Below are 144179 nucleotides of genomic sequence, written 5' to 3'. Positions count from 1 at the left end.
GATGTCATCTTCAGGCATACCACCAAAAGCTTAACGTACTCTTTGAGGAGGGGAGGTAGGTAGTCGAGTGAGCTCATAAGCGTGTAAAGGTTAAGCACGAGATCCCCTCGACACTGTACTGTGTGCTTGTGCTTGTGTTTACCACTGATTAATGCAATACAAGTAGCCTTTTGCTAATTCGTGTGCCTTCTTGTTGCCTTTGTGTGTATGTTTGCTTTATTTCGTAGGCTTACTCGTCCATTTCGAATACCGCACGGGGCCCCAACATTTACACCGTGACACAGGGGCACAGGTATTCTCAAACTTATTTTTTACTTATAAATTTGGGTGCGTTTCTTTTCTTTGTCCGTAAAACATGGGGCATAGAGGTCCCTCGGAAAGGGCAGATACGGAGAAGGAATCTGTTTGGTATTATATTAATTAATGATCTGACCTTGGTTTGTTAGGGTTCCCATTTGTTTTTTTGCCCTAATCCCAATGGCCGCTTACCTAATATGTATTTTTCTAAAGTGAAGCATGTTTTGTTAATATGTGGCCATGGTTGTTTTCGGGTTGGAATTTTCTGAATCGGGCTCTCTTATCCGAATATATCTGCCACTATTGCAATGATCGGTTTCGGACCTAGGGTCGACCCAACCGGGACTGTACTCCGACTCATTAGTCATTAGTCGTTACTTCATTAGCAATATCCCTTTTGGAGGAGACCAAGGAGGGTGGGTTGGAGTTGGCCATCAATCAGTTTATACCGATTACGATAATGAAAATGAAAGCACAGACCAGACCAGATTAGATCCTTTTCCTATCTGGGTTAGGATCTTAGGGAGGAGCATCTGGGAAAATGATGGGAAGAAAGTTCAGGAGTTCGGAGGGTTAGTGGGTCAGATCAAGAAATATGACAATTATTTTGTGTTTGGTTTCATTGGACATGTGGAGACAAATGAGGTGTTTGTTCAGATTTAGAGAATCAAAATTAATTGGGAGGACTCAAAAAATATATATATATATATTAAACCGTTTTATTGATTTGATTCTATGTCACTTGTGGGGAATTCTCTTAGGCAATCAATAAAATAAATATATTTGAATTTTAAAACATTATTATAATTTATAAAATTATGGATAATTTTTAATTTTTTATTATTGTTCAAATTCGACAACAAGCAAATCTTAATCTACTCCTTACACACTAACATATAATATCTATCAACTGTACATCGGGTATATTACCTATATTGGTGTGTTTTATTCATTGAGAGAGATTTCTAATCCATGATAGGATGTGCTGTTAATTTTAAAATTGTATTCATTTGGACTCTCCACAAAGTGCACCTCACAATACATCCCCTCCGTGAATTAGGAACATTATGTTCCCCTCCATAATGCCTGTAGCTCGGTGCCATATGGCATCTTGTGACTGATGGCCAGAATTTGACGGTGTCACCTCTGTTTGGTTCTTTAATTTTTTGGCAGTTGGACACAATCCAAACAATTTAGGAAGAATGACTATTCAATTCATCTCAGAATTTTTAGTTCCATCATACAGGTAAGATGAACCTTGACCGTGGATCGATACCAAATCTACAGACAGAATACGGTTTATAGTGGGAGGATGGACATTTAATCTGCCAAATAAATCTCAATTACATATACATACAAGTAATTATCCCACAAAAAAGCCAAAGCAATAAAACAGGATGAATTCAACTAAGAGCCCCTGTCTTTGTCTCGCCATTATATCATATGTATTAAGGACTCATGGAGAAACAGCGAACTGAACCGACTGTGCCAAAGTTTTCAATCTTTAATACCGTGGGATCATGTGATAAGTCTTAAGTTGGACTTGTGGTCAATGGACGGCAAAAGAGACCGTGACGATGGTGTGAGGACAGATTTTGTGAGGATTAAATCCGAATTATTCAATTTATGTGGGCTGAGCTCCATTCCATTGATTGGTAATCAATTTGTGGGTTTTGACCGAATGTTTCAATTGACGACAATGGGCCGTGGGCCGACAATACATCGCACCTTTCAAATTTTAATTCTAATAACGAATCTGATTGCATTTTTTTTTTATATTTTCTTTTGATTCAAAGAGATGAGATTCATGAAAAAGAAAAAAAAAAAGAAAGAAAGGCCGTGGTTATGAAAAATAATGGCACTGATTTCACGCGCTAGAATTACGAATGGTACAAATTTGTAAGATTGCTTAATACCTCTGGCATGTATGAAGAGGCCCACATATCGCGTATTCCAAATTATATAATCTAATCAATAAAGGTGAGTCGTACTCATCATGATTTGATGCACAAGCAGAAGTATTCCATCTTATGGTCAATGGACGTATGGGACGTAGGAGTGAAGCTGCTTCTTTCTTTCATTAAAGAAACGAAGGGGGTACTCAGCTTTCTGGAAACTCTCCGGAAGGTCTCACCCAGTGATTTGGAGACAATTCCTGTTTCACCATTCCACTCCACCGACTAGCGTATGGTAGCATATAACGCCTTCCATTTCCATATGCTTAGAGTCAACCAAATGCTGATAGAGTTGGGGGCAACAGATGAGGGCCATATTTATTTGGCCATATTTTTATGGGAATCATTGACCGATTTTCTTATATTTATTGGAAAAAAAAACAAGGCATTAGAACTGTCAATTGATCAGGTTTTGTTCAGATCATGCTATAGGGTCAGTGATTGGGACTATTGGGTCTGACCTAATAAGATCCAATTATAATTAATAACAATAAATTTATTTATTTTTAATAAGGTTTTGTTTGATATCCTTGTTATTTCTATCTAAAATATAAAAACCTCCTTATAGTTTTGAAAAAATTTGCCCTAAACTCCCTTTCATCATTATCTCTGAACGATATCTTTGGTCTAATACATTAGTCTTTTGAAAATACCTATTTTAGCATATCAATTCATATGAAAATTTATGGAAGTACCCCGAAAAGAGATTTTAACTTTTAACTAAAAAGATTTTACTTTGTAAACTCATCAAGTAGAGTGAAGTTTGAAAGGGAAGATCTGATATTTTGAAATATGTATAAAGATTCCCCAATGAGTAGTAAGGGCAATTTCATAAATTCCTAATCTCCATTATTGAAAATCTAAAACAATGAGAAAATGGAGGTAACTGCAATTTCCTTTTTTTTTAAAACTACAATGGAGATTTTTTGTTATAATGAAACACTGGGAGAGTTACTTAAGCTAGATGGGAGGTAACCGCAGTTTTTTGTTATAATATGTATTGTCACATCACATGAGAGTTACTTAAGCTAGAATGATTAGACTTCACCCTACCATAAAGCAACAAACCGATTTGACGCATCTACAAACACCTTCTATATATGCATATTTTTTAAGGTACGCCTATTTCAACTATAAATAACCTCAAGTGTTTAATTAATTCAAAACATTTTAATACAAGTTAAATTAACACATTTGGACATGCCAGTGTATATATATATATATCTAGTTTGGTTCTTACTTGATTCAAGAACAACTAAAACCAATCTGAAGCTAATTATAGTTAGTACACATAATGCATACCCAAGCCCATATAGCTGTGCAGGGGTCACAGCTAAACCAATAGCCAAGCAAAAAAAAGAAAAGATTGGGGAAATTGGATCCTAGGTCTAAGTAACAATGCGACATTGGTTAGGTAGCCTATTGGACATGTCTTTATAAGCTGATTTGGAGTGAATTTAATAAATTTTTATCATATGATTTAAGATTTCATTTTGAATATTCATTATTTTATTTTATGTTTATATAAATGATAAAAAGTTAAATCCAAATATCATATATCATGATATATACCCATATGCATAATATACATTACATTAATTGACTTAAAATAAATACACCATTAACTGTTGAGCAACTAAAGTTTTTGGTAAGAGACAAGTGTGATGGTGGGTCCAGAATAAAACAATGGATAGGTGGAGCCCAAGACAAGTATTAAAAGTGGTCCTGTGTTCTTGGAGCCAAAAGAGATTTGCACAAACCTCATCACCTAGTTGAACTTGCATATCATGTGACCACAATCCCCGAGACCCCTCATCATTAAAATGCAAATATGTCAGCATTTGCAATAAATTCAAGGCATCACATCGAAACCCTAAACATGATCAGAGCTATTTTCTACAAAGTTGCGGTGAAAAGGTGGTTTTAAAATCTTGAGGCATGAAGCCTGATTTCCTTGAATGTAGCTTAATTTGTACTGGTAGTAAATTTTAGAATGCAAGTTTAAGTGTGAATTCAGATCTTCTCTTGTTTCAACGAGTTCATCTCCTACCCAGAGGACATTAAAATTGTATATTTGGAAACATCTTTCACATTTACATGTTATCGTATCGTTCATGGGGAAATGTTCTCAATTTACCGCTGTAATGTCCTGTGGATAGGAGATGTAGATTCGTTTCAACCTTTATCTTGTCTTATTTGAAGCAAAAGCACTTGTTGTGCAAATTGTTTGATGTTGTTTTATTTGTTCGTGAGGAGCAAAATAGGAAGTAAAACAACATGATCCCCACCTTACATGAAAGAAGATGGAGATATGAGGAAGGTTACTTGTTTGGAATGATGTAGGGAGAAAGATGATAAGCTTTCCGCTTTATATGAGAGAGAATTGAGGTAGGAGCAAGGGTGGTGCAAAATTTGCATTAGTTGTTGGGAAGCAACTTTTGCACTACTAATGAATACAAATGAGGAATAAAAGTACAAAATTTATATTGGGTAGGAGTAGGAGTGTAAACTATAGTTAGATTGTGTTTGGTAAGAGTACAAACACTCAACCAAAGCAAATGTGTTTTTGACTTTTTTTGTAATGAAAATAACAACAAATATGATTTTTTTTACATGTTTGTATTTTGTATACACCCTATTTTTGCGTTCTTTAGTCTTTCTGTAGCACTTTGAGCTTCAAGCATGCTTTATTTAATCTTGCAGTCGACCTGGGGGTATTTTTAGAATTTTATAAAAGTTGGGGCCTCGAGGATCCAAGACCATAGGTACATAGATCCTAGAAACCCAAACCCAAAGATGCCAAGATCACCCAAATCCAACACCGTTTACCCCTTCATCCTGATACCCAAAGCCGAAACCGATTCCGATCGGAGTCATTTTAATCCTAATCCTCATTTCACATCAAATCCAAAATACGAGACCATAGGTACATAGAGCCCAAAATCCGAATCCAACGACACCAAGATCACCCAAGTCCGACACCATTTACCCCTTCATCCTGAGACCCGAAGCTGAAACTGATTCCGATCGTTCAATCAGAGTCATTTTAATCATAGTCCCCATTTCACATCAAATCCAAAATCGAAGACTATAGGTACGTAGAGCCCAATAATCCGAATCCAACAACACCAAGATCACCCAAGTCCAATATCGTTTACCCCATCATCTTAAGACCCGAAGCCATAATCGATTATGATCGTCCGATCGGAGTCATTTTGATCCTAATCCTCATTTAATATCAAATCCAAAATTTGAGACCATAGGTACGTAGAACCCAAAAATTCAAATCCAGCAACACCAAGATCACCCGAATCCGACACCGCTTACCCCTTCATCTCAAGACCCGAAATCGGAACCGATTCCAATTGGGATCATCTTTGATCCTAAATCCTAACCCCCATAAAATCTGAAATACAACCTTATAGATGTATAGAGCTCGAAATTCCAAGTCCAACGGTATCAAGATCGTCCAATTCCGACACCGTTAGCCCCTCCATCTTGAGATCCGAAGCTAGACTCGATCCAGGCCCTCCGTTTAGAATCCTCTTCACAATAACTTCGAACCTAGGGCATTCCACGACCCAAACCTCCCCTCATCCTCTAAAAACATTTTAAAAATCTAAGATTTGACCAGATATAACCTCCAACCAATCAAGCCAATCACCTAAACTTGGAATGTCCAAGTTAGGTTAATTGGTGAAATCTTTTACTCTTTATCTTTGATTGATTGAGAGAATCTCTTACAAAAATGTCTTGACAGTCCATTCTCTCAATCAATCTCCCTCCAAAAACCATTTAAACATCAGCCATTGGTTTCCCTTATCACCCATCTCTGCCCTCCATTCCCCTCTCAAAAAATCTATAAATACAACCCATTTCTCACATCCTAGACACAATCTAACCCATACACAAAATAGCTTAGGGAAAGAGCTCAACTCCCACAGCCATTACCCACGTCCCAAAGCCTCCCCACTCACTCTCCAGCATCCCTAGAGTCCTTCTATATCAATTTGAAGCCAAAGAGCACTCTTGGGTCGTGACTCAATTCAAGAGAAGTATGAAGCCTTTTTGAAGCAATATCGATGTAACAGAAATTTACAAGCATTTAGCAGTCATTCCACACTATTTGGGCTACATGACCAACGTCTTTAATCCACCAAAATTCATTCTAAAGCTTAGGAATCACTCAAAGAAAATAAAACATCTTGAAAACTGTTGAATGTTACGTTCGGAATAACACTTCCAAGGGTGTATTTGCTTTTGGATACCTTTTGGAGATCTTTAGGACTATGTTGTTTTTTTCTTGACATTTCTGATTTATTTTTTTAACCGTAACATGGCTATTCTTCTCACTTTCTTGTAGAGTACCCTACTAGGTAGCTGAAGACGAATAGAGTTTTACTCCAATCTATTTTCTCGTTTTTTGTCTTTATTTTAATATCTTGTGGTTTTAGTTGATTACACTTAAGGTCACTCCATAACATGTCGTTTAGCCCCTTTTACTTATTACTTATGTTTGTGTATTTGTTTATCATAGTGAGATATTAGTTTTTTTTTTCGCCCTTTTAGCAATTGGTTCTATCATTGAAAGGTTGCATCAGAAGAATCATTTTACATCCTATGATAAGTTCTCTCATTCACATGCATCAAACATTCATGTCCTTCGTGAAAGTCCACCACATGGTAGATAAAGATCTATTAGATGCCCTCACCATTCATACTATGCATCAAACATTTAGTAATAGGACATGGAATCTCATAAGTCAGTGAATTCATTCCAAATCCCTCCATCCATGGTCACCATTCATACCATGCATCAAACATTTAGTAATAGGACAATCTTACAAGTCAGTGAGTTCATTCCAAAACCCTCCACCCATGGTCACTATTCACTTAGTCATTGCATACTTAGGCACACAATGTATATCTACTTTTTATTACTTCTCATAATTCCAACATATGTAGCTAGCTAGTTTCAATAGTTTTTAAATCTTTGTCTTAGTTTGTTAATTAATCTTTTATTGACTTAATCATTTTCATTGCAATTTGGTAATTGTTTGGATCGTTAGTTTAGTTAAATAATTTATTTTATTCAACATTTTTTTAATTGTTTTTCTCCTTTCTAACATTATCTTATAGTTTATGGATAAACCTTTTTTTCTACTTCTAGTTAGCTAATTTATCTTTTTAAGCCCAGATTTATTAAGTCTTCCTTGGAATATTAGTGAAGTAGAGGCCGGTTTAACCAGGCATGTGTGGGGTGCCTAACACCTTCCCGCACCGTACCTTAGTCACTAGACACTAAGATTCTCATCCCTATTGGGCAACAAGTAAAAAAAAATGTTTTTCTTGAAAAATACCAGGTTTTCTTAAATTCTCAATTCCAAAAATTTAGGTGGCGATTTCATCCCCAAATCTGTCCCCCCTTCCGAATCGGGAAGCCACACATTCAAAATGGGAGCAAAACTCAAAATTGGTCAATGTAATCCATTTAGCTTCTAAGTGCAATAGTGCAATTGTTGCTATCAGCCTTGTATAGAGAGTTTAAGTTATATTTTTGTCAATGGAGCTGTTGCTAACAAGATTTTGTCTCATTTCAGTAGTATTGTTGATATCCCCTCATTTTGGGGCAACATATGGTGAATAAAGGCAATCTTTATAAGAGTGCTAACGTTAGAGGGAAAGCACGTATCCTCTTCCATTCCTACAAATTGAATAGAAGGTGGTTGTTGGAAATTAATTTGGCTTATGGAAAGCTTTCCTATATAGCATATAGAGAGCAATCCTCCAATTTTACAAGTCTTAAATATTCCCATTTTACCAATTAAAAGAGAGAGAATTCGGTAGGATTGTTAGAGACTGCGGTGGTTTTTTTCTACTATATATGCTTTCTACAAATTTTATTGCCAGGGTCATGGTACCTCTTTTAGATCCAAATGCATGTCAATCAGTGAAGGGTTTAATCTTTGCTATATAAATGGTTTAAATGAAGTGGACTGTGATATCAAGGTTTGATAGATATCATTCATGGTAAATCTTTGGCGCCTTGGAGTATTTTAGAATATTGCATAGTTCTATGAGCATCAAATTTGCTCACATGCTTTAAGAAGGGAATAGATGCATAGATTATTTTAACGATGTTTCTAAGCCGTTGTTGACCTAGACAGTTGGACCATTCGGACTAGAAACTGTCCGGGCGACCGGTTCTATTTGACCCCAAACCCGATCATTGGTAAAAAATCATTGAATTAGTCAACAAACCATTGACCTAGACAGTTTGACTATTGAACTGTTCGACCCGGAGAACGGTTTGTTGTTTATTAATTTTGAGAACAAGAATGAAAAGAGAGGATCTCTCAGATCTAAGATATACTAGAGAGAGAGAGAGAGATCTGAGAGATCTCACATTTAGAGATCTGGGAGAGCAGTCTAGAGTCTAGACAACAAACAAATCTGCAAGAGAGAGTGAGATCTGAGACAGAGAAATCTCATATCTATTTTTATTGCCACTTCGCCACCATTGCCACCACTATTGCTGCTGTAGTTCGCCATTGCCACTACTGTTGCTGCTGTAAGTTGTCGGCATCGCCGCGGCAGCCTACAAGTGACCTCCTCCTCCTCCTCCTCCTCCTTCTTCTTCTTCTTCTTCTTCTTCTTCTTCTTCTTCTCTTCTAAATTCTCTTAGCAGTCGACAGCTTTTCAAATCTCTCATTTTCAAATAGCCAAACCTTATTTCTCTTATATTTATATGCATCTTATCTTAATATTCCAATCTAATTGGTAAGATGATATATCACCTCTCAACATATATAAACCTTCGAACTGTTTGACCTGAACGGTCGAACCATTGACCTAGAAATTGGTGATTAGAATAGTTCCGTTTTCGGCTTAGTTTTTAAAAACCTTGGATTTTAATTTCTTGCTAGTCTTGGAATTATGAAAAAGAAGTCAACATGTAGTTGACTCTCTTCAAGACGTTCCTCAGGATTGTCAAACTTCATGAGGAAAGATTATATGCGGCTTCCAATCCTTTTAGACTGATGCTTTCTTTGATTTGTGGTTTTGTTCTAGGTTCCGTTTCCTTGTGTTGTTAGGCAGGGTTAAGTGTGGAAAGAAATGCATTTCTTGTTTGAGCTCTAGGGCGAGGTGGGGCTTGTACTTTTTTTTTATAAAGGGTTAAATTAATAAAATTGTAAGGTGCTCCTCTTTCACTAGAGTAAAAACTTGGGGATAAAAGAATGTTTTTTTTAATAAGTTGGTCAATGTGAAAAAGACATATTCTAGCTTTGGATTGCATGTTTGTACCTATTGCAATTAAATATGTTTGGTAAATATGCAAAATTTGTGAACGCAAAACTAAACCAACTTTACATTTTCATGAATCATACACATTTGCATTTATATTCTTATTAAAAACTATCTTTACAAACAAACGGATGTGCAAAATTTGTATTTGATTTCAATTTGCACTGCAGAATAACAATGGAAGAAAATGTGGATTGGAACTTGAAATTCTCACACTACAACCTTTTTTGGAAGGCCTTCTCACATTACAACCTCATGCATTTGTACTAATGCAAATGAAATTACATGACAACAATACAGATGGACAGAAAGATGTCATTAACAATGTCATTTAATATTATGGCACGCACTTTGAGGGCAAAATTATAAAACAAATTTATTAAAAACAATTTCAATTTAGCAAGCGATTGCCTCTAGTTAGTCATTAGAAAAAAAAAAGCTATGGCCTCATTATTTTTATATAAGGTATATATAATTTTTTTCGGTGACTTAGGTTGTGTTTGGTATCATTGGCATTTCAGGCCGAAACATTTTGAGTAGTGTGGGTCAGTGGGTGGTGCAAGTTTCAACAGTTAGAGGAGAAACCTGTTTGGTTAGCATTTAATGTTTATAGTCTCAACAGCAAAGCTGACCAGGCGTTTATACTATGTGTTTGGTATTTCCTGTTTCACATTGAAGTGTTTAAAGTAAACTTTTTAATTTTACGTAATACCAATCACACTTCCAATTACTATTATGCCAATCTAATGGACAAGAATTTTCCAAATCTAGGATTTCATCAGATTTTATTTTTCTCCAATGTACATGGGTGTTATGCATGTAAATGTGTTATCAAGAGCATCAGTCTGCTTCAAGAAGAAGAAGACGATGGAGCTTATACAGTGAATAAGACTGAGGTTATATAGTTTTGCTCATGTGATACACCGGATCAATTCATCACCATGCCACATTGGATGACAGGTAAGTGCCATATCAGCTAAAACATTGTGAGATGCAATGGCTATTGGGGAAACCTCAAATTGACGTTTCCTCCAACGCCTGCTGCTATTTTCAACAACATTTTTTGAGTTAAAAGAATCTGAACTCTGAAGCAAATAAAAAATTCCCATTGCAATTCAAAATAACTAGGTGGTGCTGATGTGGTAGAGTTTTAGCTGGAAACGGCAAGGTATCAAATATACCCTTACTTTAACTTCGGAGGGTGATAGCTAAGTTGGTGAGTTCTAGGAGATCTTATAGCCTACTATTTAATCCTTCCTTCATCGTTTTATCTCCTGAAAAAAAGAGTAGGGGTGTGCAAGTCGGGTGGGTTGAGCCGGGTTTATGGTCAAATTGGACCCGACCCAAAAATTTGGGCTTAAGCCATTCGGGTTGGCCAATGAATCCACTCTAAAATTATATATAAATATGTATTTATGCAAATATGTATACATATGTGTGTATAGCTGAGCCGGGTTTGGGTTACCTAAGGGCTAGGCCTGAACCGGCCCTAAAAAATAAAAAAAAAGTCCAACTTCTTGAGCCCAAACCTAGCCCAAAATCCAAACTCATCCCGTGTAAAATTTCAGGCCAATTCAGGTTCGGGTTAGGCCCACCCAAATAGGACCCCTAAAAAAGAGACTTTGATTTTCTCGGAGATGCATTTGTTTTGTGGCTTTGGAGTGGAAGTTATATGAACAATTTTCTTTTTATCTTTTTTTTTTTTAAATCATATGAAAACGGACCTAAATGAAAATAGCAATCTCTATGATATTGGAAGAGTATTGATGTCGCACGATCCGGGCACTCCTAGCTGGCTGCTGACTGGCAACGGACGGCACCTGAGAAGAAGAAGGTGAAGGATTCCCGGGGGATTTGCCCTGTGGGAATACTCCGAAGCTTAAGTTAGAACGTTGGGGGAGAAAGTAAAGAGTGTAGGTCGCGCTAAATCACTGACTTCTTCCATATTAGCTCGAGAGCAAGTAAGGTGACTCAAAATCAGATTAGATCAGAGATCTCTCTCCCCTTCGACTAAGGGGCTTTTACAGGGGCATTCTTGTCAAATCGGGTGTAACCGCCACTAGGCTTATGTCGCAACCGTTACTTGCCAGGGCTGCGCAGGTGACCGTTGCAGGGTACTACCCAATTGGATGGGTGACACGTCCTGGGAGGATAGACACACCACCATCTGTCGAGAGACGCGGGTACAGTCTGTCGAATGGGCAGGGACTGCGCCGTCAATCAAGAGACGTGGCGTAGTCTGACGGGTACGGTCTTGTTAGATAGAAGCTTCATGAGAGCATCGCGTTGCTTAGTCGCGAGTTATCTTGTCGCGAGCTACTTTGTAACGAGCTCCCAGGGGTGTTTCGAGGTGACTCTCATCGATAGTCTTTGGGGCAGTTCTTCTGCCCAAGTGTCGGAACGAGCTGGTTACCCTAGCTCGCGAGTAGAGATAGTCTTGGAGTATTCCCTTTCAGTAGCTCGGGGGACCTCGAGCTCGCGTTGTAGCGAGCTCCCCCCATAGCAAACTATGACGTAGCGAGCTGTCCTGCGGGCTCGTTACTTAATCGCAGTCAGGTTGTGGTGCTCAGCTATTGCTTGTGTTGAATCAGGTCCATGTGTCATTGTCTCAAGGGGTTGGGTCAAATCAACCTCCATCAAGTATGATGCTTGAAAAACTTTAATCAATAAATGTTTATCATTTTCTGATTATGCTCGGACTCTTAGAATACATACAAGTATGTATGTATTTGAAAAATGATCTTATTTTGCCACAGCCACAACCACATGATATGAAGTTGACATAGGGTAAAGAGTTGATGTGGCTAAATAAGTGGGCCCATTTTTTTGTTGCTACATGACCCCACCCCAAAAAATTCTTCTGTATTGCAATAAAAGAATACTATTTTTCGTGCTTTCTTTTTAGCCCAACTAACAAACCACGAAATCTAGCAAAAGTAGAGGCACAAACAATGGGGGTGTAATCGAATTGATTCGAGCCAAATTTGGTCATGTGTTGGTTCGGTTCGATAAACTACTGTGTTCAAATTTTGGTGGAAACGTGTGATGTGAGTTGAGGTGTCGGAATCATGGAATTGGAAAAATCCGAGTCTGGGATCTCCTCCAAAAAAAAAAAACTGTTCCAACATATGTCCCCACATCTCAGTTATGGTGAGAGGTGTGGCATATATTGGTTTGGAAGCGTGTCCATTGATTCAGGATTTAATTTTCACAGAATACTCCTCATGAGTTCAGATATGTTTATTACATATGCTTCAAAAAACTGCCCCAACAAGTCATTACAGTGACATGTGGGGATCATCCCCCCCTATCAGTGGACGTAGAGCTTAACATGTCATTACAGTAGCCCATTGTGAATATCTCCCCTTATTTTGCCGTAGTGAAGGGCTTACAATGCAAAACTTTGGCAATATTTGAGTATAAATTTTAATTTTTTTTTTTGTTTTAAACTTTAGCTTACTTTGTTTGAATGCAGTGCAAATTAAGTAAATTAAAATGACATTAAATGAAAATTTATATTTTTTTTTTCATTTCCACTCCCATATGCATTTGTACAAGTACAAATAAATTTGTACTGCAACTAAACGCAGCATCCATTGTATTGATAGCAGATCTCTGCTTCTTCTTCACACCTCATAATAAATTGCAGCCGCACATCAGGAATAACTGCATATGTTTTCATTGGTGGAAGATTTTCTCGATGCATGCCTGCAATTACTTGGGAGGTGGGTGTGAGGAAGAAATCCGGGCTACAATCTATCAGAAACTAAAAAAGAAATTTCTGATATCCAGTCTGTTTCTTTGAATACCCGGCCCCGGCCCATTGCAATCAAATAGTTTTCACCGAACTCTAAAACAGGTCCTTGTTTTTTTTTTTATTTTTTTGCTTCATAAAAAAGGTCCATCATCCATGCTTGTAAAAATTTCAAATTATTAAGCAAAGTGGTACATTGGTAATTCAAACAGCTTCAGAGTAGTTTAAGGGCTTTGGTAATCCAATCCAATCTCTTTATCTTGATTCTCTCCAACCTAATCAAAGAGATTACTACTGTAATCATCACTACTTTTTTTTTTCTTTTCTATTGATGTTTGACCAACAAAAGCATCGAAAATCAAAGATATTTTTTTTTTGGGTTTTTAAAATCCAAGATAAAAAACCCACAAAAGTTCTCAGTTTTAAACGTTTTATTAGGTATCGCATTTTTTAAAATTAAGTTTCTGATAATCTGTCACCTTCAGAGCCATTTAAAGAAATCAAGAAAGACCCAAGAAACCTTCCACTTCCATGCTTCTCTTTTACTGTTTGAAAGGCATTCTCCTCATTACCTACCACTGATAACTCCACCCCTTCTTATTATTCCCCCAACCCTGAATTCCATGTCCCAGCACTTTCTGCACATTTCTTCAGCAAAGGGAGGGGATTATAGTTGTTGTTTTAGAGGGTTAGGGTTTTCAAAGAGGGGGAGGTGTGGTGCCAGAAAGGTCCATTTGAGCTTAGATTCAAGTTGCCATTTGCTTACCAGGGAAAACCCAGGAAGCAAATCCTGTCCAACTGGGCGTATATCTGGTGTTTGGACAATGGGGTTGATTTGGGTTTGTTGGATTCGGTTTATTTCAGCATGGGGTGTTCTTTGATTGGAGATCTAGGGTTAATCTTTGGTTCTTTGGCATCGGGGAAAGGTGTCGAGAAGGCGGTTCAGAGATCTGGGCTGTGAAATCTGCTTCGTGAATCTCTTCATAGGTACGAGAATGAGATTTCATTGAAAAGATGAAAATTTTGTTTTGTTCTGTTTTTGTTTTTTCTATTCGTTTTTCCCCTTTGTACTGCATTTTTTGGGCGAGGGAGTCTTTGTCACTAGAGATTAAAATGGGTTATGTTGAGTCTGTTATTAGTACGAGAATGAAGAAATAAATATATAATACTTATGAATTGGGTTGCTTACTGTGGTCATCTTGTTTATGCTGGTGAAAGGAGGGTTTTGAAAACTTGAAACTCTCTTGTTTTATGTTGTTTGTTTCCCCCCTTTTCTTGGTTGTGTTATTTGATCACATTTGTCTGTTGAAATGGGCCTGTTCGTGCTCTAGTTATATTCTCTCTCTCTCTCTCTCTCTCTCTCTCTATATATATATATATATATATATATAAATTTTCCTTTTTCCCTCTCTTCTCCCTCCTAGTTTGTAATATATTATGCATCATTGTTTTTCACTTTTTTTTATTGCTGGGTTTCTTGTTTTTCTGAGAAAACATTGAACCATTTTCTATTTTTCATCTATTTATATTCAACAATTTGGTTGGACTTCAGACTTGACAAAAAAATTTCAGTAATTCCATTAGTTTTATAATGTCCGAGAAATGCTAGTTTCAAAAAACAAAACAAAATGTATCTTAGTCTATTGAAGGTGTTTCAGAATTGAGCTTGAAATTGGAAAGATGCAGTAGTAACGTCTAGACAATGTTGTGTTTGTAGAAAAAAAAACTAAAAATATATGTCAAAGCTAAGGCTTCCACACTCGGACTGGAATGTGAATTATCTTGTCATGTTTTGCAGGCATCTTCATCTGAAAAAATGGCCACAGATCTCAACGCTGAGTTATCCAAGAAAACAGGTGTATTGGGCCTCAAGGTGTGGGTTTTGATTGGGATATGTGTCATGCTGTCTATTGTAATCATTCTCACTGTGATGGTCATATGTCTTTTTTCACGGAGGAGGTCAAGAAGGTCTAATGACAATCTTCCGCTTAGCCAAATCCCTGCAGTTTCTAAGGAAATCAAAGAAGTGAGGGTTGACCAAGTATCAACAAATGATTTCCGTCCTCGTGATGGGTTTCTTCTCACAATTCATGACAAGTCCAGTGACAAAGAGTCGGACAGGGTTATGGTTCATTTGGGTATGGGCAAAACAAGGAATGGGGATAATACCAGCCAATCAGGTTCATTTCATCATATGGACAAAGATGATGTTGGTTCTCAGTCTGGAGAAGAGGGGAGTTCTGGGACGGTTACTGTATACAGGTCATCTTCTTCACACCCTATCACTGCTCCATCACCTTTAGTTGGCCTGCCTGAATTTTCTCACCTTGGTTGGGGTCACTGGTTTACTTTGAGGGACCTGGAACTTGCTACAAACAGGTTTTCAAAAGAAAATGTCATTGGAGAGGGTGGGTATGGAGTTGTTTATCGTGGTCATCTGATCAATGGGACACCAGTGGCAGTTAAAAAGCTCCTCAACAATTTGTAAGTTCACAAAAATGATCTTTTACCCTAAGCAACTATGTTTGTTTATTCTTTCTTCTCTCAGTTTCTTGGTGCACCGCATATAACTGCTTGAATTCTTTTCTTATAGAGGCCAAGCAGAAAAAGAATTTAGTGTGGAAGTTGAGGCCATCGGTCATGTGCGCCACAAAAACTTAGTTCGACTGCTAGGGTACTGCATTGAAGGCACACACAGGTAGAAGATCCTTTATTTTTCCACCTTATACAATGTTTCTTGTGGGTCTTTGCTACTATCTTTTGTGCTCAAGTAGTTGACTGTTTGTATATTTATAGTTGTATATGTTTACTAATTACCATGCAGTATTTATAGTTAGGATAAGGCTTGGATGATAATGATAATGATAATGATAAAACGTTCACTCCTCAAATGCCTTCTTTTGGTTGTATATCAGAAGCCTTTCTACACCCTTTATAATTAATATTTTATAAGTAAGCGACTCTTATAATTTAACAAAAATTTAAGCAACCAACTTGATTCCATGATTCAAAACCAATATTCTCTGGTATCTACAAATCAAATAATGTTTTTAGGGAGGAATACTATGCACCTATCTGCTTGTCCATGCATCCATCTTTCTATGCACACACACATTGTCCTCAATACCAAAGCATAGGAAGAGAAGAAAGAAGTCTCCTGTTCTTCCATTACCCACAAATTCCTCCACCGTTTTCTCATGTCTCACTCAAGTTGGTTTGGGTTGCATGAACATAAACCGTTCTTTTTCCTTCATTATTGCAGTTTTCATTGCATTTGCCCAAGCCAAAACCCAAGTTCCTAAGTTTGCTTTCTTTCATTTTGAAAATGGGTTAAGTAGTTGGAGTGTTTAAAAAATAAAGAAGGGCCATTACCCAGTTTTGGTCCCTGCTATCTGGGGTCTTGGGGTGGGGGACAAGAAATGGAACTAACCTTTGGCATTTTTTTGCACAAAGTGGCCTTTGGAGAGTAAAAAATAAATTAGCTAATTAAATTCATCAAACACAAAAAAATAATTTAACTAATTAAAGAAAGATGTTTTTCTTTTAATTGTAAAGGGAGACTTGTTCCAGAGGAAAAACACTTCAAAATTTTCTTTTTCATGGTTGGCATGATGCACAGAGAAGATCTAATCCGCAACAAGAAAAAAAAAACATATATAAAATTATCTAAGAACTATTGGTAAAAATATTTTAAGAACTTATAGAATCTCTTTTCAACTTCGTATTAGGTTATTAGAGGGTTTACTTCTACTTGTATGATCCCTTGTTCACTCTGATTATTAATTAATGAAAAGGGTTCTAGTGGTTCAGATTTTAGGTTTTGCTTCACATATTTTTTCGATAGTTGGGGCTTTTCTTCACGTTTAGTATCAATGTTCAGGATGTTGGTCTACGAATATGTCAACAATGGGAATCTGGAGCAATGGCTTCATGGGGCTATGCGTCAGCATGGATATCTTACTTGGGAGGCCAGGATGAAGGTTCTTCTTGGCACTGCCAAGGCGTAAGTTGATTCAATAGTATCTGAAATTTTGAGTTTCCCTTTCTAGATTTCCCTTTTGTAAACATCCTATTTTTTGTTGCAGGCTTGCATACTTGCATGAAGCTATTGAGCCAAAAGTGGTGCACAGAGACATCAAATCTAGCAACATATTGATCGATGATGATTTCAATCCAAAGGTATCCGACTTTGGTCTAGCTAAGTTGCTGGGTGCAGGGAAAAGTCATATTACCACTCGAGTGATGGGAACTTTTGGGTAATTAAATTTCTATATACATCCAGTCCTCTCTCTCTCTCTCTGTTTGTGCATTCTTGTTTCTGATTTTTAATATTTTTGATCAGTTCCATTGAGTAAGGGCATGAGTTTTCCCTTTTATTTACTTCTGTTTGAACTTTGAATTATCAATGGGAAATTTTAAATGCTCTTGGTGGAGTAATAGTCATCCTTTGTTTTGTTTTTCAAAACTTTTAGGTATGTGGCTCCAGAATATGCAAATACTGGTCTTTTGAATGAAAAGAGTGATGTTTATAGCTTTGGAGTTGTCCTGTTGGAAGCAATTACCGGAAGAGATCCTGTGGACTATAGTCGGCCAGCCAATGAGGTCAGCAGAAGTTGCTCTTGAAACAATATACTTGGCAGTGCTGCAAAACAGCAAAAATAGTGCTACTGGATTTTATATTATAAAGTAATCATATATGGATATTTCTATCATGGAGGTCTACTGCTATATGATACGCATCAGTATTACCATCCGAAATTGTTGCATATTTCCTTTTTCCTCTGGAACCATGAAGAGTCTGATTTCTAGAATTTTCCTATGATTTCAATTATTTAACTAAGTCTACTGAATTCAACAACTTGTTGTTTTCCTATACAATGCCGTTCTGTATTCATTCTATTTCCTTATTAACTGATTTCAAGAATTTCTAGATGACTTAACTCTCAGATGCAAGAATATGTTATGTTGGCTTCCCTTGTTGCTCAAATTAGTTCCATTTACTACATTCATTTCTCATCTTTAACTATGTTGGCTTCCCTTGTTGCTGCTTTCTTGTGCTTAGCTGCATGTAGAATCATAGTTGTGAACTTAATAATGGCTTTGCTCTTTTTGACAAATAAGCTATGACAGCAAAGGAAGACAATGGATAAGATATAATAACATGAAATTGATGAGAACAGGTTAACCAAGTTGCTGTTTGAATCTCAGTTATTCATGAGACCAAGAGAACTTGAGTTATGAACTCCGAAATGGAGTTTGAATCTAATTGAGCACCTGGCTAATTGTGTAGAATACTTGGAAGCATATGCTTGACCAAGAGAATTTGAATTTAGTTATAAGCTCCAAAATGCCAGAGTATGAGTCTGATTGAGCACCTGACTAATTGATTCGAATATTCAAGTTTTGTAGAGGCTCGAGTTGTAAACATTCTATTTTTTCATCTCTCTATTTGTAGAAGCTTGAGTTTTACATAATCTTGCATGCTTTTTGTATGTCCTCTATTATCATACCCTTACCTACAGCCTTATTAATTACTCCTGATATATATCTGGTTCTAAACTCTCACAAGTATGGACATCTCATTATTAGAATTCTTTCAGTCATTAAACGTGTTATGGTTGTTCTTGCAGGTAAATATGGTTGACTGGCTCAAAATGATGGTTGGCAGCAGGCGTTCAGAAGAAGTGGTGGACCCAAACATTGAGACAAGGCCTTCGACAAGAGCCTTGAAAAGAGCTCTTCTGACTGCTTTGAGATGTGTTGACCCTGACTCAGACAAGAGACCAAAGATGGGCCAAGTTGCCCGCATGCTCGAGTCAGAGGAGTATCCCATACCCAGAGAGGTTTGATTCTGACATCATATCTCAAATGCCAACATGATTATGTTTCACAAAGCTTTTATAAAATGAATTTATTAGAAGTTATCTTTAGGCAGCTTTCATAGAATGAACCAAGTCTTTCACTCTTTATCAATGTTCCGAGAACTGGACCAGGCATAGGACCTGAAAAGGGAGAGGTTTACAGGTCAGAGGTTCAACTGGGGTAAAACCAGAGGTCGAGCCGTGATGACATGACATATATATACTTTTATCAAACTTAAATATGGTGGATGGATGGCAAGTTCTTTAATTTTTAAAGCAAATGACTAGGGTTCAAGTCTTAATTCACATTTTCTTTAAAATACGTTGCAATACAGTAATATATACAATCAAGTCATTAATTAACACGAATAAAGAAGTGGATTAATGGTAATTAAACAATACTTGAAAATAAGAAGTTATGGGTTCAAATGTTGTCATGCATGTTTTGAAATTTCAATTATTTAATGATCTGGGTGGTTACATGAAGCCGGGATTGGTTCACCGGTTTTCTAGTGGAACAGGCTGGTCAGCCAATTTTCACTGGATTTTTAAGAATTCCGATTCTTGGGGTGAGACCGAACTGGCCAAGGCCTGCTCGTGGTTCAACTGGTCTGATTGGATGGTTTGGTTTGGTTTCCTAAACACTGCTCTTTATAGTGAAATGTGCATTTATTTGATAAAAAAGATGAAACCCCAATAACATTGATTACTCCTAGTTAAAAGAAGACATGCAGCCTCTTGGGCTAAAATCAATTACGTTGGCTCATTGGAGGGTTAAAGGAAAAGGGGTCCACAAATAAAACGTTTCTTCTATTCCTTCTATAAGTCAATGTTAACCCTCTTCCCTATCCTTGTGCACGTAATGGTGATACCTAAAAATTAGTTTCCATCTGAAAATGTCTTTTAAATATTTCTTGCTTGTCATTTCCGAAATAATGAAATCTAATTTTACTAATCCTGCATATGAGGAAAGTTAAATAATAGTATTACGGATAGAGGTGAGGCTCATACAAAGGAGTGGGCTCTGTCATTTGTTTTATTGGCAAGAACATCCACGGTAAAAAAATAGAAGAAATCACATAGCACCAGGGATATCTTCCAACTTCCAAGAGACCCATCAAAATGATGGTTCTCACTCAAAATCTTCACTGCATTGGTTATGCTAGAATTGAAGTAGTCATTTCTGTGATATTTTAGCTGAGATTCTAATTGATAAGGAATTTGAAAAATTTCAGGATCGAAGGCACCGGAGGAGTCAAGCAGGGAGCATGGAGATTGAATGCCAGAGGGAGAACTCTGACACGGACAAGAGTGACAATCCTGATTTGAGAGTGGAAAGCAGAAGAAACCACAGGACTTAATTTAACATGAAGGCGATTTAGTCAATCCTAGAAATATAGAGTTATTCTTAAATTCTTTCAGCCAACTGCATTCTTGAGTCTGCCTACTTGACACCAGATCGAAGGGTGACAAGGCGCAGCTGTGCAGCCTTGCACCGGGTGGTGGGGAAGCAGGGTAGAGGCTCATTAGTGTCTTTTGGGTTTTTCTTGTTTCTTGTAGATGATGGTGAGGATTATTTTGTGTATGAAAATGTTATAATGGAGAACCCAAACCACTGGTGGTGTGTACAGTTTAGTTTATCTGTAATTCTCGTTTATTTTTCATGAAATGTTTTTCTTGCTGCAAAAATGGAATTTTTATTAATTGAGGGAAGCACATGGGAGTTGGGCACCTGAAACACTGTAACATTTAATATGCTTTTCACTTGGGACTGTCAATGTTTTAGGCTTTTGGGTCGAGACTCGAGAGTTTGGACTTTGGCCCCAAGTCCCCAACTTGCCTTCCCTGCTTTGATGACACGCTATGACGGTTGGCTTTGTGCTTATCAGCCTGTATTGGCCCATACATATTATTCTGGGAGTTCTCCCATATGCCTTTACAGACTGTATCAGGGTTCTGACTGGTTCAGGGGGTGAAGCAGTCTTAAATCGCCCTCCCTGAACTGGTTAAAAAAAAATAAAAAAAAAAAAGTATCAATATTGCTCGATATACACCTATCAGTGTATCAGATGTATCGATATTTTGAATCTTACACTCTACTACTATTTCCAATCAGTTTGAATTTCGATATAGAAAATCCCTTGGGCGGAACTCACTTCATTTGTGGATTTGTGGGTTCTCACCCTCACTGTTACATGTTGAATGGTTCTTTCTAAGGTTTGTCATCGAGCAAAAAATCTCCCCATTTTTACTTGAACCATATGCAATGGTATCTAATATCTACACGATTACCGGGTTACTTGTATCTATAGATGAACTTAGACATGATAGTTTCTAACTAGGAGTAAATCCAGAAGTTCACGCTTGAGATTTTTTCTAGAAACTCGAAGGAGAAAGAAGAAATGAATTTTGATTGAAAATGTCTGGTATGCAGATTTCACAGTATAACTACCCAACTTGTTTCTCTTCCAAATCCTCCTTTAAATGCGTCATTAACCTGACAAATTAAAGTGTCCTTTAGATACCAAGTGTTTGCATGAAAGGCTCTATGGGGAGGACAGGAAGTAAGTTGAGACCAGGGAATAGAAATGCAGAGATATCATGCATTTTATGCAATCATGAAGTGGAGGCCTTTTCGCATCTATTTTTCAAGTGTGACTTTGCAAGAGCTGTTTGGTGCAAGGTTCAGAAAATCGACACGTATTGGGAGCACCCCTATACGCTCCTATAGAGGGTGTATCGGGGTTTTGACCGGTTTAGGGGGTGGAGTAACCTTAAACCGATCCCCATGAACCGGATTTGAAAAAAAGTTAAAAAAATAAAAAAAAAACAGTACCGACACTGTTTGATATGCCCCTACCGACGTATCAGACGTATCGATATTTAGAACCTTGGTTTGGTGTCAAACCCAAGTTGGTATAAACCCTAGTACAGTGAATGATGAATATCTACAACAACTTATTTCGGATTGGCTTCAGTCACTTAGGTAATCTTTTAATGCATATATCATACTATGCTTTCAGTCCAAATTTTAGGTACTTCTATATATGATCCGGGAGGCACGCAACAAGAAGTTTCATTGAACAAGGATGTAAATCCTGTCTCTTTTGTGGACAAAACAAATAAAATAATTGTTGATTCATGTCTCACTCTTTGTCATGACAAATTAAATGCATTATCCCTAAGCCCAATAACTGAGAACTATTATCTAGTATTCACTGATGGATCGTATGATCAACACATAGACAATGCAGGCATTGGTTTTGTCATCAAGCAATCTAGTGATAGGCAGATCATTGCAGCCCAAGGGTCAACTTGCAAAGCTTTGTGCAGTCATCAAGGGCTATAGCATTGCAATGCCAAACAGTGTGAGTTTTCTTGGATATTGAAATAATAGTAAAGAAGTTAAACCTTCTAGTAATGGAACATATATGGATCGGTCAAATGCATTTTAGGTGAAACTCACATCTCCAAAGTCAGTTTAGGGACTTAAAATTCATTTACATATCTAGAACTAAGAACGCACTAGCTCATCTTTTAGCTTTATTATGCTTGTAAATATCAAAGGCACTCTACTATGAATATGCTACCTCGCACAATTTCATTTACAATATAAATAACCACTCTTTTGCCTAAAAAAACACCATCTTTCGAAGGATACTCTTGTAAGAACATTTTGTGGGTAGGAAATCCGGTGTGGTTAAAAAATTAATGCATCTCCTATGCTTGGCGAGCAGTATGATCCACAAAGCTTTTCATGTGGGCTCCATTTTTCTTTCGAGGGGATTCTTTGGCTCTGTTTTGCCCTTGAAACGGAGTGGATTTATTTTTATGCACTTGGATCTTCAATCCAAAGGAATTGGGGTCGCATATCGGGACATCTCTCATATTGTCATTTCTAGAGAAATGTTCCCAGTGTACGGTTATAGTGTTTGTAGGGGGTATGGGTAGCAAATATGGACTCTAGTTCACTCTAGTCACGCAAATTAAGGTTACATTTGATAATGCTAGACGTTTATTGCTTTGATGCTTTCAGTATGTACCATCTGTTTGTGTTTAGATTTGAATACAAACTCTGATAAGGTTATGTTTGAAATGGTAAGACATGGTTTAGTCGCTTAACGCAACCAGACCCATTTTGGCCAAAGCCTTAATGGCCCCAAAACTTTTTGAAATGGCTTGTGTTGCCCTTTCTTTTAAACCTAATTCAAGCCCTGATTTGAGTTTTTTCCTCTAGTACAATAGAAGGGAATGGTCTTCTACTATTGTCGTTTGCATTGCATCTTCAGCAATGAGCATTGTTTTGGTCTTGTTCACAGTAAGATATAGTGTTCTGTTATGTGTAGATGGTCCCCGTACATAAAATAGTGTGAATAGGGACAGACCACACCCCAATTTATCATCTATAGTATTTTCTCGTAGATGGTCCACACTATGGTGTGGACAGTTTGTGGGAAGGTTTCAGTGTAGTGCACATGCGTTATGTTGGTCTAATTACTCTCACTTTATTTAATTTTTTAATAATTTTTAATTTTTAATATTTTATCAATAAAATAATAATTTTTAAGGTTTATTCTAGCACAAGTCTAACGTTTCTCCTTCTCAACTCTTTGTTCATTATTTAAATATTAATGTTTAATATTTTTATCAATAAAATAATATTTAAAATAATAATTTTTTATTTTTTAATATTTAATTATTTTACAAAATGCAATTGTTGTCTACATATTGATGCCTTTTTTTCAATTTATTTACCATATAAAATGAAAAAAATTAGACATTTATGATAGACTAGTAGATCTCCCATAAAATGTATATGAGATGCATGGAATCAAAAAGTGTGGTATAGACTACACCAGTCCAGTCCACACAATCTATCCACAGTTCAGAACAGTTATGGACTGTGATGTAGTGTGGATTAATCTCTACCACAATGTGTGGTATAAACCAATCCACACCCATCAATTTATCATCCACACAAATAAAGGAAAGGGAGAGAGAGAGAGAGAGGCTGCTCGCAAGTTGGGGTTCTCCTTGATGATTCAAGTCTGGGTTCCAATGGAGGGCAAAATAGTGAAATAAACAGTTATTGTTGGCACAACGCCAACACAAATGCACTTATTTTCAGAGGCTCTGAAAAGCAAACATCAGACTTCAAAACCATCGAACGCCACTTAAAAAATTTCACATTTGTATTAGAGTCCGAACCTAATGCCCACAAAACAATACTATCTTACAAGCCCACACACAAGACACTACAACGAAACCTGCTCGTCACGCCCATGTGTCCATGACACTTGCATAGTTGCATATTCTCAATTGTAATTCATGAGGATATGTTCCCTATTCACGGCTTTGGTGTCTGGATTCGTGTGGGTAGACTGTAATGTATGATTTCACCTATAAAAGATATTTCCCCATAAAAAAGAAAGTTAAAATTTTCCCACACAAATATCTCGATTATTATTCCTACCTCTTTGTAGTGTAAAATTTGTTCTCCACCTGATTTTATATGAAGTTTAACACAAGTATAACTCAAGTAATTTAAGAGCCTTGAATATCATGCAGTTAAATTGGTCTTAGAGCCTCGTTCAAAAAAAAAACAACAACAACAACCAAACTTAAAAATAGGGTGATTTTACTTACAGGCGAATCCTGGCTGGCTAGCACCACGTGGCCAGTGCTCATGGAATCCATAAAGTACTAAAGGACAGGACGTGACCCCTGGTAATCCTCTGTGATTTCCTATGTTTTGTCCTCTTGTTGTGATTTCCTAATATTGCTATATTTGCTCGTCATGTGAAAAGGAGGTCATTTGGAAAGACATTTGCACCATTACTCAAAATAGAAAAAAAAAATGGAAATACATTTGCACCAAATTTTGTCACTACTTAAGTTGCCATTTCCATTAAAGGATCTACGAACAGATCCCACATGCCATGTAAATTTCAAACCCAACAAGCCTTTTTATCATTTATCGTTTAAATAATTACAGTGTATGGAATATTGGTAAAATCTACAACCACGCAGTTACAAAAACAATGAATGAAAGAGATTGAGAATTCACAAATTTGGGCTTTCACCGGGTGGTCCAGAACGAGCATTTAACAGAGGCTGGAGCGCTTTGACCACTATGCTCATGTTGGGTCTAAAATCAGCTTCATATTGCACGCATAAGGCTGCTACAGCGGCCATCTGTTTCCAATTTAAGATGGGATTACAAAATGCTAGATACATGTATAAACATAGATTATTGCATTTACCTATTTCTGGGTAATATAAAGTATAAACATATCATGAAATTGAAGCGATAGGGAAATGGAATACTGCCACTAATTTTTCAAGTTTTACTCTTCCTCAGTACTCAGTTTACTAAATTTGGGTAAAAACACATGTAAATGGATATGATAAAAGTCCCATTTAGTAATCCATTTACCATATTACGTTGTTTAATGTTATAAATACTAGTTAAAAGAAAAGGACGAAGAAGATTCTTACCTTAGCAACAGCCTTGGGAGGGTAGTCTCCTCCTAGCCTTGCATCAACGCATTGTTTCACCTTATCTTCACTAAGTCTTGGTGTGGCCTGATATATATTCAGGATTTCCAGGTATCAGCATAGTAACAGAGAGAAAAAAGACAACTTTTAATGCCAATGTCATGAAAAATCAATGCATGTCACAAGACTCCAAAGTTCATACCCATGTCACAAGACTCTGTTGTCCTCGTGGCAATGTATGATCAACAGGCTTACGCCCAGTCAAGAGCTCCAGCAGAACGACACCAAAGCTGTAAACATCACTCTTTGAACTGAGCTGTCCAGTCATTGCATATCTGTCATCCACAATGGAAGATTATAGGTAGCTGTAACAGTTTTTAGAGTACATTGTCTTGAACCATGTCTTTACTGAGAAGATAGTAGATAACTAAGCCATGTCCCAATCATTTAAGGTTTGTCCACATGATAGCAAATACGTAGTTGTAAGAGAACTCAGGTAACCAAGTTGTAAGGTGGTGGTTTATCTAATTCCTTTTTTTTTTAATCATTAACAAGACAATAAATTGTACTTATTTCCAGGAGAGAACCAAATACAACCTTTACCCCCCTTCCAATGACAATTGGGGGGGGGGGGGGGAGGGGGGGGGGGACCACAGTGTATAGACTTATACTGCTCACGTGCAGTGAATGGGACCTCCCATCCTTTTGGTAGGTAGAATTTTGAGCAGTTGACCAGGATCATGTAATAATTGGTCTTTGGTCTTTTCTTTCTGAGGTCCAAATCACCACAAAATGTTTTGTTTCAGTTGTAACACAACGGCATTGCATATTTAGATGGTTTGAACAATAGCAGTGAAGTTTTGGCATTTGATATCTCCTAGGTGAGTCCCCAGCCTGGCCATCATGCATGCCACTTTATTGCTGATAGGACATAATATGAGCCATACAACGAGCACCTTGTGCTTTCCAAATTTTCCATATAGAAATAAGCAGATGTGTATCTGTTTATAAGCCAGGAAGGATCTTACTCTGGAGCATGATAACCAAAAGTTCCAAGAACACGTGTGGAATGAAGACGTGCTGCCATGTCAGGGGCTTGGTTTGATAAATCAAAGTCGGCGATCTTAGCAACATCGTCATCAAAAAGTAAAACATTGCTGGACTTAATATCACGATGGATTATATGAGGCTGGGCTTTTTCATGCAAGTACTCAAGTCCTTTTGCAGCCCCTACAGCAATTTTTACTCGCTGTGCCCATGATAGAACTGGTCCTGGTTGTGCTCCCTTTACACCTTTTCGCCCTACATCAATAAATCACACATAGAATTGTTTGCATCACCAAGGAGATGAATTGAAAACAAGATTTACATATGACACAGAACCTTGGGGTAGTAATCCAAGGGCACTAACTGAAAAGTTATGTATCTGAAATAAATTTGATATTTTTAAAATCTATGTGAGATCCATGAATAATATTTGAACTAAACAGAAACAAATGATCATTGAATAACAAAATTCATCAAATCAAGAAGATGAAGCGATATTCTGTTGTTTTAGGAGTTTTTCTGAGTTTGAACACTGATTTTGTTTGACTATGCTTTTTGATGGATAGCATGGAACTTTTTAAGGAAAAAAATATTTCTGGTACTAAAACGTGAAAAAGGAAAGAAGCCTCCAACTGATCCTCCCTGATAATATGGGGCAATATCCAAGTAATGGTGGAACAGAGTGTTGGGCAGTTAAGAAACAGCACATTAAAAAAATGAGTGTCGCAGAATTGTGAATGCTTAGACGGATGAATAGACAAGTAGCAAAACTAGGAAGGATAGGGTTAGAAATGAAGTCATACAAAGTAACATAGGAATAGCTCCAATAGGTGATAAAATGAGAGAAAGTAGATTGAGATGGTGTAGGTCATGTGCATAGAAGACCATCTACAGGACCTGTTAGAAAAAGTGATTTGTTAAAGAAAGGGCTAGAAGAGATAGGGCCAGACCAAAAAGGACTTAGGTGGATGTCATAATAAATGATTTAAGTGCCCATAATTTAATAATGGATATGGCATTGAGTAGAAAGGGACAGAAAGCAAGATTCATGTAGCCGACCCCATATAGATAGGACAAGGCTTAGATGATGATAATGATCCAAGTAATCTTGTGTCTACTCCTCTTACATTTGCGTTGCTTGATGCAACAAAAACAAATAACAGGCAGAATGTATGATAAATGATAACCCGAGTGTCAACAAAATTTAATTACAACATTACTGAGAAACTTTCAAATTATAGCAATACCATGTATCTCTATGAGACTAAAAGCTCATAATTCATTCATGAATTGAAAATATGCCATTTATCATTGGTCTCACAGTATCAGGGTGCTAACAGAAAGTCACAAACTATATTTGGAATTCAGAATGAGAAACTCCATTGGGATGGTTTTGTGTAAGATTAAAGACTTGAGTTTTTGGACATTCATCCAATGTTTTCAAAACAAGCAATTTGTTGCACCAAAAAGGGGGTTCAGTCAAAGCCATGAATATCTGGATTGATTTATCTGACTTGTGGTATCAACATAACATCATAAATGTAAGTGATTAGAAAATAGATATCAACAGAATAAAGAAAACTCGTTTCCTTTATTTGTGAAGCCTGCTCTCGAAAATTGCTCCTTTGCATGCTCTATTTGTCCAAAATTCGGTCAGTTTGAGCTGAGAGTGAAAAATCTCTCATTCCTGGAAGGCTGGCTTTATGCCTCATGTTAAATAGTCTGGATGCTCTGCCTCACGCATTTGCACGTCAAAAAAGGATTTAGGCTTTTGGCTGAATATTATTAAAATGTAAGATTACATACCATGAAGAATATCATGAAGAGATCCCATGGTAGCAAATTCATATGAAAGGACACGGAGACTTCCATCAACACAATAACCAAGCAGCTCAACAACATTCTCATGCTTCAACCTTGATACCATGGAAACCTGTAAAGTCATATCAAAATGATGAACTATAAGTAAAAATATGCATATAACATGCCAACAATACTAATGTAGGCAAAGAAGCCCAACCTGCGCTAAAAATTCTTGATCTGGCTGCTTACTAGCATCTAACTTTTTGATGGCAGCAGCCCTTCCATCTTTCAAAAGGCCATAATATACTCTTCCATATGAGCCCTCTCCTATTAAAGATTTTGTCCCAAAGTTGTCGGTCACTTCCTTCAGTTCATCCACTGAAATGGCAGGAACTTCAATAGGCTGGACTTTTACAGGCTGAGTACCTTTGGGTGCTACTTCAGTGGCAGGATAACCTCCACCATTGCCTGCAATTTGTATGAACTTCTCCTCAATCTCATGTTGATGAAATATAAACATACAACCATAACTCTAGGATCTGTAATAACTATAACAAAGAATACTTTTATGCATTGGTTTCTAAGATATAAATAGATTTGAAGCATGAATCTAAGTATTCATTCAAGAAATTACTTAAACAAGCAACTATTATTACAAAATTATATATCAAATAAAGAGCCAAAATTTTTTGATATAGAACATGGAGCTTATATTTTCAGTTTCGTGATTAGCATCGGAAACAAATTTCCCCTTCCAGCATCTATCCAAAAGAAAAAAAAATGACATTTTAAGCTTAAATATCTGGAAATAAAAACTCTTTGCAAAATGAATCAAGGCAAAGAAACATAACTTACACAAAGTAGAATTGTTTGCCACAAATGAGCATCATAAACTACAGGTTAGGCATGGCGGATTACCTGCTGAATTGTTTGCCACAAATGGGGCTCCACTATCTGCAGTTTTGCGAACATCATCATCTTCACAACAGAAGAAGCAGCTCATGGTTCTTTCTCTTTAGTCAGACGCCCTTTCTAAGCTAACAAATTTTCAGTTTGGATTAGCAAGGGAAACATTCCAAAGAACAAAAACGAAGTCATAACTCATAAGACCAAGAAATATAGCAGGCCATTCATGGGGAAAAGGTAAACATTGTTGAGACTATTCAAGAATATATTGCCATGGATTAACTTAAAAGGTGAAGAGGCATTTAATTTAGCATTTTTTAAGAAAATGCTGCAAACTAATACGGCTTCCCTAGGAACAGATCGGTGCAAAGTTTGCAGGAAAGCTCACAGCTTATTTATGATTTTAATTTTTTTCCTTCCATGCCAAATAACCGATGCTGACATCCATATCAACGTGCAGGAAAAACATAACTAATAGTTCCAATAAAAAGGTCATACTTCACACTCGTGTTGCTTGGGCAATTAGTAATCTGAAATGTGGTATTGCGTAATACTCCAAATGAGGAAAGAGATAGTATAAAGCTTATATTGATTATTATAATTTTCATTCCTGTCCAAGAACCTAAATTATGTTCTTAAACCAAATTCAAACGATATATGATATTCTTTGTCGGAAATAACCAAAGATTATATACCAAAACATGGTAGACACAAAATTCTAATGGAGCAAAAATTAGATTTATGGAATGTTAACTCAAATAATATGATTATGATTCCACAATCGAATTGGATGGCTTAACTGACCACCAAACAGTTAGCATCTAACCAACCCGGTCCATCTATCCTATCCCATATCCAGATCAAAGCTATTCAACCAACAATAAGAATAGTCAAAATCAAAAAGAAAAACAGAAGCGGTAAAGATGGGGAAATAATAGACGGTTAATTAATCAACAAAACACAAGAAATAAAAAACAACAATATCTACTGCAGCAATACATGAAGAACCAGAAGAAGGGTTATCTTTGCACTAATTTCCGTAAACTGAAAGGGAAGCTTATTATGAATTTTAAGTCAATATACAGTTTTTTTTTCTTCTCAATGCAAGTCTAAGAGAATATTTGAAGAAACCTGATTGAATATATAATAACTAAAGAGTTCCTCGAGATCGATTATCGATCTGAACCTTAAACTTTAGGGCTTCCAAGAAACAAGTTCGAAATTGTAGGGGAAAAACGAAAAAAAAAAAAACACACCTTTTCTCGACAATTTTTATCTTTTACGCTCTAGATTTCAGCGTTTCAAAACCACTTTCCAATTCCCACAGAGAGAGTGATAGAGCTATAACTTTCGTGTTCTGGGAGCAGTTCAGTCTGAGCTCTGAGGATCCGGAGCCGGCCAGCAACTGCACAACTGCACAAGAGAGGCGAACAGGCGAAGGGAAGGGCGCGCAGGATAGCGCATGCTACAGAAGCGGTGGTGTGTCCGAGATTCCTTGATTTATGCCAGAAGAGACTGAATATTTTTATATTATTATTTCCTCCTTTTCGTTGCGTTTGAGTTCGCTGGACTTGACTGGACTATATAATTAAACCACGTGGCATTGCTGTCAGAGTAATTACTATGTCTTATTAACTTCCTCTCTTTACCGAGTAATGTTTTCGGTGAGGTAGAACTGTACAAGATGGATGCTTACGAGTTACGACTTACGAGGAGTAATGACCGCGACATTCGACGGTACTCACTAACCATTTGACCACCGGAATCTTTTTAACTGATGTCGGACTTTTGACTGCTTGCTAATGAAAAATTTGATTTAGAACGGGTTTTCGGATTCATAACTTATACGGATATGGATAGGGTGAGCATCGGTGGTTTGTTTTGATTGTAGGGGTTGTTTTCAGGTTTTTGGAATCGGAAACCTATACTATGAAGGTTGGTTATCCCGGTGTATTCATAAAACCAATTCTTCTCTTATTATCTCCTTTAAAGAATGAAATATATTCTTTAAAACATATTTTTAATAAATATAATATATAGTTGAAAACTTATATTATATTTATTGATAAAATTGGGTAATTTAATATATAAATTATTATGATATATTAATGTATGGTTCAAAACTTATCAAGTTTGTAAAAAAAACAACTTTTACATTACTTATTATAAATATTCAAATATTAAAATGAAAATAAATTATCAGATCAATTAAATAACTCCATAGTCAAGTGAGATCATGGCTTTTATAATAATGAGTGTTTGGGTTTAAATCTTTACATTCTCAAAAGCATTTTGGGGTTTATTTCAATGTAAGTTCAATTCCAAGGCCAATTCCACCTAGGCTAATTAAGGTCGACTCATCAAGTTGGTTCGAGTAGGATAAACCCTTAGACCCTAGAACCGGCTTGGGTGGGGATTGGTTCCAATAATTTGGAACCTCTTGAAACCAAACCCTACCTTATAACAAAATGGATATGATCAATTCAAGATTGGTCCGAGGTCGATTCCATTTGATTTCGGATATAATCTATCCATTTGCTCACCCCTAGATATGGATAGAGGCAAGACACAACATTATTTTTAAATTCAACCCTCCATGTGGCATGCTTTTGGAAGGCATATGAGTAAGTATTGAATTTAATAATATTTTAAATTGTATGTGAATAATATAATAAATAGCTTATGCATTTTTTATATGCTTTAATCAAATAATTAGAAAATTTAATATTTATTCATGTTATTATACTTGTTTTATATTTTAAATATTACATTAAATAATAGGAAATTAGATGCGAATTTCAAACTTAACCTACTAATCCAATCTATCCCACTTTAAATGCAAGAAAGGTAGGATTGAGAAGGGTTTGGGGTTTTGCATTTTTATGTATGAGAAATGTTTGGATTCTCAAAATGAGATCACATATGTGCCCCAGAGAAGGCGCTCCACAAACGCCCCACATGCACGTCTTAGTGTGCATTGGGAACATCTCTTGAAATTGTCAATGAGAGATATTCCCAATACATGGTTGGGATATGTTGTAGGGTGCATATGTGAATTCTCTCAAAATTCAAATAACTAAGGGAATACAGGTGATACGCTTAGAAAGATAAGTAGGATCTAGGACTTACTAAATCCTCCCTCACCGGGCTAGTAGTGATACTAGAGCCAAGTTTGGGAGTGCTTATTTTTAATCACTTATTTACTAATAAGTACTTATTTGGAAGGGTGCATTTCACAAGCGTTTCATTTTTGCTGATATTTTGTTTCTCCCAATAAAACACTTTTGCAATTATTAGCTTTAGGATTCAGGAAAGAAGGGGTTTCTTGAAACGTCAAATTTTTTTTTTCTTGATTCAAATTCCTGAATCACCCTTATGATCGGTAATAAGGAAAAAAAAAACTAACTACTTTTTGAGATATCGCCCAATCAACCTGCATCCCTACTTTTTGTATTTCTTAAAAAAAAACTGGTGAAACAATTACTTGTAAACCGGGTCCCGTGAAACGAACCAATGCCAAGCATCACCTTAGAATCCTCTTAGCGTACCAGAAGATAGGGGCCTATTCATGCCACGGGATGTCAGCTTTGGCATGTGGGATCTACATGTACGAAGAAGATGTGGTGCGCGTGATTTGCCATTTGCCAATGTTACGCGTAGAACTGTAGATGGTTTGAATCCATCACCTGTTCGCCAACTTTCCTCTGACAAACGGAATTTGTGTACTACCACCAAATGTACCATTTTGTGCCTATCAAAAATTAGGAACGGGAACTGCTCCTCACACTTGGGCGCGTGTGAGGCGCCCGAGTAGCAGATCCGGTCTCCAAAAATTATAGCATTTTCAAAATTCCACGAACGAGGTGAAACTAGGAAAGTGCAACATCAAGCGCATTGATATCGAAGGTTCTAGTAAATTAGCAGCGACTGTTATGCCAGGTGGCAAAATTTACCCAATCAAAAGAGGGTTAGTGCCGTGCGTCAAATTAGTTTGAAAGGTCGATTTGGTCAAAACAGGATCAGATCAGAGGAAGATTAGTCAAAGCTCTAATAAGTGGATTCACGCCGTCTGAATTGACCAACCTGTGGTTCTTCTTCTTGTCTCGTTGCAGTTAAAACTCAAAAATCAGTATCCGTCCAAATCAAAAGCGCGTTTTGATAATTAAAATCATAAGCAACGCTGATTTCTGGCTGGTCTGGTGGTCACCACGGCGTTGGTGTTGTGACCATTCTCATATGTAATGAGTAATGAATAATAGTAACGCCAACGTTAGGCTTGCAAGCATGTTCAACTTGTAGAGAAAATGAGAAGGCATCGCCATGTAATGCATTTAAGGGTCTATTTCCATTTCACTTGCTGTTTGGTTGGATAGATTTGGAATCCTATGGAATGGCCATTCCCTCTCTCCCCTGGGAATGAAAATCAAATGGGTCCTTGTTTTCTCATTTTGAGAGGTCTTATAGGAGTATTCAAGACCTGAAGGATAAGATAGGGGTTCTTGGCCTTTTGAAGTAAAACCATTTTTAAAAAGAGCAATGGACTCTGATTCAATGATTCACTAAATGAGAGCAAATGCAGAAGACCCCTTACCTTCTTTGAATCATTTTTAATGTCTATAGAAACAGCCTCTCGCACATGCATTCCTAAAGTATGCCTATTTCAACCATAAATACCTCAAATAATAATTGTATGCCAATTTATATTTGTCAACCAAAAATGTTTTAAGTAGAAACATCAATGGTACCAAACACAAACTAAGATAATTTAAAAGTTTTTCATTTTAGTAGATTCTTTGATTTTAATTTTTCACATGTGTGAAACACGAGAGATGGGGAGACTGCAAATGAGGCTTGTGGCACTATAGATAGATAGATAGATATAGATATAGATATAGATGTAGATAAGCTAAAGGAAAGTGGAAACCAAACTAATGAAATGAAGCAAAACAGAAAAAGAAATAAATTGGGGGAATGCAATTATCAATGAACCGTATGGCACCGAAGATTTAAACGTGCATTGAACAACAAAAGTCTTATTTTACTGACAAATTAAAGGGGTGTTTGACAAGGGTCCGGATGTAGTAGGCACATCAAGTAAGCATAATGAGTGAGCACCTAATAGTTGTGTGACACTTATCCTAGCTAATGTGCTTTTCATCTAAACGTTTTTGTTCCGTTAGAATTAATAAGTAAAAAACGAAAAAGGGGAAATCGTAGAGGAGAAGAGACGTACCTGAATCAAAATTTTGGCCTGAGCAACGATGCTGCAAGAGACTTTTAATCCGATCCAATCTGGGACTGTTAGCACTCGACTGGTGATGATTTTCTTGGATTTCGATCGGGATAACCACCAGTTCGAACAACAAAGTTCACAGAGCAGGAGCTCGATTGATGATTAGAATGACTGAGCAACAACAGTGGGGTGATAAGAAGGAAACATATGGAAGTAAACGGGGCTGGAGAAGGTTGGGTTTTTGTTAAAATCGAATGGGGAATCTGAGAAGGACTGCATCACCATAAGTCATCTGTTCTTGTCGATGGGGAATAGCGGACATGGAGAACTGTGACTGTGGCTCATGGGAGGAGGAGGAAAAGAAAAATAAAAATAGAGAAGATAAGGGAAGAAAAGAATGAGGGAAAGAGATGGAGAGGATGAGAGAAGAGGGATCACCGGGGAGAAGCTCAAGGCGGCAGCCGCTGGTTCGCCTTTGGCTTCGGAGGGAGAAGACAATGAACAATAGAAGAAAAATAATAAAATAATAGATAATTCCTGTCTAACGGAACAAAAACGTTTAGATGAAAAGCACATTAGCTGGGACAGGTGTCACACAGCTATTAGATGCTCACTCATTGTGTTTACCTAGCGTGCCTACTACATCCGAACCCGGACCCGTTTGACAACATGATTGGTTTTATTTTTTAAAACAAAAGCAACTGCCACATGAACAAAATTATATAGTCTTTGCTGATATGGCAATTGTTGTTATTAAAAAAAATACCCTCTAAACTTTCAAGTTAAGAAAAGGATAACGAATTAATCACATTTCAGGCCATCTGATCTGAAGTTTTAAACTTGTGATTGTTGTGCATATGGGTCTGCAATTAGCAAATGGTGCATGTATTTGAAGAGCATCATGCTGGGCATCGGGCTCATCTAAATTTAACAGGTAACCAGCGCAGGCCCGGCCCATTCTCACCATAGCTCTAAAGTTTAAAGCTCACGTACAGAAACTAGAAAGGATATGAAATTATGCAAATGAATTACGAAACTCGAGCTGGAGTCACAAGGGATATTTTGCTTAGTGTGTCTTGGAAATGAAACATATGCTATTTTGAGGAATGCTAATCACACTGCGTCGACCTGCCCAAGCGTGGCCCCAAAATTTATAGGCCTGATGTGGGCTTGGGCTGTTCTGGATTGAAATGATCACTTATAAGCAAATTGCTTTTGGTTTATTAGATTAATGAGAAGAGGAGAGAGAATAAAATAAAATATATATATAAATGATTCATGAAATTTTAAGAAATTTAATGGAGTAACTGAGAGAGGAGAGAATTAGTGAAGCGAGTGATTGGAGGAGGGAGAGTTAATGGGATGATTAAAGAGGAGAGATAATCAAAGAAGGCAATGAGAAAGAGAAGAGAGAGAGAGTTAATGGGGAGAATTGAAAGTCTTAAAGACTTGAAGTTGATTGGCTACTTTGAGTTATTTTGTTCAATTTTAAAAAACAAAAGAAAAATAGTAGGGAAGAAAAGAGAAGCCTATTGACATGGCAAGCCCAATTTTAATATATAGATATAGATATCTAATGGCGTATTGAGCTAGCCTATGGGCTACTTCATTTCAGCCTCAAGATGTGTTAAGAAACTCACAAGGAGAGAAATTGGATAAATAGCTTTTGTAGCGAAGAAACTTATAGATAGATCAAGGTCAACTGAGAGACTTGAGTAATTGGGCAAGAAGGCAAAATTGAATCCATATCAGCGAGTGTTGAGGTATATCGAGCACATTCAATCATTCATTAACTTTACTAGTTGAATCAATTCACACCATCTACATACCAGGTTTGGTTGTAGGTTTTAGGTTAGGGATACTCGACATACTTAGGTCTATTTAAAATGAAAATTACAATATTTTTAAATAAAATTTAAAAGGATTACATGGGTAGTGGGGACCCATGTGAAACATTGAATTTTTGGAGGAAAAGTGAAATAATAGAAACCAAAAACCAGAGGAAAGAATGCAATATTGTTTAAAATAGTTAATCTCTATTTTAATAATTGATTACAAAAATAATTTAGTAATTTAGTAAATTGTATTAATTATATTATTAATTTTTAACAAAAATAATAAGTCAGTGCTAGTTACTTAATAATCTCACTACTTGGATTAATCAGTAGAATCAAATTGAGTGCCTATGCATAAGAACACATCGCTCTATTTGATAATCTCACTACCTGTGTCCTGTGATATCCTATTCCCTATTAAATCGCATAGATGTTCTTTTATGTTCCTTTTTCTTCTTTTTACAATCTACATTAAACCTAAATTAAGGTGGCGTTATTTTGGGTTATATCAGATAATAGCAATTTTAGAGTCTTAATATCAATAAAAGTAATATTTAAAAAAAAAAATTACTTTTTCAAAAATAATAAAAAGTACTGTTCATCTCTCCCTCTTGCAATCTATTCTTCAGCTCCGCCGCCAGCCGCCGTCTTTGGCCTCGCCTCCGCTTATCTCCGCCCGTCTCTGCCTCCGCTTCTGGCAATATTACCGGAGGTGGGCGGAGGTAGAGGCAGCGGCGGTGTCGTTGGTGGTCATTCCTCTGCCGAACGCTGCCACCTCCGCTCACCACCAGCGCCGCCGCCTCTGCCTCCACCCACCTCCGCCAACGTTGCCGGAGGCGGCTAAATAATAAAAGAACTATTTGAGTTCTTTTGAATGGACACATGTCGAAGAAGATCTGGAGCCGAGAATCGAAGCTCTCGTTGGTAATTTGACACCAGAACTCGTGAAGTTCTATTCTGCTGATCTTATCCATCTTAATCCCGTCTCCTCCTATTAATGCATCGAACAGTTCCAATGCAAATTCCTTCGAGTCTCGCATTCCTTCAAAAAACACAGAAAGAGAAAACAATTTTTTTTTTCTGAATTTTAAAGAAGAAAACCTATGCATTGTGCAAAATGTGAACGGTGGAGAAGACCGTCCTGCGCAAGTTCATTGAAGTTGTTCTAGACTTCATTCCACTTGTCAACGCCTTGGTTACTTTTGTTGCTAATGAATCTCAGTCCTCGAAGAGCTCTTTCAGCACCGGGTTTAGATCGTTCGAGCTGCACTCGTTGCTCTTTCAGTCCTCGATGACGTTGGCGTTTCCGTCTCACTCCCGATGGAGAATTCCAAATCGATATCAATGACGGTAGCCAGTTCGACGCTTCGGAGAATGATGGTATCGTCATCTTGGAGATCAAGCATCACCTGGAGGAACTCCTCCGCTGAGTCATAATCCGTGCGGGGAGATGATCCTCCACTGGTTGTTTTCTCGGAAGTCGTATCTAACGCCCATGGGCGGTCACGGTGAGACAGACCCCTCATTGCAGGAAAACGAAAGCAGTCGGGCACAAGTGTAAGGCTTCACGAATATTTTAACGGGCGGAGATAGCCGAAGGCGTGGCCGGATACGGCGGCGGGCGGAGCGGGTGAATAGATTGCAAAAGGGAGAAGACGAAGAGTACTTTTATTCTTAATTGTTATTACATTAAATCCGAATAAAAGTTAAAAAGATATTAAAAATGTCTTAAATCTGAAAAGAGGTGATGAAGGGAAATTTGGCCTGACCTCGCAATCGCCCGACACGTGGCAAAAGCAAGCAGCTCGAGACAGAAGAGCACCCAAAGCGAACGTCGGAAGCAAGTCCAAGCTCACTACCGAGCCCGAACTCCAGACCGTTGTACTTAGTCCGAGCTCCTTGCTAAGAGCGAGCTCCCTGTCAAAGGTCTGAGCTCCCTAAAACCGGAGCTCCCTAAGTCCTAGCTCGGTAATAGGAGCCCGAGCTCCCTGATTAAGAGCGAGCTCCCTATCAAAGGTCCGAGCTCCCTAAATCCGAGCTCCCTACTAGGAGCTCGAGCTCCCTGACAAGAGCGAAGCTCCCTGTTAAAGGTCCAAGCTCCCCAAGTAAGAACCCAAGCTCCCTGTTAAGAACAAACTCCCTACTGGGAGTCCGAGCTCGCTGTTAAGAGCGAGCTCCCTACTGAGACCCCGAGCTCCCTGCAAGGAACACGAACTGAACTGGGCCCCAAGCCTCACAAAGCTGACCCGAGCTGACCCGTGGCAGCTCGGAACACTCCAAACCGAACTCAAGGCACCTCGCTCGCCACTCCAACACTTCACTTCCAAAGCACCAGGCCAGCCAAACGTACCCGATACTAAGGACGTCTTTATCCAAGGGCGACGTACCTAACTAATTTGGGATCTGACGCCTGATAAACGCATTTCAAACGGCTTCCTGCCACCGCCACCTGCAACTGTCGTCACTAGCCGCAGAGACGGCTCCGACAAAAGGAACAGTAGCGGTTTTGTCCGACCAGAGGAAATGACACCCGAACTGGCAGAAGTTCAGAAGTAATCATACCCGACCTGACGGAGGCCTGGAAGTGAGTGCGCGAGGTGATTATAAAAGGCTTCTACCCCCCCAGGGACGAGGTATGCTTACTTTCGCGCTATCTGGTTATACTTGCCTTTGAAGGATTCTAACTTGAGCTTCGGAGCCCTTACGCCGGGTTTTCCCCGGAGCATCTCGTCTCCTCCCGTTTCAGGTCCCGGTTACTCAGTTCAGAGGCAAGATCATCGACAGCTAAGACCGGCCAGATTGTGCATCATCAATTGGCGCCGTCTGTGAGAATACGCTTCAAAAAGCCTCCCTCCAAAACTTTCATACCCTTTCCTTCTTCTCTGAAAAACTCATTACATATGGCCTCATCCAGCAACGCCGGACGCGGCACAGAGACAAACACCACCGGAGAACAGCTCCAAGTTCCCGTGGTGTGTGTTGGGCAGTTCACCATCCCCCTCACGATGGACGGAATCCCCAACCTGACTACGCCACAAGCAGTGGCACCTGTAAGCCTGCCCTCCGCAAACATCCCCTTCCCTCTTCCCATCGAGACTACCTTCACTGAACCAACCGCCGTCCCCCTGGCAGCTAGCCAAAATCGGTTGGACGACTTAATGCAATGCATGCGGGCAATGCAAGCCCAGATGCAGCAGTTCCAGCAACACCAGCTTCATCAGCACCAAGTGTTGCACAACCTCTCCCAATACCACTATCAGCAGCAGTTTCCCCAACTGACACCGAACCAACCGCTACTCCCACCTCGCCACCCTGCCCCGAAGCCAGTAAAGGCCTCTCCGCAGGATGGGCGCCTCCACCAAGGAAAGGCCTCCAGGCCCCAGAATCCCCCAAACAGCCAGGCCTCGTCCCCAGGCCGGAGAGAAAGAAAAGTCGTCCCCGCCTCACGGCTCGCAGGCGGATCAGGAACCTCGCCCGCGAGGTCAGCACCTTGGGTCTCAAAACCGGAGTCCCCATTGGTGGGAAACCGATTCGGCGCACTGGCAGCAGCGGACTACCAGAACTCCGAGCCCATCGAGCTCGGCAACACGGAGGCCAGCAGCGCCAGCACAAGGCCCACTCAGCAGCGAAGACGCCGTCGAAGTTGACGAACCGCCACCCGCGTCTTACCCGAGCTCAGAGGCAAAGGCGAGACGAGCTCGGACGAGGTAGGAGTCGCCCCGATTCTCTCAGTTCCTTCCCCCCTCGCCTCAGAACTCCTGGCAGTCCCCTTGCCTAGAGATTTCAAGCTCCCGCCCCTAGACAAGTACGACGGATCCTTCGACCCCAACGATCACGTGGACGCTTTCCAGTCCCAAATGCACATCGCCAGGGCCAGCGAATCATGCATGTGCGTGGCCTTCACCACCACTCTCAAGGGGGTAGCCCGCACTTGGTACAGGAACCTGGCCCCCGGATCGATAAAGTGTTGGGCTCAGTTCGTGCAGGTCTTCACTGCACACTTTGTCACCAGCAAACAGTGCCCCAGAGCAGAGGAAAGCATCTTCGGAGTAGTCCAAAGGGAAGGAGAACCCATACGGGGCTACATCAAACGATTCAACGAGGCATGCATATAGATACATCGGTTAGACCCCGCGGTACAGCTCGCCGCAGCAAAAAGAGGGGTGACGCACAAGGAATTCAAGTGGCACATGGTAGCTAACCAGCCCGCGACCGTGGCCGAGTTCCTCAAGCTCGCGGACAAGTTCATGAGGACGGAGGAGGAAATCAACCAAAGAACCGAGGGCGGAAACGAGAAAAGAAAGAGGGACGGCGAGCCCTCTAGCTCGGCCGACCGAAAAAACCCAGCCCGGGACCCAAAACCGAACCAGTCATTCCGAACTCCCCTGCCAGCTCGAACGGATTACACGCCACTGAACACAAGGCGGACCGAGATCCTAATGACGATCAAGGACGCCCCCTTCGTGAAATGGCCACCTCGCCTAAAGGGAAATCCGAACGAAAGAAACAAGAATTTGTATTGTAGTTTCCATAGGGACCACGGTCACAGTACCGAGCAATGTAATAACCTCCGAGACGAGATAGAGGGGCTCATCCGTCGCGGATACTTTAGAAACTTTGTACAGCACTACAATAATAGCAATAAAGCGGATCAGCCAGGCGAACACTTAAAAGACGCCCCGGAGACTAGCAGCAAGCCTGCCGAACCGATGCAGCGACAGCCTCCGGCAGAAAGGCCAGTTCGGGGAACCATCCATGTAATTGTGGGAGGTTCAGTGGTGGCGGGGTGCACATCAGCGGCAGCTCGGACCTCAGTTCGCGAAGCGGTCCTCGAGGAGCGGAACCCCCCGAAGAGGCCGAAGACCGAGGAGCCGATCCTCTTCACAGAAGACGACGCGCGGGGAGTTCGCTACCCTCACGACGACGCACTTGTCATTAAACTCAGGATCAGCGACTTCGAAGTTAGGCGCGTGCTCGTAGATTCAGGCAGCTCGGCGGACATCCTATTCAAGTCGGCATTTGATCGGCTACAGCTGCCAAGGAGCGAACTAAAACCTGCAAGCACTCCCCTAGTGGGCTTCAGCGGGGAGGAAGTCAGGCCCCTTGGAAAGATAACGGTGCCCGTGGAAGTCGGCACGTGGCCTTGTGCGGTCAGACTCAACCACGATTTTTTGGTGGTCGCAACCCCCTCCCAATACAACGCCATAATAGGACGGCCAATCACGCATATCCTGCGGGCGGTGGTCTTTACCTATTATTTGGCAATGAAGTTCCCAACGGACTTCGGTGTGGGGGTAGTGCGGGGCGACCAGCTCGAGTCTCGCAAGTGCTACGTCGCCGCCCTAAAGGGCAAGTCCAAGCCGGCCAGCGACCTCGACCTGGAGCGGCCTATGGAGCAAGGCGAAGAACGAGCCTCGCCGACAGGAGAGACAGTCGCGATCCCGACCTCACCTACGGACCCAACTCGCGCACTCCAGATTGGTGCTTCTGTCGAGGAACCCCTACGGACCGAACTGGTAAGTTTTTTACTCCAAAATTTAGATATTTTTGCATGGTCCGCGGCCGATATGCCCTGTATTGACCCTAGTCTTATAACTCACAAACTTAACACTGACCCTTTAGTCAGACCCGTTAGGCAGAAAAAACGGAACTTAGCCCCGGAGCGCTGGAAAGCGGTCGACGAGGAAGTCGAAAAGCTCCTCGCGGCAGACTTCATAAGGGAAGTCCATTACCCGAGCTGGGTGGCCAACCCTATGCTGGTGAAAAAGGCGAACGGCAAGTGGCGCATGTGCGTCGACTACACCGACCTAAACCGAGCTTGCCCGAAAGACTGCTTCCCCCTTCCTAGGATCGACCGCCTAGTGGACGCGACCTCGGGACATGAATTGCTAAGCTTCCTGGATGCCTACTCAGGCTACAACCAAATCCGGATGGACCAGTCCGACGAGGAAAAAACCAGCTTCATAACCGAGTTCGGTATATACTGTTACAAGGTCATGCCCTTCGGGTTAAAAAACGCTGGGGCGACCTTCCAAAGACTTGTAAATAGGCTGTTTCGGCCCCTGATCGGCACAAAGATAGAGTGCTATGTAGACGACATGGTCGTCAAAACACAGTTTTCGCAAGAATTAATACAAGACTTAGATTCTGTCTTCCAAATCCTGCGTCAGTATAACATGAAATTAAACCCCAACAAATGTGTCTTTGGCGTCACCTCGGGCAAGTTCCTGGGCTACGTTGTCAATCGACGTGGCATCGAGGCCAACCCAGACAAAATACAAGCCATCCTAGATATGAGACCACCTCGGAAAATAAAAGAAGTCCAAAGGCTAAACGGCCGCATAGCCGCCCTAAGCCGCTTCATGTCCAAGTCGGCAGACCGCTGCCTACCCTTCTTCAAAGCAATCAAAGGCAAAGGGTTCGAATGGACCCAAGACTGTTAGCTCGCGTTTGACAAGCTAAAAGGCTACCTCGCCAATGTGCCAACCTTAGCTCGGCCCGAGGAAGGCGAAGTCTTAGAGCTATACCTCTCGGCTAGCGACGAGGTGGTCAGTTCGGTACTAGTAAAGGAGGCAGACCGGGTCCAACGACCCATATATTATGTTAGTAAAATCTTGCAGGGAGCAGAGACAAGGTACCCGCAGATAGAAAAGCTAGCGTATGCCCTGGTGGTAGCAGCACGGAAACTCCGCCCGTACTTCCAGGCCCACACCGTCATCGTCCTGACCGACAAATCTCTGAGACAAGTTTTACTCAAACCCGAGGTTTCCGGCCGACTGACGAAGTGGTCCATCGAGCTCAGTGAGTACGATCTCCAGTACAAGCCAAGAACTGCCATCAAGGCCCAAGCCTTGGCAGATTTTATCGCAGAGTGCACATTCAACCCCGAAGCCCCTGAGCTAGTCGAGCCCGAGGTCCCCAGTTCGGGGGAACTCGGAGCTCCCAAGCCAAACGAGTCCGAGTCCCGTGAAGTAGCAGCCAGCGTGGCTTCCCTCCTGGTTAGACCAAGCGCGAACTGGGATGAGGAGCCCTGGATCCTTCACGTAGATGGCTCCTCGAACCAACAAGGCAGTGGGGCTGGAATAGTGCTACGCGGCCCGGGCGGAACAAAACTGGAATACGCACTACGCCTTGAGTTCGCGGCATCCAACAACGAGGCGGAGTACGAGGCACTAATAGCTGGGCTAAACCTACCGCGCAAGGTCGGAGTAAAGCACATGGTTATCTGCAGTGATTCCCAGCTCGTGGTCAACCAAGTTACAGGCGAGTATGAAGCATGCGAACTCGGAGTCTGGTTCGGGGCTACTTCATCGTGGTCATTCCATTTCACAAGCCCGGGGCTACTTCATCGTTATCAGAAGCCTCTCTGACAACGCCCGAAGGACCTGCCTCCCCCTCGGAGTCTCGTTCGGCATCCGTAGCATTAGCCATCTCTGGAGTGATGCGCGAAGTGGATATGGCGCTGGTATCGAGGTCGGGGTACGTATTCCGGATCATCCACCGACTTAGCTTGAAACCCCTCCTGTAGGAGTCTACCATCAGGTCATCGAAATCCGGCGAAGCAATGTAATCGCTGACAGCCTTCTTCTTTGCGTCTTCGATGCCTTGAGAGAAGATCTGAGTCCTTTCCCTGATATCCTCCTGAAGATACTCGACCTGGTGCTCCAGGTCCAGCTTCATTTCCGCCATGCGCTACACCACCACCCCCATGGCCTCGGCATCCCTCTGAGATCTCGCCTGCCTAAACCGCGCACGGCGAGCAGCAGTATCAGCAACACGAGCATTCTCCTCGGCAGCTCGCGCCTACCGCGAGCATTTCTCCACCTGGTTCGCCAAGGCGTGAATGGAGGAGTTCACCTATCAAAGGAAAACGAGATCAGAGAAACAAATGGAAAAATAGAAGCCGAGCTCTAAAGAGGGATCACTTACCACCATGGCATGAGTAACGGCTCGGTAGGCCACTTGGTGCAGAGGGAGCTCGGTCCACGTCGCTACTTCCTCAGAAAACATCGCCTCCTTACTCCGTTGAAGAGCATGCACAGGCGACAGCACGCTCCTGAAGTCCCCCGGGGCCTCCGAGCCCGACGGCCCAGCTCGCATATGAGCGGACTCGGAATAGGCGGGAGCCCCCGTGTGTGTGGTTTCGGCATAAGGAGCCCCCACCGGCCCCTGCATAGGAGGAACCATCTCGGGCTCCTCTGCCGGATAATCCGGCACCTCGGGCTCCGCAGCTCGGGATGGCTCGGCGCGAGCTCGCTTGGCCACCCGCTTTCTCCTCTTCATCCCCTCGGGACCCTCGAGAATCCATTGTACCTGCGAAAAGGAGTTCGGCATCAGTAAGACGTAAGCGAAGAGCAAGACAAGATCACTAGGGAAAGAACCTACCCGAACTCAGGCCCGCAGCAATAAGCTTGGTCTCCGTCAGATACCATTGGCAATCCAGCCCAAGCCGCGCCCATTGCCGGAGGCCCTTCGCCGTCTCCTCATCAAGTGTGATGCCAGAATCAGGAGCGGCCACCCCCCAGCCGGTCTGAAACGGCCACCCCATCGCACTTCGCACCCCGAAATAGTCCCGCTTCCACGCCGGGACCTTATTGGGGAGTCCGTGTAAGAGCTTGAAGCCCGGGCGAGGGGACAGGTAGTATGCCCGCCTACGCCCAGGAAGGGGACCCACTTGCTTTTTCAACATTAAGATAGAAGAAAAAATCTCCAGATCCAGAGGGAAGTTCTCGTCGCAAAATAAAGAGATCGTTCCCACTAAGTTCCTAATAGAGTTCGGGTGAAGCTGACCAACCGTCACACCGAAGTGGTTTAGGACCTCGACAAGAAGAGGGTGGAAGGGCAGTCGCAGCCCCGCGGCGAGCTGTTCCCGGAAAATCACCATCTCATTAGGACCGTGTTCCCAAGGAAAGCTCCCCGTAGGGATAAAGTAACCGTACTCACTGGGCAAATTATAGTAGTCTACTAGGGTTTGAAGTTCCTCAAGCGTCATAGTCGAAGGGCCGAACTGATCTACAACCCGGCCACGGCGGGAGGTGGATGCCGACCTACCCGAAGCACCTCGGGTGGTAGGCCCGACCCCTTCCTCAGGACCTACATCGGGCTCACTTGAACTACCATGGGACGCAAACTGGTTCGTAGAACCCACATCAGACCCGCTTGAATAGTCTGAACCCTCCAAACCAGACATCGTGAAACGGAACGGGATTCCAAAAAACACTCACCCGGGAAGAAGACTGAAGCAGACCGCGAGAACTCGAACAAGCAAGAAAACCTGGGACGCGAGCTGAAACTTAAGGCGCGAGCTCAAGATGTACAACAATAGCAAGGACGGGTCCCCCCCCCGCGCACTATTTATATCCACAGCGTACGGAAAGTGACGGCCCGGATCGAAGCCGATCCAACGGCCCACATCCGCGCTAAGCCGCACGTCTTCCAAGACCAATCAGCGCACGTCTTTCCGAAACTGATGGAACGTCGCGCACGTCTTGTCAGAGGACAGGTGTCGGCACGCGTCTTCCCGAAACTGACGGGGTAACGGCGCATGTCCCTTCGCAATAAAAGCGTCTGCAGCGCAACTCCCGACTTCCAAACGCGCGCCCTTTTTTGAAAATCAAATTAGAGCAAACGCGCCCAGCACGGACCAAAACCCTCCTACTACCTTGCAAACTCCCCGCGCCAAGACGGAACCGTTGTCGCAGGGAGTGGGGGGCAATTGATGAAGGGAAATTTGGCCCGACCTCGCAATCGCTCGACACGTGGCAAAAGCAAGCAGCTCGGGACAGTAGAGCACCCAAAGCGAACGTCGGAAGCAAGTCCAAGCTCACTACCGAGCCCGAACTCCAGACCGTTGTACTTAGTCCGAGCTCCTTGCTAAGAGCGAGCTCCCTGTCAAAGGTCCGAGCTCCCTAAAACCCGAGCTCCCTAAGTCCTAGCTCGGTACTAGGAGCCCGAGCTCCCTGATTAAGAGCGAGCTCCCTATCAAAGGTCCGAGCTCCCTAAATCCGAGCTCCCTACTAGGAGCTCGAGCTCCCTACCCTGACAAGAGCGAAGCTCCCTATTAAAGGTCCAAGCTCCCCAAGTAAGAACCCGAGCTCCCTAAAAACCGAGCTCCCTGTTAAGAACAAACTCCCTACTAGGAGTCCGAGCTCGCTGTTAAGAGCGAGCTCCCTACTGAGACCCCGAGCTCCCTGCAAGGAACACGAACTGAACTGGGCCCCAAGCCTCACAAAGCTGACCCGAGCTGACCCGTGGCAGCTCGGAACACTCCAAACCGAACTCAAGGCACCTCGCTCGCCACTCCAACACTTCACTTCCAAAGCACCAGGCCAGCCAAACATACCCGATACTAAGGACGTCTTTATCCAAGGGCGACGTACCTAACTGATTTGGGATCTGACGCTTGACAGCCGCATTTCAAACGGCTTCCTGCCACCGCCACCTGCAACCGTCGTCACTAGCCGCAGAGACGGCTCCGACAAAAGGAACAGTAGCGGTTTTGTCCGACCAGAGGAAATGACACCCGAACTGACAGAAGTTCAGAAGTAATCATACCCGACCTGACGGAGGCCTGGAAGTGAGTGCGCGAGGTGATTATAAAAGGCTTCTACCCCCCCTAGGGACGAGGTATGCTAATTTTCGCGCTATCTGGTTATTCTTGCCTTTGAAGGATTCTAACTTGAGCTTCGGAGCCCTTACGCCGGGTTTTCCCCGGAGCATCTCGTCTCCTCCCGTTTCAGGTCCCGGTTACTCAGTTCAGAGGCAAGATCATCGACAGCTAAGACCGACCAGATTGTGCATCATCAAGAGGCATTGATGATTTTTGGTTTGTTTCTATTGGACCAGACTGTTAATGTCTGAAATGCTTTATTTTTACTATTTTATCCCTAAAATAGATTATTTGTTAAATTTGAGTTCTATTTGTACTATTTCATAAAAAATAATTTACCAAATTCAAAATAATATTAAAATCATATAAAATAAATAATAATTAATAAAAACATAATTAAATTAATAAAAATAATTAATCACTATAAAAAATAATAAAATTATTAAAATATAATAAAAATTGAAATAATTAATAAAAATTAGTGGTAACTAATTAATAATTAATAATATTGAACTAACACGAATAAAAAATAATTGAATACAGAATTACTAAAAATAATTAATAAATAATAAATAACATAATTAAATTAATAAAAATAATTAATAACTATTAAAAATAATAAAATGATTAAAATTTAATAAAAATTAATGGTTACTAATTAATAGTTAATAGTATCATGAATGAAACATAAGTAAGTACATAATAATTACTAAAAATAATTAATAAGTAATAAATAACATAATTAAATTAATAACTATTAAAAAATAATAAAATGATTAAAATTTAATGAAAATTAAAGTAATCAATACAAATTAATGGTTACTAACATAATTAATTAATAAAGAATAAGATATTTAATAATTAATTTAATTAAATAATATAAGAATTTAAAGAATTTAAAATAAATTATTAAAATATAAAATAATATAATTAATTAAAAAATCTTCAATGACAAATACAAACAAAAAATGATAAAAATTTTAAAATTTACCCAACATTTACTACAAAACATAAGTTTTCACATAATAAAGTGATGGTCATGATCTACATGCACGTATGTCATACATATAATTATCCCAATCATTGTCATTTGTTCATATGTCCCATCACCACCCTATGCAACTGCTACAACAATAATAAAAAAAAGTTTGTTCACCTACATAACTATAACAGTTCACTACAAAAGTAGTTATAGTAATAAAATAGTACACAACTATGCTTAAAATTAAACTTCAATGCATGTTCCTATTTACTAATTCTTGTGCAATTTCCTCACAATGAGGCTATAAACTGTGTATCAGCTTGCCCATGAAGTGTCTCTCCCTCGACATGCTCTTTTGTCTCTATTTCCTCTACATTTCCATTAGGCACTTGCACATCAGGTTCACCATAGTATTGATTCCCTTTTTAGATAATTGTGGATAGCGAACCATGCAATGACTATGTCTCATTGGACATGGAGATTAAAAGATGTTATCCGTTTAAGAATTGGAAATCGAGCTTTTAAGACACCAAACGATCTCTCAATTACATTTCTCAGCTTTGCATGTGTTTGGTTGAATCGTTCTTCTTTAGTCCTAGCACGCACACGTCAAAAGTTTGCTGCCCAATATTGTACATTTCGATAGGGTGCAGTGTTTTGTATTAGCATATACAGCATCACATAGGTAGTACTTGTCTGTCGTCAATCAAATGTATCTATCAAAAAATGAATTCACCAAAAAATAATGAACACCCCTAGAACATCATTCTTACCAACAGGTGGAAATGGAAGGTTGTTGGCAAGGTTGTATGCAACCTTGTGTAAAACCCTAGTGTCATGTGTTGTTTCTTCCCAACCGGCATAAACATATGTGAACACCATGTTAAAATCACAAACAGCTAGCACATTTTGGAAACATTATTTCCCTCATCTTCCTCGATATGCTAGTTGTTTCTCCAGTGGTACCACAACATGTACAAGTGTGCCATCTAAAGCACCAACAACACCCTTCAACAATAAATGAAAACAAACAAATAAAACTCGTTTTGAGATCAACCCCTATAAAAATATTATGAAATCTATGTGACATTTTCAATTAGTTACCTTGAATACTTGTTGAAGTCGTTTGTGGTGCCCTGGGTAGTTTGGGTTTCGGTCAAATGTAATTGGGAAGATCATCTCTTGTGCAAATTCCATCATAGCATCCAACACTTGATGGAAGTATCTATGCACTGTTTGAGTGGAGTGCTGGAACCATCTCTTCAAAATGGAGAACCTTTCATTATGACTCAAACACAAAAGAAACATAGCCATCTTCTCCTCCACTAATATGTATCGGCTATCATGTAACCATCCACGATTTCGAAAATGGCCACATATCCGTACATATGCTTCAACAGGCATCCTCATAACCTCAATGGTTTGGGTATCATTTCCATTTAATAGTTCTTGTGTATACATATAACCGGGTAGTGAAGATTCACAATCCGGCATCCTTGGAATACTCCTCCATCAAGTTTTTTTTATATACCAATATAGGAGGATAATTATACCCAACCTCTTCATCATAGGTGCCAACATATTTATTGGTTACCTGATAGACATCATTCTACATTGAGATTAATCTAAAAGCAAATATTCAAGCATGACAAAGAGAAATATGAAAATATCAACTATGCCAAGTCACCGAGTGTCATACAATAATATTATCTATACATTTCCAAAATATCCAAAAAAAAAAACATATTGCATATGTTCATCCACAAGTATCCATAAAAGTATCCAAAAATATATCCACCCATAACTATCCAAAAATATGTTCACCCATAAGTATCCATAAAAATCTCCAAAAACTATCCAAAAATATGTCCACCCATAACTATCCAAAAAATATCCAAAACTATCCAAATATCCAAAAATTATGTCGAGTCATCCTACGAGATGTTCATCCTCCTAGCCCACAATGCACCTTTTCACCTCCTCCTCGTTGGGTGTGTCACATGTTCCACACCAACGGATCCACTCCTTCCTAGCCTTCGAGTTTTCTGCAAAGACAATAGAAGCCTCAAAGTATAGAGGAGTTCTAGCTGTCCATCCAATTTCATGAAGTTTCTGCATGCAATCTTCTACAGTTGGGCCTCCATCCTCAGCAATCAGGATGTCAAGAAGCCTCTTCATCTTGTTATCAATATCACTAGTGCCCTTCCTGTAGACTCTTCAAATGTTTGTTGTGTTTGAGTCTGGGGCCTTGTGGGTGGTGTGATAGGCGTGTCGTCAAGCTCAATAGGACCACCCATTGGGGTCTCACCCTCTAATTCAGGTGGAGAAGCATCTGGCATACTGGTAGAGCCCAATGGTCTTGGCCTATTTGCCACTGGAGTCCAGCCAACTTCTCCAGTTGCACAAGCTTCATTGAACAACAATTTGCATTCATCAGCAAACTACAGCCCCGCATACCTTAATACTTTTGCATTTGGATATGCCTATTGCCATGTAAACAAACATTCCACTCTATTAGACCCTATACACAAAGATATACCCAACAACAAAATAGCAGACTAGTTATCTTTAGGAAATCTTCCCATTGCTCATCGGTCCAGTCCACTGTACCCGCAATTGGGTTGTATCCATTACCCGTCCTATTAATTAGTCTAACTCACAGTTGATATTTTCTCTTCAAGTAGTCAAACCCATTTTTAGTTGTTTCTGTGAAAAGTTCTTTTGAATCCCTTCATGTAATTTCGTTTGTATCCGTGTCCATGAATCCTTCCTTAATGAACCCCCTTGCCTTCCATAGGTAGTCACCTCGTCAATACAGAGGTCCAACAAGAGCTTTTATAAGGTTGGCTCCTTCCAATACGCCTTGTCGTAGTTATCCCCCAAAGCCATTCCTAAAGTCCCTATAAACATTATTGCACAAAGAAAAAAATATAAACATTCACAAGTAGAGTGATACACCTATAAACATTATTGCACAAACAACACTAAAATTTCTAATGATACACCTTCACAAAAATGTTTTCTATAGGAGTTTATTGGTTTCGGTCTTCCCTTCACAAAAATGTTTATCAAAATTCCTGTTGAAGAACAAACAACACTTTAACTAGGTCCTAGTCTTGATTTATTAGTAGGCTGTTCTTTCTCTTGGAAAATTTCCCACTCAGTGAGGTTGATTGCAGACTGTTTTTTTTTTTTCAGTAATTTGTCTTGATCCAATGGTCCTGTAATTTCTCCAGTTGCCAATTCAGGGGAGTTAAGATACCTTAGCTCCTCTTCTTTGTAAGTTTACTACTATTTAATGAAATATGTGGTTATTGATCAAAAAAAAATCTTGCTACAGTGATGGCTGTGGAGGATGCAAAATGTATCTGGACTTGAGCTTTTTTGGGAAAAGGTAACTACTGAGACCATTGTTGTTGGGGTTACACCTCAGAAAGAATACTTCAAAGGGTCTGAGATAAGCTTTGAACTGAGAACATAGGTTGCAAGTCTGGGAAGGCCTCTCTGTTCTGTTGTTTACTGGTTTTGACAGAAGCTGATATTTGATGTTAACCACTCATTTCCCAGTGCATAACTTATGAAAAAAAGATCAGAAATAACTATTTTCTGCATAATACATGGTGATTTCTGAATTATGAAAATCATTACAGCCTATTCCTTCTAGGTACCGAACTAAAACAGTAGATAAGAGAAAATACTCAATAAACATATCCAATAACCAAGGTTTGCCATATGAAGAACAGAAAAAAGAGCAAGAATAGTTGTCCAGGGAAAATAGGTAGCAACTAGCAACCTAAGCAATAAATCAACTGAAAAAAATGAATTATAACTGAAAAGAGCAAGAATAGTTGTCCACATATTTCAGTAATTTGTCTTGATCCAATGGTCCTGTAATTAAAGAAATGGCAATTGTACTAGCTGATGTTCATTGATATTTTGAAACTTGACTAAAAGTTTATGGAGGAAGGTCTTTCCTTTCTGTCTGTCCCAAAACTCCTCTCATGCCACCAAAACTACACTGTGAAGTGTGAAGTTTAAACCCCCCAACCCCCTTAAACAAATTCTGAAGAAGCTGCCAGAACTCAACAGAGGTTATGCTGATGATAAAGCTACTTGTTTGGCTTGTATTGGTTGGTCACCATGGAGGACTCCTGGTTTGTTTGTGTTTACTACTTTATGCTATCTAAAGTAACAAGGGAATAAACATTGGCTTTTGATGCCATTAGATAATTTACACCCTGCACAAGTTGGGGCCAAAGAGAGATAGACAGAAAGAGAGACCCACTCGCCCTCGAATTGGAAATATGGATTAATTCTATAATGTTAAAGCAAATTAATTAGCAGTTAATACTTCTTTTCCATGTCTTCCTTTATAAATAGCAACCACTGTGTCAATGGAGATTAATTTGAGATAGACGCAGTCAAGTCACACACACACGACAAAGAGAGAGAGACAGAGACAGAGATAGATGGGTGCTGGGTGTTCGAAGAAACATAGACGTGGTACTACTTGTCATCACCATTGCTTTTACTTCTATTCTCCACCATTAAACCTTTAAATTATTTGGGCAAACGTCCCTGCATCATAAACCTTGAAATTAAAGGGCAGGCGGACCAAGTCCAGAAAAATCATCACCACATGTAAAGGTGGAATTACTTCATTGGAAAATCTATTCACTAAAACATTCTACATTGCCCAAATGTCGAAAGAGAAACAAACTAAACGACTATTCCAAAAAATTGATAATCAAAACACGTAAACAAGGCTCTTTCAAGAAATTTAAAACCCTACAACAAAACCTCACCGAATTCATACTTCCCCAAGTATTCAGAATAAAAAAAAAAAAGGAAGAAAAGAAAACCAACTTCCTACATCAATTATCTTATAGCAAAACAAGAAGATTTGGCATTTAAGCAAATTTTGAAAAATAAATACCCACAGAAATAAACCCAACCTTGTTATCATCATCACTACACCCAATAACAACGAACCTAAATGAAACAAACCCTCATGAAAAGTAGTGCTAAAATTCCAAAAATCGAAATAAAGATACCTTCGATGAAGAAAGAAGGAACGAAATGGTAGGCACCTGTAACCCTGAAACAATAAAGGTTTTTAGTTAACAAAAAAGGTTTTTGCTTTCACAAGAGCAGAGAGTTTCATGGGTTTGGGGGGTTTTTGCGTCTGGTAGGGTTGTCTTGGGTTTGGGGGGCGCCAGGGGTAAGCGCGTCATTCTAAAAAAATATAGAGGATATTTTCGAAATTTTCATGGCTCTTAAACACGTCTGAGCGCGTTAAGAGCCTCCTATTCCGATTAAACTTTCAGGTCTGAAAAGAGGCATTCGAATCTAATTTCAAAGCTTGCACCAAACACGAGAGGTCTAGGATTTTATAGGGTTCACTACATGCCAACCTTTGATGGATTGACCTAAACTGACCCTATAATATTTTAATCTATAGAACTTTAACTCACACGTGTGACTGTAGCTATTATTTCTTTTACAATCCCAATCTAGGTATTTAAACAAAAAAAAAATCACAATAAGGTTTTGTTATATGTTCTAAGATTCAATTTATACCAAGATTTTTAAAACCGAATTGGACAACAAACCAGTTAGGGGTCCGGTTTCTAGGTCGAACGATCCGACCATTCGAACCGAACGGACAATCCGTTTTAATAAAAAAGGTAAAAAATATAAAAAATGTTCAAAATCGTTGAATGGTTCGAATGGTTCAATCAGTTGGGTCAGCGATTTATTGACCAAATCAATGTTTTTTGGCAAAATTCCAATTTTGAGGAAAAACAAAACCAATCATCTGACCAGTTCCTAGTTTTTCTGGTTCGACTGTCTGGTCCGATTTGGTTTTGAAAACCATGAATGGAAGAGAAGGTTGTGATATGAACCATAAAGCCTAGATGCCTTGATTCTTTGCAAAGAGGCAGGTTTTGAAAATCAATGTTTTCGAACCGTCGTTGACCCAGACGATCGGACCGTTCGGCCCGAAAACTATCCAAGCAATTGATTCTGTTTTACCTCTAACCCGCTCTTGGGTAAAAAACCGTTGACTCTGTCAGAAAACCGCTGACCCGAGCGGTCGAACCATTGACTTGTTTGACCCAGACATTGGTTCATAGTTTTAAAAGGTTGCAAAGAAGAAAAACAGAGGACCTCAGATCTGAGATCCAGGAGAGAAGAAGAAAAAGAATAAGAAGGAGGAGGAGGAGGAGAAGAAGAAGAAACTCGTCGTCGCCGTCGCCATTATCGTCGCTAGTGAGCATCAAACTATCCTCCTCCGATTCCTTCTTCTTCACTCCTCCCTCTTCTTCCCTCCTTCCTTCCTTCATTTCCTTTCTTTTCTTTTCTTTTTTTTTTCTTTCTCCTTATTTCTTTCTTTAAACGTTCTTTTTTTCTTTCTCAGCCGACATCAGTCTATCAATCTCTTCTCCATTCTCCTTTCTCATATCAACATAAATATGTATTGCCTTAAAACAAAGTTGCAAACGGTCTGAACTATTCGATCTGGACAGTCAAACTGCTGACCCGAAAACCGGTAACTAGAATGATTCTATTTTCGGATCAGTTTTTAAAACCTTGTTGAAAATATGAAGGTTGTTTATAGAACTTTAGTTTTTAGCACGTTTTGACAATATTGAAATGTAATGCATTAGGTGGCATAAGTTTGTGCATCAATATTATCTTGTAAATTGGAATCCCATGGTGCGTTAGCAATACTTAGTTAATGCATTAATGTTATTTTGTAAGTTGCAACTTGCTCACACATTTATTGCATGGTTATATAAAAGTGTTGAGTAATTAGACCCAGCCGCTAGCGTAGCTTATCCATTATATGCTTGGGGAAAACCAATCTTAGACACCACCACGGAGCTAAATGCGACGAACGTTTCACATAACACGAATTCCGCATGGGCCTTGGAGACACCATAAAGGCCATCTTTACTTTGCCCTATGCGACCATTGGTCCCATATAGTGCAGATTCCACAAGGGTCCTAGAGACATTATGGAGGCCATCTTTACTTCGTTTTATGTGATTAGAGGTTCCACATAGCGTAGATTCCACAAATGCCCCAAAGACACCATAGAAGCCATATTTACTTAGCCCTATGTGGTTGGAAGTCCTATATAGTGCAGAATTCCACAAGGGCCCTGGAGATACCACCATAGAGGCAAATCTCTACATGAGCCCTATACGGCCGGAGGTCCTACACAATGCAGAATTCCATAGGAACCCTAGAGACACCAGAAAAGCAAATCTCAACATGAGCCCTATATAGCCAGAGGTCCTATATAGTATAAAATTCTATAGGCCTTAGAGACACTACAAGAGCATACCCATTTCTTAATAGAATTATATGCAGCTACATACATTACTCCTGAGAAAGAATGCTTATTCCTCAGAAGGATATACATTATTCCTCAATTTATTGTGTAAAATGATTCAACATAACCTTGGTCTCACTCAAGTCTTAATCACAACAAACAAGCATCCTCACAATGAGACGTAATAAATCATAATCAGGCTTCAAACACTAGCATCCCACAATTTGGCCAGTCAGCGGAGTAACCCATGCTGCGATGACATGTCACTTAAGTACTAGAACGTAGAAAAACATAAGTCTACAATGCTTTATATAAGTGCCAAAGCGTTGTAACCATGATACACTACTAAGCTTGTGCTCACATGCAAACCCTGAGGAGAAGGGTGAGAACCCAAACCCTGTAACCTCCACAGTGGCACATGACAAAACCCTACTTATGACCTCTAATTTTTTAAGTTAGAATGGATCATCCATTCGAACCGAACGATCAAACAGCTGACCTAAAAACTAGTGGTCAAAACAATTTGGTTCCGAGTTGGTTTTTAACGCTTAGATAGGGTTAATTAACATCTGATCCGATTATTAATCAGATGCAATTTTTACCATTCAAATATCGGATTCGCAGTCAAATCGAATATCAGACTTTTGGAGTCGCTTGACATCCCTAATAACCAATGCCTTCACAAAAATGCAGCTCTCTCCCATATGAACTAGGATATAGGTTTTATTTAGTGCTAAAGCTGCCTTGACCCATCAGGGCTCGTGTTATCATGTTGGATTTGATATGCACCAAACTTCACCCATTTCCAGAGTGACATCGAACTTCAACCCATGGTTTTCAAAACCGGACCGGACTAGACTGGAAAAACTGAGAATTGGTCAGATGACCGATTTCAGTTTTCTCCAAAACCGAAAATTTGTCCAAAATCATTGATTTTGGTCAGCAAATCGCTAACTTGGGCGGTTAATTATACAAACTGTTTAAACGGTTTTGACCATTTTTTTATTTTTTGTTAGAACAGATTGATCATTCAGGTTGAATGATCGCCAAACCCCTGACTGGTTTGATCTCCAGGCCGTTTTTAAAAACCTTGCTTCAACCAATTGACGTTCTGCATTAAAATACGAATCTATGACATTCACGCATTATAATGTACATGAGTATAGGTAAAAAATATTATGCTTCCGTATTCGAGTTAGGCTGGATTTTCAGTTAATCTTTTTGCAAACACAAGGGATTAAGAGTTGTCATATCTAGGGATTTCAATGGATCGGATTAATTTGTAAATCATATTAATCCGGTCCTTTCAGGCTGAATTCGAATCAATTTTCATTCAGTTCCGGTCGATCCATTAGTGCCATGTCCGACTAGCGGGAATGGGTCAAAACAAGTAAATAAGTATCCTATCTACCTCACAACAACTTAAGTCGTTGTAGTATAGTGGTGAGTATTCCCGCCTGTCACGCGGGTGACCCGGGTTCGATCCCCGGCAACGGCGTATTTTAGCTTTTTTTTTTTTCAATAAAAAGAATCATCATATTATAGCTTTTACTATTTTTATTACATTTTATTAGTTTTGTTACTATTAAATGCAATGCACAAGCATTGTTAAGTGACATTTATACAAGAGTCTTAGAACATTTGTAATTGGGCAAAGTGAACCCTATCCATCTTAGCATTATTCTTGAGTCATGTATTGTCAATAAATAAAAAAAAACAAAACAAAACTCTAGAAGGGATTAGGGAGAGTTGTTACCATTTTCTATTAAGTTAAATTTCAAAATAATAAAATAATTTTTCCTAAGTCTAGTAAAATTTTTTTATTGTTTATTATTCTGTTAATTTTTTATTAGTAATTGAAATTTTAAATTTTTATAAATTTTGTAAAATCAATTTTACTATGGAGTAAGTTAATAAAGCTAAGTTTTTTAATATATTTTAATTATTAATTACTTAATAAGTTAATCATGTAAAGTAAGTTGTTGATTTTTAATTTTCCCTTATTTTTACTTTTCAATTACTTCCTCATTTTTAATATTTTATTGATAAATATTACTTTTAATATGTAAAAGATTTCCGTTATTTTTAGTGAAAAATTCTCTTATTTTATTAGTTCATTAAAAATTAAGTTTCTACTTTTGTTATTTTTTGATATTTTTTTAGAAAATTACCCTTATTTTATCATTTTTCTATCTATTAACAAAATTTTTAATAATTTTTCAGTTTATCTTCCCTTATTTTTTCTGAATTTTCTATTAGTTTATAATTAAAATTTTATTTTTTAGTAAAATATTCTCATATTTGATCTTTTTGTTTTCAATATTACATAATTGGGTCGAACCAATAAAACCAGATCCATGTATGAATTGGTAATTGAAGCTGGCTAGTGGAAAATTTTTGGGTATTCAAATTACCCGATCGTACTCCTTTTATTTTGAAATTGCATTACTAAGTCAAATTGATCAAACTTTATTGGCCCAGTTTGGTATGAATTGGTAATCGAAGCTAGCGGGTTGAATAGTTTTCAAGTATTCAAATAACCCAACATATGGACTTTATCTTTATATGCATAACAACTTTTAGGCTCCTGGTTCATTCTTATTATTCTGGAAAACTGACAAAATTAGGGAAACAACTTAGATCAAAGGGTGTTCACGGGTCTTTTTTTTGGATCGAACTGGTAGTATTGGTTTTTGGAAAATCGGTAACTGGTAATCGGAATCAAATCAAACCAATCGGTTTGATTAATTGATGGTTCGGTTCATCGGTTTTTTTACTTTATAATATTTATTATAAAAATATATATAATATTATAATTGTTTTTCTATTTTTAATTAATGTTTAATATTTTATTACTTTACTTTTATTATTTGTCTTATTGTCTTATTAATTTTTTTCTCTGATTTTAGATATCTTTACTCATATTATTTCAATATTTAAGTTTTGATTTAAACATTAATATTTTCATTTATTGATGAAAAATTAAATGTATATATATGGAAGGTGTAGAGATATGAAGATAGAAAATGATAGATGGGCAGAGCAGAGCAGGGAAAGAGATGTTTTATTGGATACGTGAAACAGATTAGGAGGTCTTTTAGGAGAAGTTTTTGGTGGAGAACATAATTTAGACTTAATTTGGAAGGAGTACAAATATAAATATGTACAATATAAATAGATAGGAAATAATACAAAATACAAAGTTTTGCACTGTACACATTTGAATTCACACAAGTTATACCCCTAAATCTTTTATCTCAAATCATTTTAACAAAGCCCATACATTGCACTAGTCCCTGTTAATATATTTCTATGGCTGAGCTTTCAATTAAGCCGAGGTTCTCGTTAGTACGAAGTATGACTTACACAATAGCAACTTTTGACAAGCTGCTCAAAGAAAGAAAGGAGCATCCTTTTTAACAAAGCCCGTACATTGCACTAGTCCCTGTTAATATATTTCTATGGCTGAGCTTTCAATTAAGCCGAGGTTCTCGTTAGTACGAAGTATGACTTACACAATAGCAACTTTTGACAAGCTGCTCAAAGAAAGGAGCATCCTTTGTAAGTAGCTCAACAAAACCTGAAGCTCCCAAACGGGCCTATATAGGCAATGTTTTCAACCCATCGTTTGAACCAGTCTGTCAAAAAGTACTCGACCAGGATTCTGGGTCCGGTTCAATCAAGACCCGTCAAATGGTAAAAATCATTGACTATGTCAAGAACCGTTTGACCTGTTCGATTTGACCATTGACCCGTTTGACTCGGTTATCAGATATCTCAATGTATGTAAACTTTTGGAGGCCATAACTTTGCACTTCGATATCTGAATGGAGTGATTTTTTTTTTTATTTTGGGTACCTTTTCAAGAGCTATGTGTTCCAAGGGGCCCTAGGTGCCTTGCTCCATTATTTTCGTAAAAAAAAAACCTTTTTAGCTTCAAATTGCAATTTGTAATGTTTTTATAAATAAAAAGAATTAGAAAACATAAATTAAATATAAAAATATATATAACATATCTAAACTGTTTGACTCGACCAGCTGAACTGGTGACCCACGACCTGGAGGCAAAAATGGTTCGGCCTTAGGTCTAAAAAACAACGACCCGGAAATAGAACCATTTTGGCCACTGGTTTCTAGGTCGATGGTTCGATTGTTTGGTTCAAATTGATGGCCCGTTCTGACAAAAAATAAAAAAAATAAAAAAATTACCAAAAACAATTGAATGGGTTGACGATTCGACCACCCGGATCAATGGATCGTTGACTGATTCAACGGTTTTTGCCAGGGATCGGATTTGGGGTAAAACGAACTGGTTGGCTAGACGGTTCCCGGACCGAACGGTCCGACCGTCCGGTCAACGGCGGTTCGAAAACCATGGTATATAAGCCTTGTGCGGGTGGCCAATCACCGGCGTTGGGACTCGGGACCTGAAGAAGTCGGTGCTCTTTCAGAGTGACGAACGTTGAGACTATCCTTCTGCAACGAACATTCCGGTTAGTTTTTGCTTGATTTCTCCGCTTTATTAATCTCTCTTGCTTTCGTTCTATTTCTCAAAACCTTGGAGGATTTAAGTGAGGTATTACCAGAAAATGGATGAGTACCAGCATATGGAGAGATTTGGAATGGAAAACGATTACGAAGACGGGCAGTGGATTGGTGGAGAATTCTATTACAGGAAGCGCAAGGAGAAGCGACGGCAGACGAATGAAGATGTACTGTACGGAGTTTTCGCGGACAGTGATTCGGATAATGATGATTCGTCCAGGAAGCGGAAGAAAGATTTTTTCTCAAAGTCGGATTTTACGAAGCCGGTGAATTTTGTATCGACTGGTACCGTGATGCCGAACCAGGAGATTGATAAGAACAGTAAAGAAGAGAGGAGCAGAGAAGAGGACGTGGGGGAGGAAGAGGAGGAAGGAAGTGCTGGGTTAGGGCTTAGTTCGAATGTGGGGTCAGGACTAGGTTTTAGGCAAAATTCGACGAAGAAAGATAGTGGTAATGAGAATGATGTGGACGATAATGATGATGATAATTTTCTTCCGACTGCGTTTGGTAGGATTATTAAGGAGGGTGTGCAGCGGCGGGAGAGAGAAAGAGAGAGGTTGAAGTTGGCTCAGAAACCTCAGGGAAGAAGAAGGGAATCAGAATTTGGTGATGTTGGGCAGTTTGAGAAGTATACGAAGGGGATAGGGATGAAATTGCTTGAGAAAATGGGGTACAAGGGAGGTGGATTGGGTAAGAATGAACAAGGTATTGTTACTCCGGTTGAAGCCAAGTTGCGGCCGAAGAACATGGGAATGGGTTTTAATGATTACAAGGAGGCAAGTTTACCTGTTGTAGAGGAAGTGGAAGAGAAAAAACCTTCATCTGGAATAACTCGGCCTACTGGACGGGCAAAAGAGAAACTTTGGTCAAGGCAAAGTCGGGGAAAGAAAAAGGATTATATCACAGCTGAGGAATTGCTTGCGAAGAAGCAGGAGCAGGGTCTGGAAGTTGTTCAGAAGGTTCTAGATATGAGGGGACCGCAGGTACGGGTTTTGACGAACTTGGAGAATTTGAATGCTGAAGAGAGGGCAAAGGAAGAGGACACACCAATGCCCGAGCTTCAACATAATATAAGACTGATAGTAGACTTGGCCGAGCTTGATATTCAGAAATTGGACAGGGATTTGAGGAATGAGAGGGAGACAGTGGCGACTTTGCAGAAAGAGAAAGAGAAGCTTCAAAAGGAGGCATCTCGGCAGAAGAAACAGCTGGATAGCATGGAAGACATAGTTGAGGTGCTGGAGCGAATAGGTGTGGAAAACTCGTCAGGGACATTGACACTGGATTCACTTGCAGAGGTCTTTTATGACTTACAGAAGAGATGTGCTGATGATTACAAGCTCTGCAACTTGTCTTGCATTGCATGCTCATTTGCGTTGCCTTTGCTGATTAGAGTGTTCCAAGGATGGGATCCGCTTCAGAGTCCATTGCATGGGTTGGAGGTGATGTCTTCATGGAAGAGTCTATTGCAAGGAAATGATTCTCTTGATTTCTCAGATCCAACATTACCCTATGTCCAGTTGGTCATGGAGGTTATTTTTCCTTCTGTGAGGATATCTGGGACTAATACCTGGAGAGCCAGAGATCCTGAACCAATGCTTCGATTTCTAGAATCATGGGAGAACCTATTGCCTCCCCTAGTTCTTCAGACCATTTTAGACACTGTGGTTATGCCAAAACTAACAGATGCTGTAGAGTCATGGGACCCTCGTCAGGAGACTGTCTCTATCCATGTATGGGTGCATCCATGGTTACCATTATTGGGACAGAAACTGGAGACTCTGCATCATACAATAAGATTCAAATTGGGAAGTGTTCTTCATGCTTGGCATCCAAGTGATGCATCTGCTCTCACAGTACTATCTCCTTGGAGGACCGTGTTTGATCCTGCCAGTTGGGAACAGCTTATTGTTCGATATATAGTTCCAAAACTGGTGAATGTACTGCAGGAATTTGAAGTAAACCCTGCAAATCAGAAACTCGAGCCATTCCATTGGGTCATTGCTTGGAGACATGCTATTCCAATTCATCATATGGTTACTATGTTGGAGGTGGGTTTCTTCACCAAGTGGCAGCAGGTTTTATACCACTGGTTATGTTCAAACCCAAGGTTCGATGAAATTGAGAAATGGTATTTAGGTTGGAAAGAACTTTTTCCAAAAGAGCTGTGGGAAAATGAGCGTATATGGTATCAGTTCAAGGTAGGGCTTGACATGGTTAACCAGGCTGTTGAAGGTATGGAGGTGGTGCAACCTGGGGTTAGGGAGAAAATGAGCTACCTTAGGGTGACAGAACAAAGGCAATTTGAGGCGCAACAGAAAGCAGCAGCCCATGCTCAGCAGCAAGGAATAAATGCTGTTCCTGAGTTGAGCTTAAAGGAAGTTATTGAAACTTATGCACAGCAACATGGATTACTGTTTAAACCTAAGCCTGGTAGACTATACAACGGTCTTCAAATTTATGGCTTTGGTAATGTGAGCATTTATATGGAATCCTTAAATCAAAAGATCTTTGCTCATACAGAAGAAGGATGGTCGTTGGTTACACTAGAGAAGTTGCTGGAGATGAATCTTAGTTCTGGCCAGAGACGACATTGAGTTTTGTAGTACATAGTTTGTTTTCAATGACTTGTAAAACTGCTAACTCAAGGTTTCTTTGTCCTTGAATTCAAATTTGGTGATACATTTAAGCATAGTTGTCAAGGCAATGCCTAGGCCGGCGCCTAGGCAACAAGGCGCCCTTGGAGTCTCGCCTCGCCTAATCGCCAAGCAGTTTTCTATAGTGTGTTATAACAGACTTTTATATTCTTAATTTTCGAGGTTATAATTATAAAAAAGACAATTTTAAACTAAAACATTCATTTTGCGTGTTTATGTACTAATTTCTTTTTGTTATTTTCTTATTTGTTAGGGTTTAATCAACACAAACATTGCTAAATGCTGTATTGAACCCTCAAAGACTTCAAAACCTGAACCAATAAGTAAGAAAGAACATAAAATGTTGTCCAATCAACACATTTTCTTCTTTTTCTTTACTAATTATGTGTTTTTATATACTAATTTCTTCTTCTTCTTCTTCCACCTTTTCTTTTCTTCTTTTTCTATAACAGAAATAGGTTTATGGAAGTGAAGCAAAGACAGGGATTGGGTTTGTGAGGGTGTTTGAGAAGGTTTGGCACAAACCACTTGGACATCTCATGGTATATACAAGTTACTAGAAGTGACCCATGTGATGCACAGCCTAGTGCAATGTAACTTGTAGAAAATCACTGAAATATCTTGAGGGTCCCTTGCTAGAAAAGGAATAAACCTTTAAGTCATACTTGTACCAGAGGTCTACAAAATGAAAATAAAAATATTATACCAGTTATACTTGTACCACTATCAAATCACCTAAAATTGCATTGAAGGAGAGCAAAGCTGCATTTGGCATTCATTATTTTAAGGACTTATCTCCTTTTTTCTGTTAAAAACTCGGTGTTCATGGGGGCATTTTAACTGCAAAAAGGAGATAAGTACTTAAAATAACGAATGCCAAATGCAGCCCAAGTGTCCAGAGCAATGAAGAGGCAGTTAACCTGAGTCTCCTTAGTCAAATTTCTCAGCTCAATACTTGGTGATCTTTTGCTTCAGCATGCAATTTACATCATTGATTCCGGCACACTACCATACAAATCAGGCATAACAGAATTTTATCACACAAGAATAACACCTGATAAAGACTTTCTCCTCTTATCCAATAGCATTGTTTTTTTTATCACTTTTTTAATACTGTTTCTTAACCTATAGAACTATTACCTTTTAATATAAACACATCCATATTTGAATGGGGGAGGGCTCCATTGAAAGAATAAATGATACGGTAATACTGTTTTTGTACAGCTTTGAGGGTTCTCACCCTCCATGGTAATACAATTAAATTTCCACTTATCAAAAAGGGAAAAAAAAGAAGAATGTGATGTAGGGCAATGAGAGGTCGGCTTCTGTTCTCACAGACCTCTAAAATCTGTATTATGGAGAACGTTTAACATTCTATAGCATAGAAATGACATTATTTGAATATTCAGTGAACTTCAAGGGTTGTTATACTGCTGGTGATTTTCAGATTAAAATATTCTTTGTAAATTGAAGCCATTTTTGGTTGAGAAACAGGTCCATAGCAATAAAACAAGAAAGTTTGTGGCACAAAAAATAATGTACCCCAGGCAAACTTTTTAATTGTGATTCATCCTTGGCCATTCTCTCATATTTGATGTTCAAGCCGAACTAGGGCTTCTTTCAACAGTCTTGAGTAACTCTGTGTGTGTGTGTGTTTATTAACCATGAAAATGATGAGTTAAAGAGAGGAATGGATTTTTTGGACCTCTCTGTTTTCAAATTTTCATGATTGAACAATTAATTATATGTAGCTTTTTGGGTTTTCTCCATGCTGTTTAGGTATTTTCCCATTTCACTCTATTTTGATTGTCTCCATTAATGTAATCTATTTGTTCCCAGAGTAGCTTGAAACTCCATGGCTCAAAATGAAAAATGCTTGAGAGGAAATGCTACTTTATATGAGAGATTAAAATGGAGTGATGCAGATCCATATGGGGCAGGCAGCAGGCTGGGAAATTGGCTGAGAGGTTGAAGGTTTTAAATGTACGATTGGTCGGAAGGTTTGTTGGAGTTGAGCTGGAGGAGAAAGTGGAAGCTTGGGTGGCATTTGAATTGGATAAGGAGAGAATCTTGGGAATGCAGAAGCTGAACGGGAGTTTGTTCTTGTTTATGCTCCATGATAGAATTGATGTTGGGGGTGTTTGGGGGATAGAAGAATAAGAGCGATGTGGATTGGGCTCTTGGGTATTCCTTTGCATGCGTAGTGCCTTATCACGTTTAAAACGATTGGAGATTTTTGTGGAAAATTCCTAAAAGCTGATGAGAGAGAAATAGGTGGGAGAAAATTGATGTAGCAAGAATCTTAGTGGAATTTGATGTGTGCACTGATGTTCCAAGCTCTGCAACATTTTGGTTAGCAAGAGAAGACTACGAGTTAAGATTTTTTCTGAGGGAGAAGATCATACTTACATCAGGGCAGGTGTCGGAGCTGAGAGGGGAGGCGTTGGCAAGGGAGAATAAGCAGATTGGGGGTTGGAGACTTAGTCTCTGGCTTTCAGCGTTGGTGAATTGGGGAAGGTGAAGCGTTGCTTGGAGGTTGAAGTCAACTGGGGGGGGGGGGGAGTTGAGGGGCAAGGAGGTAATCTTGGGCGGGGTTGATTCGCTAATTGAGGAGCGCATGGACAAAGGAGGCGAGGTAGCATTGGAAGAGTGTACCTTGGGTGTTTGGGTGACTTAATGAGGGTCTTAATGGGTTGCAGCAGGTCTATATAGGCATTGGAGTTGGATGTGTGACCCACTCCTTAAAGTTGAATCAAAAGATTGGAAATAGCGAAAAACATGATTTAAAATGTCTCTAATTTCCCTAATATTTCTAGGATATATTTCCATTTTCATAGGTAGTGGCATAGAATTTTACCGGAAGATATATTCCCTTTAATAAACACTATCAACACTATGTGGATTATAGGAGATAGTTTCCATGATATATTTCCATTTTGACTTCTATGGGTAGCAACATGAAATTTTACTAGAATCAACATATTTCCCAATTAACACTATTAGTACTATGTGGAGTACAAGAAAAAAGGACAACTTAGTGCACGGGGCTCCCATTAATGCGAGATCTGTGGAGGGAAGATGTTTGCAACCTTAACCCTATAGATAGGTTGCAATGGAGCAACCCAACCGTTGTACCAAGGCCCACACTCACTATGTGGAGTACAAGAGATAGTATTAAACATAAGTTGGTGATATTATTGTATATACGGGGAATAACAATGTTATTGCCCACCTAACTTACATGATTACTGTAATCTATCATAGATACTTCATGTGAGAAGAGAAGAACAGAGCAAGATGTAGGGGTTTGAGTCCTGTTTGTTTAGAGAGAGGACCCTTTTGAACCCTTTTGATATTAATAAAGATAAAAATTACAGAGAGGTCCCTAAGAATAGGAAACTTATAGAAAGACCCCTGCACCTAAAACACATAACAAAAAACACCTTACAACACTCTCCCTCAAGTTGGGTTGTAGATATCATACATACCCAACTTGTTACCATAGTTTTCAAGGTGCCAAAGGTCAGTCTAGGCGATGGGGGGGGGGGGGGGCGCCTAGGCGATGGATTTTTTTTTTTTATGTAGAAAACATAGATCCTAAGGTAATTTCCTAGGTACCATAACCATATTTTCTTAATAATTACTCATAAGAAAAGTATAGATTTCATATTAAACTATAGAAAATCAACATGTTCATGAGAAAAAAAGAAGAAGGAAAAGAAAATTCAAAAAATATAGGGGTTGAACCCTTATTTTTGTTATGGAAAAAGAAGAAAAAGGAAAAGTAGTAGTAGAAGTAGAAAATGTGTTGATTAGACAAAATTTTAAGTTCTTCCTTACTTATTGGTTTATGTTTTAAATTATTTGAGGGTTCAATATAGCATTTAGCAATGTTTGTATTGATTAAACTCTAACAAATAAGAAAATAATAAAAAGAAATTAGTATATAAACACACAAAATGAATATTTAGTTTAATTGTGCCTATTTTATAATTATAATGTCAAAAAATAAAGAATAAAAAAGTATTTTATAATACATAGTACAAAACTACTTAGCAATTAGGTGAGACGAGTCTCAAAGGGCGCCTTGTCACCTAGGTGTTGCCTTGACACCTATGCTTGTTACATAGCTCTTCATGTCATAGGGAAGTCAAACCATTTTTAAACATATCAGCCACTTGTTCCCTAGACAACCAATGGTATACAAATTCAATTTTGTAACAAATGAAGTGCTTGTCAATGTAAATATGTTTGATTTTTTCATTTAGAAGTAGATTGTGAGCAATGCTGATTGCAATCTTGTTGTTATAGTACAATGACATAGGATTTGAATCCCACACACCCAACTTAATGAGCAGATTTTTCAACCATAATAGTTCAACAACTCTTTGAGACAACCTTATACTTTGCTTTTTCACTTGACTTTGTAACCACACATTGTTTTTTTTTACTCATCCAAGAGATCAAATTTCCTCCTACAAAAGTGCAATAACTAGTGGTGGACCATCTGTCATTAGCAAAACTAGCCCACTCAACATCAATATAACCTTCCACCTTGGGATGAGCTTGTTTAGTTAAGAGAAGACCCCTACTGGGTGTCTTTTAAGTAGGATAAAACTCTCTTGGTAGCCTTAAAGTGCGAAGGTCTAGGTGAGTGCATAAACTGATTCAAAACACTCACAACAAATGCAACATCCAGTTTAGTTATGGAAAGGTATAGAAGTCTCCCAATAAGTCTATGATATCGATGAATATTAGATATTGCTTCGACTTCACATTTTCCAAGTTTATTACTTGGACCCACAGGGGTCTTAGTTAATTTACATCCCAACTTCCCAGTGTCCTTCAACAGGTCAATGATATACCTCATTTGAGAAATAAAAATGCCTTTGTTAGACCGAGCAATTTCAATGCCAAAAAAGTATTTTAGAGGACCAAGATCCTTTACTTCCAACCGATAGTTTTATAGTGGTCCAACTCCTTCCACATAGATGTGAGAGAAGAACAATAAGCTGTAAGATATTTATTCCCTTGCTTATAGGCTGATGATTCTACTTGTAATTGATAGATTCTAGCAAAATGCCTTTGTTCCAAATAAGTTGATTTTGCTTGCCCCCAAAATCTCCTTAGCTGTTTCATCCCACATGAGACATGAGTCCACATCACTTGCCAACAAAATACATTCCAACACCCTCCCAATATGATCCACACATCTCATACATGGCAGTAGGGATGTCAATAGGTCGAGCTCGGTGCAGTTTGCCTCAACCCTAACCCAATCCTCCAATGTCCCAACCCAACCCAACTCAAAAACACAAAATTTCCAAACCCACCCCAACCCTATAGGGTCTAACCCGATACTGATCCAATCCAATTCATAGCATTTCAATTGTATTTTTTTAACATGTTTTGAAAACCTAAAAGCCATTAGTTTAAGTTGGAAATTTGTTTTAGTGTCACTTTTTCTATTAAAAAAATAAAAAAACTAAAATCAACATATAAATAAAGGCTTAACTTTAAGGTTGTGTATATGCAAAGGTATCATAACCCGACAAGGCAGGTCAACAAAAAACCAAACCCAACTCACATCAAAAGAATCAAAACCCTAACCTGACCCTAAAGTTGAATATGCCCGACCTTATAGGGTTGGGTCAAGCTGGATTTATGGTTTAACCCAGTCCATTAACACCTCTACATGGTACATGGCAGGTCTCACTTTTATGGTGGGTCCAGGGCCTCATGGTGAGATGTGCGGTGTCAAAGCATGTTGGGAAGGTGTTGAAACGTGATTTAATGGTTGGAGATCCCAACTCAAAGATTGAATCTCTAGTCTCCACTACAATTAGCCAAATAACTTACCAACTAATAAGTTACCATTAGGAATTCAGATGGGTTTCCCGTGGAACGTGCCCAACAGCTCATCTCTCATGCATGAGGAACATCCGCATTTACATAGCGGCTTCTGACCTTACAAGTACTGCTCCACTTAGACAACCCATAAATAAAGAGTTCGCTTCAGTCAGGGCAAAGTCCATTTGAGCAGTCTTTATTGTCTTGTATTGAGAATATCTCCGTACTTGTGTGCTTTATTTCATGAAGAGATATTTCCAATGCAAGGTTGCAAAAAGCTGTTAGAATGGTATGGGAACAGGTGGAAACCGATTTTATAAGTAAAAGCCTGAAATAACCCATCTTAAAGCCAAAAACACGGCTTTTTGCTGAAGTTTCTTTTAATGGCTTCATAGCAGCCCTAATTGCATTTCAGCCTAAAAAACGACTTTTACATCTTCAAATGGGCCTGAACAAAAGTTAAAGAAACCCAGGTTCTCTCTCTCTTGTTAAACTAACTTGGAGGAATATTTTGGGCAATTCATGCGCACATTAGAGTGGTCCAGGCCTAATTTGGATTCTTTGCTAACAATTTAGATAGAGTTGTAACTTCCATTTTCTTTAGGGCAAATGCTACTGTCAGTGGTTAGTTTCTTAAATTGCCACTGGAACATTCCATTCTATTGGATGCAAAAACTTGTGAAACTTCAATTTTGCAGAATCTGATGGATGCCTGAATCAAATAGTTATATTGTCCAATGAAAATGGTTAAATTTTATATAGTAATTATAATGACCAGGGACAGTCCACTTTGCCATAGACAAGCAGTTCCCTGGGCTACGGCTGCCCAGTTAAATTTGGCCACATCATCCATATATATGTTCAAGGAGGAATGGAGGATGTTGAACTGCAACACTTGATGACGTGGCTGAATTTGAGGTTGCAGCCTAGGCTACAACTTGATAGTAGCAAGGAAGGAATTTCATTAGAGGATTCCTTATTTGCAAATCCATCATATTAAAGAATAGCATGGTAAGCATCATTTGTATTATGAAGTAGTTAAGCATCGTATTAAAGAATAGCATGAAATATTTGTACATATTTGCTCAGTTTGAAAAGAGTATAAATATAAATATGTACAGTGCAAATACATACAAAATACATAGTTTTATACTCTACATATTTGTATTTGTACTCCTTCCAAACTGAGTCTTAGGCTGTATTTACTTGCAATGCGATTTTATTTGTACTAGTATAAATGCATGGGAATACAATGAAAAAAAAATGCAAGTTCTTGTTTAATTTTGTTTTGGGCTTTTTCTTTATTCTGCTTCATGTCTTAATTTACTTCACTTGTACTGCAATCAAACAAAATAAGTTAAAATTTGAAGCAAAAATAAGTCATAATTTACACTCAAATCATTTGCATGACATAATTTTGCATCAGTGTACATTTATTTACGTTGCAACCAAACACAGCCTCAATTTTGGAAGAATATAAATACAAATATATATATTGAAAATACTAGGCTTATAAATATTGTATGCAAGATTTTGCACTGAAAAGAGTACAAAATACACACATGTACAGTGCAAATACAGGTTTAATAATATAAAGCCTGAGCCCTTAGAAACAAAAAACATTTTTATGTTTCATTTTCTTTATGAATCTAAAGAAAATGAAATTTAGATATCATAAGTAAAACTAAATCAGATGTTTCTTTGAGAATAAAATTGTGATAGTAAGTATATATATGTAATAATAAATAAGATGATATTTGAATAACTCCTTTTTTAAATTTAAGAGCAAAATTATTGGAGAGTTGATATGCAAAGTTGTCCTTGGAGAAACAGAACATGAGAAGGTCTCTTACCCTGGCCAGAGTGGCCACCAATAACACAGTAAGTGAGCAGGATAGTGCTTCTGGGGTGCTGATGAATTTAGAAGGAAAAGAAGCCAGGAGTACCAACTTGGGCACATCAAGCTATTGCTAGCTCCCAATGAATTGAATATAGCCTAATGCCAAAAGGGATCTAATTAAAAAGAGAGAAATATCTGTACCAAAAATCCATGGAATGCATAAGTTGTTGGGGTCCATAAGACCACTTTTGTACAGAATGGAATGAAATAGGACACTAGGCGAATTTGAGGACCACTTTATATGATGGCTTCTGAACATGTAGTATTGTAGTGTATGGTAATATGCTCCATTTTGGTATCTCATCCCTCCATCATATCCCATTCGCCAAGGCTGCTACAACTAACATATATGCCCTCTTTTTGCTTTTTGAGATTTAACTGCATTTGCCAATGAACCATTCAACTTAAAAGCTTAAACTGTTAGGTGAGGTCTTTGAATATATTTTATTCTCTCGTATAAAAGCTTATTAGGCTTGAAGTGAAGACAAGCATAGATCCATTCGTACCTTGCATTGAAATTTAATTAATTATAATGGAAGCAGTGAGAATCAGATACTAAACCACTTAGTCAAAGTGGCTTTGATACCTTGTCAAGGAATCATTGAATCTAAAAGTTCAAATTGTTAGGTGACATCCATGAAGACTTTTATTCTCTACAAAAAACAATTGGGAATAAGGAGCTTAAAGCTCCTTCTCCTTATAATGCAATTTTATATGCATTAGTATAAATGCATGGGATTACAAGTGAAAAAACTACAAATTCTGCTTTACTTTTGCTTCGGAGCTTACTTGAGTTACCTTTTTACTTCATCAGTGAATCAGAAGAGTTCACATCTCTGCCCCACAATGCCATATAGTACATCCCCGCTGTGTATTGATAGCATCTCCCGATGATGACATTATCGGTTTTGATACCATCATCGGGAGATATTCTCAATACATGGTGGAAATGTGCTGTAGGGCATTGTGGGGTGGAGATGTGGTCTCGAATCAGAAAACCACTTGCGTTCCCATACTTTGGCATCGGTTAATTGCAAACAAATAAGGCCTAAAATGTTTTGATGTGTAATGACATAAATCATTCAAATTTAGCCCGGAAAATGAGTAGCCATTGACATGGTGAAGTGAAATTAATATATAATACAGAATAATGCAAACAAACAACGATTAGTGCAACTCTGTATGTATCTCCTTGTGGGCTGTGGACATGCTGATATCCATAGAAGGATATATACACCACAAGACAAAGCTGGACATGTCATTTTATGGGTTCCACCCATTTGTAGCGAGAAGAAAATCAAGAGTTACACTAATCTCAAACATAGAATGTTGTGGATATTTTCTGAAGATGCGAATAGCTTCTTTTTTTTTATTCTTTATTATAATTAATATATTCCCCTTGAATGGTTAATTATTTATTTTAATAATTAACTTCTTTTTCCTTCTGCACATGACTTGTTTACCCATTGAGAGTTAGAATTTCTACCTCACAGAATCTTCCTCACACCCATCTCATAATAAGTTGCAGCTGTATATCGAGAATATCTCTTATATTTATATATTTTCATTTATGAAGAGAGATTTTTAATGCATTTCTGCAAAAGGTAGTAGAAAGAAGGGCTTGGTTTTAATGCCTTCAATGTGCTATACATATATAGACTGAATGAGATGATGGGTCGATATTGGTACTTCCATTTGGAATGAACATTGGAGCATGGATATCACCTATTTGTTCACATTATCATCCAATTCTATAATGTAACATTATAATATATCACATGGTACCACTAGCGTCTCCACCCTTGGGGTTGCAAACAGTATTTGATTGTCCAAAATTTGAATTATATTCGAATTTATTTTATTTATGACTGAATCAAATATGGATTCACCCTATCTAAAATCTGATTATATATATGCTTCAAATTTATATTGATTTATTCATAGTCGATTGGGTTCAATTCGTTATAGACTCATTCAGTTCAGCTAGGGCTGTTCACCAACAATGCTAAATCGATCTGATTTAACTCGATTTAGTCGGTTTTTCTTTACCACTGGTCAGTTTCGGATTATGAAGAGGGATAAATCGAAGAAAATCGAAATTGAACCGAACCGAGTTAATTAGTTTTTGATTTTCAAGTCTTTCCCTAACTAGGTAATCTTGATCCTAGTTTATTCTTTCTAGTTAGTTACTTATTTTTTACATTAAAGAATAATAAAACATTAATTAAATAGGAATTACTTTTGTCTTTAGGATTGTTTTCCTTTTTTAAGTAGAAAATTTTACATTAAATATAGGATTCTTTATAAACATTGCCAAACCAACCCAAACCGACCCTTCATATTTGTGCCGATTTTGCTTAATGACAGTCAGTTTCGATTTGCTTTTTAAATAATCCAACCAGATTGAATCGATTGAAAAAAAATTATTAAACCGACTCAACCCAACCCATAAACAACAGCAGGTGAAGATGAATGGTTTCCCCGTTCCGATTGGCTGGCACATGGACATGGCCAAGGTCAAGTAGTGCTTTAATTCATAGTGTGGATGATGTTATTTAGTGGAGTGGTCCCCCAGGGGAGAAGCTAGCGGCCTACTAACATTAGTCACCAGAGCGGACAACTGATAAGTTGAACGTAAAGCCGGGTCGTTGTTTAGAAAATGACCCATCACCCAGGGACCGTGGGTGGTGTTGTTTTCAATCTCTCCCCCTTCTTTCATTTAATTAAAGGCCTCCAACATATAACTAGTACACTACTGTTAATTACTCTTTAACTGTTCAACTGTCAAGTCGGGTTGCCTCACTTGAATAAACATTACATCGGATTCGGGTTAAGACTTTGGTCGTCAAAACAAGGCAACACTTTTCTTTCAGACCGTGTTGCCCCCACTCAACACTTTCTTTTTGAGTTGCATCTGAAAATATTGTCTTTAAAACGTTATTTGCCTCTATTCAGTTTTATTAAATTTGCTATTGGATTATAAGTAAATCCATTCTTAAGATATAATAGTCTTGGACGAGAGTCTGCAATCAATAAAGTTGAAGAGTCTCCAAAAAAACTTTTTGTAAGACAATAGCAAATCGGACTGAGAGAAATGGGAGTGATTTTGAAAATTTATGTGTGCAAATGTTTAATTTACACTCCTTAAATAGTTTCTAAAGAGTTATGGAGCAGAGGAAGGTGGTGGTAAAGAGAAAACCTCCGTACTCTCCTTTTTATATCTAAGGAGCGTAAATAAGCTCCTATTAAAAAACTCAAAACAAGTTTTGTAATTTTTCAATGTAGGACAAATTAAAAATTGGTTTTAGTAAGATAAAAAAGTTACTTTTCAATACATGTGTGAATGTGTATTTTTCATGCAATTTATCAATCAAACCCCATTGGATTTAATCTCTAATGAGATTAAAATCTAATAGTTTTCTCCTAAAATGGCAATGTTTGGAGGTATTTGCTTTTATTGTTGTTTTTTCTTTTTTTTTTTGAGAAAACAATTCTATATTGGAGCCACATTTGCGATCACGCTTTACAATGTGGGACCAGATTTAATAGGCACATCAAAGTAAGCACGCTAAATGAGCATTCGATAAATATTTTGACAACTGTCAAAAGTGGGTATTAATATTTTTCAAAGGTGGGGTGAGGGCATTTTAAGGGAGAGGTGACAAAAAAGTTTTCAAATGCTCATTGAACGTGCTTACAACTTCGTGCTTACCTCATCCGAATCCTTGCAATGTTTAGAAAAAAACAAAAAATGTCAGAAAAGACATTTTCCAAAGCGACCCCTCTTTTTTGAAAATCGTTACATTTTTTTGTAAACGACCAACCAAACAATAAATGAGGTGCTATTTTCTTAGTGTTTTCAAACCACTATTGATCCGGATGGTCAGACGATTCAGCCCAGGAACCGTCCAAGCAACCGATTTCATTTCATCCTCAACCCGTTCCTGTTCAAAAATCGTTGATTTGGTCAATGACCTACTAATCTAGGCGGTTGAACCATCAATTCATTCAACATATTTAACGATTTTTGACCATTTTCTTATTTTAATTATTTTTTTATTTTTTTATTTTTTCAGTCAGAACGGGCCATCCATTTAAACTGAATGATCAAACCGTTAACCCAAAAACCAATGGTCACAACAGTTCCAATTTCAGGTCGATTCTTAAAACCTGTTTTCTCATATAACAAAAGTGGAACCAAACACCACCTAAAAGAAATGGGGAATCATCACGTTGTGATGATTGACTGCGTTCTCGTGGACCCGGTCGTGAGTCATGACTCATGAGTCAAGAGAACCCTTCGGCCCTCACCTTCGTGTTCATCACTCGTTCGCTATAGAAAGTAGAAAGTTTGAAACCTTGCTACTCAATGAGAGCGCGCTCGTTGGATCATCATGCCTGACGTGGCGAGTGGTTGGTACTTGGTAGGATTCAGGAGAAATTGTCTCTGCTGACATGGCTTTCTCACGTATGCACCTGGAATAAATCAATTTACCAGGTGGACCTGGTAGACCCAAATTTGACTTGATCACTTTGAACTAAATAAAAGGAAAAACAAGCGACCCTTTTTTTATCAAAATCTAATAATCTATCACATTCAGTTTTGATCCTTATGACCCTGATAATGATGCTTAACTCAACTGTTGGGATGGTGCCATGGTGGAGACTTCAGCAGCGTATCATTTCTCGTAGTCTGTTCTGTTGGGAAATTCGGATTCCCACCAGAAAAAATGCTTTGTTTTTATTGTTGGGCTTGGGCCAGACGGACACTATTATTGTATTTGTGGGCTTCGGGGGTTCCAACGTCCAACCTCCTGCCTCGTGGGGCGACCCTGGAGACTGCACAGAGCACAGTGCAGTGTGAAGACTACGCATCTGACAGGAGGAAACTAAACTCCCTACACGTAGTTGGGTAATGGGTGGGTGGGGCCCCATGGATACTGCGGCACACCGCACACCCGATACATCATACATCACCATTGGCATTGGTAAAAGGTAAAAACTAAAATGTTTGTAAAAGCTAAGGAGTGAGCCACGTGGCAGTAGAATAGTTGGAGAGTAAACACATGACAGGAGTAGATCGAGAGAAAGAGATGGTGGAGACGGTAAATAGTACACTACATTACACACAATATTTTTACTGTGAGAGCGAGAGACACGGAGTGGGTCTAGGATTCCTCTGGATGGCGTCATAAATCGATAAAGTGTGTACTCCCAGGACAATACTCCGTTTATATCGTCCGAACCTTTTGCTCTCCACCATTTTTTCCCTCTCCGGCTGTCTCCTCTCCGATACCCATCCACTCTCGCCGACGATTTCTGTCAGTTTGTCGAAGCTTCTCAGATCAAAGCTCGCCATTGCCGGGAAGTGTTGCTACTTTCTTTATCTTCACTTGTTATTTATTTAATTTCACTACTTTAATTTTCTCGACTTGTTATTTGTTGTTTATGCTGTTCATGTTCTGAGATTAGGAAGTTCAGTACTGAATATTACTCGTTTTATGGGTGAAGCTTGGATTTCTTAAGTTGATTCTTGTGGCAATTTTGCGGAGTGAGTTGGTGTTGCGTGAGTATGTGGATCGCTGTTGTTTGGATCCATGGATATGTGGGTGTACTGTTTCTGGATTTTTGGGGGCATAGAGAGGCGGATTAGGACATCTCTAGGGTTTTTGTTTGGGGTTATTGGAGCTCCCTGATTATCAAGCGGAATTCTTGTTTGGTTTCTAGTTTCTTTTTTCTCCTTTTCTTTTCTTTTGGATTTCCTGAGCTGATTTAGAATTCCTGGAATTCTGAACTAGTGACTACTTTACGTAATGGAAACAAAAATTGGAGGTGATTTTCACCATTTCTATGGTCCAAGTGCATCTGATTTTATGCTGAAGGAGAAGGATTTGTTAGGGGTCGGGAAGAAGAGTTTAGAATGGGATTTGAATGACTGGAGGTGGGATGGGGATCTCTTCATCGCTAACCCCTTAAACTCTGTCCCATCAGACTGCCGGAGCAGGCAGTTATTCCCTGGCAGTTCTGGAATTCCCACAGCTGGTGGTTCATCAAATAGTTCTTCTTCTTGTTCCGATGAGATTAATCCAGGCTCTGATAAAGGGAATAGGGAATTGGAGAAGAAGCGGAGGGTTATTGTAGTCGAAAATGAAGACTTGAACGATGAAGTTGGGTCCCTCACATTGAAGCTTGGCGGCCATGGTTATCCTGTTGTGGAAGGGGATATTTCAAATTGGGATGGCAAGAATGGAAAGAAGACCAAGTTGCTTGGGACTACTTCCAACCGTGCTGTTTGTCAGGTGGTGGGTTGTGGGGCTGATCTTAGCAATGCCAAGGATTACCATAGACGACATAAAGTCTGTGATATGCATTCCAAAGCTAGCAAGGCACTTGTAAGCAATGTCATGCAAAGGTTCTGCCAGCAGTGTAGTAGGTAAGTATCTATTTGTTGCTTGCATTGTGATTTTCCTTTGGTAGCCCCTGTTTTGATGAAATAGAACAATCGTGATGACTCCTTCTCTTATATGAGATGCTAATTGTGTTTAATCTTTTAAGAAGACTCAATCAGTACATCATGGTCTAACCATTTGACCCTTATCATATGTTCCTTGTTTTTGCAACTTGGGACTTGATGTTGGTTGTTATTGCTTTGAAATCTTTCTATTATATGGTTGTATCTTGAAAAATGTTATTCCTGAAGTTAACTTTGCTATTGTTTCACTTATTGTCAGGTTTCATGTTCTTCAAGAGTTTGATGAAGGGAAGAGAAGTTGTCGGAGACGTCTGGCAGGCCATAATAGGCGGAGGCGGAAAACCCATCCTGATGCTGCTGCTAATGGAAGCTCCCTGAGTGATGATCGGGCTAGTAGTTACCTATTAATAAGTCTATTAAGAATCCTTTCAAATATGCATTGTAAGCATCTTCCTTGCAATAGTCATATGTGCTATTCTCTTTGCTTGTGACACTTGTATATTGATCTTATCTCTGCTAATCTCATCAAGTGTTACTGAGAATTGTCTTTCAATATATCTACCAAAATTGTGTTTGCTTTTCGGGCTACTGGAGAAGTTTGTAGGGGTAGAGCATTGATATCTGCTTGGAGGAAGCATGGTGGATGAGATATAAGTTCATGATTCCTCTATATTTCCAAGCATGATATTCTCTGTCCATTGGCTCATGTTTTGGCAAATTATATATTGAAGCCATATTGATCAATAGTGGGATCCATTCGATTTTGCCATGCTGTTGATTTCACTTGTCTCTTATCATTCTTGGTATTAAAAAGCAGTATGAGAAAAAAAGAGGAATTTGAATGATAATTAAAGGCTTGAAATTTGGGACCTCCTGTTTGTTGGCTGTTCTTCAGAGGAAATTTCTTTCCGATGATTCTTGTTTGACATGATCAGAAAGGGTATTTCTGCCCTAAATATTTAATACATAAGCTTCTTTTTGAGAGGAAGTCCTGTTAATACGTAGTTTCTATTTTTTATTTTGGGAGCATGTCTGTAGTTACTACAAGTTTAGTAGGACGATACACCAGGAACACTGATTCAACAGCATGTTAGAAAGATGAAGAATTAGGAGGTTCTTTGTTATTTATTTTTTTAGAAAAAGGTAGTGTAATGTATTGTATTATAAACACTATAAACACCCTTGTACAATGAGATCTTGTATATCAATTCACAGGTTATTAAGAAGAACAAAAAAAGTTTATAAACAAAAAAGAATGACTGAACTCTCCACTGAAGATCCTGCAAGCAGAGAGCTAGTCCCTAATCAACCCAAAAGAAGAATGAATTATAGCCTCTACTGAACTCTTTCTGCGGTAAAAATCCGAGCATTTCTTTTAAGCCATGTAGCACAAAAGATTGCCAAAGGGATAACAGCCCAAGCTAATCTACCTCCCTTGCTCATGTTGTGAACATGCCTCCCACCCAAAAGACCAGCAACAGAATAAGGATGACACCCTTGCCACTGGATTGCATTTTAATAATGGATCCACAATCTGTTGGTGAATTTACAGTGAATCTGTGAATGAACAGATGACTAGAAGTCTCCTGCTGCTCTTCACATTGAGGACAAACAATGTTATCCAGGTCCACCCCTTCTCAACATGTAATCCTTGGACCAACATTTTTCCAACCCCGCCAGCTAAGTGAAGAACTATACCTTTGAGGGGGCCTCCATAGATCTGTTTACAAGGAAAATCCCTTAATTTACCTTCTGTGAACTCTATAGAAGGATTTAACTGAGAAGCTATGATAGCTATGCCACTTCCATAACCTTAATTCCCTCTCCTGAAAATTGCAGCTCTGATTCTGATCAAACGCAACAAATCAGAAATTTGCCCCAACTCCCAATCATTTAAATTTCTCCTTAAGACAGGGATCCTCACTGGATTCATCATCAAGCCTTATCCCAAATATGGGGTTGGCTACATGAATCTTGTTTTGCCATTCCGTTCTGTTTTATGTCATATCTTATATTAGCACTATGATATTATAAGATTCAGCAACTGTGGCATCCTTTTTGCAAGCTATTTGATAAAAATTTGGGAATAAATCCTTAAGACAGGGACCCTCACTGAAAATTGTGTGTCCCATCCATTCTATTGAATTCCATACTTATCCTCTGTCTTCTTCCAAAGACCACCTTGTTTACTATTGAACCTCCACAACCACCTGCCAATAAGGGAAGATTGAATTGTTTTACCCTCTAATACCCAAACCGCCATATCTAATAGACCTGCAGACCTGATCCCAATACACCAGATGGGTTCTGGATGGATTCTAAAAATGTCTCTCATGGATTTTTCTAGTCTGTCAACAATCTCCTTTGGAAAGGATGTTCTTTAGGCATCGCAAACACTGCCTTAGGCATCTTTGTGATGGCTTCCTTGACTCAGTGTTTTGAAAGCACAAGGTGTAAAAAAAGTGCAAAGGGCATTTTGCACCCAAGGCGCGGGCACATGCCTTTTTGAAGCAAGGCACAAAATTTTAAAAAATTCAAAATAAATCAAGAAAATGTTAAAATAATATTAATTAAAAAAATGCAAACTTTAATTTTAAACAATGTTTTAAAAATCTTGTTAGTTCAAATTAAAATACATGACCATAACATATATAACATATTCAAAGTGAAAATGCAAACAATAAAATCAACATAGCATATAAAACATATTCAAGTATGTCAAACTTTCAATTTCTTTATTCCTTTCCTAATTGAACTATTTCAAATAGATAGCATGATGATAAACATGTTTCATTCCTGATTCTACGTGCTGCCTTTGTACCAAGCCCCTTGTTGCAAGCCCAAACAAATCCATGTTAGGGTCTTAGAAAATATCTTTTATTAGGAAGAATGAAGTGAACACCATTAGCAAATAGGGGGGTTTTTAGAGCTATTCAGATCCTCTTTTGCCATACCACTTTTATCAAGGGTCATATTCTGTGTCAGTGTTATATGTTGACTGTCATCTAGTGATAGCTTTCTCTGGTGATGGCATACTTTCCTGAGTATCAATTCTATTTTCTATGTATTGCAGCAAATAGCTCAGATCAGACAAAGGATCAAGATCTCCTGTCACATCTTTTTAGGAGCCTTGCCAACATTGCTGGCACATTAGATGGAAGGAACATATCTGGGTTATTGCGGGAATCCCAAGATCTTTTGAATGTTGCGACTTCTGTTGGAACATCCTCAGAAAAAGTGTCACCCCCACTCGTAAATGGCATAGAGTCAACCGTGCCTGTGGGCTCCACTTCTAAGATAAACAGAAATGGTGCTGAAGGTCCTGAGGTCAGGCCTCTTGATCAATTTTTTAGTGCATCTGCAGCTGATCTACCTCAAAAAGGAATGACTACAGCTGATGTTCGGGTTGGAACTCTACAAGCTGGATCTTTGCCAAAATCCACAACCGTGATTCCAATAAAAGACAGCCATCTGGCCAAGGCTGAGGTCACACAGTCTACTGTGGGGAGGATTAAATTAAACAATATTGATCTGAATAACATCTATAATGATTCACAAGATTGCATAGAAGACATGGAAGGGTCACAAGCCCCTGTAGTTGATTTCCCTTCATGGATGCAGCAGGATTCTCACCAGTCAAGCCCTCCTCAGGCAAGCGGAAATTCAGATTCGGTATCTGCACAGTCACCATCTAGTTCCAGTGGAGATACTCAGGTATGCATTCGTGTTAATTGTATTTTTGTTGATCTTCAAATACATGACAAAGCATAGTCCAGCATTAAATGTGGTGCCAATAAATAATTTTTATGGATTGTTAAAATCCTTCTTACGTTCTAAGGAAGAGTTCAAAAATATTATGAATGAACTCAATCTTCTCATGACTAAAATGGTTTCTGTTTCTGTTCGCCTTTTGCCTTATCCATTACTACCAGCACTAGTTCCTTACTGGAAGTTGTAGAAACTGAACATTTTAATTGTTTCCTGATTATATTTCTTGTTGTATTCTTCAACTACTCCTTGATTATCTAATCTTTTGCTTGCATTCACTCTTTAAGGGCCACTTAAGCAGCCACTATCCATTGATGAAATTAGGTGGTCTTTTGAAAAATTTGCTTGACATACATGCTCCTACTGTTGAAGAAAAAGAAAAGAATGGCATAGCCCTACACTTCTTTGCTGTCTATCTTGCCTTGAGAAATTTGCAAAGTCAAAATTAATTCACTGTCTCAATCCAATCCTTTGTACTAATACATTTTTCTTATCAGTATGATATTGATACATTAGAGCTCTAAAGAAATGAAATCATGTTTTTGTTTGGAACTGCTCCTTTGCAGCTAATGTAATGAGTATGCAAAAATTGTTATATCTTTTAACGTTGACATCTGTTAATTTCAGAGCCGCACAGATCGAATTGTTTTTAAACTTTTTGGCAAAGACCCAAATGATTTCCCTCTTGTTCTACGAGCTCAGGTATTTTTTGGTCCTTGAATTGATTTGAGTGTAACTGTTACAGTTCTCTATCAGAAAGTATCTGATATTAAGCATCTTAAATTTCCAGATCCTTGACTGGTTATCTCACAGTCCTACAGACATGGAGAGCTATATCAGGCCTGGTTGTATCATCCTAACAGTTTATCTCCGTCTGCCAAACTCTACATGGGAAGATGTATGCTAATTATACAAGGCATTATTGTCACCAATGTATGAAATTCAATCTTGGGCCCTCTTTTTTCAACAGCGCTAATATCCTGATCTTGTTTGCTAAGCGCAGATTTGCTGTGATCTAAGTTTGTGTCTGAGAAGGCTCTTAGATGCATCTGATGACACTTTCTGGACGACTGGATGGGTGTATACTAGGGTGCAGCATCAAATTGCATTTGTCTACAATGGTTTATTTATCTATCTTTATTTATTTATTTATTTATTGCTCTTTCTAATCTTTCTTTTCCCCTCCTTTTCCATTTCTCTTCCAATTAAAGTTACAGTAGCATGTAGAAGTTAGCAATAGCCCCTTTTCAAGGAAAAATTAAGGTTCTGATTATGTGTCCTTGCATTTCAGGTCAGATTGTTCTAAACACATCATTACCTCTCAAAAATCATAGTCATTGTAGAATATCAAGCATTGCACCAATTGCAGTTTCTTCATTTGAGAAGGCTGAGTTTATTGTCAAAGGCTTAAACCTATCTTGGCCCACCACCAGGTAGCAATCACCTTACTTCCTGTAAATGTGTGTGTGTGTGTGTGTGTTTCTTTCTTACCCTCTTTTTTCACTAGAGAGCTTGGTTTAATGGTAACATGTTGGACCGGCAAGCATGAGAATGTGTGCTAGAGCCTGAGAGTAGTCACTTTGTGCAATAATAAAAAAAAAAAAAGAAAAAAAGGCCAATGGTTAGGTTTGTATGCAATCCACCCTCCCAAGACCCCAGATAGCTGGTACCAACATTGGGTAATAGCCATACCCTATTTCCTCACTAAAACTGGGTATCTGTCCTACAAGAATTGTTACTTCCTCTTATGCATTAGAAGGGAGAAATCTGGAGGTTCACACTTAAACAAATATTGGCCATGATTTTATATGAAAAAAAAAAATAAACACCAGTTTTTTCTTTATTATATGCTTTGTAGGTTGCTCTGTGCAGTAGATGGGAAATATTTGGTCCAGGAAGCTACTCATGATTTGGTGGAGGCCACTGAAACCTCCAAGGAGTATGATGAAATCCAGTGCCTCAGATTTCATTGCTCTCTCCCTGATGTAATTGGGAGAGGATTCATTGAGGTTTGCATCTCCTTATGCTTCTCATAAACATCCTATTATCTTGTTCTCTCTGCTGATGTGTTTGGAGTCTGTTTGGTTCTATATTACTATGTTCTGTGGAACCATTCACACTTCATCATGTAAGGGATTTACCAGATTTACCAAAATGATGTCCCATGTAGGACTTCTCCCATGTCAAGATTGAACTAGTAAAACAACTATAACTTCTATAATCATCTAGCTCTCTATCTCTCACATTCTTGCTTGCATGCACTTGAGATTCTCCATGTGTAGCTATGTCATACATAAATCACTGAAAATGAAAAGGTGAATTGTTTTGGACTATTCTTGATTCGCTTTCAGATGCATATATGCATGCACAAACATTTACTTGCTCTGTATACTGAATTTTTAGTTATTGGAATCTTCCAGGTTGAAGACCATGGTCTCAGCAGCAGTTTTTTCCCATTCATAGTAGCAGAGCAGGATGTGTGTTCTGAGATCCGCATGCTTGAGGGTGTAATAGAGGCAGCTGAATGTGAAAATGGTGTCCAGGGAGGAGGTGGAAAAATTGAAGCTAAGAATCAAGCTCTGGACTTCATACATGAAATGGGATGGCTCCTACACAGGACACATGTGAGGTCTAGATTGGGTCATATGGATCCTAACTTGGATGCATTTTCTTTCAGACGGTTCAGGTGGATCATGGAGTTCTCCATTGATCATGGTTGGTGTGCTGTAGTCAAGAAACTCTTGGACATTGTTTTCAAAGGAAATGTGGATGTAGATGAGCATCCCTCTGTTGAGTTTGCATTGTCAGAGATGGGCATTTTACACAGAGCTGTTCGGAGAAACTGTAGGCCATTGGTGGAACTCTTGTTGAGATATAAACCAGAGAAAGTTTCGGATGAGGCAGGATCTGAACACAACCAACAGGGTGGCAGAGCTAATGATGGCTTCTTGTTTAGACCTGATGCTATTGGCCCTGCTGGTTTGACACCTCTTCATGCTGCAGCCAGTAGAGATGGCAATGAGAATGTGTTGGATGCATTAACTGATGATCCTGGAATGGTATTGCCTTCTTCCTCTATCATATTATATCAGGATGTCTTAGATCTAATCCTATTATTGAAGAGTGGAAGGCGTAGCAGTTTCATATATTCTTAATAGCACTGTTATCACAGGATATCATTATATCTTTTGACAAAAATCATGACCTTTTCTATGGTTTTCATCTGTTCATCTATAATACGAGCCTTGGTTCCATGCAGGCCAAAATTTTAAATTATTTTAAACAGCATCATATCATGTAAGGTTAATACTTACAAATCGTTTAAATATTGTAATCTTTAAATTCAACCAATGAGTTTAGGCATTTAATGTACAGTAACAATGTCAAAATCTAGATGCATTCTCATCTTTTTAGTTTTTATCCTTTTGTCTTGTGCACATGCCCTTACACCAGTCTATGTACTAATGTACTGTCCGAAAATAAAAGTCCATGTGCTAATGTGGATTATGTAAAATAGCTTGTTGGATGAGTTGTGTAAAGGATTGGATCACAACACCCTTTACAAGCTGAGAATGTAAAAAGAAAAAAAAAGTACTATTGTTTCTTTTACCTGTCAAGGCTCTGATGTTGGTCTTCGTTGTTCAGGTGGGAGTTGAAGCATGGAAGAGTGCTCGTGATAGCACAGGTTTTACACCGGAGGATTATGCCCGCCTCAGAGGTCACTACTCTTACATTCATCTGGTCTATAAGAAGGTAAAGAAACCGGAAGCTGGGCATGTGGTCCTTGACATTCCTGGCATTATCTCAGAATGCACCAACAATCAGAAGCAAATAGATGGATTGGAGTTGGCCAAAGAGACCCGCTTTCACATCGACAAGACAAAATTGGGAATGATTCGTCGACATTGCAAGATCTGTGATCAACAACTAACATATAGCTCCACCAGCAGATCGCTGGTGTACAAGCCGGCGATGTTGTCAATGGTGGCCATTGCAGCAGTATGCGTCTGTGTGGCCCTGCTCTTCAAAAGTTCACCGGAGGTTTTGTGCGTTTTCCCACCATTCAGGTGGGAATTGTTGGATTATGGACCAATGTGAGTCTGACACGATCCACCGAATAGGTATTCTGTTGTAGTTTCTATAGGCTGTAAATTGATGAGCTTTCTCTGATAGGACTCTGGAGCTTTGGTTGGACTTGAATCCAGTAAACATACTCTGTATATTTATTTATGTTATTCCATTCAACAAGAAATTCCATTAATGCTTTGTCAGAGTGAAAGATACGAGAAGGTGGCAGGGAAGTGTTTCTACTATAATTAATTAAAACCGCCCCTGCTACTTAAATAATCAATATAGAAACGTTCCTGACTTCTTTCTCAAGTTATATTTGTCAGTGTTGTGGTCACAGTTCATTCATTCCCAGTTCCCATCACAAAATGTTGCCTCTTTTTAATGATTTTATTATGCAATTAAATCTTGGGTTTCAATTTTCAAGCTGCACTGTAAAACGGATACACGCCACCGTTGAGAACTCGAGGAACGGCAGTTCTCGCTCAACACCACGCAAATTTGGTCATTGTAATAGGGTGATCGGATCACCTCAATTGGTTGGTGTTGAATCAGGGGTGACCTCTACGGAATGTTGCCCATTAGGAATTGGGTGTTGGGCAAGTGATCCGATATTTCGATGGTTGCTGGAGAGTGAGGAAGATGGTGGGTGTTATCACCATTGCACCTAACATGTATGATAAAACGGCAAAGTGAAGTTAGTTTCGAACAACCTAATTTGATTTTCAAGACAAACATTCTTCTATAGACAAGTTGCTTGAGGGTCTGAGTTTATATATGGAGATTTGAATGCTAAGGTCTTGTTCTACTGCTTCAACTTCAAATTCAATGGGTCTCAGACAAAGTTGCTTCTCGTTTGATTACAGCCTGTGAAATTGTCCAACAGGCAGAGTGATGCATAGAAGGGCAAATTTGGAAATTTGGTTTATGTATATTCATGCCCGACCGAACTACAGTCTACAGACAACAGGGGAGGTTTTTGTTACTATCAAAACATGGTGTTTGGTGTTTGGTAATTGTTAGAAAACTCGGGAGATTTTTATTTCATTTTCCCTCGATAAGCTCTCGCCCCATCCGGTTTCTGTCTGTCTCGCGCTCTGTGGTAGAGTCACTGAGTTCACACTTCACAGCGAGCAATGGCGTCGTTGTCTCTCTCATTTTCTTCGTCTCTCCGCCCAACTTCTCTTCAACACGAAGCGACGCAGGGCATGAAGAACAAAGCCATAGCTGAACCGGACCTTTCTAGGGCTTTTCGCTGTGCATTCGCTTCTCCTGTGAGAAAAGGGAACGCCTCAAAATCATCATCCTCTTCTTCTTCACCCGTCCGTACGCCAGGTTTCAAACATACCCCTCCGGTTAAAAAGCGCCATTGGAAGGAAGGGGAGTTTCCTGGTATATCGGACGCATCGTTTCCGAGCTCGTCCAATAGAACGCCCCTAAAGAATGTAAAGAAGAAGATGGACAATAAGAACAAAGCCAAGGCTTGGGCAAACACCGTCACTGAAGCTTTGGCCGATCGAATTCAGAAGAAGCTATGGGAAGATGCCCTGCAGGTTTTAATTCTCATTTTCCTGCTTTTTCCTTAAACCCCCTGTCTGATTATACATATACAATTCTACATTATCCGATGAATTATTAATGTCTTTGCAAATAGTTGTTTCCTTTCGTGGATCGGTTTTTTATATAAATGAAGAACCTCCTCTTTTTTCTTCTCCAAAATGTAATTTGTTAATCTAAATTTCAGCAGTTTTTGTTTAAAAATTGGCAACTAATATAATCATGTTCCTGATTATTACTTGTCTACCACTATACAATAAAGTTATGGAGGCTCAGCAATATTAATCACGATTTGTGGGAAGGTCTTGATTAATCTTCGTCACCAAGGATTCTTCTACTGCGCTTCTCCATATTAGTATTTATATTTATTCCCATGTTGTTGCTGCTTTTTTCCCTGTCATTTTAATTTTACTTAATACTCGTTTAAATTTTCTTAGACAATTATGATCATTATCCTCAGTCATTGTACCCAAATTTGGTACAATCTTTTGTTGGAATGTTTCCGTTCCTTCACTTGAAGAGGCTTCACGAAGACACGTATCTAATTATTCAGCTCTGAATAGGTCTTCGAGATGCTCAAGGAACAACCTTTCTATCAACCAAAAGAAGGTACATACATGAAAATACTTGTCCTCCTTGGAAAATCTGGTCAACCTCAACGTGCCCATCAGCTCTTTGATGAAATGGTGAAAGAAGGATGTGAACCTACTTCAGAGCTGTACACAGCGTTGCTTGCAGCTTATTGCCGGAATAATCTTCTTGATGAAGCATTCTTAATCCTTAATCAAATGAAGACCCTTCCTCGTTGCCAACCTGATGTTTATACATACAGCACCCTCATAAAAGCTTGTGTTGATGCATCCCAGTTTGATCTAGTTGACTCTCTGTATGAAGATATGGCTGATCGATCAATAACTCCAAACACAGTTACCCAGAACATAGTTTTGAGTGGCTATGGGAAAGTGGGCAAATTTGACCAAATGGAGAAAGTTCTCTTGAAGATGCTTGAGAGCACAACGTGCAAACCTGATGTCTGGACTATGAACACTATTATTAGTTTGTTTGGCAACAAGGGTCAAATTGAGATGATGGAGAGATGGTATGAGAAGTTCCGAAACTTTGGAATAGAACCTGAAACTCGTACTTTCAATATTCTGATTGGTGCATATGGTAAGAAAAGGATGTATGATAAGATGTCTTCAGTGATGGAGTACATGCGCAAGCTGTCATTTCCATGGACAACCTCGACTTACAACAATGTGATTGAAGCCTTTGCGGATGTGGGGGATGCCAAGAACATGGAGTACACATTTGATCAGATGCGTGCAGAGGGCATGAAAGCAGACACAAAAACATTTTGTTGCCTTATTAATGGTTATGCTAATGCAGGCCTCTTCCATAAAGTAGTAAGTAGTGTCCAGTTGGCTGGGAAGTTAGAAATACCTGAGAATACCTCATTCTACAATTCAGTAATCTCTGCCTGCGCAAAGGCTGAGGATTTAATTGAGATGGAGAGAGTTTACAAGCGGATGAAGGATAAACACTGCCAACCAGATTCTTCCACTTTCTCTATCATGGTGGAGGCATACAGAAAGGAAGGTATGACTGACAAGATCTTTGATTTGGAGCAGGAGAAGATGGTGATTGCTAATTATTTAAAAGATGAATGATGGAGGATAGAATTGATCTTCTGGTTAAGATTTGACTGAGAGCATGCAATATAATGGCGTGGTATTGATGCCAGGGGCTCTGGCTCCATCCAACAACATTTTGAATAAAAAGGTAATTAATTTGTTGCTTTCAGAAATGAATAACTGCCTGTATCTTTATGGATATTATGTTATGAAACAATTATCTATGCATATAATGTTTTTTTTTTGTGACCTGATGCATGCAATGTATTAATTCATTCCCTATGCCCATTATCTTCTAAGGCAAAATGCTCTGGGATTTTGCTGTTGCTGTCATTGGATATTTGAATGTATTGGCATAGGTCATAGATGATGGGCATTTCTCTTCTTGTTTTATTTATTTCTAATTTATTTTTGGATAATTGACAGTAAATAATAGAATTTCATCTAACTTAAAAACCAGGAGACCATATTGTCCAGATTTAGACAGCAAGGAGAGTACAAAACAGCATGCAGCTGAAAAAACATGAAAACATAATATGGACAGATTACAGATTACAAATCATTCCTAGGTCCCAGCATTCCCCATTGCAGACCCTTACTTGTCACCCTTGACTTTGCAAGATTATCAGCCAAGTAAGTGGCAAACCTAGGGATCCACTTGAATGAGCAGTTCAGGCTTCCTTCCATCAGTTGTTATTATTAGTTGATCAATTGCTTTTTTCTTGTTATAGTCCACTAGTTCAGACTAGAAAGAAGTATATAACATATTGCTATTGGTTATCTGTCACCAGGTTTCTGTATGCTCCCTTGCCTTCTGGTGGGTGGGCATATTGTTATTGGTGGTGTGTTTGACTTTTCATGAGGTTTACTTATGTTTATGATGCTAGCATGCAAATTTCCTATCTTTTTTTTTTGATAACTAACAGAAACTTTCATTAATAGAAACTAAGAGAAAAAGATACAAGAGGAGGTGTAAAATCTCTTAACCCTCCCTAAAGGTACATTTTAATTTACAATATTTCCCAGAATAGATTGACTCTTCCCACCTCTTTTTCTCATTTAGATACTTCCATAAACTGAAATTGTCCTTCTGTAGCCAACTGATAGCCAGCTTAGAATCACCTTCCACCATCAGTTTTCTGATATTCAGCTCCTGGGCTCTTTATACTCCTTCCAGAACAGCCAATATTCATTTCATCTCTTAGAGAATCTCCCCATCCAATAGAACCAGAATACATGGCAATAATTCGACCTTCTTCATCCTTGAAAACTCCTATACCTGATGAGTCTGGATTTCCTTTGTTGCTACCGTCGAAGTTCAGTTTAATGAACCCCAAAGCTGGAGACCAAACTGGGTTAGATGCAGTCTTTATTGGAGCTGACCAAGCCACTTCTTTCCAATTCCTGATAATGTCTCATTCTGAATAGTCTTCAAAAAGCTTCGTAGTCTTAGCCCAATGAGCCACCCAAATAGAAATTAATTCAATGATGACATCCTTATTTCTTTCTTTCCCATGGAAGGTCCTTTGATTCCTTTCCTCCCAAACTGTCCAACGGATAGCTGCTCTTACATATCTCCGCAGGATTTTCCCTCTCTTCTTTAACCCCCCAACTGAAGTAGAATGGAACGAACTTTGCACATTTGGAGGAGAGGTCCACCTACAACCAAAAAGAGAGGAAAACCAACACCAGATCTCTGAAATAAATGGGCAGGATATCAATAGGTGATGACAGGTCTCACCATTCTCCTTACATAGGATGCACCAGTGCGGGGATAAACACCAATTAGGCCTTTTTCTTTGAAGTAAACCACAAGTGTTGCACTTTTCTAAGAAGGTTTCCCAACAAAAAGCACTAATTCTGGGAGGGATTGGTCTACCCTAAACTTCCAAAACTGGGAAGGGGTGTCCAAAAACAGGTGGGGAATGAGCCAACTCTTTGAAAAAGGAAAAGCAAGAGAAAACACCTGAGGGAGAAGGGACCCAAATCCTACTATTCCTCCTAAAGGGATCAATGCCCACCTCATCCAGGATTTTGAGCAGATCAGAAATAAGGTTCAATTCAGAGTCTCTAAGGGCCCTTCTAAAACCCAAGTTCCAATTAACAGCAGAATTAGATATGGTCAGAAAGGTGGAAACTGGCTCGTTTTTAAATCTCGAAAGGGAATACAAGGAGGGGAAAAACTCTTTCAATGGTGTGTTTCTCACCCAAACATGTTCCCAAAATTGCACAAGGTTACTAGAGCAAAAGTCGTACCTGATTAAAGGAAGGAAAGAAGGAAGAATGGCATGAATAGATTTCCAAGGAGAAGCTCTTTTAGCCCTAGATGATACTCCCCGTGTCCCAGCTATCTGCCACTTTCCCATGAACACTTAAAACTATTTGAGCCCACAATTTATCCCTTTTCGAAGTCAATCTCCAAAGCCATTTCCCCTATAGAGCTTCATTCTTTTTCTGCAAATTACCTAATGCAAGCCCACCATCACTTTTGGTTTTGGTGACTATTTCCCACTTGACTCTATGATCTCATTTCTCCTCCCCTGGTTCCCATAAGAAATCTCTCATTAACTTTTCCAAATTTCCTATTTTCCCACAGAAGATCATTCGCTTCAACTATGTGCATATCCATTTGTTTTAAACTGCATCACGTCAGAGCCATTTTTTCCACCTTCACAGCAGCACTTTATTAATATCTTACAGATCTACCCTGTGGCATTATGAGACAAGTCCGGGAAAACAGAAGGTGGAAACTTTCGGGCCTCCCTGCTCTCAAATGGTCTGCTCCTTGTGTAGAGATGCTACTGTTGACTGTGTTGCAGCCATATTGAAATCTTGAATATTTTTAGTCCTTAAGTATGAAAGCTGTCATCATTTTAACCAGAAAGGAACAATCAATTTCCTTTCTTCTGAAGTGCATCCATCTAATGCAGGACCAGCCACTGTCCATTGAAAATGGGTGCTGTTGAAGTTGAATATTCTTGAGCTTCCTCAAGCAAGAGGCAACAAAAGAAAATATCAATCAAACTTAAAAAGGAATCGAAACTGAATGTGGCACATTGATTTGTTAGAAATTAAACAAAGTAGAGTTACTTTTCCTTTTTGTGGGGGGTGGGAGCTTAATGATTAATGGAAAATTTTGACTGGTAACTTGCAGGAATAAGCAACACAATACTATTTCACGGCACTGGATCATATCCTCTCTTTCTCTCTCTCTTCTCTGTGACATTGGTAAGTATGGTTGATGACAAGTCTGTATGGAGCTTCCCTCAACAGTAGCCGTACCATGTTGACCAAATGCAACTGTAAGTGGAATTCATCCTCTCTTTTAATTGATGCTAAGTACAAATGTATGTTTGGTTAGGCAGCGTAACAGGTTAGATGGTTAAGATCAATTCTCAGCTTTATTCCATTCTATTTGTATTTTAAACATAGTGCAGTTGAACGTTAAAAAATGAATGACCCCTTTGACAGAGGACTCCAGTTCCCCTGCATGTGTGCCACATATTGATGTATTTGCCTAGGTTGACACTGGTTTAAGATGTTAGCAGTCTGTAATGCCTTGGACACATTGCACAGGCTTTTTTTTTTTTTTTTTTCAGTTAAGAGTATGATGGAGAATTTAGCAAGAGAGTTATGTTCAAATGGGAATTCTCTCGTGGGATCACATATGCAAACTCTTTTTTGTTATTGGCTCAAAAGTTGAAATAGTGCACAAAATGGATGGTCTTCAAATGGGGTATCCTGTGAGATTATCTATCTGATCATCAATCTTGATGCAAAATTACTTTCACCATAGATGCTTTTTATTTTGTTTTATTTTATTCTTTATGGGTGAAATTCCAAAATCCTGAGGTTCACTGTATCCAGTGAGAGAAACCTACATAAAATTATATATGGAATATCTGGCTATTAAGTTTAATCTGAACTGTGGGTATTTACTTGCGTAATTAGGTTATGGATTGAAATCCTCTCTTCAGACTCTTGTCGATGGACTAAAAATTTTAGATGATTGAATCGTTTCTCTTTTCACGGGATTAGAGATTGGAAAAAGGATTTGAGTGATGATCTCTCACAATTTTCAATCATCTGAGCTTCACATAGTTGTTGGTAAGAGCAATGACATGCAAAGTTTATTAATGAATTCTTTTTTACTTTTTGGTAAATCGGAAGGGGCTACACAAATTTATTAATTAATTCCATGTACAAAGAGTCCCTACTGTAGAGGTCTGATCCTACCACTTTATATGAGGTCAGGTGGTATCAGCTATGTTTGCACTTTGTGACATTTTGTTATCATGACTATCTTGATTAACCCGTCAATTAGGTGGCTTTAAAGATGTGTCTAACATAACAACTGAGTTAGCTTTGTAGCTCATCATGGCTGGTCGGGAGTTCTAATGGCCAAATTGTGCTAATCACTCATGTATAGGTGACATCTAGCTGTTGTATCTGAAAGTCTACTTTATCAAGGCAAAGATTCTTTAACGTGGGCAAGAAACTAAACTTGCAAGAGTAACTTACAATGGATTTTGATCTGAATGGATCTGACTAATTAGCAATTATGGGGGTGTTCTGTGTTCTCCAATGTGAACTGTTTTTCTTGTGAGATTCAAAAAGAAAGGTCCCTCAGCTGGTTTGAAAAAAAGCACTGGTTCTTAAAATAAAACTCGAAGCATAGGTTCTTGTTTGTGTGGTGTAAATACAACGGATTGGAATTTGGAAGCCCTGAGCACGGTGTTAAAATTTCTGACTATGTTTTGAGCCCACATTGGAAGCCAATTGTATGTCTCTGCAAAATGCGTTAAGACTCAAATGTGATATTTCTAGAGATGCCATGAGGGATGTGGCATGAGACCATATATGCCACAGCATAACCAAGTGGTGTGTTCTATGTGGCAAGGTTTTAAAAACTGACCTGGAATTGGAATCATTCTGGGTCGATGGTTTGATTGCTTGAGGCAATGGGTCAATGGATAAAAACAGCTAAAAACTGTTGAATGGGTCGATGGTTTGACTGCCTAGGTCAATGGGTCATTCACTAAATACCAAATGGTTCAAGTGGGTCAATGGTGGTTCAAAAACATTGCTATGTGGTATTGCCATCTGTGCTGTGTATGTTATTTCTTCAAGATGTTGTCTTCCTATATTGTGTATATGTTGGCATATCTTTTTGGATGCCACATGGCATGTATCCTTGGATGCCATGTGCATTTTTGAAATAACATGAAATAATTGGTTGGTGAAGCACCAAGGTTCAAAGTTTTGATAGTCTGATACGCCAAATTGGGTGTATCGGACTTTGTATCAACACTCTTTTATATCCTTTTTAAGTTTTTTGTTTTTTTCAAAATATGTTCAGGGGGTCGGTTAAAAGTCTGGTTGCCCCCTGAAACAGGTCTTACCCCGAAACTCGTTATATTTCGCATATCAGTTACCCATTGATACGATATGTATCAGTATCGGCCGATACAGGTCTTACTTCGAAACTCATTATATTTTGTGTATCAGTGACCCACTGGTACGATACTATCAGTATCGGCCAATACATGACGAAATTTTGAACCTTAGATATAATGCACATAGTTGTTTATTACTCTATTTAGATCATGTTGCAGATTTGAGTTTGGGTGCAGCATGTGTCATGTACGTTTGACAAAGATATAGTATTTGAATGTTTCATGTTTCATGAAAATTCTAGCAATTATGGTTCAAAGTATTGATACACCAGATACCCAAATTTTAGGTATCAGTGTGTTTTCAGGACGATTTTTTTTTTCCAGTATGATACTCTACAAACAAATATATACTGATTTTTTTAATCTTTAAACCCATTATAAACTCAAATATATAAAAGAACCATTATAAAGTTCTAATTATCAATGTTTAATGGTTTTGAAACCAATTTGTATCATATTGATGCATTAGGGTATTTTGAACCTTGCTAGCAAGTAAATTCATCCAATTCATGGGGTTGAATAGAAAGTTGATTAGGTTTAGTTTATAAATTTGGGTGTTGAGATCAATTTTGGTCTGGATCCAAGGTCAATGTTTAGGGCTGGTCTTGGGTTGATTTTTTCAGGATGGGCTTGTGCTTTCTTTGTTCTCCTTCCTTTTTTCAAGTCATAGTAAGATATTTTGGCAATATTGGGTTCTGAAGTCGTTTTATAGTTGGCTACATGAGTCTTGTTTTGCCAATCCATTCTATTTAAAATCATATTTATTGTTAAACTATTAGTGCTTAAATCACTTCAGTTTTATTGTTGGATAAAATTGAAAAAATCTTCTTACCCAACTTTTTGATCGGACTTTAGGCTTTATATAAGGGTTGGGCTTGAATTCAAGATTTAGGTCCAATGGTTGGGCTGGGCTCAGGCCTGAACATTTTTTTATTAATATATAGATAACTCTTGACATGGTCCGTAAACAGGTCTAATAGAAAATGAGGGATTTAATGGATTTTGTTGTTTTTATTGTGACTTTTTATGTTTTTAATTTATTTATTTACTTTAATAATAAATAATCACATGTGTAATAAAATGAAATGAGGTGAGGACCCTTGCCCTTCCTCTTTTCTCTCTCTATATAGATTGGTTGACATGTCAATCATATGATGCCACATGTTTATAGAATTTTATTGCACCCGAATGTCTGTGCTTTCACACTTTCAAAATATTGTGTAAATTGCATATACCCATCCACCCCGTAGAAGTTAGTAGATTCTATAGGTCTCACAGCAATCACTATGGGCTGAAACGAGAGCTGGGCTTGAAGCCCATAGACTAGCAAAAGAGTTGGGACTTGGGAGCCAGTAAAGTCTTTATAGAATATAGAGGGAGACTCTTAAGAATTAAGATCACAATATATATAACTCTAAAAGGAGGCCACGCGTGCGTGCTGTGGATATGGTCAACCATGTAGGTAGTGCGGGAGTGGAACGTCAATGTATCATATTCTCATGTCCATCGGGATTCAGGAGTGGACCCCGAAACCATTTGACCAGGGTTCGGGTTGAACGGTCAAACCATTTGACTCAGGAACCGATGGTTAAAGCGGTTCTGTTTTCTTTGAAACCATGGTTACGATAGTCTAATAAAAATTAATACATGTTAGTGATTCTAAATTGATGAAAACATCATGTTACTATGCGACTGTTCTTGTTAATTACGCTAATAATCAGTGTTTCCTATTTGCTGTTGACCCGGAAGGTTGGACCGTTAATTGTTTGAGGCAATTGGTTCCGCTTTACTTCAAATCTGGTCTTTGGCCAAAATCGTTAAATTGATTAGTGATCCGTTGAATGGTTTTTGACCATTATTTATTTTAATTAATTAATTAATTTATTTATTTTTGTTAAACAGGTCATTCATTCAAATTGAATGGTCAAACCATCAATCCACAAATTGGTGGTTAGAATGATTTTAATTTCGGATCGGTTTTTAAAATCTTGCTAATAATACTGGGTTTTTGCAACTGTGAGCCGTGAAGTTGGTCGCAGGAGATTCGAACAGAATATAGATTGTGCAAAGACTCCTCTACGCTACGTGAAGTCATGAATTGAGTATGGATCACCCGCATCAGCGGATAAGCCTGACTTGTGGGATTAAAGTTGACCAATTGGGTCTTAGTCTTACAAAACTTTGACTGGTCATTGGTCACCATGGTCAGCATCCAAATGGGATGTTTAGGTACATCTTCATGATGCCAAGTTATATGCCTATTTCTATCCCTTTTTGGGTTTTATCTCCCATGGATTTCAAAACCGGATCGGATTGGATGGTTGGACCAGAAAAATTGAAACCAGTTAGGTGATCGGTTTTGTTTTTCTCTAAAACCAGATATTTACAAAAAAACATTGATTTGGTTAGCAAATTGCTGACCCGGGCGGTTGAACTGTTTAAACCGTTTGACGGTTTTGACCAATTTTTTTTAATTTTTTAATTTTTTTGTCAGAATGGTTGGACCATTCGACCCGAGAACCGGACCCCTAACCGGTTCAGTCTCTGGGTCAGTTTTAAAAACCGTGCTATTTCCATATTATTGATAATCTTACTGGAGAGTAGAGCCCTGTAATTGGATGTAAGATTGTAATCTGATTGGATTCAATTCAGCTGCATCCGAAATCCAAATTGATCTGATTATTGAACTTCTAAATCTGATCAAATTTACTCGGACTTCACTCCATTATCATTAAAATAAAGAAAAACTAAAAAAAAAATAATTTTTAAATAAAAAATACTATATATAATTAGGGATGGCAATGGGACAGGTTCATGGAGAGTTCTATAAATTTTAGACTCTATCCATCTTCCTAAACCTTCCAATCCATATCCACCCCAAAACCCGTAGCAAGTTGCATTTCAAGAATTCAAACTCTCCCTACATATGAAAATGTAAACCTCTCCTCAACCCTATCCTTCCGAGATTTTTATTTAACTACTAAATCGATACATGTTTTAACAGCGGAATCTCAGTGATTGGAACTGATACCAGCTTTTCAGTCTGTTGACAGCCCTGATATGCATCGTGCATGTGTTGTGTGCAGATATGTAGCCTCCGAGCATAAAATAAAGGCTCCCAACTACTCCGTATAAAACACCAATTATGTTCTTCTCCTAGAAGTAGCTAGGTATGAAATGCAATTATAGAATAGTATTTAATTAATTGGGTGAACTGTTATATTGCATAAACACAGTTATATATACATGTTTTTCAACTATTTTTGTCTAATATGCATATATACATATTCTTTATAAAAAATTACAAAAAATGTAATATAAATATGTTTATAAATAAATAAATATAATACAAATACATACATGTACACACATAACGAGGGTGAACAAAATTCAATCCAATTTTTAATTGGATCTTATTATTAATCTAAAAATCCAACAAGGGACCCCTCCCCACTTCCTAATTCCCACCACCAGTGACATGTTGTCATTTTTGATAGATGTTCAAATCAATTAAATGAGAGTTAACTTTGGCTGTTGGGCCAATAGCCTATACTGTTGATAGCGTGTTTATGGTTAAAAGAAATAGGGAACAATTACTATTTTACTGTATGCTATCATAACGTATCATTCCCAAAAATATTTTCAACAATAGAGGCGAAAAATTCGAGCTTTACGAATTATTATCTAAATCCTTTTGACTTTATATTATTAAAAAAAGAGATGGAATTACGAACTCAAATGTGACATCTCGGTTTTTTAACCCCCCCCCCCCCAAAAAAAAAAAAAAGAATGTGACGTCTGGGTGGATCATTTTCAATTATAATTTTTAATTGTCTGTTCCATGTTGGATTTTCTTCTGTTTTCGTAAATGGGAGGCAAGATAATATTATATTCTTGTGGCATGTAATGCACCACATGAATGGACATGCCATGAGTCATGACTCACAAAATAACTAAAACATATATAGATGATAGATCATATTCTATATATAATAGTAAATAGTCAACTCTTTGGTATTAGAAAGATAATTGGTTAAGTAAACTACTAAGGCATCTCTCTCTCAGAAGAGAAAGATGAATTATTCAATGGTTAAGTTATTTGTTTGACAAACTTGTAGACGAAGTAAGCATTGCATTCATTCACTTGCTGCCATCAAAATGATGCATTGCATTACCTAATCAACCTAGAGGGAATGCCAGCCATTTTTATACATGCATTTTTTATCTTCCTCCTCCTTTTCTCTGTGTTCATCACTAGCTACTCTGTCTCTGCAAGAGATGGCTCAGTTGGCGGGAAATGACGAGATAGAGTCGCTGAGAATCGAGTTAGCTGAGATTGGAAGAAGCATGAGATCTTCGTTTCGACGCCTACACACTTCGAGTTTCAGAAGCAACTCAGCTCTGAATAATTCAGTAAGGGATGATGGCGATGATGAATATGCTTTGCAATGGGCTGCAATCGAGAGACTACCCACTTTTGAGCGGCTGAGGTCGTCCTTGTTCGATGGCCATGAAGACGGAACTGGAGCAGCTGATTTTAAAGGGAAAAGGGTGGTTGACGTGACCAAGCTTGGACCTTCGGAACGACACCTTTTCATAGAGAAGCTCATCGAACACATTGAGAGCGATAACCTTCGGTTGTTGCAGAAACTCAGGAAAAGAATAGACAAGTAACAACTAAGCCTTTCCTTTCAGATTCAAAGCACCCACTGATTCCTATACGTGTGTTGTCTACATAAAAATATAATGACTCCAAATTCATACATACATACATACATGCATCGTCATCGTCAACAGTCTGAATCTTTGATTTTGTAGAGTTGGCGTGAAATTGCCTGCCGTGGAGGTGAGATATAAAAATCTTTGCGTCGAAGCTCAGTGTCAGGTTGTTCATGGGAAGCCTCTGCCAACGCTCTGGAATTCATTTAAGGGCATGATTTCTGTATGTATGATATGATTAATTAATTTCATATCCTTGATTACTGGTTGCAATTAAAAGATCCAAAGTTGACTTTGTTGTGGTTATAGAACATCCAAAGTTTTATGGTTTACTTGCAGTTAAAAGATCAAATTGACTTTGTTGTGGTTTATTCATATATAGCTTGGTCTCCCCAACAGACTGGTTGATCGTTTAGAGAAGATGCATGGCTGTTAAATTTGTAATCCAAAAGGGTTTCATGTGTCCATTAATTAGCCCAACAGCCCCCTGCAAGCTGCAATGTAGCCATTGTGAGCTCCTTGTTTGGACTTTTCTTTCTTTCTTTCTTTTCCTTCTTTTTTTTTATTGAATGAGTAAATTTTCAAGTTTGTTTTTTAGTAGACAAATCATGCTGCGCTCTAGAGCTAGGATGGGCTTTGGAGTGGACATATGGCAGATTTGCAATTACCCAAAGCTGATGGAAGGGCACTCCGAGTTGGCCATATCATCTGGCCATTAACTTGCCTGAAATATGATACGCTTTTGTGGAGAAAAGGCCCATAACACAAGTATGCTAATGACTTGCTTGGGTAGTGACCTAACAGAACAAGGCTCCGCCTGTTCTTGATGCAGTAGGGCTGGAACAAACTAACACAAGACAGAAAGAGAGAGGAAGAGAGAGTAGAAAGGGTAGAGAAAGAGAAAAGAGAGAGAAATCCCAAGGAATCACTCCAAGGGGTCTTAGAATAACTTTAGAGTTTGTAGGAATCACTCCATACAGCAAGAGAGCTCTTAAGAAATTTTCATTCATTCTTTAGCCGAATACATCTACTTGTAGAATGACTTGTGTGGCCCGGAACACTGTTCACCATAATTACAAAAAGTGCCACTATTTGTCTTGTGCATCAAGAAACACAATAACTTTCTATCTACTAATGCAAATAAACTAAAAATTGAAAGACAAGCACTACTAAGCTATAGGAACAAGATGTTATAGCCCAAGTCCACATTGGGCTGGTCAAAATGACGAAAATACCCCTGACCAGATCAGTTCAAGTCCCAAGAGTCTTTTCCATGCCAAATCAGAACCTGTTTGTTGGCCTTCTTCTTACGAGAATAGGTCTTATAATGCATGGACCGATCCCCACCATCTCTCCCCGGCTTGAAAGAACTCGACCTTGGCGAGATTGCTCATAAAGTTATGGATTAAGGTGATACAAGTCTTCAGCTGTAATCCATGAGCATTCTGAAAGAGGTAGATTCTTCCACTGTACAAGAAACTTTTAATAACCCCCACTTGTTGTAGAAATCAACTTCTCATCAAGGATGTCTTCAGGCACATTAGTAGGTGGAACCAAAGGTAGCTTAGGCAATGGGACTATGGGACAATCGCTATGGCCATGATATGCACTTAGGTCTTCAACATTGAAGATTGAGCTAATTCCCATTTCGCTTGGCAGCTCTAGGATATAAGCATTACAACTGATTTTCTTAGTGATCTTATATGGACCTGAACTCTTGGACTGAAGCTTCTTATAAAAGCCCTTAGGAAAGCGTTTAGGACGTATACACAACATAACCATATCACCCTCTTGAAAATCAGCTAGGTGCCTATGTAAATCAGCTTTGGCTTTGTACGCATCATTGCTAAGAGCAATCTTGCGCCTAACTTCATCATGGATTTCTCTCATGTGGTGAGCAAAGCCTGCAGCCTCTATGCTAGTCTTGGCTTCTTGTGGCAAAGACACAAAATCAATAGGCCTCTTAGGCTGAATTCCAGTAACTATCTCGAAGGGACTTCTTCCAGTTGACCTGTTAACTAAACTGTTGTAAGCAAATTCAGCCATAGGTAGGATGAGATTCCACCTAGAAGTATGGTCATCAACTAAGCAACGTAGCAAATCACCAAGGCTTCTGTTAACTACCTCAGTTTGGCCATTAGTTTGAGGATGGAAAGAAGATGAGAACTTCAGATTTGTATTGAGGAGTTTCCAAAGTGTCTTCCAGAAGTAACTCATAAACTTAGCATCACAATCAGAGACAATAGTAATAGGAACACCATGTAAATGAACAATTTCCCTAAAGAATAGGCTTGTCACATGTGAGGCATCCGATGTCTTACTGCAAGGAATAAAGTGGACCATTTTGAGAACCTATCTACCACAACATAAATTGAATCATGACCCCTTATTGTCTTGGGCAGACCTAGGACAAAATCCATAGAGAGATCTTGCCAAGGTTCATGCGGAATTGGTAAGGGGGTGTACAACCTTGTATTTTTCTTTCTCCCTCTTGCCAATTGACAAACTCTGCACTTTTTGATCACACGATCAACATCAGCCTTAAGGCTAGGCCAATAAAAGCGATCTTCTACCATAGCAATGGTCTTGTCCTGACCAAAATGCCCAGCAATTCCACCTGCATGTAACTCCCATATAACATAATCACGTAGTGAGGTGTTAGGAACACACAAGCAAGTTCCCTTGAACAAATAACCATCATGGATAGAAAAGCCGGGATATTCAGATTGTTGTCCAGCTTGTAAAGAACCATAAATGATGCTGAAATCCTTGCAACCATCATAATCTTGCTTCAAATGATCGAACCCCACAACCTGTACAGACATAGAATGAAGTATATACACCACTTGGCTCAATGCATCGACTACTCGGTTCTTGGCACCAGCTGTATGTTTAATCACAAAGTTATATTCTGCTAAAAATTCAGCCCATTTCTGATGTCAACTACTAAGATGCTTCTGAGATTTAAGATATTTGAGTGCCTCATGATCTGAATACAAAACAAACTCTTGGGAAATTAAATAATGGCACCAATGTCGAAGACATTGCACCACAACATAGAATTCTTTGTCATATGTGGAGTACTTTTGTTTATCTTCATTAAGTTTTTCACTGTGAAAAGCTATAGGATGTCCTTCTTGCATAAGCACACCACCTATTCCAATTTGGGAAGCATCACAAAACACCTCAAAGATCTTTGAAAAGTTGGGCAAATGTAACATTGGGGTCTTAGTTACCCTTTGCTTGATAGTCTCAAAGGCTTTAGTTGCAACCTTAGACCAAACAGATTCCCCCTTTTTCATAGCTTCTGTAATTGGTGCCATAATAGTACTGAAATTCCTTATGGAACGCCTATAAAAAGTAGCCAATCCATGAAAGCTTCTCACTTCATGGATGTTAGTGGGAGTGGGCCAATCAAGTATAGCTTTCACCTTGTCAGGATTAGCCTTGACACCTTTAGAGGATATAACAAATCCTAAAAAGATAACAGTAGGTGTCATAAAAGAGCACTTCTTTAAGTTGATGTAGAGCTTTTCCTGACGTAAAACTTTCATCACTTGACGTAAATGATCAAGATGATTATTGGGAGTATGACTGTATATAAGAATGTCATTAAAGTAAACAACCAAGAAACGACCAATAAAAGGATGAAGTACTTGAGTCATAATTCTCATAAAAGTGCTGGGAGCATTAGTTAAGCAAAAAGGCATAACCAGCCACTCATAGAGGCCATCCTTTGTCTTAAAAGCGGTTTTCCATTCATCTCCAAGTTGAATCCTAATTTGGTGATATCCGCTTCTAAGATCAATTTTAGAGAAAATTGTAGCTTCACACATCATATCCAGCATGTCATCTAAGTGTGGAATAGGGAACCGGTACTTGATTGTAATCTTGTTGATTGCTCTGCTATCAATGCACATCCTCCATGAGCCATTCTTCTTGGGAGTGAGTAGAGCCGGTACAGCACATGGGCTGAGACTCTCTCTAATGAAGCTCTTCTTCAATAGATCATCCACTTGCCTCTTCAACTCAGCATGTTCTATGGGATTCATCCGGTGTGCAGGCAAATTAGGTAGTTGAAACCTAGGAATCAAGTCTATTGCATGTTGGACACCACGTAGAGGTGGTAATTCATCAGGCAACTCTTCTAGGATCAAATATGAAAATTCAGCCAACAAGTCTTCAACCTCTTTTGGCACCTTTGAAATAGGGGCATGTGCTGGTTTATTCACTTCTTTCACTATTAGGGCATAAAAAGGCCTGATTCTTTGCTTTCCTCCTCAAATTACTTCTTGGACAGAAAGAGAGGTTGCTTCTTTTGTTCAACTACCTGTTTCTGGGCTGGAGCTGCCTTTTGAGGGGCCTTAGTTCACTTCTTGATCTCATCAGGTGACATAGGTTTCATAACAAATTTTTTTCCATTAAATAGAAAGTAATATGTATTCTCTTTCTCACAATGGTATACATCCCTATCGTAAAGCCATGGTCGGCCTAATAGAATATGTGTAACATTCATAGGAACAACATCACACTAAATATCATCAACATAAGACCCATAGGAAATAGAAACAAGAGCTCTTTGTTCTACCTGAAGTGTCATCTTGTTTAACCAAGCAATCTTGTATGGTTGAGGATGAGGTTGTGCAGCTAGATTGAGCCTTTCAACAGTTGCTGTAGAAACCACATTCATGCTGCTACCGCCATCAATTATTAGCTTGCAAAGTTTGTCTCCGCTCTTGACAAAGGTGAGGAAGATCGTTGTATGAAGCCAATCTTCTTTCTTTTCTTCTTTAGAGGATGCTAAAAAGTGTCTAACAACTCCAACAAGATTGCTGTCATCTTCTTCTTCATGTTCAGACCCAGTGTACTCCTCTTCACCAAGGCCTTCTTCATCATCTTCCACTTGTCCTTTCTTCTCACACCCTATGTGTAGATTCTTATTAGGGCATTAAAATGCACAGTGGCCCTTTCCACCACACTTGAAACAAGTATTTTCTGTTGTCCCCCTTTTATTAGCATCAATCATGATGTTCTTCCCCTTGTTATCAGCTTCCTGATACGTGGAACCATTAAACCTTACTGGAACTGCATTATGAGATGTAGGTCTAGTGACTCTACCCTCATCTAAACTCTTACGTGCTGCTGCCTCCCCAGCTTGAACACCAAACCTCCAACTATTCACTTGCTTCAAGCTCTTCTCTATTTCAAGAGCCATCTAAAAAGCATCATCTACATCATAAACTCGTGCAATCATCATTTCCCTTTGAATATCAACCCTTAAACCATTCCGAAATCGGGCTAATTTTTGCTTATCACTTTCTGTAGACTGGCATCTAATAGTAAGCTCATCAAACTTCTACATGTACTCAGACACAGATAAGATGCCTTGCCTCAATATCATCATCTTATCATGAAGAGCATCTTGGAAGTCATTAGGCAAATATTTCTCCAAGTAATGCTTCATATCTTCCCAACGGGTGATAGGACGCTTACCCATATTCTGTAATCTATTCTCCAAACTCCTCCACCATACTTTTGCATGGTCTACAAGTTTAAGTTTAGCAAATCTAACCCATCTTTCATCTGACATATCAAACCAATCAAAGTATTCCTCTAGTTCTGCCAACCAATTAGAGAAAACTCGTGGATTGATATCACCTCTAAAACTAGGAACTTCTAGCTTCACTTTACTAGTAATGTCATCCCGATGGTCATCTATATTAGTCTTAGAATGCTCCACCAACTCATCATATAAATCATTTTGTTGAGAATGGTTAGACAGGGGTGTTTTTGGTCATTATCTCCTTTCTTGTACTCTCTCTGTATTTGGGACACAAATAGGGGCCTTCTTGTAATTATTAATTTTCAATTATAAAGTGAACTTTTGAGGGTGTGAACAGTGAACATCACACACCTCTCGACACTTCCTTTTCTTCTTCTTCTTCTTCTTCTTCTTTTCTTCTCTCCTTTCTTTCACTCTCTTGAAACCCTAATTTCTGCAACTTGGTACTAGAGCGGGTAAAAGCATTTGGGAGTTAGTTTTCTGCTGATCTCCTACCCAGAGGCGAACTGCCGACGTCAGACCGCCGCCGGATGACGTCAGCAGTCCGTACAGGTGTCGACGGCAGTCTATGAAACCAACACAGTTTGATTCACCCTGATTTTAGAAAAATTTTGGTATGACTCTTGTCGTTATATGAAATTTCTATGATTTTTGGTGGATTTTTCAAGGAAAAATCGCAGAAATTCCAGATCTGATGTTGAGCCATGTACAACAGGTTTAATGATTTTTTTTGCTGTAAAACCTAGACCATTCAAGTTGTTTTTCAATTTGGGATTGACGGGAAGTGGTCCCGTAATTTTCTGAGCACTGTGTGATTTTTGCGAGATTTTTCTCCTTCTATTTTGCCGCCAACCTAGTTTTTGGGTCTTCCTTTGGTTCTTAACCGTGGGGTAACGTGTTTTTGGGTCTGGAGCCTCGGTTAAAGTATTGGGGGTCCTTTTTGGTTGGTGAAAAGGTGTCTTGTTAGAATATGGAATCATCTAAGGATTTTCAGATGGTTCCCAATGTGTTCCCGGGAACTACAAATATTTCTAGTGGTATGATAACCACTGTTAAGATGGATGGAACTAATTTTTTAGAGTGGTCTCAATCTGCTAAACTTACCATTACTGGGAGGGGTAAACTGGGATTCATCACAGGAAGGGAAGTGAAATTGAGTCCTAAAGACCCGAAATTTGCAAGGTGAAAACAAGACAACTCCCTTGTTATGTCGTGGCTGATTTGCTCAATGCAACCTTGTATTGCCCGAAATTACATGTTTCTTTCATCTGCCAAGGATATCTGGGATAGGGTAGTTGCTATTTATCCCCAAGTTAACAATACTACTAGAGTGTATCAGTTTCGGAGGGAAGCTTGTAGTATGCGTCAGGGGGAGAGATCTGTTGCTATGTATTTTTCTTGTCTATAGTCTATTTGGGAAGAAATTGATCACTTGAAAGTTCTAGTTTGGAAGGACCCTGAAGATGGTGAGCAGTATCGGAAGTACATAGAGGAGACTAGAGTCTTTGATTTTTTTGCCGGCTTGAACCCGAAGTTTGATTTCACCAGACAACACATTCTTAGTGCAGGCGTTGTTTCTCTTGCTACTGCTTACTCTCTTGTACAAGGGGAAGAAAGCCGAAGAACCGCCATGATGCAATCCTCTATGAGTGATCATTCTACCTTTATGTCATCTCAACCCAAGCAAAATACTAGCAAGCATCCCATTGCAGAGAAGGTCGAGGATGTTATTTGTGAGTACTGCAAGAAGCCAAGACACACTAAAGAAAGGTGCTGGAAGCTCAATCCTCATCTAAAACTAGAGAAGTACAAAATCGGGAAGAAGGGAAATGCTCACTTGGCTATAGTTGGTAATGATGCATAGCCCTCGGATGTGCTTGACTCTGCTAATGTGATGGACAAACTCAGGAATATATTGTTGCAGCTAGAGAAGGGTGGTACATCCTCATTATATGGTTTTGGACTTAGTAATCTATCTAGTTCATATGCTAAGACAGGTACTGCACTTGCTTGTTCCACCTCCTTTAGCCCATGGATTGTAGACTCTGGGGCTAGTGCCCATATGACTGGTATGTCTTCACATTTTACCTCATATAAGTTAACCCCGAGGAAGGGCAAGATTACTGTTGTGGATGGATCTCAGACCCCAATCTCGGGTCAGGATGAAGTCAAAATCACTAATAACCTTTCTCTTGACTCTATTCTACATTTGCCTGGGCCACAAAAAAATTTATTGTCTGTTAGTTCTCTAACAAAATCCCACAATTGCTCAGTGACCTTTTTTCCCACCCATTGTGTTTTTTAGGACTAGAGAATGGGGAAGATGATTGGAAGTGGGCATGAAATGGATGGAGTCTACCTCTTGGATGGACCTTTAGAGCATGGATTATCAAGCCAGATTGAGTCTTGTTCCAATGAGAAAATGAGTCTTTTGAAATTATGGCATTGTCTCCTTGGTCATATGTCTATCAATTCTGTCAAGTTTTTGTTTCCAAACTTGTTTGATTCTGTGTCCAAATTGAATTTTGAACGTGAAGTTTGTCATTTATCCAAACAATGTAGAAACACATATTTTGCAAGCAGTAAAAGAAGTAATGTTGCTTTCCATTTGATCCATACTGATGTTTGAGGCCCATATGCTGTCCCCTGTATGGGGGGGTATAGATATTTCATTCTCTTCGTTGATGACTACAGTCGGTATACATGGCTTTACTTAATGAAAAGTAGAGATGAAGTTCCTATGATTGTTCAAAACTTCATGAATATGGTCGAGACACAATTTGAAAAAAGAGTTAAGATAATAAGATCTGACAATGCCAAGGAATACTTTGAACATCACTTGCATAGATTTCTTGAAGACAGGGGCACTAATCACCAAAGTTCATGTAGTCATACTCCACAACAAAATGGGGTGGCTGAAAGAAAAAACAAGCATGTGGTTGAAGTTGCTCGAGGCTTATTGTTCCAAACTTATGTTCCAACTTGTTTCTGGTGTGATGCTATTGAGACAGTTATATATCTCATTAACAGACTCCCATCGAGGGTCCTTAACCTTCATTTTGGAAAGAGATATGTCTCTAAGGATGTTACCTTTTTGGAATCCTCTTCCTTTTTCCAGTTATCTCGTTCTTCTCTTCAGGGGGAGAATGCAAGTGAAGATCAAACTCCCTTCTGCCTTCCTGTTCCTACCTCTATTCCTTCTCCTCCTCCTCCTCCTCCTCCTCCTCCTGTGTGTCGACCTTGGTCTTGGCAACAGTTTTTCATTAGGCGCAGTAAGAGGGTCGCTTCTAAAGCAGAATGCCCATCACAATCTGATTCCCCAAACTTAGGTAATCTTGAACCTCCTAACAATCCTATTATTAATTCTGACCTTGATCTTTCTATTGCCATTCGAAAAGGGAAGAGGACATGTAGCAAGTATCCTATCACTAACTATGTGTCTTATGATGCTCTCTCCCCTTCCTATTATGCCTATATTTCTAGTATCTCTTCTGTTTCCATCCCTTGTAGTGTTATAGAGGCAATGCAGTGCCCCAATTAGAAGGAAGCTATGAACCAAGAAATGGAGGCCCTAATAAAGAACCAGACTTGGGAGGTTGTTCCTTGCCCTAAAGATAAGATCCCTGTTGGGTGTAAGTGGGTTTATACTGTTAAGCACAAGGCAGATGATTCAATTGAAAGATACAAAGCTTGGCTTGTAGCCAAAGGATACACTCAGACTTATGGCATTGATTATCTGGAAACCTTTGCTCCAATTGCTAAAATGAACTCCATTCATGTGATCATGTCTCTTGCTGCCCATTATTCGTGGCCTTTATATCAAATGGATGTAAAGAATGCCTTCCTTAATGGGGTCTTACAAGAGGAAGTGTATATAGACTTACCACTTGGGGTAAGTTTCCTTAACAGTGATGGAAAAGTGTGCCGCTTGAAGAAGTCTTTGTATGGGCTAAAACAGTCTCCAAGAGCATGGTTTGACAAGTTCAGGAATGCCATCTTAAAGATTGGCTTTTCTCAATGTCAAGCTAACCATACCTTATTTATTAGAAGAGTTGATGGTAGAGTAACAATGTTGATAGTATATGTTGATGACATTGTTGTGACAGGTGATGATATCATAAGTATCTCTCAGTTAAAGTCATTCCTTACTTCTAAATTTGAGATTAAGGACCTTGGTGATCTCCGATACTTTCTTGGCATTGAAGTTGCAAGATCCAATAAGGGGATTTTTCTGTCACAAAGGAAATATGTACTTGATTTGCTTCATGAGGTTGGGAAATTAGGGTGTAAGCCTGTAGAAACTCCAATTGATCCCAACCACAAGTTGAACTCTACTGAAGGAGAAGTTCTTCCAAACAGAGGGGTATATCGGAGATTGGTGGGACACCTTTTGTATCTTTGTTTGACTAGACCTGACATTTCCTATGCTGTTGGAGTGGTTAGCCAATATATACATGAACCTAGGACATCTCATATGCAGGCAATTAACAGAATTTTAGCCTACCTGAAAGGATGCCCTAGCAAAGGGATGTTGTATTCCAACCACAGCCATCTAGAGATTGAGGCTTACACAGATGCTGATTGGGTAGGGTCCATCGATGATAGAAGATCTACATCCAGTTATTGTGCCTTAGTTGGAGGCAATGTAGTTTCCTGGAGAAGTAAGAAACAATTTGTAGTTGTTCGTTCTAGTGCTGAGGCAATGTACAGGGCAATGGATCATGGAGTGTCTGAACTACTCTGGTTGAAGACTTTATTGACTGAGATGGGCATTCAAGCAAATGTTCCAATGAGACTATATTGTGACAACCAAGCAGCCATAAATATTGCTCACAATCCTGTCCAACATGATCGTACAAAGAATATTGAGGTGGATAGACACTTTATTAGAGAAAGAATTGCTAGTGGAGAGATTTTCCTTCCTTACGTAAGGTCAGAAAACCAACTAGCTGATTGCCTCACTAAAGGTGTTCACCATCCAAAGTTTTCTAAGAACCTTTCAAAGCTGGGCATGATTGACATATATGCTCAGCTTGAGGGGGAGTGTTGAGAATGGTTAGACAAGAGTGTTTTTGGTCATTTTCTCCTTCCTTGTACTCTCTTTGTATTTGGGCACCCAGATAGGGGCCTTCTTGTAATTATTAATTTTCAATTATAAAGTGAACTTTTGAGGGTGTGAACTGTGAACATCACACACCTCTCGACACTTCCCTTTCTTCTTCCTCTTCTTCTTCTTTTCTTCTCTCTTTTCTTTCACTCTCTTGAAACCCTAATTTCTGCAGCTCATTTAAAGTACCTTGAGTTTGTAGAGTTTGAGACCTTAGGGGCTTGATGACAGTCCTTAGTGGGTGGTTCACATGTGGACTAGTAAGGTTATTGGTGTTAGAACCCTCTGCTTCAGCTCCTCCATGTAGAGTACCGGTGCTGTTTTTCTCTTCTTGTTCTTCCATCAACACTTTGACTTGAGCTTCTAGGGTGTCCACTCGATTAATAAGTGCGAGCAGCAACTCTTTTTTAGCTTGTTCACTTAATCTTCCTCTCATGTTTTTACCATGGTAATGAGCCATTTGAAAACCTGATGCTCTGATACCAAAACTGATGTAGTAGGGCTGGAACAAACTAACACAAGACAGAAAGAGAGAGGAAGAGAGAGTAGAAAGGGTAGAGAAAGAGAAAAGAGAGAGAAATCCCAAGGAATCACTCCAAGGGGTCCTAGAATCAATCTGGGGTTTGTAGGAGTAGAAATCACTTATTGCAGTTTTAGATAAATTCCTTGTGAAGAGAAAGAAGAAGGTAAAGAGTTTCAGTAGTAGAGAAGAACAGAGGAGAAGAAAAGGAATAGGATGTCAACCAGAATTGAATTAGTTCTGGCTGCCAACCTCTCTTTGTACTATATACTCAACTTAAAAGAATAAGAGATTACAAGAATGCCCTTAGTAGGGCGGCTACTTAAGTAGCTGAACAGTTACAACTTAAAAACATAAAACTAATGGGCCTAAAGCCCAACAACTTCCTAACTTAACAACTTAAAAATAAGAAATAAATAACTGGGCCCAATAAGTAGAAATCGGCTCAACTCAACACTCCCCCTCAAGTTGGGAGTAAATGTCACACATTCCCGACTTGCGTAGATCATGCTCCAGCTTGTTTCTTGCAACACCTTTTGTGAGAACATCAGCAAGCTGCAAATCAGAAGCAATGTATGGGAGACAAACTTCCCCAGAAGTCACCCTTTCTCTGATGAAATGTCTATCCACTTCAATGTGCTTTGTCTGGTCATTTTGAATTGGGTTATGGGAAATGTTAATTGCTGCCTGATTATCACAGTACAACATAATAGGTTCTTCTGCCTTTACACCAATCTCTCTTAGCAAGGAACGAATCCAAAGAAGTTCTGAAACTCCATGTGCCATTGCCCTGTATTCTGTTTCTGCACTTGATCTTGCCACCACTGTCTGTTTCTTACTTTTCCACGAGACTAGGTTACCCCCAACAATGGTGCAGACTCCTGAAGTAGATCTCCTGTCATCAAGGCATCCTACCCAATCAACATCTGTATAAGCCTCTAGCTTCAACTGACCATGATCAGCAAATAGTATGCCTCTGCCTGGGTGTCCCTTCAGATAAGCAAGAATCCTGTCAGTAGCCTCCCAATGCTGGACTCGTGGGGCATGCATGTATTGACTCACCACACTCACTGCATAGGAGATGTCTGGTCTTGTCATACACAAATACATCAGCTGTCCCACAAGTCTCTGATATCTCCCAATGTCCTTTACCAACTCACCTTCTGATGCATTAATTCTATGATTCTGATCAATAGGAATACTAACTGCCTTTGTTCCAAGCTTCCCTGTTTCTTGTAGAAGACCTAGAACATACTTCCTCTGAGAAATGAAGATTCTATGTTTTGATCTTGCAACTTCAATTCCCAAGAAGTACTTAAGCTCTCCAAGATCCTTAATTTCAAATTCCCTGCGTAGATTCTTCTTCAAACTGTTAATCTCACTTAGGTCATTCCCTGTGACAACAATATCATCCGCATAAACAATTAGGACTGACACCAAGGATCCCCTCCGCTTCACAAACAAGGTATGGTTAGATTGAGTCTGAGAGTAGCCAAAAAGCAACCAAGGCCTTCCTGAACCTATCAAACCATGCTCTGGGTGGCTGCTTTAAACCATAAAGTGACTTCTTAAGTCTGCATACCTTTCCCTTTTCAGCATCACTGTAGAAACTAGTAGGAAGATCCATATACACTTCCTCTTGCAGATCTCCATTTAGGAAAGCATTCTTCACATCAAGTTGAAACAAGGGCCAAGAGTATGTGGCAGCAAGAGAAATAAGTATCTGAACATAAGTCATCTTTGCAACTGGTGCAAATGTCTCTAAGTAATCAGTGCCATAGGTTTGTGTGTACCCTTTTGCAACAAGTCTGGCCTTATACCTTTCTATACTTCCATCTGCCTTATATTTGACTATGTAAACCCATTTGCATCCAATAGTTTCCTTGCCCTCAGGTAGACCCACAATCTCCCATGTTTGATTCTTAATTAAGGCTTCCATCTCTTCCTGCATAGCTGTCTTCCACTTAGGTTTGGAGAGAGCCTTATTGACACCCTTGGGTATAGATACAAAGTCAAGAGAGGAAAGGAAAGCACGGTAGGAAGGAGAAAGTCCACTGTAGGATAAATACTGTGAAATACAATGAGCAGTACACTTTTTCTTCCCTTTTCTGAGAGCAATAGGAAGGTCCAGGTTATTTGTAATGGGATAAGTAGAATCAATGGGAACTGAAACAATAGAGGGATCAAGAGGAATACCTGAATCCGTGTCAGGATTCAGGTAGTAGAATCAATGAGTTCTGATGTAGTGGGATCAACCTCCCTGTGAAGTCTCTATCGTGAGTAACGTTGAGAAGCAAGACGCAAGGGAGGTGGTAAGGTAGGTGACATAGGACGATCAGACACAAGAGTGGACACAAGAACTGGAACCGGAAGAGGGATAGACTACTCACTCACTTCGCCAAAACACTCCCCTTGAGAAGGATTCTTCGAGAAGAAGGATGTGGACTCAAAAAGGGTGACATCCATAGTAACATACCGACTCCCAGAGACTGGATCATAGCATTAATACCCTTTCTGATTTTCTGCATATCCAAAGAAGACACACTTCTTTGCCTTCGGATGAAGCTTCGAATGATAAGGACCAAGAATATGTGCAAAGCAAACACACCCAAACACTCTGAGAGGAATATGGAACATCTCCTCCTCAGGAAAAAGGAGACTGAATGGGGTGCTGAATCCAAGTATACGGGAGGGCACCCTGTTAACCAAAAAGACTACTGTGAGAACTGCATTACCCCTAAAACGAACTGGAACTGTAGATGTGATCATCATGCTTCTTGCAATCTCAACAATGTGCCTGTTCTTCCTTTCTGCAACACCATTCTGCTGTGGACTGTAGGAACAACTGCTCTGATGGATAACATCATATTCTAACAGATACGTAGCAAGATGTTTTTCAAAATATTCCCTAGTATTGTCTGATCTAAACACCTTTATTCGTATCCCAAACTGTATTAGCACCATCTGATGAAATTGCCTTACCAAGGATGGTACCTCACCTCGGGATCTCATTAAGTAAATCCAAGAATATCGAGAAAAATCATCCACAAATAAGAGAAAATATTGATAACCACCCATAGAAGGAACATGATAAGGTCCCCACACCTCAGAATAAATAACATCAAAAGGAGATGAACATTTTTTATTACTAGCTTTAAAGGAATGTCTACAATGTTTTACAAGTTGACAACCTTCACACTCCGGGCTTGACAAATCAACAGACTCAAAAAGCTTTGGAAACAAGAAACTCAAAGAAGAAAAAGACAGATAACCTAAATGATTATGCCAAAGCATAATTTGACTCATAGACCCTGACTCACTATCCCTGCTGACATGATGACCCTGATGAGGAGGAAGCACATCCAGAAGGTAGATTCCATTCACTTCACAACCACTCCCAATCGTCCTCTTTGAATCCAGATCCTGCAAAATACAATGATCAGGAGAAAAAATTACTGAACAGTTCAGGTTCTTAGTCAAACTACTAACAGATAATAGGTTAGTACTCAATCTGGGAACACGAAGGACAGAGGGAAGGGAAATGGAATCACTAATCTTGATAGACCCCTTCCCAGCAATGAGAACATGAGATCCATCAGCTGTAGAGACTCTGTCTCCTCCAGAACAGAGTTGGTAAGAGGAAAAGATAGTGAAACTATGGGTTATGTGCTCTGAGGTTCCAGAACCTATAATCCAAGGAGGCCCATCCTTAACTGTAGTAGAAACATAATTTGCAGTAGCATGTGAACTACCTGTGTGAGCAGAGGAAGTAGAGTGTGCCCCACCAGAACGACATGTACCTGGCTGTCCACTTGTTACTAAATTAGAATTGATTGTATCCTACTGATTTAGGAACTGCCTATATCTCTCAAGTTCGGCCCTCACTGTAGCAACTGTAGTGGGAGGGGCCGTTATGTCACCAGTGACTGCCATGTGAGCATTTCCCTTCTTGTTTTTGAGTCTATTTGGCACCAAATGAGGATGAAGCTTCTAGCAAGTATCTCTTGTGTGTTTAGGCTTTTTACAGTAGTCACAAATCAATTCCTTTTTGTCTTCCTTCTTGATTTCACTACCACCCCGGTCTTCACTTTGTTTAGGTCTTATAGTGCTAACCATGGTTGATTGATCAAAACCAGAATTTTTCATTATCACATTTCTCCCGCTCTCTTCCCCTGACACAAAGGCATATGCTTGGGAGAGAGTAACACTGTCCCTGGAAAGAATGTGTTGTCTTGCAATATCATACTCGGGATTAAGGCCAACAAGAAATTCAAAAACCTTATACTTCTCTAGGAGCTTCTGATAGGCAGCTGCATCCTTAGTGGTTTCCCAAACAACTGTCTCCAGATGGTCAATCTCCTGCCACAGGGTTTTAAGGGCTGAAAAGTAAACAACAATAGGTTTATCTCCTTGCCTTGTAGCAATAATCTGATTTCTCAACTGATAAGTCCTAGCAACATTCTCCCTCTGTGAATAGGTTTCTGTAACCCCATCCCATATTTCCTTAGTTGTATTTGCCCACAAAAAAATTTTACTTATATGGGGCAGCATCAAATTACACAGCTAAATCATCACCATATAGTTTTCCTGTACCCACCGGGAGCTGTTAGTTTCGGGTTTCACTTCTTCACCAGTGATATACCCTAACTTCCCACGAGCACCAATGGCCATCTCTGCAGATTGTGACCATTCTAAGTAATTTGAACCATCCAACTTAACTGTAGTAATGGTTCCAGCCCCGAAAAGGTCTCCGACACCTCCTCCTATTGGTTCCATTTCACTCCCAGGCTTGTTTTCAACTCTGTTACCCTCCATAATTATCAAAAAGGGGGTAGAAGGTTACTGTAATATGCAAGAATATCAAATAAATCACTTTTGGTACCAACGACACCATTCTGGTGCCTAGATGGTCATCTCACAAAAGATTCCTTTTTTGCGGGACGGGAGAAGAGAGAGAAGAGGCAGCCACTCTCTCCAGAAACCTCCAAAGAATCCTAAAAAATCAGGGCGCCACTTCCTAGGTAAAAATTGAAGAGTCCAACAGAAATAGGACTCTCCCCCTTTCTCCAGTTTCTCCTGATTTTGATGGGAAATCCTAGACTAGCTACAGGGCAAATAGATCCACCAAAAAATCCAAAAACTGGGCTTACCTGAGATCTTCGATCAACCTCTTAAATCACCATGCAGTCGGTCGATCTAGGACTGCATGATAGAACAGCTCAAGGAACCTTCGGCTTCTCTGATACGAAGTAGAAATCACTTATTTTAGTTTTAGATAAATTCCTTGTGAAGAGAAAGAAGAAGGTGAAGAGTTTCAGCAGTAGAGAAGAAAAGGAGTAGGATGTCAGCTAGAATTGAATTAGTTTTGGCCGCCAACCTCTCTTTGTATTATATACTCAACTTAAAAGAATAAGAGATTACAAGAATGCCCTTAGTAGGGCGGCTACTTAAGTAACTGAACAGTTACAACATAAAAATATAAAACTAATGGGCCTAAAGCCCAACAACTTCCTAACTTGACAACTTAAAAATAAGAAATAAATAAATAGGCCCAATAACTAGAAATAGGCCCAACTCAACAGTAGGAATCACTCCATACAGCAAGAGAGCTCTTAAGAAATCTTCATTCATCCCTTAACCTCAAAAGGAAGAGAATACATCTATTTATAGAGTGACTTGTGTGGCCCGGAACACTGTTCACCATAATTATAAAAAGTACCACTCTTTGTCTTGTGCACCAAGAAACACAATAACTTTCTATCTATTAATGCAAATAAACTGAAAATTGAAAAACAAGCACTAATAAGCTATAGGAACAAGATGCTATAGCTCAAATCCACATTGGGCTGGTCAAAATGACGAAAGTACCCCTGACCAGATCAGTCCAAGTCCCAAGAGTCTTCTCCATGCCAAATCAGAACCTGTTTGTTGGCCTTCTTCTTATGAGAATTGGTTTTATAATGCATGGACCGATCCCCATCAGTTCCCCTCTCCATTTGAGAAGTTCTGTAATCTATCCGAATGGCCTCTGTCACATGGAAAAAAAAAGTGCGCCTTTGGCCCACCTTTTGAACTGAATCTTAAGCTGCAAAGTCTAGCATCATTTGTAAAAATTGAATAAAACATGGGTACTGCAGAGTGCAGAGGCTTCTCTATCAGAGGCGGACAATAGATTTTCTGGTTAATTGGTGGAGTAAGGCTAAACCGGTCCCTAACATCTACACCATCAAGAATATGATTTGGGATTCATATGTCACAAAAGTCAAATAACGGCTCCATAGGCATGTCTGAACAGCCAGTCAAAATATCATGTTCCCGGAACTGGCTAGTATTTCCTTAACTGGTGTAGTGTGTTCCAGTGCTATGGTTTTCAGTCTACAGTGCTCCAACCATGGTGCAGTAATCATCAATCATTTTGATCATTAATGTATACACGGTTGTTGTACCACCGTCACTTGGATTAAGTTGGCATGTTAATAATGCATTCATCTATTTTCTTTGCATCTTTTCTTTTAGGGTTCTTGGCAACTTTGCCAAGTTGTTGCATGCTTATGCTTTTTCTGAAGTATTGGAATCTTCTATTGGACAGGTCTTCTCAAAACTGTTAGGTTCAAATCATCAAGAAGCCAAGATAAATATCCTCAAAGATGTCAGTGGCATCATCAGGCCTGGAAGGTAGGTAGAAAAGCTTCTTTAACTTTCAGTGAATAATTAGAAAGGAATTATCACATATACATGTACTTTTCTGGGGTATGGTTGTGTGGCTATTGGTACCTTTTTAAGGACTAATTGCCTTTTTCGCTCAACTGTTGTTAAAGAAATTGTTGTTCCAAAAGAGAAGTTTTGCCATTCTTTAGACTGTTTCTAGACCATGACCCCTTTCTAGATGTCAGATAGGTTAATAAGAAAGACAGTTATGATTGTCCATTTCAATCTAGTTTTTTTTTAATATATCTCCTTGGTGAAGTGAATCACATAATCCTACTTGCCTGCAATATAACACTGTCATAGTGCTTCTCTATTGATAACTTCTTTCTACAATCTACCATTGTGTGTACTTTAGGTTTTCATCATTGTACAAGGATTATCTGGTAAATAATTCAATATCATATGAATTTCAAATAGCTCCAGAAAGACATCCCTTTCCGCATTTTCCTAAGCCATAAAAGAAGAATTCATAGTATTATCCAAGTAATCACACTCATGTAGGCTTGTCTGGGTTGCAGGATGACTCTGTTGCTTGGCCCTCCAGGATGTGGGAAAACCACTTTGTTGCTGGCACTTTCAGGGAAATTAGACCAAAACCTCAAGGTTTTGTACATTTGATCTCTTATGAAAACCCTGTGAAAATCCAACTTATAGAATAACAGATAAACAATGCATATGGTTATGAACATAGTTCAGTAAATCAATAATTTTCAAACTATATACAGCATTCTTAAGAGAGGAATGGTAATGGAAAGATGAATTGATTGAGTTGGGTAGATCATGTGTTATTGTTCTAAAATTCAATTGGACTTGCTTATATTTTCAAATAAAGACTTGTAAAAGGCTTGATTATCTGTATAAAAATGAAAAGTTCTGGTTTCAATTTGTTCATAGTGTCAGCCAAGAATGCCACATACAAAAGGTGGCTTAGGTTACATTCTTGAACTTGTACGCACAAAGCACCTCAATATGTACATATAGTCAAGCTTTCCTGCAGGGAAAGATGAAGTTAAAGCGAAAATGAATACACAATTTAAGTAAAAATTGAATGTTTAAGCTGATTTTCCTTATTTTTACCAACACCGTGAATTCTGGTTCTTATCAAAGATTTTTTTTTTCTCTTAAACTACTTTCTAGATCACAGGTGAAATATCTTACAATGGTTACAGTTTAGAAGAATTTATTCCTCAGAAGACATCAGCTTACATAAGCCAACATGACTTGCACATTCCCGAGATGACTGTAAGAGAAACACTTGATTTCTCAGCTTGCTGTCAGGGTGTTGGAAGCCGAGCAGGTAGGCTGTCCTTGGTCACATATTTACAGTGGTTTGGTTGTAGGTTTGTTATCTATCTATGTTCAAAACTTGTTTTGTAACCCATTATATGTCTGTCAAGATATTATGAAGGAGGTCAGTAGAAGGGAGAAACAGGCAGGGATTGTTCCAGATCCAGATATTGATACCTACATGAAGGTATTACATCAGCATATCTGCTTGTCCTTGCTCAATGTTTTCTGTTACAGCCTTATAGGTATGAGCACAAATAAAAGGCTGTCCAATATGAGGGCCAAAAGTTTGCACTGATGTTAAAAGAGACTCAAAACAGTGTTGCTATGGATAAACATGTAAGAATTGGATATAATGGTTTTATCACATACCTGGTGAGAACATATACAGGCATAAGTAATAAAAAGTTTAAGAGGATCTAATGGCACTGAAGTCATTATACACGATGGAGCCAAAGTACTTGTAACACAATTTGATTTGTAGCCATCACATGGAACCAACGTTTATTGAACCAAAATCCAGTTGATGGACCAACACATTCTGTGGCAGGTGGCCCACAATTCTTTTTCTTGTTTGACATACAACATTGATGAATGAGAAAAAAACCTCCAGATTATTTCTAATACTTCTGATCAGTCCGAGTTGGGGTGTACCTCAGATGGTTGGGGCTATCTGACCTGTAGAGTTCTTACCATAACCAATCCAAGAGGAGTTGCATAGAATGGAAGTCCATATACGCATGTATACCTCATTTGCAGCAGAACATGTTTGGACCCTAATCCTGGGATTCTTTTAGTGCATTGAAGGTATCTCTGCTGTGTTCTATTGTGGTATACTGACACGTCCCTTGTTTTCATCTTTTATATGAAATTTAAACATTTCTCTAATTCCCAACCACAAGGAAAAACACCCTAGGACTTTAGCTAAAAGAAAAAAGCCATACTTAAGTATGTATACAGTTCTTTGTTGTCAATCTGCTTGTGAACAAGCGAGGAGAAATCATGTGCAACATGGTATCATCCCTTATTTTTATATGATTAGATAGCCTGTTATGTTCCTATGCTGGTAACTATGGTATATACTGTTTAACAGGCAATTTCGGTTGATGGCCTTGAGAAAAGCCTTCAAACAGACTACATATTAAAGGTAGTTGTCTTCAATAGAGATGACATGATGCTTTTTCTTGGTTAACCCATATGTCTACTACTGCTATGTTTGCACTGATTTTTCTCACATATCAATTCTTCCCAGATCCTTGGACTTGATATATGCGCTGACACATTGGTTGGAGATGCTATGAGAAGAGGCATATCAGGTGGTCAAAAGAAGAGACTGACAACAGGTAGTGTGTCATAAAACGAATTAATTTATTTTGGTAGAAAACGGCTTTTCCAGTTTATTCAACAATGACCTTAGTTTGGTAGGATCCAGAGCCTAGCCAGTTTTATACTACTATGTAGGGGCATATGATGAAAAACCTTGTTTTAAGTGCTGCTTCATGTTTCAGTTTCATATCCTTCAATTTATTATCAGCGTTCTAATAGGTGTCCCCCTTAAATCCTATCATGTAGGGGAGATGATTGTGGGTCCAACAAAAGCTCTGTTTATGGATGAAATATCAACTGGCTTAGATAGTTCCACCACGTTTCAAATTATTACCTGTCTTCAACATCTGGTGCATATCACAGATGCTACAGCATTGATTTCACTTCTTCAGCCAGCACCAGAGACCTACGATCTCTTTGATGATATTGTATTGATGGCAGAAGGGAAGATTGTATACCATGGTTCACGCAATCATGTTCTCGAGTTCTTTGAAGATTGTGGATTTAGGTGTCCAGAAAGAAAAGGAGCTGCTGACTTCCTCCAAGAGGTGCAGAGCAGCTTATTCTTCTTTCTTACTCTCTGTCTCTCTACTAGAGCTGTTAACACAACTTTAGCTACTACAAATAAAAACTAATCAAGCATAAAGCTGTCACTATACAAAAAGGCCCTACCGGTTTTAGCTGTAGAGTTCTGCTCTCTAGGGATCCATTGAATCTGCAATCTGTTTCCATCTTCTGAGAAAGTTAGAAGGAATGGAATATACGTGTACTCTAAGGAGAGGAGCATTCAATTTGGAGATTATTCTTAATGCTAGTTAGTTTGTAATTGTGTAGACTATATGCCATAAGGAATATGAAGGCCATATGAATGCAGGTATAAGACATCATTTTTTGTTTAGTGAAACTTAAATTATGACCCCTATTTGCAATCTCATATTTTGTTTGATTGGAAACCCATGTTAAAATACTTAGGGACTCCATGTTTGTTTGAAAAGGAATTCATTTTAATCACATATGCACAGTCAATGACTCTTGGTGTTCTTTTTGTTGTTGTTTTTGTTGTTTGATTTACCTTATCAAGGTGAAGCTATTTGATTTTTCCACCTATTTTCAGGTTCTCTCTCGAAAGGATCAAGCACAATATTGGAAACATATAGAGCTACCTTATAGATTTGTTTCTGTTGATGAATTCTCTAGAAAGTTCAAGGAATACCATATTGGACAGAATCTAGAACAAGATCTCTTGAAGCCATATGATAAGTCCCAGAGCCACAAGAGTGCATTATCCTTTAGAGTGTACTCCCTAACTAAATGGGAGCTCTTTAGAGCTTGCATGACAAGGGAATTTCTTCTCATGAGGAGGAACTCTTTTATATATGTGTTCAAAACAACTCAGGTAGCTACCATTACATTAGGTATTTTGTCATTCTTATCAATAATATTAATATATCGTGTTAAGGCGTTGGGAAAGCTAACAGCATCTTCACATCCTCTTACAGCTTGTTATCATTGCATCCATCACAATGACTGTTTTTCTGCGGACTCGAATGGATGTTGATGTGGTTCATGCAAATTACTACATGGGTTCTCTATTTTATGCACTTGTCATACTTCTTGTTGATGGATACCCAGAGTTATCCATGACCATTGCAAGACTTGCTGTTTTTCACAAGCAGAAAGCTCTGTATTTTTATCCAGCTTGGGCTTATGCTATCCCAGCCGCTGTTCTGAAGATTCCACTTTCTTTAATTGAGTCCTTGGTTTGGACATCCCTTACTTACTATGTCATTGGATACAGTCCTGATATCAGAAGGTGTGTCATGTTGAAGCCCAAATTTTAGTAGACAAACCAAACACACTTTAGGTAGACTGTAGACCCAACTAATAGCATGTTGTGGAAGTGGTATAGGTCCAGTATGATGGGACCCACACTTCAATGTAGAATAACTGAAGGGTCATATATGCCCCCCTCCCAAAAAAAAAGAAAAAAAATTGACAAAAGAGAATCAACAAGTAAAGAAATTAAAAGTTGGAGTCTGTAACATCTTATGTATTGGTTACCTTGGAAAAAGATGAGAGGAACTAGTTGATTATTTTTTTGATAAATTAAGAGGAATAAGTTGATAAATGGGTCTCAGAATATAATAGTCCTGTTTTTATACCTTTTAGAGTGGATACCTTGAGTGTGCAGGTTCAAACCCTCCTGCACACATGTTTCTAGGTATCAGTAGATTCAGTACATGTTTGGAAGGTCAAAAAATTATTTTTATTGCACGCATGGTTGATTCTCTCTTCAGAGTACTGTAAGATAATTTTGGATACAGAAATTGCATAGTTCATTTTGGACTAATGTATATCTATTTTTATGTTTCTTAGGTTCTTCTGCCAGTTCCTTCTACTCTTCGCTGTGCATCTAACATCGATATCCATGTTCCGTTTTGTTGCCTCAGTCTTCCAGACTGTGGTTTCTGCTATGACAGCTGGCAGTTTTTCATTATTATTTGTCTTTTTATTTGGTGGTTTCATTATCCCAAAATGTAAGGTGGCATCTTTACTTATTACCTCCAGACTAAGTTCTCAAATGGATTTACTTAATGGTTTTATGGATGCAGCCTCTATGCCTGCTTGGTTGAAGTGGGGATTCTGGGTTTCCCCATTGACATATGGTGAAATAGGGATAACTGTAAATGAATTCCATGCTCCACGATGGCTAAAGGTGAGCATCAAACTGCCCAATGCGATATCTTTTGTGATTGAGGCAACTTAGGTAGCTTACTGTTACATTATAGTGATGTTATTGCCAATGTTCTATGGATGTTCACTGCATACGTGAAAATGATTGGGCCCACTTCTTTGATGCATTGTTAAATCAGATCTATGTTGGTGTTGGCATACTAAGATGTCAAATGACTCGAATCATCTTATTGATGGATCTTTCTCCTTTTCATTTAATTCCACCATATGTTTATCAAACATTTCAAAAGTACATAAGATTATAGGCTATGAACATTTGATCGTTCTGAATACATAGATATATCTTGGATGGAATGAGTAAATATATAGATATTTATCTTACATGGTACACGTAACTGTATGGCATATAATCTTATATATTTTCCCAAAAATAAATCTTGGTTTTACCCATAGTTAGGTTTGTCTGATTACAATGAAATTGTTGGTCATTCATTCTTCAGTAATTGCCCTCTCTGTTTCCTCTTTATAGATGTCATCCACAAACACAACTATAGGGGAACAATTACTTGAAAGCCGTGGATTAAACTTCAATGGATACTTTTATTGGATATCACTCGGTGCCTTATTTGGATTTTCTATACTTTTCAATATTGGTTTTACCCTGGCCTTAACTTTTCTAAAGCGTAAGTTCATCTTTTGTTGCTTCATATGACTATTAAGAAAACAATATATTTGTACATGGTAACCTACTTGCCTTTGATACACGTCCAGCTCCAACCTCTCGGTCTTTTATTTCATATGAAAAACTCTCTCAAATACAAGGAACAGAATATTCAATCAATGGTGCATATGTTGAGGAAGACCCCACTGATATTCCTTCTTTAACCACATCAGAACCTAAAAAAGGTGAGATCAGTTCCCTAATTATCTATTTTATTGTTGACAATGTTAATAGAAAATGAATTCTTGTCAATGTCAAGCCTGACATTGCTGGTACCTAGCTGATGGAGGAGGATAGCATGCAGCTGAAAGCTAATGTAAATTTTTATATCCATGATCGTTTATTGAATCCTTGAATCCCCATATAGTTGGCACAAGGCTTTGTTGAGTCAGCTTGATAGTTTTATTGAATCTTATGCAGAGTAAGTGGCAGCTGCTGCTCTACCATGATGAATATTATCTTAGATTTGATTCTCCTGCCTTACTTAAGAATCCCATGGCTGATTTTACAGGAAGGATGGTTTTACCTTTTCAACCTCTAACAGTAACATTTCAGGATGTACAGTACTATGTTGACGTTCCTGTGGTAATCATGTTAAAACAACTTTTCTTTTTGCACTTAATTTGAATAATGTGTCAAATATAGGAAGAAACCAGATTAGATGAATTGAATAAACCTTCAACCATTTTGGTCTCAGGAAATGAGAGAGCATGGTTTCACAGAGAAGAAGCTCCAGCTTCTTCAAGATATTACAGGTGCTTTCAGGCCTGGTGTTCTTACAGCATTGATGGGTGTCAGTGGAGCTGGGAAAACAACTCTGATGGATGTTCTTTCTGGAAGGAAAACCAGTGGTACTATTGAAGGAGAAATAAGAATTGGTGGGTATCCCAAGGTGCAAGAGACATTTGCTCGGATATCAGGTTACTGTGAGCAGACTGATATACATTCTCCACAAATCACCGTAGAAGAATCTGTAATATATTCTGCTTGGCTGCGGCTCCCACCTGAAATTGATTCAAATACTAAAGCTGTAAAGATTCCTTAATCAAGAACTGAACTTTTTTCTTTCTGAAGGTATCTTTGAGACAACCTTATAGTAAAACTGGTGGAACATGTTTTTTGCAGGAATTTGTAAATGAAGTCCTTGAAACCATTGAACTTGATGAAATTAAAGATGCTTTAGTAGGAATACCTGGTATTAGTGGTCTATCAACTGAGCAACGCAAACGTCTTACCATAGCTGTGGAGCTTGTTGCGAACCCATCTATTATCTTCATGGATGAACCTACTTCAGGCTTGGATGCAAGAGCTGCTGCGATTGTCATGCGGGCAGTTAAGAATGTAGTCAATACAGGAAGAACAATTGTTTGCACTATTCACCAACCAAGTATTGATATCTTTGAGTCATTTGATGAGGTAAAATCCACCATTTCTATGGTGAATTCTGAAGATAAATAGTATATTTGAAACACATGATGGGCTGTAATATTCACTACTGTGAAACCATTTGTCTGTCTCTTGGAGCCCGAGAATGATGCTTCCCACACTCAGCACACTTGGTTCAGATTTTTTGAGTTGGATATTTTATGAATTCAATAAGTAAGACACCCCAAAATGTTCAGAGTCATAAAGGCTCATCACCGAATGTTGGTCCCAGTTATATGGAGTCTTGGGAAGGGTGGACTGGATTGTCATAACTTTTTGGCATTTTTTGCATGGAGTGGCCACTCTCAGACTCGAACCTGCTTTCTCATACTTGACAGCCCGAGATTTTACAACAAATTTGGTCCTTTCACTTGTATTCCGTCAATAACAATAAATACTTTTCGACTATCTACCTTTCTTTAAGATTCTCAATCTTTAACTCAATATTTGAGAGTTAATATCTTTTATTTAGTGTTTAGTTGATCTGCATATTGGCTTTGCCCCATTCAATAGAGGACCACCTTTGTCCATCCGCAGAAATGTTTAATAGATTTCTTAATAGCCATGAGGTTTCTTCTTGATTGCCCACCTAAGGAGTCAGCACCATTTATGTAAGCATCATCTGTGGTTCTTCTTGAGTAGTACATAATTTTTCATGCAGCAGTTACAAAATTCTTTTGCACAATTTGAGTTGCATCTTTTGGGAGTTCCATTAATCAGGTATTTGAATATGCTATCTATATGCTTCATGTCACGTTTATTATGCTGGAATTTGATCAACTTTGTTGGAACTTGAAAAGTAGACATGGTGTCACCATTTTCTATCTTTTCATTTTTCTTTATATCTAACGCTGTAGTGTGATTTAAATACATTGGTTACCAGTCCAATGACAATTTGCTCTTCTTGCAGTTGATTTTAATGAAAACTGGAGGAAGCATAATCTACTCTGGACCATTGGGTCAGCATTCAAGTAGGGTTATTGAATATTTTGAGGTAAGTTTGAAATGAGAATACTTACAAATTTTGAGATTTTATTTTCTCCATCATTCAGTTTTTTATATAACTTCTCCTTATTTTTATCAAATGAATTGTCAGAACATCTTGATTTTGCTAACTCTATTTTTCCAATAGAGTATCCCAGGGGTGCCAAAGATTAAAGACAACTATAATCCAGCAACATGGATGCTGGAGGTCACTTCTTCATCTGCAGAAGCAGAACTTGCTGTGGACTTTTCCAAACTTTATAGGGAGTCGGTATTTTATGAGTGAGTACAACTACGAGCTATTAATTCCTACAGCAGTGCCTAAGGGGAAATCATGGGATGACACTGTTGTATAGTATTATAAGCATAACATTTCTATGGTATGGCAGTACATGTGCTTACTGATTATGGTCAATCTAATTAATTTCCCACCTAGAATATTATATAATTGTCAGATGATTTCGATTTTAACTGTAATGAATTGCGTCTTATGCACCTTCTTGGAAAAGGTCCTGAAAATTTTCTTCCTTTTAGATTGTTTGATATTGAACCATCCGATTTGATTTAACATTTAGCTAGTGATTTTATCAGTTGGATTTAGTGATTAATAAAACAGGAAAATGAAAGTGTCATGCATTCATGTTACGATACATAACAAAGATGGCAACAGGAAACCAAAGGCTCAAGTTTTAGTTTCCTAATAAGTATTGAACATCTTCAGATCTACTCTATCACTAGGAGAATCAAAACAAAAATATGGGGAAATTGAAGCTTTCACAAATTAAGGATTGATAGCTATTTATCAAATGCCACATGAAATCTGCATGGATCAGCATTTGCAAAAATAGAAAGGAAAGACGAACAACATGCAATGAAGAACAAGTTCTTCAAGGATATGAGATCAAAATCTATAAAAAGTGATTCAAATTCAGAATGAAAATAAAGGGAAGTAATTTCAGCACATCACTTTTTTTATAAAAGCGGCACAACCAAATTATTGATCAAAATATACTTATTCTAAAAGACAAAAGCAGCACATCACTTTTTGGTAATGTGGAGTGTGCCCTAATCAGTTCTCAATAAATTAATTATGTGAAAATAATTCTTCGGACAATATTTTTCTTACTTCAAAATCTAGACCTATAAAACTTGACTAGATTTATCCAAAAAGAGAAAAGTAAAAAAAAAAAAAAGAATAAATCCCTCAAGTGAAAATATTTAGGAAAATCCAAAAGCTGAAGGGTAGCTGTATTTCAAAGTCATTGCATGACCCTTGGTTAAATAAAAGAAATTACTTATTTTTCTTCTTTTTTTGCACTTATGATGTTCTTCTGAGTGGATTTAACCAGAAAGGGATAAGTAAAAAAAGGAAACCCTCAAATAAAATTAATTTAGCAGATCTAAAAGGAAAGGAAACCATATTTCAAACTTTTCTTTACATCATAGTATGATCATTGATTTAAAATAAAGGGATTTTTTTATAGATTTCTCCATTTCCTTTTCTAGGTTTGTCATGATTTCTTCTTACTTTTCTTTTTTTTTTTTTCTTTTGAAGCCAAAGGCTAACTTTCATTGAAGAATGCTCAGATTACAAGAAACCAACGCATAGACTGAACAACTACCAAGAGACCCAACAAAAGAAGCAGAAAGACACAAGCAAAATAATACTGATAAAACAACAAAGACATTTAAACTAAGTAAACTGATCACCAGGGAGTGTTGTCTTGCAAGGAGGGCTCTTCTTAGGAGAGCCTTCAAGGGGTGGGCCTGGTCTCTTAAATTCCATTACATTTCCCAAGCAAACAAACTTCTCCTTCAAATCCTTCCCAAAATGTTTATCCTGTGACAACAGTTTCCAATTAGACATAGGGACAGACCTTGACCAGAAAATCTGGCCAACTAACCTTCCTTTTTGCTTATAAATAAATAAAATTATTCCAACCTTTGATACAATTAGAACACCTAAAATATAGGGACTTTAACAAAATCGCATGTTACTCTCTAACATTCTTGCATAGTTTTCTAGGGCAAGTTAAAAGTTAAAGCTAAAGTTTCCGGTTGTCATAAAATTTCTTTCAATACATAATACAAGATATGGTTATCTTAAAACCATGGTTATGGTTTATGGGCATTTTCTATTGTGTTCTGGTTGCAGGGACAACAAAGAGCTAGTGAAGCAATTAAGCATTCCACCTCCTGGTTCAAAGGACTTGCATTTTTCTACCCGTTTTCCACGGAATGGTTGGGAGCAGTTCAGAGCTTGCTTGTGGAAACAACACTTGTCCTATTGGAGAAGTCCTGCATACAACTTTATGCGACTTATGCATATGTTTATCTCATCTCTGGTGTTTGGAGTTCTGTTTTGGAATCAAGGGCAGAAGATGTAAGCCATTTAAACTTTATGAATGCTACAAGTAGAGGATATCCAATATATTATAAGAGTAATAGTCAAGCATGTATTAGTGAACCTGGAAAAGATAAAGATCAGAGGGCCTTCATACAATGGGTCCCATAAAAGATATTGGATGTCCTAGCTCTAAACCTCAGCCAATGTATTAACCTTCTGATATATCCCATTTCTTATATTTCACATTTTTTTGGATGAGTTATATATAAGTTAAATGCTTAGGATCACTTTATTTATTTGATTTATTATTTAAAATATCTATTAGGTGGGTTGTATCAATTGATGAATTCCAGTAAATTAATAACATGTAGACCACTTTATTGGTATGCTATTCCTAGATTATTGTTGGATTATGCAAGGGCAGATCAAGCTCTTCCAAAGCATGTTGTAGTAAACATGATGAAAAAAATTAGTAGAATTTGTAAAATATAGTCCTACTTGCAAATGGATGTGTTCGTTGATTTGCTTCATTTGGAAAGGGTAAGTACATCTCTAGGGGGAGAAAAAATGCTCTAGGACTATTCAGATTCTAATCCCTAGATATGTAACACTTTTTTGTTCTATGTTTCAAATGGTAATCAAGACTTTCTTACATTAACTAACATATTATTTTTATTTTTTTGAAGAAATAACCAACAGGACTTGTTCATTATACTTGGTTCAATGTTCATTGCTGTGATTTTCTTGGGCATTAACAACTGCTCATCAGTTTTGCCATTTATTTCCATAGAACGCACTGTTTTGTACCGGGAGAAATTTGCAGGAATGTATTCTTCATGGGCCTATTCCTTTGCACAGGTCAAAATTCTCTCTCAAAAACTCATAGAATATTCCACCCGTGGAGTATACCATATTCGATAATAAACATGATTTTTCTAAAACTGCATTTAGATTCAGTTAGATTCACTAATTCATCTGAACAATTTGATTAACTCATGTTGATTTGTCTTCTTTCTAAACCTTTTATTTTTGAGAGTTGGAAAAAATAAAGGAAGGTGTTTAAAATCGGCAGTATTCTATTTAAAGCTTTTCCCATGGATTTCTGCTCTATTTTATTTAAGGAACGTATCAGTTTTCATGCATTTTGTATTCCTCTCTTAATATTTCTGTTGTTTGCAATTGTTTATAAACTTTTCAAACTTATACCAAGCGGAACTTAATATTTATTGTTCTAAACTCTGTTATTAATCTTTTGAAGTCTACTTGATACTTTGTCCAAACATCTCAGGGTATTATATTATTAGTATTTCCTATATTTTCAGCTTAGGCAAACTTACAACTTGTTTTTGCAGGTGATAGTTGAGCTTCCCTACTTGTTTGCTCAAACGTTTCTGTTTGTGATTATTACATATCCAATGATTGGATACTACTCATCAGTCTATAAGATATTCTGGTATTTTTATGCCATGTTTTGTAACTTGGTCTACTTCAATTATCTTGGAATGCTGATAGTGGCATTGACACCAAATGTTCAAGTGGCTGCCATACTGTCCTCTGCCTTCTACACCATGCTCAATTTGTTTGCTGGGTTTCTGATGCCCAAACCGGTAAGACAACCACTAACTTGGATGTGTGTGGTCATTTGCTCCTTTTTTGTGCCTCAAGCTACTCATATCATCTTCCTACCATGACATGGGTATCTGCACAGTGTGGATTCCTGTGAAAAAAAGACTATTTGCGCTGACCTTTCTATGATGAAATCAATAGCTTGAGTTTAGAGTTTCAGAACCGATAATAAGGTATAGTTGGCATGTGTCCATAATTTAGAGGATTGAAGATAAATGGGAAAAAATAAGCTTTCAACACTGGTAATTGTTCCTTTTTGTTGCATTCATTTTGATAGTGGAGTAAAGTGCTGCATTCATTTGTAGGACACGTCTAACTGTCGGTTCTAATCCTTTCAATGTGAAACATGTGACAACTTGTAAGGGTGGCCATAACCACGAATCCTATAGGTCCACAGCCAAGAAGCTTACATATATTTATATGATGCACAAGTCCTTGTAAAATGGAAATAACAATAATAGGAAAACAAGAACTATTTAATATTTTTCTCATGTTGTTTTTTGGTTCTTTATGTGTGTGTGTGTGAATGTGGGTGTGGGTGTGGGTGTGGGTGGGGGAAAGCAGACATTCCACCACTAGACTCAGATGAGACATATGACAATACAAGCTGATGTCTGAGCCCCAAGGGCATCCTGTCCCATGTAAGAGTCCCCTTTACCAAGTAGCCACATTTCAGTCTCTATGTTGAAGAAACAAGCCTTGGTCAAGAACAGCTACACTAGATTTCATCCAAAGAATTGCATTTACTGAGCCACTTTCAATTGCAAATGGGTCATCCAACCCCTGAGAAAAAGATGCTTACCGGCTAAGCCAATTATTTATCTAAGCAAGTGAAGATGCATTCAGATTGACTGTTGTGGAATAAGCTTACCAGGTGTAGGACCTATAATTAATAATGTACCAACAAAACATGTATGAGACTGACCCATATATGTGCCTTTCTTGCAGCGAATTCCGAAATGGTGGATTTGGTTGTATTATATTTGCCCCACATCTTGGACACTGAACGGTCTCTTAACATCACAATATGGGGATATAAACAAGGAGATATTGGTATTTGGTGAAACAAAAACAGTGGCTGCCTTCTTAAGGGATTACTATGGGTATGACCATGATCGTTTGGCCCTTGTGGCCATTGTCCTTTTGGTCTTTCCTCTTGTCTTGGCATCTCTTTTTGCATACTGTATAGGAAGGTTGAATTTTCAGAGGAGGTAAATTGTGTACAAAATATAAACCAACCATATCCGAAATCTCTGAATGCTGTTGTATATTGTCTCACATCTCCCAAAAGAAATTATCATATATCAAGTAATTTAAATTGTTAAAATGTTGTGTATGAATTAATGCAGCAGTGACTTGGATTATTATTAAATGTAGCTAGTAAGATAGTGTTTTAGAAATTCTGTATTGTCTATAAGGGCCTTTGCAACGAGCAAGGTAAATTCACCCAAACATGCCATTCTTTTTCTTTCTCATTCTACTTTCATATATATTTTTTCTTTATTCCAAAAACCCCCAAATGAAAACCAGAACTTCGGTGGATGATGATGATGATGACAAATGTTAGCTGCCAAAATTTGCTAAAAGGGTGAAATTGGGAATTTGCTGGAAACCTCGACTGAGAGGGTGTTACTTCGATTATAGACCTAGGTTGATGAGGTGTCACTTGTAATCACAAAAGAGCATCAAAGGCCCAGAGTAATTTTGAATCAGGATGCAACACTTGCAGCCCTAAATTGGGAACAGCTCTCCATGAATGAAAAAAAAAATACAAATACTGAAATATTCCAAATAATTCCCAATTTCAACATTGTTATAAATATCGGCTGCAGCAATGAATAAACAAAAATATAGAAAATGTAGACCTGTTCATGGGCCAGGTTGGGCCAATCTTTTACCATTTTTATCAATAGAAAATGTCTAGCTTGAATTCGAGCCTGAATTTGGTCCGATAATTGAACCTATAATTGAGCCCAAACCCGAAGCCCAGTCTGAGTAGGAACAAGCCGTGAATTTTGACAAAAATGCAATTGATCGGTTATCACATTTATGATGTCAGTTATTTGGTTATAAGCCTTTTTTTTTAGGTATCATGTCTTTTTGGCATCATAGTTGAACCGCTTTTTTAAACCAATACAGATCAAGTAGACAGATATTGTGAGCATATTGAGTGATCACTTAGAAAATTTTTTGACACCTGTCCCTTAAAATACCCCAGTCTGAGACCGGATCTGCTCTTCACACAAGGCACCTCACAGCGACTTCACGCGCACATTTGGATGTGCCTGTGAGGCACCCATGTGTGAGGAGCAGATCCCGTTCCCCTCAGTCTATCTTTAAAAAAGATTAAAAACAACTTTTGGTACAGGCGTTAAAATATTTATTAAGTGAATATGCTTACAATTTTGTGTCCACTTATATCCGGACTCAAGAAGATCTACTGTACCGACTTGTCAAAAAAAGATCTACTGTACCTGTGTGCGACGAGGGTGCATTGGCAGCGACCGCAGTTGCTACATTATCCAATGACCTCCAATAAAAATTGAGCACACGAATCATATTTTTAAAATTTAATAAACATCTCTTACAATACAACCAAAAGCACTCTTACCTTCCTCCTTTAGAGAGGCATCAAATTTGATCATTATTCCGTTTTCTATAGTAGAGTGGGGGAGAATGACTGATCAGCCCAGCTCAGAATTCTCTAGCACCACCCTACAGAGGATGAATCCTGATCATGGATTGATGTCAAATCTACTGGCAGGATATGGTTTATAGGGGGGCTAGGGGTTATAATTCGGAATTCTACGATGAGCTGCAAAGTACTTTTCCCCCTTTTTTTGGGAGGGAACCCATCCTTGGTTAGAGTTTTTTATTTTGCCATTGGAGTCGTATCTATGTTTCTTTCTTTTAATGATAGACATTTTTGCCAAAAGGAAGCTTTGTTTTTATTGATGCAACCGTGTAACAGCCTTTCTTTTGGATCGTTTGTTTTTAAGTTATTTATTTGGATAAATGCTCTTATTTAGTAAATATTTTTCAAGAAACACTTATCCGGGTAAATACATTTAACAATATTCTTTTATTTCTTAAGTAAATAAGACAATGACCATTTTAGCCATAAAAAGTTACTATTAAATGGGGAGTTTTGTCCCATCTAGGGATGGCAACAAAACGAGTCTAAGGAGGGTTTTATAAATTCTAGACCCTACCCTGTCTCTCTATAAACCTCTCAACTCGTATCGGCCCCAAAACCTATAGTGGTTTGGATTTTGAGAATCCAAACCTATCTATACATGAAAATGCAAGATCCTCCTTGACCCTATCCTCTTTGTATTCAAGGGTAGGGATGGGTTGGGTTTAGAACCCTTATCTAATTTTTTTATTATTTTCTTATTATATATAACTTATAAACAAGTAAAATAACACAAATAAATAACAAAATTTCTAATTATTTAATTAAAACATATAAAAAAATGCATAAACTATCAATCATCTTTCCCATAATATTCAAAATATTATCTAAAAGCCATCCTTTCAAAGGGCGGGTACCTACGGGATAAGGGTGGAAATGTACATAATCTTTCCCCTCTCAATATCCTAAAAAAACGAGGGACCCTTTATTTCAAGTTTTGTATTCATAGTCCACTGGGAAGATAGGACTGGTTAAATCCTCTTGAGGATGATAATCATTTTTTTGGGCAAATTTTTAAACTATTCCCAAGATTTAGGAAATTAAGTAACTATCATATTGCTTTAAAGTATCCCTTCTGCTTCTAACAATTGTGGCAACTCCCTTCTCGTGTTAACTCTCCATCACTTACCATTTACACACTTATGCACAAACAGATGTACTGTTAATTCTCCCCTTCCTCTCGACCACCTCTCGGACCCAAAATCCCCTGTTTGTCCATCTCTCTCGTCGTTCATACGCTGTTTCTTTCAGGTCATACACTCTCCTCATCCACCGTCTGGACAGAAATGGATTGCACTCAGCTATGTACTCAAATCATGGGACCGTGGCGTCCAACGGTTGCCCTCAGGACTGGCACGGGATAGCTTGCGACGAGTTAGGCTCCGTGGCTGGTATTGCTCTTTGAGTCAGTAGTTAAGGACTAACGGAAGTCACAGGTGGTGAGAGTTGGGGTTGGGGATATTAAGGATGTGGGCAAAGCAACAGAAGTGATATTAACGATGCGTACAAACCAGAAATGGGGCTCGACTAAGTACACGTGAAATGAAATTATTGCGCTCTATTAAGACAATGCTGAAACATTGGGACGCTTCAATACTTCATCTCATCTAAAAGCTCAAGAGCTAGCCAAGAAATGACGAGATATCAAACGAACGACATTTGATTTGTGGTGCTCAAACGCGTTGGGGGAGGATATTTCCAGATATGGCGGTTCGGAGAGCTGCATTTCGACAAAAGCTATTGGACGCCATGTGGAATTCCTAGCAACCGTTATGAAAAAGATGGAAATTTTGAACTTGTCTCACACGGTGGAGTAAGAAGACGAAAATTTCCGTTTTTTCTTTCTGGTACTCCCCTAGAAGCTCTCGTGCTTTGAAGAAGCCAAAGGCAAGGTAAGAACGTCATTCGCTTTTTTCTTTTGGCTGTATTTTTCTTATACGATTGAATGTTTCTCAACATCGCACCGCCGGACGGAAGTTGCAGTGGTTTCTGTTATGATGCGACACCTATGCATACGGAATCCACTCGTGATTGGTTACGGAGTCGGTTAAGCCAATACACATATGACATAGCGGAGCGAATAGAAGATGAATTGAAGATATCGGCTCTGTCAGACAACGTGTTGAGTTTCAAGATTCTCCGGGAAATTCGAGGGTTTGTCAGTTGTCCTTCCCGCCTTAATTCAATGGGAAAAGTGCAGAGGTGAGATATCGCGAGTTATCTACTCATTTTACTATTTACAGATCTTCTCGTTTTAAGGAAGTTTCTCTGCTTAATCAGGAGCTTCATTATCTCGTAGTTAAGTTGTTTTCAAATGATCCATGACCAGGAAACCAATCAACGCGCGTTCGACTTGTCAACTTTATGCGGCATTCGTGCTTGTTTTGTTATGGGACAAATGGTGAGATCATGATTTGGCTGGAGAGTTGGACGGATGCTATCTGTGTCATCAACCAATCCAGATATCTCAGCAACGAACGAAAGAATCGAGATTTCAGTCTGTCTCCCCAACTTTTTAAAATCTCAGGAAAAACAATTCCATGGAGCCTGGAGGGGAGAAAGTCGACCGAACAGGCATACGTGTTGACAATATTAAATTCTTTGAACCCAATGAGACGAACGTTTTCATCAATTATTGGAGAAGTCGATGAGGGACTTGGAGCATTACAACAAATGTTCATGTTTCATCCTCATATGCATCAGTTGATCGGTTGGGTGATGCTGCGTTCCTCAACTTCTATTTTCAAGGTCTAATCGTTAAAGGCCAACGGATGTGAAGTGGCGCGATCCGGACACTCCTAGATGGTGGCTAACAGGCTCCTTGCTGGCAACGAGCGACACTTGAGAAGATGAAAAGAAGGATTCCCGGGGGTTTGCCCGGTGGGAATACTCCGATACTTAAATTAGTACTGTATATGGAAGTAACGAGGGCAAATGAAAGCTAAGAGTGGAGGTCGTGTTTATCACTATATTCGAGATGTTGGAGGTCTCAAAAAGAAAAAGAGTTTATCCTCTGCCCTGGGGGCTTTTATAGGAGCGCTCCTGCGAGATCGGGCATAACCGCCACTGGGCTCCTGCCGCAGCCGTTACCTGCCACGTCTGTGCAGGTGATCGTTACAGTGTACTATCCGCTTGGTTGAGTGACACGTCCCAAAGGGGCAGGCACGCCTCCATCTGTCGAGAGATGTGGGTACAGACTGTCGAAAGAACAAGGATTGCGCCATCAGTTGAGAGACGTAGCACAGTCTGTTCGGTACGGTCTTGTCAGATGGAAGCTTCCTGAGAGCGTCGCATCACTCAGTCGCAAGTTACCTCGTAGCGAGCTATCCTTGGCGCGAGCTATTTTGTAGCAAGCTCTTTGGGGTACTTCGAGGTGATCCTCATCAAGGTTGGTCTTTGGGGCAGTCTTCTGTCCAGGTGCTAGAAAGAGCTGGTTTCCCTAGTTCGCGAGCTGAAATATTCTTGGAGTATTCCCTTATTGGTAGCTCGGGGAACCTAGAGCTCGCATTGTAGCGAGCCTCTCCTTTACCTTGCCACCGCGTAGCGGGCTGCTTTATGAGCCTATCACTTAGCCATACTGGAGCACAATGTTGAGCTGTCGTTTACGCTGAGTCAATGTCTACGTGTCGCCGTTTCATAGGTCGGGTCAAATCATCCTTCATCAATTGCCCCCCATTCCTCGGGCTAAGAGTGCCGCCTTAGCGCGGGGAGTTTATGAAGCGCGATGGACTGATTTGGCTGAAATTCAAACTTGATTGACCGTAATAAATGCATTGGCGGGAATCAAGAGATCTTCTGACTTCTCCGACTTCTCGGATTCCGAAGACGTGCTGAGGTGGCCTTTAATTCCGAATGTTGTGCGGTCAGGGCGCCCGCGGGCCGTTGGATCTGTTTCGATCTGGGCCGTCGGTTTGAGAGGGCGAGGGCTATAAATTGGGAGCCCCCCTCGACCCTACCTCCATCCACGCCATCTTGCTTTGGATTCTGCGGTTGCGTACTTCGCCTGGTCTACGTGAGTTTCTCAGTCCGCCCCGTTCCGTCTACTCTGGTGAGTCCCGATCGCCGTCAGCCATGTCTGGGTACCCACGCCATACCTACCACAGGGGCGATGGTTAGGATGATGATGATGCTCCCTCGAGCTTGGGGGGAGCCTGGGAGCATGTCCCGGAGGCTCGGGAGGCCTCTAACGACATGGCATCCACTTCTAGGGGGAGGGAGCCTGATACCTTTGGCCCTTCCTTGATGACAGCGGAGAGGCTCAAGTCTCTGATCCGCTACTTTCGCCTTCCTGGGGACCTGGTTTACAGCCTCCCTACTGGCAACTTCCCTTGGGAGCATGGTTCCAATGACATAGTGATCTTTTAGGAACAACTCGAGGCTGGCCTGCATCTTCCTTGCACCCCTTGATAGTGGAGGTGCTGAACCACTTCAACGTTACTATAGACCAGCTTCACCCCAACGCTATTTGAAACATGGTTGGGACTATATCCTTATGTCACGAGTACTGCCTCCCTTTAGACCTTGACATTTTCACCTCTATCCTTTGTATAAAGAATGCTGCTCTTGGGGTTCCTCCGGAGAGGCGCTTTTACTACCTCTCTCCCCGTCGCGGCTACAAGCTCTTGTACGAGCTGCCGAATAGGATCCCCGCCTAGAAGTGGGACTACTTTGTGGTCCGTAATCCTGAGGGGTGGCCCTTTCCCACCGCTTGGAGGGGCACCATCCAGGACCTCGGGGCCGAGATGGACCCTGAGACTCGGAAAACGATGTTGTCCTAGGCGTCGGTAGGCTTCCTTTGCTCGGACTACTTGGCCAAGGAGAAGCTCGTGCAGGCAGGCTTGAGCCGGGTAAGTTGGCCTTTTAGGTCGCGTAGTGTCTTGTGACTTGTGTACACATGCATTTTGCTTCCTGTTGGACTAATATCTTGTGGTCTTTTGGCAGTCATCATGTCTAGTGCCGATTCGCGCCGCCTTCTCTCCGGCAGCCAGAGATGCCAGGTGAAGAGGACGCGCCTCGACCGGACCCCTCCTTCGGGAAGCACTGAGTTCGGGTCTACCGAGTCGGTCCTGCCCTCTCCTCCGCCCGAGGTTCCGATGCCCCTTCCTCCGCTTGAGGTTCCGATACCCCCTCCTGAGGGGATTAGCGGGGTCAACCCTGGGGGAAGCGAGCCCTCTCTGCTGGGGGAGGCCCCCTTTAACCCCCTTCAGCCCCGTCCTTACCCCCGGTTCCCAGTGGGAAATTGGAAAGGGGTAAACGATTATCTGGTAGCTCGCCGGAGGAGTCGGAAGGTGATCAGTAATGACGAGATAGCTCAGTGGGGAAACATGGAGCCCGGGGATCTCTCTGCGTTCGCTTCTGCCCACTGCATGGTGGTGAGTGACCTTTTTCCCTCTTCCTCTCTTGTTTTGCCCTTTTTCACTGTCTTCTGATCTTTCTTTTTCGCCGATAGGTAAATTCTGCCATCCATGCCATGGCTCTCCAGACGCGCATCCATCGCGTCGACACCCTCGACCAGCGTGCTGCCAACCAGAAGCTCCAGGTCGAGCTCGACCGGATCTGGGGCGAGCTCCATCACACCCGCAAGGGGAGCGAGTCTCAGGAGCTGCTCGTCCACGACTAGGAGGCTCAAATACTCGGCTTATTGAAGAGAGCGCACGCTATAGGGAGGAATCATCGAGGATGGCAGGGGAGGGGGAGCTCCTCAGGCAACAGGTGCGGGACCTGGAGTCGACTCTTCTAAACCGGACCCGAAACTTTGACCAGATGGTGGAGGCTGAGCGAGAGAGCAGTCTGGGATTTTAAGGACTCCCAGGAATTTCATGACCTCTAGGCGGAGTATGGCTCGGGTTCGTACCGCTCTGGGTTCAAGCTTTGCCGGTGGCTGGTTCAGAAGAAGTTCTCCGGGCTTAACCTCGACGGCATTACCATGAAAGGTCTGTTCCTTGAGACAGCAGACCAAGCGGACGAAGAGGAGCCTGACTCTCCGGAGGATGAGGAGGCGGATCCTTGAGGTGGCGTTTCTCTGGGCTTCTGTGGCTTCCGGGTGCCGTGAACCCGGTCTTTCACCAGTTTTTCGGTTGGGCGGTTGTGCCCTATGATGATCGAACCTTTCCCGAGCTGCTTAGCTCGGTTGCTACACTTGTTATTTTCTTTTACTGCATTTGTTTGCTGTTTGTTTGTTGTTTTTTTTTTGTTTTTTTTTTGACAATGAAAATTTTTCCCTTCTTCTGAGTATGATAAACTCCTTTTGTTTTCGCTAAAGCGGTCTCATCATTTGGGTTATTTGAAGTTACCTACCCAAAGTAGGGCTCTTCGGTAGGCGTTTTCCCTATCTGTCACATTTAGGGCCTCTGTGGCATACCGCGAAGTGATTGCTACGTACGTCCGAACTAAGCATTGGTTGGTTATCCCTTAGTTCGACCGACGTGTCGAGACGAGCTATGCTTCGTAGGGTTTGAACCCGAGCTGCTTACGCCTTTAATATTTCGTACTTTGCCTTCGCCATTGAGCCAACTTTCTTCACGCCGAGGTCTTTGTTAGCTCGGTGTTTTGGCCCTTAGGCTTAGGGAGGGACCCGTAGTCCGCTCTTGGATTCTCCCAAGCTGAAGTGGCGATTGGGGTCTTCTTGTACCGAGGTCATGTTAGCTCGGTGTTTTGGCCCTTAGGCTTTGGGAGCAGCTCATGGCCTACTCACTTCTTACAGATAATATTGCCTCAAATTGACAATATTCCATGCTCGAGGTACTTGTTTCCCTTCGAGGGTCTCGAGCTCGTATGTTCCTTCCCCGAGCACTCGTTTCACTCGGTAAGGGCCTTCCCAATTGGACCCGAGTTTGCCAGTGTCCGGTTCAGGTACCATAACTTTACGAAGGGCCAGGTCGCCAACGCGAAGGTTCCGCTTCTTGACCCTAGCGTTGTAGTACCGAGCTACTCTCTGCTGGTAGGCTGCGGTCCTAATGTACGCGAGATCCCTTACTTCGTCGAGTAGGTCGAGGTTGGTGCATAGCTCATCCTCGTTTGTTTGATCACTATATGCTTCTAGGCGCAACGTAGGTACTTCGATCTCTGTGGGGATCACTGCTTCGGTGCCGTAGGTGAGATTGAAGGGTGTTTCTCCCATGGCGGTTTTCTCCGTGGTCCGGTAGGCTCATAGGACACTGGGTAGTTCATCTGCCCACAATCCTTTAGCTCGATCCAGCCGTGCCTTTAGTCCGCGGAGGATGGCTCTGTTCGTGACTTCTGCCTGGCCATTTGCCTGAGGGTGCGCGACTGAAGTAAAGTTCTGTTGGATCCCCATGTCTCGGCACCAGTCTTGAAATTTGATGTCCTCGAAATGTTTGCCGTTGTCGGAGATCAATACTCGAGGTAATCCGAAGCGGCATACGATGTTCTTGCAAAAGAAGTTTTGGACATTTCGGGTTGTTATTGTTACGAGGGGTTCGACTTCTACCCACTTGGTAAAATAGTCCACTACTACCACTAAGAACTTCCTTCCACCCGTTGCTGGTGGGAATGGTCCGAGTAGATCAATGCCCCACTGTGCAAAGGGCCACGAACTGGTGAGGTATTTGAGGTCGGCAGCGGGTTGGTGGTGAACATTGGCATGTCTCTGGCATTTATCACATTTTCTAACGAGTTCGATGGCATTTGCCTTCATCGTTGGCCAATAGTACCCTTGTCGAAGCGCTTTCTGGGCGAGGGCCCTGCCCCCCAAGTGTCCGCCACACAGACCCTCTTGGGTGTCGCGAAGTACAAGTTCGACTTTGGAAGGTCACAAGCAACGCAGGTAGGGGAGTGTGTAGGATCTTCTGTATAGCCGCTCGTCTATCATGACGTATTTAGCTGCTTGACGTTGCACCCTTCTGGCTACACTGCGCTCTGCAGGGAGGGTCCCGTGTAACAAGAAGCTCATGAGTGGGTCAATCCAGCTCGGCTTTGCTTGAACAACGAGAGCGACCTCCTCTGCCCCCCCCCCCTCGAGAATGCTAGGTTGAGACAGGGCATCGGCCTCGGCGTGCTGGCTAACTTGGTTCTCATGGTGATGTCGCTAGTGCTGGCTAACTTGGACAAGGCATTGGCCTCGGCGTTCTCTGACCTAGGGATCTGTGTGATGAAGTGTGACTGGAAGTTGAGCAGGGCCTCTCTAACTTTGGCTAAATAGGCGACCATGGTCGGCTCGCGAGCTTCATACTCGCCCGTGACTTGGTTGACCACGAGCTGGGAGTCCTAGCTAGCGGCTGACAGGCTCCTTGCTGGCAACGAGCGACACCTGAGAAGATGAAAGGAAGGATTCCCGGGGGTTTGCCCGGTGGGAATACTCCGATGCTTAAGTTAGTACTGTGTATGGAAGTAAAGAGGGCAAATGAAAGCTAAGAGTGGAGGTCGCGCTTATCACTATATTCGAGAGGTTGGAGGTCTCAAAAAGAAAAAGAGTTTCTCCTCTGCCCTGGGGGCTTTTATAGGAGCGCTCCTGCCGCAGCCGTTACCTGCCAGGTCTGCGCAGGTGATCGTTACAGTGTACTATCCGCTTGGTTGAGTGACACGTCCCAAAGGGGCAGGCACGCCTCCATCTGTCGAGAGACGTGGGTACAGACTGTCGAAAGAACAAGGACTGCGCCATCAGTCGAGAGATGTAGCGCAGTCTGTTCGGTACGGTCTTGTCAGATGGAAGCTTCCTGAGAGCGTCGCATCACTCAGTCGCAAGTTACCTCGTAGCGAGCTATCCTTGGCGCGAGCTACTTTGTAGCAAGCTCTTTGGGGTACTTCGAGGTGACCCTCATCAAGGTTGGTCTTTGGGGCAGTCTTTTGTCCAGGTGCTAGAGCGAGCTGGTTTCCCTAGCTCGCGAGCTGAAATATTCTTGGAGTATTCCCTTATTGGTAGCTCGGGGAACCTGGAGCTCGCGTTGTAGCGAGCCTCTCCTTTACCTTGCCACCGCGTAGCAGGCTGCTTTATGAGCCTATCACTTAGCCGTACCGGAACACAATGTTGAGCTGTCGCTTACGCTGAGTCAGTGTCCACATGTCGCCGTTTCATAGGCCGGGTCAAATCATCCTTCATCAGGAGGTATGTTTTAGGATCTAGTACAGGAGACATGAAACAACTTTTAATATCTTCCTCTGTGTCAACTAATTGGGTGAAAGATTGTTTTGCTTTTTCTTTTCTTTGGGAAAACCAACAAGCTCACTGAGTCGCTCTAATTCATACTTGTTTCTAGGATGTGTCTTTGAATTGATTTTGTTACTAATTATGCTAATATATGGTTTCTATAATGGGGGTCTTAGCTTTGCAAAACTTTATAAAAGTGTTTTGGTAAAAATAATTTTATAAAAGTGCTTTCATAAAAGTATTTTTATAAAAGTACTTTTATAAAAATATTCTCGTAAAAGTACTTCCATAAAAGTACTTCTATAAAGTGCTTTTATAAAAGTATTTTTGCAAAAGTGTTTTTATAAAAGTATTTTCATGAGTGTTTTTATAAAAGTACTTCTAGAAAAGTGCTTCCGTAAAAGTGTTTTTATAAAAGCACTTCCACAAAAGTGCTTTTGTAAAGTACATCTGTAAAGTGCTTTCATAAAAGTACTTTCATAAAGTGCTTTCGTAAAAGTGTTTTCATGTAAAGTACTTTTATAAAAGTGTTTTTGTAAAAATGCTTCCGCAAAAGTAAACGTTTATGGCAACAATTTTGTAGGCAGAGTTTACTAAAAGAATGAAATGAGCAAGATGGGACATGATTATTTTTTATGCTACAAGCTATTCAATTTTTGTGTTATGGAACTGATTTTTCATTCTAAAAAGAATGTGACCCTTGGCAAGAATTTTATAACCAACACTGATCTTATTCATTCTTGTCTAGAATGAGCAAGAATTAAGAGAATGAAGCATTTTATTTCTATTCATAATACCACCGATGAGTCAACTGCAACAACAATAAACATGACTAGTTCCCCCTTCATCTCATTTGAAAATTTATAGTTTCCCTATAAAATATGCGAAAAGAAATGCAAATGCAAGTGGAAATGCGAAGAGAACTACTGCAACAGCACCTAAGAAATGATGATAAAATCCGTAATAATCTTGTATGAAGGAACTGATGGTTTTGATTTCTCCAAATATTGTAATCTCTGTGTCACTGTCTCCATACTGTGAAGTAAGGATGCCGTTTTGGACCAGGATGTTGGACATATCCAGTAGAACCAAATCCACCATTTTGGAATTTTCTGTATCGAAAATTACAGAATTTAACATTAGAGGGAGGGAGCATATGAAGAGATCAAGATTGAATGGCTAAGCATCTAAAGCAACTGTTTAAATTCGATCATTTATAGGATCAAGGATCTATTTGTAGTCAACTGTTTTATAAGGTAAGTTACCATTCGTGTATTTATATGACTATTTCTCTTGTAATATCTATATATAGGAAATAAAGAGCCAATTAGATGATTCCCCACTACCCACTGATTAGATAGATCAATTAATTATCAATGCATAAACTTAACGAGGAAGATGCAGTGATTGTATTCACCGGTCCAGGTATTAGAAATCCCTGAGAAAAGACTCAGCATGATGTAGGTTGCAGATGCCAAGACAGAAGCAACTTGGAGACTTGAGCTTAGTGAAACTATTAGCATCCCCATGTATAAAAAGTAGAGAAATGTACAAAATGTTATGTAGAAATACCAGAAGATTTTTGTTGCTGACAGGTAGTATCCTGTTGTTGGATATGTTATGACTGTGTACAAAGCTGCTTGGACTATTGTATAAGGAATCATTTTTTATATATAGTAATTAATGATCAAATTAAATAGAAATTAAATAGGATAAATCTCTTAAACTATTCCTACTGTTTAGCATAGTGACATGCGGTACCCCTACTGTTTAGCTATTGTCTTGCGCTACTCTTAAGTTTTCTGACAATTGTCATTGCAATTAAGTGCTAATGAAAGGAAACAAAATGTCAAATTTGCCCTCTTCTTCTTTTTCCAATGGAGTAGGTATGTTTCATTTCCACCGAGACCGGTGTCGATACTGGCAGCGGCAGCAGCAACGGCAACGGCAACAGTGTTCGCAGAAATTACATAGAGAGGGAGATGGAGTTTGAATTGTTGCTTCTAACAATGGTGCTTCTGTGCTCTGCAGCTAATTACAGTGCAGTCTCAGCCGCCAGCAACACCTCTACATGCCCCATGGACATGGGCTATGTGGAAAGAGTCCCATGGGACTCCTCATCATGCTCGAGCTTTCCAAGGAACAATACCAACTACTGCCAGACTCTGCTCAGTCTCTTCGGCATCACTCTGGCTGTACGCCTCAAGGAGACCTCCCTCTTTCAGTTCCCCGACATTCCCACTTCCTCTGCCTGCATATCCGACTTCCAGTCCAAGCTGGATTCTCTGTCTCTCCCTTCTGATCTCGCCTCAGCCTGCTTCATCCCGAGCCAGTTCGTTGCAAGCCACCAACTCTGTGCCGGTATTAATACTAAACAAGACTGGCTCGACAAGCTTGGGCCCTCCACTGCACTCGACACGATGTGCCAATCCAATTCAGCATCGACACCGCCTGCGATGCCTACGTCGCTGCTGGGTTCAAAGTTTAGGCCATACAAGTTTCCATCGATGGCAATAAAACCCATTCCATTGATTGCTTCTATTTCATAGTTCTCTATGCTGCTGCTTTTGTGAATGAGTATGGACCCGAGAGCACACGAGCTGCCTGTAAATTTGGGCTACCACTGGCCATATCTACAGATAGCAAGAAGCATTCGGCTCTTGTTTTCGCCTTGACTGGTGCTGGAACTACTGCTTTCTTTATGTATTGCTATATGGGTTTGTATCTCTGGTTCAAGCGGTGGAGGAGGAACGCGGCTAATTTGGAGGAGACCAGCTCCAAGCGCCGGCTGCGACCCAACACTGTGTCAATCTGGTTCAAGATCGGGGAGCTTGAGAAGGATACAAATAATTTCTCTGATGGAATTCCTGTTGCTGTGAAGAAGATCATAGAATCAGATTTTCAAGGGGATGCAAAGTTCTGCAGTGAAGTTGAGATCACTAGTAATTTGAAGTACCAGAATCTGGTCCCCCTCAAAGGCTGCTGTGTGGCTGATGAGACTGATAAAGAGAGAGGAAAACAGAGGTATCTTGTGTATGAGTTCATGCCCAATGGGAACCTTGATGGTCATCTCTTCTACCCATTCAATGATCATAGCAATAGTAGCCGGCAATCTCTCAGTTGGCCTCAGAGAAAGGGCATAATCTTGGATGTGGCCAAGGGGCTTGCCTACCTGCACTATGGAGTGAAGCCTTCAATATATCACAGAGACATCAAGGCCACCAACATACTGTTGGATGCAGATATGAGAGCAAGGGTGGCAGACTTTGGGCTGGCCAAGTAGAGCAGAGAAGGGGAGTCTCATCTCACCACCAGAGTTGTTGGAACACATGGCTACCTGGCAACGAGAAGCTCTTCAACTTCGACGCATTATCAATCCTAGCAGAACCCTTCTACATCTTCACCCTCACCATCTTAAGCCTCCTTCTTCCTCTCTCATTCCTCCTACTAGCCACGCTCTTCACTAAACAACATATCCCCAGCTTCACCTCTTCTCCCACCTCCACCCTCTCCTCTCTTCCTGTATGCCATCAATCCTCTTCTTGTTCAACTTCTTGTTTCTGTTGTTTTCATATCTGCCCTTCTGCATGGCCTCACCGGCCGATTCCCCTCATCGAGCGAGTCAGTCAGAAGACCCCGTTTATATGCTGCATGGGTTCTGCTTTGCTCTCTGTAGATCTGCATTGGATTAGGCATCGAAGAGACAATCGGTGGAAACCAACAACAACAACCCTGTCATGGGAGATAGGGTTCTTACTGCAACTCCACCGTCCACTAGCTTCGATTTGATATTTTTATAATTTTTTTGTGATTGGAAAATACAAAAGATCTCTACGGCGGTGTTGGCGGTGCTGCTAGCGGTCGCTCAAAACCATTGAATTTAGTGGAGTTCAGACCCTTTTGGACTCAAGGAAAGTTCAGCTTAGATGAGCTTCTAGCTGAGCTCAACAATGGCGAAAAAGAACATTTCTACCTCCATTTCCATGGCTCCTCTGTTCTTGCTCTTCTTTTGCTTCT

The 144179-nt window shown here is 39.4% G+C and overlaps 6 protein-coding genes, 2 long non-coding RNA genes, 1 other non-coding gene and 2 pseudogenes across 13 annotated transcripts; 8 read left to right on the top strand and 3 right to left on the bottom strand.

Moving 5' to 3' along the window:
- Nucleotides 1-13261: 13261 nt before the first annotated feature.
- LOC104607134 (putative receptor-like protein kinase At5g18500) lies at nucleotides 13262-20861 on the top strand. The gene is made up of 8 exons (XM_010272668.3): nucleotides 13262-14298; nucleotides 15110-15795; nucleotides 15905-16009; nucleotides 17192-17314; nucleotides 17397-17567; nucleotides 17784-17913; nucleotides 18942-19154; nucleotides 20408-20861. Exons 2-8 carry the CDS (start codon nucleotides 15128-15130, stop codon nucleotides 20531-20533), a joined length of 1536 nt encoding a protein of 511 aa, XP_010270970.1. The 5' UTR covers nucleotides 13262-14298; nucleotides 15110-15127; the 3' UTR covers nucleotides 20534-20861.
- A 4190-nt stretch (nucleotides 20862-25051) lies between these two features.
- On the bottom strand, nucleotides 25052-30980 carry LOC104607133 (pto-interacting protein 1). 2 transcript variants are annotated; one of them, XM_010272667.3, is made up of 8 exons: nucleotides 30683-30980; nucleotides 29439-29552; nucleotides 28738-28988; nucleotides 28524-28650; nucleotides 26699-26972; nucleotides 25873-26005; nucleotides 25671-25757; nucleotides 25052-25367 (listed from the first exon to the last, which is right to left on the bottom strand). In XM_010272667.3, the coding sequence occupies exons 2-8, from the start codon at nucleotides 29521-29523 to the stop codon at nucleotides 25236-25238; spliced, it is 1089 nt and encodes a 362-aa protein (XP_010270969.1). In that variant the 5' UTR covers nucleotides 29524-29552; nucleotides 30683-30980; the 3' UTR covers nucleotides 25052-25235. The 2 variants fall into 2 exon arrangements, with proteins under 2 accessions (XP_010270969.1, XP_010270968.1); XM_010272666.3 differs by having other exon boundaries at nucleotides 29439-29557; nucleotides 30683-30928.
- An 18032-nt stretch (nucleotides 30981-49012) lies between these two features.
- LOC148801842 (uncharacterized) lies at nucleotides 49013-49579 on the bottom strand. Its single transcript, XM_088900434.1, has 2 exons — nucleotides 49190-49579; nucleotides 49013-49093 (listed from the first exon to the last, which is right to left on the bottom strand). The coding sequence occupies exons 1-2, from the start codon at nucleotides 49577-49579 to the stop codon at nucleotides 49013-49015; spliced, it is 471 nt and encodes a 156-aa protein (XP_088756560.1).
- Nucleotides 49580-49746: 167 nt separating this feature from the next.
- Nucleotides 49747-53444, bottom strand: LOC104607131 (uncharacterized). Its single transcript, XR_016083618.1, has 2 exons — nucleotides 53140-53444; nucleotides 49747-52663 (listed from the first exon to the last, which is right to left on the bottom strand). It is a non-coding gene; the product is annotated as an uncharacterized LOC104607131 (long non-coding RNA).
- A 3409-nt stretch (nucleotides 53445-56853) lies between these two features.
- On the top strand, nucleotides 56854-56925 carry TRNAD-GUC (transfer RNA aspartic acid (anticodon GUC)). Its single transcript has one exon. It is a non-coding gene; the product is annotated as a tRNA-Asp (tRNA).
- Nucleotides 56926-59823: 2898 nt separating this feature from the next.
- LOC104607130 (septin and tuftelin-interacting protein 1 homolog 1 pseudogene) lies at nucleotides 59824-62664 on the top strand (annotated as a pseudogene). The gene has a single exon (XR_016084736.1). The product of XR_016084736.1 is annotated as a septin and tuftelin-interacting protein 1 homolog 1 pseudogene (transcript).
- Nucleotides 62665-75596: 12932 nt separating this feature from the next.
- Nucleotides 75597-84999, top strand: LOC104607129 (squamosa promoter-binding-like protein 1). Its single transcript, XM_010272663.3, has 10 exons — nucleotides 75597-76812; nucleotides 77111-77292; nucleotides 79925-80565; nucleotides 81247-81321; nucleotides 81410-81517; nucleotides 81623-81740; nucleotides 81911-82052; nucleotides 82478-82628; nucleotides 83040-83678; nucleotides 84265-84999. The coding sequence occupies exons 1-10, from the start codon at nucleotides 76193-76195 to the stop codon at nucleotides 84715-84717; spliced, it is 3129 nt and encodes a 1042-aa protein (XP_010270965.1). The 5' UTR covers nucleotides 75597-76192; the 3' UTR covers nucleotides 84718-84999.
- Nucleotides 85000-85700: 701 nt separating this feature from the next.
- On the top strand, nucleotides 85701-91520 carry PPR2 (Tetratricopeptide repeat (TPR)-like superfamily protein). The gene is made up of 3 exons (XM_010272661.3): nucleotides 85701-86240; nucleotides 86808-88026; nucleotides 91033-91520. The coding sequence occupies exons 1-2, from the start codon at nucleotides 85824-85826 to the stop codon at nucleotides 87912-87914; spliced, it is 1524 nt and encodes a 507-aa protein (XP_010270963.1). The 5' UTR covers nucleotides 85701-85823; the 3' UTR covers nucleotides 87915-88026; nucleotides 91033-91520.
- A 6077-nt stretch (nucleotides 91521-97597) lies between these two features.
- On the top strand, nucleotides 97598-129701 carry LOC104607127 (pleiotropic drug resistance protein 3-like). Of its 3 annotated transcripts, XM_019199390.2 has the most exons (24): nucleotides 97598-98004; nucleotides 98153-98276; nucleotides 115833-115918; nucleotides 116470-116554; nucleotides 117089-117248; nucleotides 117349-117425; nucleotides 118332-118385; nucleotides 118491-118581; nucleotides 118811-119112; nucleotides 119679-119960; nucleotides 120064-120377; nucleotides 120941-121101; nucleotides 121177-121280; nucleotides 121788-121941; nucleotides 122030-122164; nucleotides 122491-122564; nucleotides 122677-123009; nucleotides 123105-123395; nucleotides 124315-124398; nucleotides 124537-124670; nucleotides 126544-126771; nucleotides 127422-127593; nucleotides 128088-128342; nucleotides 129310-129701. In XM_019199390.2, exons 1-24 carry the CDS (start codon nucleotides 97613-97615, stop codon nucleotides 129574-129576), a joined length of 4359 nt encoding a protein of 1452 aa, XP_019054935.2. In that variant the 5' UTR covers nucleotides 97598-97612; the 3' UTR covers nucleotides 129577-129701. The 3 variants fall into 3 exon arrangements, with proteins under 3 accessions (XP_019054935.2, XP_010270962.2, XP_088755688.1); XM_088899562.1 differs by lacking the exons at nucleotides 97598-98004; nucleotides 98153-98276 and adding an exon at nucleotides 98545-98563; XM_010272660.3 differs by lacking the exons at nucleotides 127422-127593; nucleotides 129310-129701 and having other exon boundaries at nucleotides 97613-98004; nucleotides 128088-128228.
- A 3688-nt stretch (nucleotides 129702-133389) lies between these two features.
- LOC148801841 (uncharacterized) lies at nucleotides 133390-137270 on the top strand. Its single transcript, XR_016084506.1, has 3 exons — nucleotides 133390-135903; nucleotides 135998-136428; nucleotides 136506-137270. It is a non-coding gene; the product is annotated as an uncharacterized LOC148801841 (long non-coding RNA).
- Nucleotides 137271-142138: 4868 nt separating this feature from the next.
- LOC104607214 (putative receptor-like protein kinase At1g11050 pseudogene) lies at nucleotides 142139-143961 on the top strand (annotated as a pseudogene).
- Nucleotides 143962-144179: the final 218 nt, after the last annotated feature.

Source organism: Nelumbo nucifera, chromosome 3 (assembly GCF_055504915.1).
Source record: "Nelumbo nucifera cultivar China Antique chromosome 3, China Antique-T2T, whole genome shotgun sequence".
NCBI classification, from domain to species: domain Eukaryota; kingdom Viridiplantae; phylum Streptophyta; class Magnoliopsida; order Proteales; family Nelumbonaceae; genus Nelumbo; species Nelumbo nucifera.
This window is presented reverse-complemented; position numbering and strand designations above follow the sequence as displayed.

Bases quoted from the DNA above. Each gene is read 5' to 3' on its own strand.
- LOC104607134 (XM_010272668.3), top strand. From the start codon at position 15,128: ATGGCCACAGATCTCAACGCTGAGTTATCCAAGAAAACAGGTGTATTG. The intron at 15,796-15,904 runs GTAAGTTCACAA...CTTTTCTTATAG, and splicing joins AAAAAGCTCCTCAACAATTT to AGGCCAAGCAGAAAAAGAAT. The intron at 17,568-17,783 runs GTAATTAAATTT...CAAAACTTTTAG, and splicing joins CGAGTGATGGGAACTTTTGG to GTATGTGGCTCCAGAATATG.
- LOC104607133 (XM_010272667.3), bottom strand. From the start codon at position 29,523: ATGAGCTGCTTCTTCTGTTGTGAAGATGATGATGTTCGCAAAACTGCA. The intron at 26,973-28,523 runs GTATGTAATCTT...TTATTGATGTAG, and splicing joins TCTTCATGATATTCTTCATG to GGCGAAAAGGTGTAAAGGGA. The intron at 25,368-25,670 runs GTAAGAATCTTC...AATTGGAAACAG, and splicing joins CTCCCAAGGCTGTTGCTAAG to ATGGCCGCTGTAGCAGCCTT.
- LOC148801842 (XM_088900434.1), bottom strand. From the start codon at position 49,579: ATGCCGGATTGTGAATCTTCACTACCCGGTTATATGTATACACAAGAA. The intron at 49,094-49,189 runs GTAACTAATTGA...TTATTGTTGAAG, and splicing joins GACTTCAACAAGTATTCAAG to GGTGTTGTTGGTGCTTTAGA.
- LOC104607129 (XM_010272663.3), top strand. From the start codon at position 76,193: ATGGAAACAAAAATTGGAGGTGATTTTCACCATTTCTATGGTCCAAGT. The intron at 81,518-81,622 runs GTATGCTAATTA...TGCTAAGCGCAG, and splicing joins CAAACTCTACATGGGAAGAT to ATTTGCTGTGATCTAAGTTT. The intron at 83,679-84,264 runs GTATTGCCTTCT...TTCGTTGTTCAG, and splicing joins TAACTGATGATCCTGGAATG to GTGGGAGTTGAAGCATGGAA.
- PPR2 (XM_010272661.3), top strand. From the start codon at position 85,824: ATGGCGTCGTTGTCTCTCTCATTTTCTTCGTCTCTCCGCCCAACTTCT. The intron at 86,241-86,807 runs GTTTTAATTCTC...AGCTCTGAATAG, and splicing joins TATGGGAAGATGCCCTGCAG to GTCTTCGAGATGCTCAAGGA.
- LOC104607127 (XM_019199390.2), top strand. From the start codon at position 97,613: ATGGCTCAGTTGGCGGGAAATGACGAGATAGAGTCGCTGAGAATCGAG. The intron at 120,378-120,940 runs GTGTGTCATGTT...TATGTTTCTTAG, and splicing joins TACAGTCCTGATATCAGAAG to GTTCTTCTGCCAGTTCCTTC. The intron at 123,396-124,314 runs GTAAAATCCACC...CTCTTCTTGCAG, and splicing joins TCTTTGAGTCATTTGATGAG to TTGATTTTAATGAAAACTGG.